Source organism: Jaculus jaculus, chromosome 22 (genome assembly GCF_020740685.1).
Source record: "Jaculus jaculus isolate mJacJac1 chromosome 22, mJacJac1.mat.Y.cur, whole genome shotgun sequence".
Lineage (NCBI taxonomy): Eukaryota > Metazoa > Chordata > Mammalia > Rodentia > Dipodidae > Jaculus > Jaculus jaculus.
Window position 1 is genome coordinate 5,400,541 of NC_059123.1, and position 144,179 is coordinate 5,544,719.

Sequence of the window (144,179 nt, forward strand, 5' to 3'; positions counted from 1 at the left end):
TTTTTTTTTTTTTTTGTTGTTGATGATGTTCAGAAAAATTACAAAGCATGAAAGCCTCATGGAGGCCGGCCTGCAGAGCAGCTCTGTTGGAGGGAAACTGGAGCAGCTCTCTCGCTGCGTCCTGCTGGGGACCAGGTGAGCAGCTGTGGCGTGCCCAGCTTTGACGTGATATCTGAAAGCTCCCAAAACATGTGTACTTGATACACGGGCTCTGCTTATTACTATTCTGTTTATAGCCAAGTAGCTTGAGGTTTGTCCATTTCCCAGTAAGGCAAGGGCAGGAGGAGAACACAGGCCTCTTATGTTTTCTCTGTGGATCTGCCCATGCTTTCCAGGGAAGCAAGGCGTGAAGGTGTGTTCCTGACCACCACTTCCCTCGTAGTCTACCAAAGGGAGCGAAAGAGCAACTGCTGGCAATTGTTTCTGCACCAATGTGTCTAAGAAGACACGGTGAGATACCTGGCGATGTGGCTCAGTGGTAGAATGCTTGCCCACTATGCACAAAACCTTGAGTTCAATCCCCAGCACTGGAGAAAGAGAAAGAGAGGGAGAAAGAGAAAACAAAGGGTGGAGAGAGAGAGAAAGCGGGGTGGGGGGGGGGAGGGAAGTTTCAGATCTATACAAATGAATCATCTACTATTTTCATTCTATAAGTATCAGCAAGTGACACGTGTGTGGTCGATGTTCAGTAACATTAGTTCCCTCCCCCGTCTCTGTAACTCAGGTGAACAGAGACCCGTAAGGCCTTCTTGAGGGTCAGTGTCCAAGGAAATTACTGGAAGACTCTATAGGTTAGATTCTTTAAGAGCTTCATGCCGGTTTTTTAAAATGTATTTATATATAGAAACAGACAGAGAGAAAGTGTGCACCAGGGCCTCCTGCCACTGCAAACAAATTCCAGATGCATGCACCACTTTTATACATACGGCTTCACATGGGTACTGGGGGACCGAACTTGGGTCATTAGGCTTTGCAAGCAAGAGCCTTAACTGCTGAGCCATCTCTCTAGCCAAAGCTTTATGTTTTTTTCTCATTTAAATGGGGGCCTTTCTTTTTTATATTGTTTTTTCTTTTTATTCACAACTTCCATGATTATAAACAATATCCCATGGTGGGCTGGAGAGATGGCTTAGTGGTTAAGTGCTTGCCTGTGAAGCCTAAGGACCCTGCTTCAAGGCTCCATTCACCAGGACCCACGTTAGCCAGATGCACAAGGGGTGCACGCGTCTGGAGTTCGTTTGCAGTGGCTGGAAGCCCTGGCATGCCCATTCTCTCTCTTTATCTCTCTCCCTGCCTCTTTCTCTCTCTCTGTCACTCTCAAATAAATAAATAAGAATGAACAAAAAAATTTATTTTAAAATATCCCATGGTAAGTCCCTTCCTACCCCCACTTTCGCTTTTGAGACTCCACTCTCCATCACACCCCTCCTCCTTTCAATTAGGGTCTCTTTTATTTTGATGCCATCATCTTTTCCTCCTATTATGATGGTCTTGTGTAGGTAGTGTCAGGCACTGTGAGGTCATGGATTTACAGGCCATTTTGTGTCTGGAGGAGCACGATGTAAGGAGTCCTTCCTTTCCTTGACTCTTACAGTCTTTCCGCCACGTCTTCCGCAATGGACCCTGAGCCTTGGAAGGTGTGATAGAGATGCAAACTTTATGTTTTTTTTTTTCACGAGGTAGGGTCTCACTCTGGTCCAGACTGACCTGGAATTCACTATGCAGTCTCAGGGTGGCCTTAAACTCATGGCAATCCTCCTATCTCTGCCTCCCGAGTGCTGGGATTAAAGGCGTATGCCACCGTGCCTGGTACAAGCTTTATGTTTTAATGCCATAAACAATTCATCAAAGTTGAGTGCCAGAATCACCTCTGTAAATTATTAACACTATATACGGTGTTAGTAATATATAAACCACATTGTGTTATTTGCTATTACTTCTTGTTTCTTCATTTCTATAAATTAAAAATATTTTATCTGCAGAAAGGCTCAGAGAAAAAAATCCCTTTTATTTATATGACACGGTATAATTTTCTTTATCAGTGGTTCTTAAGGAATGGTTCTTGTCCCTGGGGCACTTGGTGATGTCACAAATGAGGGTGCTACCTTTACATACAGGCAAAGGCCACAAATGCTACTGGGTATCTCCACAACCAGGAGATAAAGCAACGTCACTAGTTCCTTGGTTGAGAAACTGATTACACCCACTCTTGTGCTCTTCACCTGGGTGGTTGAACCATCTAAAATTATTTACTTTTGAGACAAAAGCTCACATATCCTACGCTATCCTTGGATGACCTTGAACTTCTGACTCTACTGTCTCCACCTCTAGAGTGCCCACCATACCTGGCTTTTGCAGTGCTGGGGATCGAACCCTATGCTTCATGCATCCTGTGCAAGCTCTCTCGCACGTGAGCCACATCCCTGGTCCCTCTGTAAAATTACTGATATCCAACGCTGTTAGATCTACCACAGTGCAAATTTGAAACGAAACGTTTTTCTAATAGAGGAGAGAAATTTGATCATTTTAATTTATGGCTATATTTTTCTGAACCCATTTTAAAGTTATGGGAATCATGACATGTCACTATTATTTTAAAATAATGTATCTCCGGGCTGGAGAGATGGCTTAGCAGTTAAATGCTTGCCTGTGAAGCCTAAGAACCCTAGTTTGAGGCTCAATTCCCCAGGACCTATGTTAGCCAGATGCACAAGGGGGTGTACGCGTCTGGAGTTCGTTTGCAGTGGCTGGAAGCCCTGGCGCGCCCATTCTCTCTATCTGTCTGTTTCTCTCCCTCTCTCTCTGTCACTCTCAAATAAATAAATAAAAATGAAAAAAAAATATTTAGAAAATAATGTATCTCCTAGGATATATATGTGTGTGTATGTGTGTATACATATATATACCTATATATATATATATATTTATTTATCAAATTTATCAAATGCAAGAAATTCAAGATTGATAAAATCAAATTATTTGGGAAATAGTCTCTGATAAAATAAAGTTCTTTCTTCCTCCTCTTTCCCCAAATCATTACTATTCCCTCTTCCCACCACAGTCCAGGCACTATAGCCAGTTCCTTCCTGTTGTCGGGAGTATTTTTCATGATAAACGTTACTGGGGTCCCACAGCCTGCATATTTCATGTTCGCAGAAGTGCAAAAGCGGACGCACCGGGCAGACGGGCGCCCCTCCATGACACACAGCCGGGCGCGGCTCGGGAGAGCGGCAGGTGCGTCACTGCGGAGAAGGATGAGCGAACGCGCCTGGGGTCCTTTTGCATTTGGAGTTCAAAAACCCCAATTAAAGCGCTCTCTCTCTCTCTCTCTCTCTCTTTCTCTCTCTCTCTCTCATCATGAGTTTTTTAGTTATGAATTTTGTACCAAGCCAACTTTAAGGACAAGGTCAAAAGGAATCGTTTTAAAGATTACACACCACTCTCATCAAGTCCATTTGTTCAGAAAATTAACAGCAGAAGGGATGGAAAAAGAGAAGGACCTTGGACCGTTTCCAGTTGAATCTTGGATGGAAGGAGTCTGATAGATAGAGATTTTTACATGGTTTTCCTGGGCTCAGAGCTGAGCAAGCGAACCACAAGTGGTTCTGGTCATGCCGAAGAGCCTGTTCCAGAGCCTGGGTCACTTGGGTCAGCACTCACAGTTCGTGTTTTCCCAGCAGAGGCACTTGGACTTACGCAGTGACAGGTCTGGGTCTATTAACTCTAGCTGCTAACTCCTCACCGAAGGTCTTCTCTTCCACCATGAATTTGGAGTCGTCCATTTCCACTGCAACCTGGACTGAGATTTTGAGAGAACACCTCAAAGATCTTCTTTATGTTTAACACAGGAAATAACTTTTCTAGCTAATGCCATCTTCAGTTTACATGCTGTGCATCTATGTATATATTTACTCCATAAAAACTTATATATGTGCATGTATTATAATATGAATGAATTTCTATTTTTATAGTTGTCCTCACACAAATTGTACTTAAAAGCAGCAGTTTATCTGGACTTTTAAATGGACTGATTAAAAACATAATAGGCAAAAATAAAATAAAATTCATTGGATAAAAGCATAAGCTTTTCTACATATAATATTGGGAGAACTGGACACCTCCATGAAAAGTAATGAACAAATTTGGATTCTTACTTAAAACATATATACAAATTAGTTTAAAGTAGATTATAGATTTAAATGTGAGAGTTAAGATGATAAAGTCTTAAATTAAAATGCAAGAATATGCCAGGTGTGGTGGCACATGCCTTTAATCATAGCACTCAGGAGGCAGAGGTAGGAGGATTGCCATGAGTTCGAGGACACTGATACTCCATAGTAAATTCTAGATCAGCCTGGGCTAGAATGAGACCCTACCTCAAAAAACAAAACAAAACAAAACAAAACAAAAATAAAATAAAACCCAAGAATAAATCTTAATAGTATTGGGTAAGACAATGATTCTTAAAAATGCCATAAAGAAGTACAACAGATAACAGAAAACTGAGAATTAAGCCTAAAACAAAAAAATAATTTCAATGCATGCTATGAAGAAAGTGAAAGAAAAAAATCCCTGAAATAAAAGAATATCTGTGTAGCTCTTATTTCTCCCAAAAGACTAATATACAGAATGTAAACAATTCTTTTAACACAATAGAAAAGACAGGGGTGGAGAGGCAGAGGAAAGGAAAATAATTGTCTAATTCTCTCAGAAAAGTCAAGAAGTAATTACCCAGACAAACAGGTCACTAAGAGAGAGGCTGTATTAGTTACTTCTCTCCATGTGTGTGGAGTGAGGCTGTATTAGTTACTTCTCTCCATGTGTGTGGAGTGAGGCTGTATTAGTTACTTCTCTCCATGTGTGTGGAGTGAGGCTGTATTAGTTACTTCCCTCCATGTGTGTGGAGTGAGGCTGTATTAGTTACTTCCCTCCATGTGTGTGGAGTGAGGCTGTATTAGTTACGTCCCTCCATGTGTGTGGAGTGAGGCTGTATTAGTTATGTCTCTCCATGTGTGTGGAGTGAGGCTGTATTAGTTACGTCTCTCCATGTGTGTGGAGTGAGGCTGTATTAGTTACACCTCTCCATGTGTGTGGAGTGAGGCTGTATTAGTTACGTCTCTCCATGTGTGTGGAGTGAGGCTGTATTATTTACGTCTCTCCATGTGTGTGGAGTGAGGCTGTATTAGTTACGTCTCTCCATGTGTGTGGAGTGAGGCTGTATTATTTACGTCTCTCCATGTGTGTGGAGTGAGGCTGTATTAGTTACTTCTCTCCATGTGTGTGGAGTGAGGCTGTATTAGTTACGTCTCTCCATGTGTGTGGAGTGAGGCTGTATTAGTTACGTCTCTCCATGTGTGTGGAGTGAGGCTGTATTAGTTACGTCTCTCCATGTGTGTGGAGTGAGGCTGTATTAGTTACGTCTCTCCATGTGTGTGGAGTGAGGCTGTATTAGTTACTTCTCTCCATGTGTGTGGAGTGAGGCTGTATTAGTTACGTCTCTCCATGTGTGTGGAGTGAGGCTGTATTAGTTACGTCTCTCCTTGTGTGTGGAGTGAGGCTGTATTAGTTAGTTCTCTTCATGTCTGTGGTGTGAGGCTGCATTGGTTACTTTTCCTCCATGTCTGTGGTGTGAGGCTGTATTAGTTACTTCACTGTGTGCCTTTGGCATTGAGGCTGCTTTTGTGAATTTAGTCTATGTTGTGACATGCATGAAGCAGCTTAAGGATTGAGGAGGTTCATTTCAACAGCTCTGTGGGTTTTATTGCAATATGTAGGGATGTCAGAAGCTGGAATCTCTCTTGCCTCATTTCATTGATGGTGAAGAAAAATAACGTGCCGCCTTTTGTGGTTCAGGTGATGTCTAGCTTCTGCTCTGCCATGTTTTCTCTGCCATCATGGAGTGTTCCTGAAGTGTGTAAGCCACATTATACTTTTTTCTCATCAGCGTTCTTTGATCGGGTGCATTATTCCAGCAATAGGAAGGTCATTGCCATAGCCATTATAAAAAACAATCTGACATTTTCTCAAAATGTACAAAATCCCAAAAAGAATACTATTGTAATTTTATTTATCTTATTTCTGGAAATATATTCAGATGCCTCAAATCCATAACTTAAAGAGATACCTTCATTCCCTTGTATATAAGTGCATTATTTGAAATGGCCAAGGTATGGTATCAATTCCTTGGCAAATGAATGGTTAAAGACCATGTGGTTTACGAAATCAACAGACACTGTGCAGTCTTACATGATGTATCTGTACAAAGTATATTCTTAATTGAGTCAAAACACAATGAAAATTCTGGTTTTTGGGACAATGTAGATGAATGTAGATTATATTTTTATTTTAATTTTCAATTGGGATGAAATATTTGTAGATCTTCCAGTGGAATATATACATCTCTCTCTCTCTCTCTCTCTGTGTGTGTGTGTGTGTGTCTGTGAATGTGAAGTTTAATAGAAACTATAAACTTCCTCCTTTTATTTATTTGTCTTCTAATTGCTTCGTATGTCTTTTGTTCCTTTCTGCTTCTGTCATTTGTCTTTGGTAGTCATCTGTCATGACCAGTTTTGACCATTCTCTTTGTCTCCTTTGTATCTGTTCTTCTGGTGTGTCCGTTTCTTTTCATGATGATCTTTATTTTGTGCCTAGTGTAGTGTTTCCTTTAGCATTTCCTATAGGGAAAAGCTGGTTCTGATGAATTCCCTCTTTCTGCTCACATGGCAAAGATTTCCGTTCAACATTATCTCTGAACAATATCATCCTCTTCTATTTTGGCCTGTGAAGATTCCTGCTGAGAAATATGACATAAGTCTAATAGGGATTGTCGGTAACTGTCTGGTGTTCTCTTGTCATTGATTTTTTTGGGGGTGGAGGGTTGAGTATAAGGGATCCTTTGAGCTTTTCATATCTGGATGTTCATTTATCTGTGAACCCTTGGAGAGTAGTGAACTGTTATTCTGTCAATGAAGTTTCCAATGCCTTTCCCTTCCCTTTCTAATTTCCATAATATGAATATTTGTTGTTCAGTATTACGCTATATTCTTGTAAATTTCTTTACTCTCTGAAATTCATTTTTCTTTTATTTTGTCTGGTTGACCTCAAGTGTAGAGTTCTTTCTTCTGCTTTATATGGTCTACTCAAGGGTCCTGGAGAAGTTACCCATTTATATCCCATAGCCTCAAGGAACTGACCTCAAATGGTACTGGAGCTTCAATAGATGAATTGTGCCATCCCTCCAGCCCATGGGGTGGGCAGGTGTCATCGTATGTAGTGGCCTCTGTGACAAGTCTGGTGGTGAAGGAAATCCTTTCTGGGTCCCACAGAGTGAGTGTGGCCAGAGTTTATCTTATCACACTGGGAGCCATGTTTTTGTGGTGGCAGGATACAGATGTCACTTTCCTCAGGTCCTGAGGGACAAATGTGGGAAACACAAGGGATTTGCATTTGTGTAGAGACAAAGAAGGTGACTTTGGGCTTCTGTCTGTGGCAGTGTTGGGAGGGGTATTGATTACTAGCCAGGAAGGCATGGCAAAGAAAGCAGTGGCTACCAGAGCAGCTTAGCTGCCTCTGGTGAATAGGAGAGGCCAGTGTGCCTCCAACAACTCCCCAAGATGGATGGAAGTCTGCAGGAACTGTGGGATTCTAGCCCAGCCATTCTTAGAATGAGGCTTGCTGGTTCTTTCCCTCTGATCTTTGCCACATTTGGAGCGGTCCTTGCCATTCCCAGCCCAGGGAGCTTGGGTTGAGGTTGTATGCGCCCTGTTCCTCTCTCCAGGTTGTTTTCCAAAATCCATGCTGTTTAGAATTCTGGTCACTTTCTTGTTGATTTCCAGAGTTCTCGCTCAGCTCAGTCCCTCCAGTCAACTTAAGGCATTTCCTTTGTTGCCCTGGCCCCTCTCTGAGGCACAGCATGCCTATATGGCGTCCTTCAGCTCTTCAGCAGTCTTGTGCTAAGATGACACAAACCAGGGCAGACAAAGTCGATGATGACGCGACTTACAGGTAGAATCTAAGGGAAGGGCAGAGTAAAGCCATTGCTCCCGGGGGCAGGGGATGGGCAACGAGGGAGCCATTTTATCTACACGGGAGAGCTCTTCCACGGAGAGGTTGCTGTAGTAAAAATGACGCACTGTGAATTTCAAGTATATCACTCAGGAGAAAAAAAAAGTCAAGAAAAATGATGGAGAGGTTAATTTGCGTGATTTAATTACTCTACATTATGCACGTAGATCAAAACACCTCATTGTTCTCCATGGATATAAAAAGGATGATTTGTCAATCAAAATACTATAAATAAAATGTAATGAAACCAGTAAATCAATCATGAAATGAGCAAAGGGTTTGGATAGACAGTCCTTTAAAGCCGCCTAAGTGGCCGATAGCTCATGAAAATATGCTCGGTGTCTCTAATTATCGAGGAAATGCAGACTACCATTACAAGCTGCTGGCACACACACTGGAATGACTATACTCAAAAGACAGGTATGGTGGTTTGAATGTGGGACAGCCTCCATAGCCTCATGTGTTTGTGATTAAGCCTCATACTTAATCCCTAGCTGGTAAAGCCTTTGGGGGATGGAGCGTTGCTGGAGGAGGTGTTGGTGTGAGACTGGGTTTATGAATCTAGCCTCACTGGTGGTTCACTGCAAGCTTACTCTTACTGTTGCATCCCAGCCAAAGTGACAAGATGTGATGCCCTGGCTGTCTGCTCCTGCTGTGCTTCCCTCTCTAGGATGAAACTTCCCATCAAAACTACAAACTGTAAACAAACCCTCTTGTCCCATAAGCTGCTTCTGGTTGGGTGTTTTGTCTCAGCAACAAAAAAGTAACTGCTACAACAGACAATTGCAAGAATTAGAGATTATTATTTGGCAAAATGAAACTCTGAATCTGCCTGTAAGCTCAGGAGGTTGAGGCAGAAGACTTGGCATAAGTTTGATGCCAGTGTGGACTACATAGTGCGATCCTGTCTCAACTCTCTCCACTAAACACACACACACACACACACACACACACACACACACACACACACACACGAGTGCCCTCAAAACAACCAACCAAACAAAAACAAATCAAACCAAAGAAAATTCTTTTACATTGTTGTCTATTGTGTAAAAACAATGTTAAGAATAAAATAACTATATGTCCCAGAGCATTAGAAAAGTAAGATGACAAAGACCAGAAGTTCTTCTCAGAGAAGACACTGACCTTCTGTGTATTTGAAATACCAACAGATGGCAATGGACAGAAACACCTCTTTTTATTTTTTTTTCTCAATGGCTATGCTCCTTGGAGAAGCTAGAACCAGCCTGTTCTTATAGGGGGTGCACTTAAAGCATGCCCAAGCTCTTTCAGGTTTGTCCTCAGGGGTCATGACTAAGCACAGGATCTTGGGCTGTGTTACCCAGAGCATCATCCTTTGGGGATATTTCTTCTAACTAAATGCATGAATGCATGGTCCTGTCATAGAGTTCCTCTTTTTGTCTTAGATGCTGGTTTTGTCTGCTATGATCATCTTAAATCTCTTTATCTATTTATGAGAAGAGAAAGAGGGAGGGAGGGGAAAAAGGAAGGAAAGATAAAGAGAGAGGGAGGGAGAGAGAGAGAGGAGAGAGAGGATGGGTGTGCCAGGACCCATTGGTATTGCACATGCCACTCTGTGAATCTGCCTTTATGTGGGTACTGGATAATTGAACCCAGTCCAAAAGGCTTTGTGAGTAACTACTTTTAACTCTAGAGCCATCTCTTCAGCCATTTAGCCTTTTTTATTAAAATAAAAGGAATGAGCCGGGTGTGGTGGCATAGGCCTTTAATCCTCACACTGGGGAGGCAGAGGTAGGAGAATCACCATGAGTTCGAAGCTACCCTGACACTACATAGTAAATTCCAGGTTAGCCTGGGCTAGAGAAAAACCTACCTCAAAAAACAACAAAAAAATTAATAATAATTGTAAATAAATAAATAAATAAATAAAAGGAATGCACGAAAAACTGCCTCACGTATCAATGTTGGCAGTGTCTTTAAACAAAAGTATAAAATTGTAGGTCACTCTTTGTAGTAATTTTTAAAATATTCTTCTTTATTTATTTATTTGATAGCAAGATTGACACACAGAGAGAATGGGCGCGCCAGGGCCTCCAGCCAGATGCGTGCGCCCCCTTGTGCATCTGGCTGACGTAGGTTCTGGGGAGTTGAGCCTCGAACCGGGGTCCTTAGGCTTCACAGGCCAGCGCTTAACCGCTAAGCCATCTCTCCAGCCCTCTTTGTAGTCATTTTTGACATTTCTTTTACCATCTTGTCTTCCCTCTGTCAGCTCCCCTCAGAGAATTCTGCAAAACGCTTCTCTCTGCCTTGGTAGCTGCGTCGGTACACTTAAAGCAATTCAGAGGAGCATCTGAGCAAGCTTCTGCTCTTGCACAAGTCGTCTGAACACCGAGCCTTCTTATTCGCACGATTTGAGTATTTGCTCTCCATTTGGGGCTAATGACTCCTCACTTAGACTCCCGCTGTGCAGGTGGACAGCCCTGGCCGCCAGTGTCTACCAAGTACTCCTCTTCAATGGGGACTGTGATGGAAATTTCACAATCATCTTCCACCCATGGCTACCATGAAGAGCTCTGGGATTTGAGCTGCTTTTGAGAAGGAACAGAGTTTTCAATAGAAGCGACGAAGAGGGAGAGACCAGCGGTCTTTTTAACAGGGCTTCAAAGCTGGTCCAAGCTTATTCACTTTATGTATTCCAAAACGAATTCCACTCGCAGCTGGACTGTTTGGTACCAGCAGGGCCGATAGATTTTTTTTCCACCCCTCGCAGGCCTGGTGGCCATGTTCCCATTAAACTCATCTGATGCGAAGCCAAGGGAGGCACACGCATCTTAAGTCTAACTCTCAGCTTAATTATCTCTCTCTTTTAAAAAGCTACTCCTTCAAGAAAGAATGATAACTCCAGCACAGCTAATTTTCACATTGAACTGTTTATGTGTTGTTAAAGAGGAGCTTCTGGGAAGAAGCAGAAAGAAGAATTAATAAACAGAGATGCTGTGAAGCTTCCAAAACCCATAAGCAAGATGAAGAGATGGTACGTAATTCAAGATCCCAGACAGGTAGATAACAGGAAATGACAGGTTTCTTTTTGGGGGAATGGGACAGAGCCCTCTGAGTGGCCTCCAGGAAGGTATCCACGGGACATCCTTGTTTCTTGACAACCTTGAGAGCTACTGTCCTGTTACAAGCTGGGCATGGCACACTGTGGTTCAGGGTGGCTGTGAGATAAAACCCCTCCTACATATGTTGGATGGGTGTGTGCCTCCTCCCTTTGACATTCGGGCACATGCTCTTTAGTCACTACTGATTTATTCTTTCCTGTTTTCCCTAGCTCTTTTCCAGGCATCTTTGGGCCAGTTGAGTATTTTTCATACTGTCTTTTCTGTCTTAATAAATTTCTATTTGTATGATTTTCTGCAACACACCACCTACCCCTCTTTATTTATTTATTCATGTACATATTTATTAAACTGGTATATATCTATTGTACATAGTGCTTGGTTTCATGACCACAGCCTTTTTCAATTATATCAGGTATTTTGACATTTATACCTCATATTCTTCCCTATATGCATGGTTCTGAGTGATAGTGGATACACAGCATTAAGTGAGACATCTCTATCACACCCTCCAAGGCTCAGGGATCTTTTCAGAAGTGGAAAGAAAGAATCTAAGAGCTCAAAGAAGGGGAAAAGTGCTTACAATACTGTCTTTCAAACACAGTGTGGCCTTCATAATCCTGACCTCACAGTGACTGACACTACCTACACAAGACCTGCATAATAGGATGGAAAAATGAAGCCATCAAAATAGAAGAGAGGCTAGTTGGAAAGAATGGATCTAGTGGAAGAGGGATTTAGGAGAGGGAAAAAGAGGATTGTGGGAAGGGATTATGATCATGGTAGTTTATATTTATGGAAGTTGTCAATAAAAATGTTTAAACAATAAACAGGTTTATCTGTGTATAGAGAATCTTGAACCCACAAATGAGAGAAACAGGCAATATTTGTTTTTCTGAATGTGGCTTATTTTGCGATTTGTGTTGGCCTCCAGTTGCATCCATTTTCTAGCCAACAACATAGTTGTATCCCTTTTTTTTTTTTTTTTTTTGCGGCTGAAAACCTGTCTATTGGGTACATATACTACATTTTCTTTATTCACTTACCTGTCGATGGGCATCTGGGGTGATTCCATATCTCAGCAACTGTAACTAGCGCAACAATGAACGTGGGTAGGAAGCCGTCTCTGCAGTAGGCTGACTTTGAGCGCTTCAGGCGTGTACACAAAAGGGATGGTGCTCTATTCTCCCACTTAGGGCTGACCTTTAGCCACTGTGCAGACATCTTGGGCAGAACTGATTCCCAGGACGTCTGCCTTGGAAGCTGTCCCCTGCCAGGCGGAAGGAGGTATTCGGCATTCACTGTGGCTATAGGGCTAGTCCCATAGATCTCTGTCCACCTCTGAACTCTCCAGCCCTTTTTTTTTTTTTCCATTTTCTAAACATTTGCAGTCAACACTAGACCTTTCAAAAATGTAATAATAGTTGGGTCTGGAGAGATGGCTTGGCATTTAAGGCTTTTGCCTGCAAAGCCAAAGGATCCCAGTTTGATTCTCCAGAACCTACATAAGCCAGTTGCACAAGGGAGCACATGCATCTGGAGTTCGTTTGCAGTGGCTGGAAGCTCATTCTCTCTCTTTCCCCCTCTCCCTCTTTTTCTCGCTCTCAAATAAACAAATAAAATATATTTTTAAAAAAATGTAATAGTTGTGTCGCCAATCAAGCTTCCACTTCCTGTGGACTTTCACAGGTGGGCACAGGGAAACCTTTTGCTCATGTCTCTATTCTTGTCTTTCTATTTCACTGTATATTTAAACAGGCATAAAAAGGAATGGCTTGCCCTCCTTTATTTACTGTACCCATTCCAGGAATGTTACATTTTCTTCCAGGTTATAGTTGTCTGTGACTTCTAATAAAAAGTTAAAATCTGGCTGGAGAGATGGCTTAGCGGTTAAGCGCTTGCCTGTGAAGCCTAAGGACCCCAGTTCGAGGCTCAATTCCCCAGGACCCACGTTAGCCAGATGCACAAGGGGGCGCACGCATCTGGAGTTCATTTGCAGTGGCTGGAAGCCCTTGTGTGCCCATTCTCTCTCTCTCTGCCTCTTTCTCTCTCTGTCACTCTCAAATAAATAAATAAAAATGAACAAAAAAAATTTTAAAAAAAGTTAAAATCCACTCATTTGGGAATAACTCGATTTTTGCAAATACTGAATGACTCGAGGGAGAAAATAAAAGCACCATTTAGAGTCTCTCTACCCCAACTATTTAGTGAAAGCTGTCACAGGAGGGATGAGTGACACATTCGAACGAGTTCTTGGTGTTTTCCCCGCACGAGGCGAGCCCGGGCTCCAGCAGGAGGCAAACCAGCTGTAGCTTGTCACCTATTACTCAATTATACTAATGATTTTCTGCCCCACTAGAAAAAGCGTAGATCCAGGTTGCACTTATATTTTAGGAAGACTTGACTTTGTCTACCGTGCAAATATTAATTGGATTCTCTCCATGTTGACTCCAGCCTCTGGGGTGTCAGGGTCACTGCAGGTGCCGGAGGGCCATGGAGGGGGAGTGAGGAGCTGCGGGAAGTGCCTTCCTTCCCTGCATCCCAGGCCCCTGCTCCTGCGAGGACAGCATTTGATTAGTCCTTTACAACCGGTTTCTCCTCAGCTACAAGGAAAAATACCGGAAACCACTGTGCCAATTCTGGCTGTCGCTCCTTTGAACACCGTGGGGTTTGCTAGGGGAATGTGAAATAAATCCAAAAAAAAAATAAAAAAAAAAAACGGAAAAAGAGAAAAGGCTGCTTTGCGGATCTTTGAATGTGGTGGCGCAGAAGGGAACTGTCTTAGAAATCAGCTGAAGTTGGATCATTAGTTAATTCTGTGAAAAAAAAGAAATATTTTTAATTAGAACTAATCTTTAACTTAGGCATCATTTCTAGCTGATGCCAACCACTCAGTACAAAAATGACCATGGTACTGAGATGTAATTGACATCTAACATCCAGACTCACACCTCTGCCAGGGGCCGCGCTCTCTCTCTCTCTCTCTTTTCTGTACTTCACACAGCCATTATTCTGGTGGCCAGGTAATGATCACATCAGAATCCTGAACACCTGTTGTCATGGGTTTTTTTTTTGTTTGTTTCTTTTTCCCTGCAGACTTAAATAAATAACATTTATTTTTGCTCCCTATTTACGTTATCTTTGCTCAGCACTCTGGTGAGGATAGTTCAGTTCAGTCCTTTAAACCCTTACGTTCAAATGGCCAGTATTGGCCATTTGCATCTGACACTATGCCGACCCATCACTCCAGAATAAGGCAAATATGATGGTCAAGTGAAATCTGACACCAATAATAAAAATGTAACTTAAAGCTTGCTTTCACATAATGACCCGGAGCATTAGTTCAGTATTTTAAGGACTATCCCACTGACTTGTGGTTTATTACAGAATAAGGGTTACTTCAGAAAGAAGGTAAGCTTTAATTAATTATTTATTTATTTTTTAATTTTTTAAAATTTGTTATTTATTTATTTATTTGGGAGTGACAGACACAGAGAGAAAGACAGATAGAGGGAGAGAGAGAGAATGGGTGCGCCAGGGCTTCCAGCCTCTGCAAATGAATTCCAGACACATGTGCCCCCTTGTGCATCTGGCTAACGTGGGACCTGGGGAACCAAGCCTCGAACCGGGGTCCTTAGGCTTCACAGGCAAGCGCTTAACCACTAAGCCATCTCTCCAGCCCATATTTATTTATTTTTTAAGGAAGGGTCTCACTTAGCCCAGGCCGACCTGGAATTCATTATGGAGTCTCAGGGTGGCCTCGAACTCATAGTGATCCTCCTACCTCTGCCTCCCGAGTGCTGGGATTAAAGGCATGTGCCACCATGCCTGGCTGCTTTCATCATTCTTAAAAAAAAAAAAAAAAAAGAGAAAGACGTTCAGGGCTGGGGATACAGCTTAGCTGGTAGGATGTTTGTTTAGCATGTGCACAGCTCTGAGTTCAATCCCCTGGCACTGCATAAGTCAGGTGTGGTGGTACATGTGTTCAATCTCATGCATCACCTGTCATGGAGTGTTCATAAAGTTGGGTCATATAATTTTTGTGAGGTGGAGGTAGTAGGATAAGGAATTTAAGGTAATTCATGGCTACTAGGGTGGATTGCATGAAGCCCTGTCTATAAACAAAAACAAACAAATCTCATGTTCTTTGCCCTTAAATACCACTACTTAAATGCATAACGAGATGGAAGTACAGTGGTTCCAACTAAGGATTAGAGACAGTGAGTGAAAAAAAGTATGATCTGTAGTAAAGGACAATGGAGTAAGATTCCACAGAACTTACTTCTAATATGACCCCTCTTACTAGGCAATCGGGCCGGGGTGAGTCGACTGATGGCTCTATTCCAAAGTGCTGGTCTTCACAGTGGGAAATGATAGCTGTCTTTGGTTGTTTACAGTATTTTAGGTAAAAATGAGAGATCAATTGTGAACACCGCGTCTTACACATCAAAAACAGGATGCGCCTACATTTCCAGTTTAAGTGTGGTTTCCTTATAAGGGTCCACTCTCTTTTAGGGAAGGGTTGATGTCAGCCGACCACAGGGGATGGAACTGTTTCTGCAATAATTCGGTCACATGACCAATGAACTCTCCTAGGCTGTAGGTCAGTCTGAGGTGGAATTCTGCCAGACACGCCTTAGTGAATCCTCACCAATGCATTCTAAGTTACACCCACACATCACTGTGTGCCGGGCACCAACCTGCTTTAAACACCAAGTCAGGTCAGTGTGATTCACTCATTTCCTTCTATTGAAGAGCAGCCTTCTCACTTGGGATATCCACAATGATGGGAGTTCTTCAGTGTGCATTTTAGAGAGCATAAGTGTCCGCTGCACACGTACCCACTGGTAGCGATAACTCAGTATATCCCATACTCTACAGGGTTGTGACGTCTCAGAAGGTGCATTTGAGGTCAGGCAAGATCATAACTTCATACCTGCTTCCTTTTTTTTTTTTCAAGGTAGGGTCTCACTCTAGCTCAGGCTGACCTGGAATTTATTATGGAGTCTCAGGGTAGTTTCGAACTCATGGCAATCCTCCTACCTCTGCCTCCTGAGTGCTGGGATTAAAGGCGGGTGCCACCACGCCCAGCCATACCTGCTTCTTTATGTCGAGTGCTCATTAGTCTTCAGCAGAACCCCAAGTTGACTTAGAAAAAAAAATCTGTGAACCCAAATTAGAAATTAAATTATTGTGGAATCATAAAGAAAGGTACCCTTTGCACACCTGTGGTCTGCATTTCATATCTTGTATAAAACATTTATTTTCTTTCCCTCATGACTGAATTCCATGGGCTTACAAGAGGACGTAACTTCTATGTGGATAAAGACCCTTTATAGCTATAATGGCAGTTCACAAAATGTTTATTGTTGGAGAAGCAGACCTCAGCCCACCTGGTCATTAAGTAAATGCCACAAATCTTGGCCAAGACCAGGTTTGTGCATGAAGCGGTGGCAAGGCCGTCTGCTATTACGAAACCAGTATGAATGGGGAAAAAAAAAACCCAAAAAACAAAAAACAACTTCTCTATCAGCATTGGACCTACCATCATGTGCTAGTTTTTAATTCCAGTGGAAATGTGCGGGCTGAACAGTGTGGAACCTTCTGCCTTCTGGTCAGAAAGATGCTCTGCTCAGTTCAACCCAAGCTAAGTATGGAGGCCCACGTAACAAGAAACCACCACACATCTTGCTGCCGCCAGGGGCTTAAGAACGTCATGATTACCTCACTTTGGTGGTGTGATACTTTAGTCAAACAAAAAATGGCAAACTGTGGAACCCTTCCACACATATATTCTTAAAATCCTAAATCTTATCAATGCAGTTTTTAAAATTTAAAATACTTTATGGATTTATTTGCAAAGAGAGCGAGAAAGAAGTAGAGAGAAGAGAGGAGAGAGAGAGAGAGAGAGAGAGAGAGAGAGAGAGAGAGAGAGAGAGAGAGAGAGGGAACACATTTTAAGGCTTCCTGCCACTGCAAACACACTCCGGATGCATATATATTACTTTGTACATCTTGCTTTGCGTGAGTACCTGGAAGTGGAACCATGATGGTCAGGCTTTGCAAAAAGCTCCCTTTAAGGGCTGAGCCCTGCTCTCTAGACCTCCTAAATGCTTTGCAGGCAAACGCTTTAACTGCTAAGTCATCCCTCCAGCCCTTGATTTGTTGTATTGCGAATAGCTTCTCTTCATCTACTAGAAGTTTTTAAAACCTTTGTCCAGGATAAACTTCTTTGAACTTAAATTCAAGTGTTCTGTATTCTTAGAGCCATTTTTTTTGACATTGTACAAGTTCCCAGAAATTACCTCTTTTGTTTATATGTCCTCAACTCATTATCATGTCATTATAGTCATTGTATTTCTGAAAATATCTATTGTGCATGAATTGTTTCCCTCATGTTCTCTGTATTTTGCCCCTTGTCTTTTTCCCTTAGTTATCTCTGAACTTTACTAAATTTGTCAAAGAACTGGATTATGGTTGTATTAAACTTAGCTGTGTGCTTTTAAAAAATATTTTATTTATTTGTGTGTGTGTGTGGGGGGGGGTGAGAGAGAGAGAGAGAGAGAGAGAGAGAGAGAGAGAGAGAGAGGGAGAGAGAGAGAATGGGTGTGCCAGGGCCTCTAGTCACTGCCAATGAACTCCAGATGCATGGGCCACCATGAGCATCTGGCTTATGTGGGTCCTGGGGAATCGAATCAGGGTCCTTTGGCTTTTCAGGCAAATACCTTAACCACTAAGCAATCCTCTCCAGCCCCAACTGTGTGCTTTATAAAATGATAAATTTTATGGATTTTCCCCCTGATCTTTGTGATTTCCTTTCTGCATGCTTCTGTGTTTATTTACTGCTCCTTTTATGGCTTTATTTTGGGCTGAATATTTGCTCATTTGTTCATACTTCTCTGATTTCTGATAAACGTAGTAAAAGCTGTAACTTTTCTTAAAAGTAATGGTTTAATTACATACCAACGCTTTGATGTTTTACTGCTACTTAGTTCAAAATATGTCACAATTCCATTATAAATAAAAAGGTTACCCAATAGTCTATTATTTCATTTTCTGATATTTGAAATCATGCAAGGCTCAGATTTTATTGCAACATGTTATACACCACTATCTCCATGATGCTAATTCTGCGGAACTTAATGGTCCTTCCTTTGTGACCCAGTATATAGATAACTACAAATATTAATGTGTGTTTTGCATGTGTATCAGTAAGTCCAGTTTGGCCATGAAAGAGCTACCTAACTGTTCCATGCTTTCCCATTTGGATTTGAACTGTCGATTTTGTGAAGGGAGCCTTCAGATTACAAAGACTAGGCTCTGTGTCTCAGATCGCGACTGGTCGATATGTTCCGTGGACACATTGCAAGGTGGAAATGCTTGTGACAAGTACTCCTTCTTGACTCATTTTATCCTCTCCACGGTCTGGCACATTGTGACCTTCCTGCCACTAAATTTTATTTTGCTTTGTTTTATTTTGAGATAGTCTCCTTCTGTAGCCCAGCTGGCCTGGAATGCATTATGTAGTCTATGTCTCCAACATGTGGTGATACATCAGCGTCAGCCTCCCGAATGCTTAAGATTTCAGGCAATAGCCACCATGCCTTACTCAATCCATTACTCATTATATTTTTCACATGTAACATGTCCAGCTGGTTTCTTTTTGTGTTCTGGCCATACCACCCTGACATACCTGTTCTCATCTATCTGCAATATTTTCCTTATGTCTTGAAGCTTATTTACAATCATGGTTTGGCCTGATCTTTTCCTTCTGCCTTCTCTGGCATGGGGTGTCTTCTTAGCTACTTTTTTCCCTCATAACTAGTGGATTGACAATTATCTCTGGAGGTCATGCTCCATCAAGTTGTTGGCCCCTTCTCCAGGTGATGGGCACGTAGTCTTCACTTGTGTTAGTTCAGCTCACGATGTTCTTGTTTTCTAATATTGTGGGATCTTATTAAAAACTCTGGATTTTGGAGCCGGGTGTGGTGGCGCACGCCTTTAATCCCAGCACTCGGGAGGCAGAGGTAGGAGGATTGCCATGAGTTCAAGGCCACCCTGAGATGACAGAGTTAATTCCAGGTTAGCCTGGACCAGAGTGAGACCCTACCTCGAAAAAACAAAACAAAACAAAACAAAAAAATTCTGGATTTTGATCTTTCTCCTGAGTTAGTGATTGACTGTGAGACGTTCTTTTCTGAGGCCAGGCAGGGAGCTGGAGTGATGAGGTCATGGGAATAACCAAATGACGTTACAGAGCGCTGCTTGGTGAAGTCATGACTTAGCAGTACAGGGATAGCAAACATATTTCCAACTTAGCAATACTTTGGGCATGTGGTGCATTCTTTTAGCATGCAACCCGCTAAATCAAGGAGCAACGGCTAGGCAGAAGCAAGAGATACCTGGTTTCCAGCTAGTAATGTGCATCTGGGAAATAACAAAACCTCACTCACTAGAGAGTGTGATCTGCAGATCTGCTGTTCGTGACCTGATATGGCTCCTGCGCTCTTTATTTAGAGACATTTATTTAAAAATATTTTATTTTTATTTATTTATTTATGAGAGAAAGAGAGAGAGTGGGGGGGAGAGGGAGAGAGTGAGCGAGCGCCAGGGCCTCTAGCTGCTGCAAATGAACTCCAGACGCATGTGCCACCTTGAGCATCTGGCTTACATGGGTCCTAAGGAATTGAACCTGGGTTCTTTGGCTTTGCAGACAAATGCCTTAACTGCTAAGCAATCTCTACATCCCCTGGAAACATTTTTTTTTTTTTTTTTTAGATTAAAGAATCTACATGGCTTCCAGGCCATCCTCACAAGTGGGACTGAAAATGTAGAATTTTCCATGAAATCCATCTCTAGAAAGGAAGAATGAGAACTTGCCTGGGTATGGGCAAATTTCCAAACATTGTCTTGTATAAATAAAAAATCACACACAGGGGCATAGAAACCTCTAGAATACATCTTTGGTTTGGAGTCAAGCTTCATTACCTGCCTTAGGAAATATTAAGCTGAACCAGAAACTAGCCTGGACTGGGGGAATTGCAAAAGTAACAGTAATGACCAAACACCTTCACAAAAAGGGAAATGAAGCCGGGCGTGGTGGCGCACACCTTTAATCCCAGCGCTCGGGAGGCAGAGGTAGGAGGATCGCCGTGAGTTCGAGGCCACCCTGAGACTCCATAGTGAATTCCAGGTCAGCCTGGGCTAGAGTGAGAGCCTACCTCGAAAAAACCGAAAAAAAAATAAAGGGAAATGGGAGAAGTTAACTTGTGTGTGTGTAGCATGTCTGGCTTGGTGAGTGATATGCTGTGTGTGTGTCACATACGCAGCTGTGCATGCCCTGTGCACGTGGGGGCAGAGGCCAGAGAACACTGGACCTAGAATTCAGAACACATTAAGTTTATGGGGGACTCCTGAGTCAAACCACCACAGATGTGGATCATGTTTTCCTGGACATTTTTTTTTTTTTTCCTGTGTGCATACTTGGCTTCTGAATACACCCACCCATTATGCATCATTAAGCAGGTCATGTCTGAGCTTTTTCCTCACACGTAAAGGGAAGAGACTGAGGCATACCTGACAGGGCTTTTGTAGGCACAGAGGGGATAACTTACTTCAAGCACCGTCTGCGGCCTTAGATCCCTAACAGTCGCTGTTATGATGGCCGACTATAGCTCGTGGACTTAACCTTGTGGGCAGCCTGTCCTTGGGCCACATCCTCAACCTAGCCCTGCCTCAGTGTCCCCCAACATGAAGTGGGGTAATGACTATTTCATAAGGTTGCTACGTAAAGTGCACTGTGCAGTGCCAGACATGTAAGTGCTCAACAAATGGTAGCGATCTCTTTTTATTATTGTCATTATCTTTCTCTTTAGCAATTTCCTTCAGCTTCCTTATCCTGAGCCCTTCTGTTGAAAATTGGCCAAGATGCTCCCACTATTATTCCTTCTCCATAGTCCTGCTGTGACATTTGAGTCACTGTGTGATTGAGTCTGCCAGGCACGCCGCTCAGATCCGCATGTGGAGACGCAGGGATTCCTGCTGACATCAGCCCCCAGGGACACTTTCTGGGCCTGGGCCAGAGCTCCTTTCTTCTCTCTCAAGAGTCTTGGGGATCGGTCCACCCACTCTCTTCTGCCAGCCACCACCTGTTTTCTCCCCTCAGTTCTCTTCTCTTCTGTTCTGGGATGGGACGGCATCTTTAAAAAGTTTTAAAAAATATATCAACTAAACCCATCTACTGATATAAGAATATAAAAAAAGAATTAGAAGCAGGAGATGCTGGCCTTAAAGTTGGCTTGTATAGTCTAGATTTGCTCCAGTTTGTGCAGAACGAGTGATTTCTGTGTCCGTGTGTTGATGCCCTGTTATGTTCGGAGCATGGCATTATGCGTGTGGAAGGCAGCATAGGAGTGCGTGTGATGAGGAGGGTGCTCTGCAGGCTCCTGGGGGCTCACACGGCTCATGGAAGAGCTTCTGGCTGAGTCTGAAGTCGGATGGAAATTACTTATCTATCAACCGGCCACGGGTATCATCAGAGCGTCCATCAGCACAAACTGGTCATCAGGAGTAATGGTTCAGATGCTATACCCCTCCTGTATAGAGAACCCAAGGAGTCTTTTGCTTAGATTTCAGGAGAACCTGTGAGACGTTTGTGTCTGCAACCCGTCACTGTGCAAAAGAGAAAGAATGAGTGGCAACGAAGAAGTCAGTTGCAACCACTTCTGTTTTCTTCTGAGAACTGATGTTCTTGACCATCAGAGGATTTCTTTTGGATTCTTCCTTGACCCCCATGTACAGGGGCACAATTCATCTGTGAAGAGATCTCAATATCAGAAAAGTATAAATCAGTGTCCTTATAAATGTGAGTGCCTAGCCCAAAGCAATTCCATAAGATATCTTAGTTCTTCAGCATGTAATTTCTTATGAAAATCACTATTTCCTGTTTTTTTCTAACTTCATTTCATGGCATGAAGGTAAGCTGTACCCCAGAAGTTCATGTGTGTTAGCTCCTGGTCCCCAGCTGTTGGTGCTGTTTGGGAAGGCTGAAGAGGTAAAGATTTGCTGGAGAAGTAAGTCTCTGGTGGTGGGACCTGAGGGTGAATGTTCTAGCCCCACTTCCTCTTCTTTCTCTACTGTGAGACCAGCTTGGCCTCTCCTGTTTTAGCATGACGTCTTCCCCACCATGATGTATTTCCTCAAAGCTGTAAGCTGAAAGACGCTCTTTTCCTCCCTCAAGTTTCTTTTGACCAGATGTTTGGTCACAGCAATGAGAAAGTAACTAATACACTTATTTATCCTCCAGTGCATGCAAAGGAACATATTCAAATATTACATGGAAGTGTACTTTGTTTTAATTGTGTGTGTGTGTGGTGTGGTGTATATACACTTGTATATGACCATGTGGTACCCCTGGTGTTTCTTGCCTCAGGGTGATTTTAATAGCAGTGAATTGAGGGGTGCATCCTGCTTCATTGCTCTTCTGCCCATTCTTTTAAAAAATATTTATTCAGTATTATTTATTTATTTGAGAGAAGGAGAGACAGAAAGACAGACAGGCAGACAGGGAGAGAGAAAATGGGCTCACCAGGGCTTCTTGCTGCTGCATACAACCTCCAGATACATGTGCCACCTTGTGCATCTGGCTTATGAGGGTACTGGAGAATTGAACCTGGATCCAGCAAACACCATTCTCCTGGTGATAATGTCCCTTGATTTTTCTGTGTCTAAAAAAGTCATTATGTTTTCTTACTCTGAAAAGATGGCTTTACCAGGTAACGTGTTCTTGTTTATCCACTTTTTTTTTTCCTTCTTTTGGTATTCTGAATGTATCATTCTACTATTTCCTGGCCTGCAAAGTTTCTGCTGAGAAACCTACTGAAAATCTCCCTTACAGAGGTCTCTTTGCATAAGATAAATTACTTTTCTTAGCTTTCAAAATATGTTGTCTTTAACTTCTGACAATTTAATTACAACATGTCTCTGTGTGTACCTCTTTGAGTTTAATCTATTTGATGTCTTTTAGCCTTCATGAATCAATGTGTCCATATTACTGTACAGGTTTGGGAGTTTTCACCATTTATTTTTCAAGTAGTGTTTCCTCTTTCTTTTTTTTCTTTATCTGGAAACTCAACAATGTATATATTGGCTTGCTTGCTTGCATCTCATAAGGTCCATAAGCATTTTCTCTTTTTATTTTTTGTCTCTGGAGCTAATTTTGAGTTACTTATCTTTGAGGTCATTAATTATTCTGCATGATCAAGTCTGTTTTTGAAGCTCTGCTAAAATTTCCATTTCAGTTATTGTAGATTTTGGCTCTAGGATTCTGACTTGACTCTTCATGGCTTCCATTTTTTAAAATTAAACTTCTTATCATGTTTAAATATTGTATTCCTGTTTCATCACTTGCCTGCGTTCTCTTGTAGCACCCTGAACTTCCTTAAGATTATTACTATTTTATTCCCTGTCACACAATTTTGAATTTTAAATTTTAAATTTAAAAGTTCAAGAATTGAACTTCTTTAACATTTTAAATTTAATACTTATTTATTTGTTTAGAGTGATAAAGATTCAGAGAGAGGAGAGAGAGAGAAAAAAAAGGATATGACAGGACATTGAGCCATTGCAAACAAACTCCTGATGCATGTGGCTTATGTTAGTCCTGGGGAATCAAACCTAGGTCTTTTAGCCATACATTTCTTGATGGCTCATTCCTGAAGCTTCGTTTTCTTTCTTTGGTTGGCATTGTCATGTTGATAGGAATTAGGAGCAAAGCAATTATAGTCAGCTACTCAGGATTACAGGTCCAAAGGGAATAAACCAAGAATCTATTTGTGATGACAGAGCTGATGATTGCAGAGGTCTTTAGAGAATGGGAGTCATGGAACTGAAATCCAAAAAGTCCTGACTCATGTTGACCCACTAAAAAGCCAAAAGCCTTCATTTATGCTGACTCACCAGGAGACCAGCTGTCCCACACATACAGAATAACCAAACCTTGGTCTAAAGTATCATGAATCCCCCCCTCACCCACAGCATCTACATTTAGAGTAACCAATCCCATCCACTCTGATTTGATGCCCAATTTACATACCCAAGTGTATACAATTGTTTCTCTTCCTCCTCATCCAAGTCACTATGTGGCTTCAAGCTCAGAGCTTTTCTTTCTTTCATTTTCTGCTTTCTGGTCACTTTTATTTCTAACCAACCCTTGTTCAACTTGCCTTTCAGCCATGCGGGCAGTGGTTATTCTTACAGCACTCTAACCTGTAACGTAAGCCTGTCCAGAGTCAGGAAAGGTTCTGTTGTCTCAAAACCCACAACATTTGCCGGATTCTTCAGGGCCCAGGCAGCTTTGTATCAGACGGAGTAGAGTTCCAGACTTATAGACTGGTTTCTGTAGGGAAGGAACTTCTACTGTCAGGTCCCTGGATTGGTCCCTCACCTCCAGGATTAAAGTCAGGTGGGGCTGGATCTGGGTCATGTGACTGCTGCCAAGTCCACAAATGGCTTTGTGGTTGGTGGGCTCCAACCAGGATCATGGCTGGCTACAATTCCCGCCATGTTTAGAGGTGGACAGAGCTGCCCTGGCTAGACTCGTCTGGATTATGGAGTTGGTACTGGGACTGAAGTCATGTCTGTGAATGGTGAACCTGTTATGGCTCAAACAGAGTCTTACGGTGGATTCTCACCAGGTCCCTGGGCAGTCAAGATTGCTTCTTCATTGAAAGGGACTAGAGAAGGAGGCAGGCCAAAGGGCTTCTTCAGTGTTTGCACTTGGAGCTCAGGTCAACAGGCCTGTTACCTGGGCACAGGTGTGCCTTTCCCCTTTGGGTCTCGGAGCACATCTTTTCTACTGTTGGTGGACACCTGGGCTGTTTCCGGCTCTGAGATGTTGGGCCGAATATTGTTCTAAGCTGTTCTATACGTGTGTGTAGCTCCTATGGACATTTCAGTCATTTCTTCTATGAGTCAGTGCCAGGGTAGATTGCTGGATTGCAGTGTAGGTAAACGTTTACCTCTGGTTAATACTGTGAGTAGTTGTTCACTGTGACTGCTGTTTTCCTCCAATCAGCAATGCATGGTTAACACCAGCTGCCCGTGATCCTCTCCAAACATCTTTATTATTTTAGGTATTCTGATGTCCATAGAGACACTTTAGAGAAGAGATACCCAGGTGTTTTTTTTTTTTTTTTCCCAACATGGCATGCTTAGGTTCAAACAGAGCTGGCTTTCTATCTTAGAAAGAAAATAAATGTCAAAAAGATCCGTGTACTCCTCTTAAATGTGTATGAAAACACAAACCGGAGATCCTGAACAGCTAAGTTTAAACAGACTTCTAGTTAGTCAGAGAGAACGGGGAGACTGAAAATATTATTAGGCTGTTGCTAGAGTCATGCAAATCATTGAAATCCTTAGGAATGTGCATGAGCGTGGAGATGTACATGACAAGATACTTCCCAGAGCCCGCAATCCACACGAAGGGGTGGGGTGGTCACGCTTGACTTCTATCTTCATTGTTGACTTAGAGATATCAAATGAGTCTTCTGTGTATAGTGGGATTATGGCCTTCAGACTTGTAGAATCAGCTTGCACAACTATATTTACACACGGCTGGCCAATAGCTGTTCTTTTTTTTTTTTTTAAAGGGGCATACTAAAATCTTGATGTAAAATTCTTTTCATCACAAGTTCATTTGAGATGTGGATAAAAATTTACAACCAGCAACTGTGCAGTTCATTCCATCATTGAGCATGTATTGTGTAAACATTAGTAACCTGTCCTATGCTGAAAAACGCTAAAATGTCATACACATGTTTGATAGACTACATACAACTATTTTAGCCAGTGAGACATTGCTTTTTAGAGCAAAATGAAAAAGAAAAACTAAAAAAAAAAAAAAAAAAAAAAAAGACAACAACCTGTATTTGTTTGCCTATTTGTTTAAGCATTACTTTCTGTATGAAATAAAAGCGACTTGTAATTTGTGCCAGTGCTCAGAAACTGGGTGTGGATAAATGACTGTCAAAAGTAAAACACTGGAAAACGCGTGTTGTTTTTTTACAATGCTTTTAATATTGTACACACGCTGTCAACTAATGGAAATAATGACCTCAGGGGTGTGTTTACATTGGTTTTAGCCCACTTAAAATACATTTAGCTTTTTGCTTTTCCTCAGGCCCAAACCACATCAAATGGGCCACACACAGACTCATGAGTAAGGTTCTATCTACTTGATGGTGACTTTAAGGAGAAAAGTAAACAGTCTCTTTACATTCCTTTTCAGGCTAGGATTTCCCATGAGAAGAGTAAATGTACACTCTTTTTTTTTTTTTCTTTTTATTTCCACTATTTCTTTCTCTTGTCACACTGGGTTACCTGCCAGTCCCCCTTTTCCTAAAGGTAGATTTTTTTTTTTTTAAGCCTACAAATTAATCTTTCAGGCCAGTTTCAAGGGCCTTCACTGTGAGTACAAGGAGCCTCCTAATCCAATATGACCTCACTGGGAAGCCATATCCTCAGAAAATAGAGACAATTCCACGGACTGTCATTCTTTCCACTCGAAGGCCTCAAGTTAACTCGTGGACTTACTTATTTCTGAGGACCCTTGACAAGTCACAGCACTGTGCAATCACCTGGAACCAAAGGCTGCATCTAAGTACTGCATCCCATCTCCAAGGCGATCTATTAAATATTGTAGGGTCGCTCCTGATAGGATGGAGAGACCAAGAGCAAGAGATGAATGAGATGGCGGCGGTGGGGGAGATAGGAGGATCACGTCCATCCGGACAGCTTAGTTGACACAGGCACCCCCTTTTTTTTTTCCTGTTTTCACCGAGAAAGTGCACGCAAGTTTGCAGTGATCACATCCGGGTGCGCTCAGTTCTTCCCTAAGGAAAGGCATGCTGTCAAGTGGCCCAGCAGAAGCTCCTCATTTTTCTCCTGAGCACCTCCCATTCCTGCTGAGCCTATCTCTACCTCTTCCCAGATTTGATGAATGCATAGCCCAGAATGATCAGCTTCAGGCCACAGCTCTGCCAACCTCATTTCAGATACCACAGAACGCCTGGAAATACGTTTTAACCCATGCATGGCATAGGGGCCGTACCACTGACTAACACAATTTACAACTTCAAAATTAACTAGTTAATGTTATGTCTTCTAGAACTCAATGGTGAAGTCTTCTTCTAAGCTCTCTTTTATGATTTTTTTAAAAAAATGTTTGTTTTTACTTATTTATTCGAGAGTGACAGAGACAGAGGTGGCGAGAGAGAGAGGGAGGGAGGGAGGGAGGAAGAGAGAGAGAGATAGAGAGAGAGAGAGAGAGAGAGAGAGAGAGAGAGAGAGAGAGAGAATGGGCGCATCAGGGCCTCCAGACTGCAAAGGAACTACAGACGCATGTGCCCCCTTGTCCATCTGGCTAATGTGGATCTTGGGGAATCTCGAACCAGGATCCTTAGGCTTCACAGGCAAGCGCTTAATTGCTAAGCCATCTCTCCAGCCATCTTTTATGGTTTTTAACAAAATAACTTCAGAATTTAAATTTCTCTTCTTTCAAATTTCTTTTCTTTTGTATCTCTCCACTTCCCTGTACATAGGAGTGAAAATAATTGTCTTCCTGGGGACACTAGGGTTTAATGTCTAATTGTAGTTCTGCCTTTATCTCCTTCTCTGACCTAACAAAAGCAATAGTGAAATATTTAAGCCAAAATTTATCTGAAGGAAGGAGTCTATTCCTTGTGATTCTTTTGATATTTGATCTATATTTCAATGATAACTTTAGCGATATAATGACATCAAAAAAAAAAAAAGAGGAAAAGCCGGGTGTGGTGGCGCACGCCTTTAATCCCAGCAGTTGGGAGGCAGAGGTAGGAGGATGGCTGTGAGTTCAAGGCCACCCTGAGACTACATAGTGAATTTCAGGTCAGCCTGGGCTAGAGTGATACCCTACCTTGAAAAACAAACAAAGAGAGAGAGAGAGAGAAAGAGAGAGGAAAATGAGTCTCTTGATACTTGATATCTTATTGTACATGAATTCAAATCTTATTGATAGCTCATAACCGAGAACACTGAGGTTTGATAAGCTCTCAATTAAAAAAAAATTAAGTGCTGGGCTGGAGAGAGATTGCTTAGTGGTTAAGGTGTTTGTCTGTGAAGCCTAAGGACCCAGGTTCAATACCCCAGTACTCACGTAAGCCAGATGCACAAAGTGGTACCTGTGTCTGGAGTTCATTTGCAGTGGCTGGAGGTCCTAGTGTACCCATTCTCTCTCTCTCTCTCTCTCTCTCTCTCTCTCTCTCTCTCTCTCTCTCTCTATATATATATATATATAATGTATGTATCTCCTCTCCTTCTCCCTCTCCTCCCTTTCTCTTAAATAAATAAATAAATAAGTGAATAAATAAATAAATGCATATTTTTAAAATTGAGTGCTGTGTTGGGAAGGGACGCAATTTATTGCAATGACTTTGTCCTAGGATGTAAGTGTGTGGAGAAGGGTGGGGGGTTCAGGGAGGGCAGAGCACGGGGGGAAAGCACAGGCAGGCTAGAGAAGGTTGGGGGGGTGCAATGTGGGCACCCCAGCTGGAAGTGTTAGGACATGGATCATGCCATCTTAATAGAGGACATTTGAGGGGTCTTGCGGGTTAAGGTCACACAGGCAGAATCAAACTGAACCTTACTGCGATCCCCACTCGCTCTGTCTTTACTGTCATTTATATTACTTATTTCCAGATACTTTAGTTAACAATTTTTTTTAATGGGCCAATAATTCAACACTTGTTGGCTTGCTGTGGCATATAGTGACTTATTACCAATTATTATAATTAGAAGAGGATGAGGGAGAAGACATAAAAAAATGACAAGGGTGAAAAAGATTCCCACCTATTACAGTAGGCGATACAAAGACCCTTGATGTTTCTTTGTGTGGAAAAGGATGGCTCAAAGCCTTCTTGGATAAGAGCATCAAGCCTGGCATTTATGAGGTATTAGGTAAATATTTGTTGAATTAATTAATAGAAAAAAAAATTCAATAATTGTTGTAGCACTTATTGTTGGGACAAAGCACTTGACCCAAAGCGGTTGATAGGAGGAAAGTTTTTATTTTGGCAAATAGTCTCGAGGGCAAGTTTCCTGCTGGCGGCAAAAGTGTGGCATGAGCAGCGACTGAACAGCATCTGTTTGCCAACAGCAGGTAGAAAACAGCAGCAAGGGACTGGGCCAAGCTTTGGCAAGGGGGAGCTGGCCAAAATATCCCTCAGCCCATCCCTCAACAACCCATCTCCTCCAGCAAGGCTCCACCCCCAAAATCTCTTATCAGCTGTGGACCAAACATTTAGAACACGTGGATGCCTTTATGGGGGACATGGGATTCAAACCACCACAGCTGCTTACCGAACAGAATTACACCTTACTGTTTGCTTCTGACGAAACACCAGGCGAGGCGGTTGTTAGCAGGGTTAGGTTTCTAAAACTGGACAGCTGTCCTTCAGATGGGGACAGACCCCATCTCTGGTGGAGCTGGGGTGACAGCCACCCAGTAGCATGACCATCAGCAGGAGTCAGTTGCCTTGGGGTAAATGAGAGGACATACAACGCTCACACCCTGCTCTTGTCTCTAGCATTTGGACGGTCTTAGGGCAATGGGACTGGGTCCTGCAGGAGGAACAGCTGCTTCAGTCTTCAGGAGAGTCCTCTGTGACTACAGACAAGAGACTCTGGAGATTTAGCCTGTGGATGTTTCTCTGTAGAAGGAAGGGAGCAAGGAGGGTCATTAGATCCTCAGCTCAGACTTCAGACAGCCACCGTCCCAGCTCTGCATAAGGACCCGGTGTGGTCTTGTGACCTCAGCAGGAGATAGAGTGTACGGAGGGTCAAAGAGCAAGGAATGGGGAGCTCTATCCATGCACTAGGGAGAGAGGGCCTCTTCCATGCTGGGGCAGGGCTCTGCAATGCTGTGCCTGCTCTGGGGTCTGCGTCTGCTCACACGCTGTAGAGAATCCCATTAAACTCATTGGTTTGTCAGGGCAAGCTTTGGCATAGAGGGCCTTTATTCTGTCGGGGTGCCCTCCTTGTGGGGAGCAAGCATTCCTTGGCTTTTTTTCCCCCAGAAAAGAATTCACGTTATATATCATTTTGCTTATTCTTGCAAGAAATTCGTGTGCTAAAGAAAAAAAAAAAAAGATGACTGGTTTGGACCAGACAACTATCAAGGTGAGGTACATTGCGAGAGCAGGAAAGCTGTGGGATGACATCGGAAGAGAACCTCCCATGAGAGACCAGAAAGAGCAGATGGCGCTGGGATAGATGTAGGACCCAGCTTTGAAGTTCAAGGCGTGAAAGACGGTGCTAGGCTCACCCCCACCCGCGGAGTCCTCTGTAGTGACCTCCAGATCCCTAGGGAAGAGGTGAGGCCCTGAGAAGTAAAACAGGACTCTCCTAGGTGGACGGGCTGAGGAGCTGGGGCTCTGCAGAGCCCCTGGGTCCTTTGGCTCTGTTCCGTCGACGCAGTCAGCTGCTTCTCACCTCTGGAAGACAGACACTGTTGGTCTGGACCCAGTGAAGAATCCTCATTGAGACAAGAGCCTCACACCACGTCCTTTGCCTTTATGCCCCCCTGTTTTCCTGAACCAATAATTAAGGTCCAGTCATGGATAAGCCTGATTAGAAATTATTATGTTATTAAATTAAAAAACCTTTTAATTAACAATTTCCTTAAGTGTAGACAATAGTCATGATAATGTCTGCCCACCACCCACAATTTCCTCCTCCTAGTTGAGTCCCTTCTTCTTTCCAATTAATCTTCCTTATACTTAAAAAAAACCTTTTTATTTGAGAGAGAGAGAGAGAGAGAGAGAGAGAGAGAGAGGGAGAGAATGTGCATGCCAGGATCTCTAGCCACTGTAAGCAAACTTCAGATGCATGTGCCACTTTGTGCATCTGGCTTACATGTGTTCTGGGCAATCAAATCCGGGTCCTTAGGCTTTGTGGGCAAGTGCCTGAACTGCCAAGTCATCTCTCCAGCCCCTCCCTTCTTTTTTGATGTCCTATTTTTTCCTCCTATTTTGAAAGTCTTGTGTAGGCAGTGTCAGCCCCTCTGAGGCCATGAATATCCAGGCCACATTGTGTCTGGAAGACAGCATTGTAAGTACCTCTGCCCTTTCTTCGACTCTTAGATTCTTTCTGCCGCCTCTTCTGCAATGGACCCTGAGCCTTGGAAGTTGTGAAAGAGGTGTCTCAGTGCTGAGCACTCCTCTGTCACTTCTTCTCAGCACTATGGTGCGTTCTGAGTCTCTCCAGAGGTCACTGCCATCTGAAGAGAGAAGCTTCTCTATCCAACAGTGACAGTAGCATTACTATATGAAGCATAAATCTAAGTGTCTAGAGGGCAGTTTGGTGGGCATAAAATATCCATTTATCCAGAAAAGAGTGGTTGTTACATCCCAAGCCATGGGCTTTTAACTAGGTTTTCGGTACCAGGCCTGCATTCACTCTTGTGGAGCAGGCCTCCAGTCTAATCAGAGAGAAGTTGGTTTTCCTCACAGCAGACACGCCGCCATTGCGCCAGTTGGCACATGTGGACTGGTTGGCCAGCCATAAAGCTTGCAGGGTCCACTGCTGGTGAACACCATCGCTGATTTCTTTCTCCCAAAAGGCTGCGTGCTGCACAGCCCTTTCCAGCGTCCTGGCAGCTAGTCGACAGTGGCAGTTTCCAGCTCAACTCCAGCCTAATTTCCCCCAAAGTGGCACCGTTTTATATTATCAATACCATATTATTCTAAGGTTTTCATTTCTTCACTTCTCTCAATCTTATGTTCTCTGTGTTTTTAAAGATATCCATTCTAGTAAGTCTTAATATGTAATTTATTTTTAAAAAAATATTTTGTTTAATTATTTGAGAGACAGAAAGTGAGAGAGAGAGAGAGAGAGAGAGAGAGAGAGAGAGAACAAAATAATGTGCTAAGGCCTATTGCTACTGCAAATGAACTCCAGGCCCATGTATCAGCTTGTGCATCTGGCTTTACATGGATACTAGGAAATCAAACCTGGGCCATTAAGCTTTGCAAGCCAATGCCTTTAACTGTTGAGCCATCTCTCCATCCCTCACATGTGTAATTTCAATGTGTGTTGTTATTGTTAATGAAGCCAGGTAAGATACCATGGAAAAGACAATTAACATTTCTTCTTTGTATTCCTATTTTCTTCTACTTCTTTATATGTTAGTTCCTAAAGAAAATTATTTAGGGCTGGAGAGATGGCTTAGTGGTTAAGGCATTTGCCTGTGAAGCCTAAGGACCCTGGTTTGATTCCCCAGGACCCATGTAAACCAGATGCACAAGAGAGCACATGTGTCTGGAGTTTTCAGTGGTTGGAGGCTCTGGAATGCCCATTCTCTTTCTCTCTCTCTCTCTGACTCTTTTTTTTTTTCTCTTTCTCTCTCAAATAAAAATAAATATTTTTTTTTTTTAAAAAAGAAGATATTTAGAGAAGACATTAGAGCCCTAGACTTGACTTGATTTCTAGGATAATATCAAGAGTGAGAGAAAACACGTACATGCTTCCTTACAGGTTTTAGTCCTGGGAAACACTCTTACTATGACCCAATGGAAGTGGTGATTGAGGAATGCCCTAGACAGGATAAAAGGGGGTCAGGCAGGATGATTGGCCAGGAGTCAGTCGAAAAAACCTATGTTTAGAAATATATATATATATATCAAGCTAACTGCAAAAGATAATACAAACAAATGTTTAAAAATTATGACGCAGCAATAACTTGATTGAAGACGAAGAAAAATAATCAGAGCCAAACGTGACTTGGGATTTCTTGCCCCGGACCTTGGGTGTGCTGTTAGCAGAAATCAATTTGTAATTTGGCTTCTGTTTCTGCCTGGAGATTCTAATGCACAAATGCTTCTAAGAGAGTTGTTCTGAGAATGTCTTTGCCCTCAGATAGAAACAATATCTATCAGAGTTCAACTTGCAGCAGGTTCTGAGACAGACAAATATAGGAGGCATTTGGCTGTGGGGCTGAGAGGAAGGTATAGTAGATTAAAGGGTTCCAACAGGGAGGTGAGAGCAAAATGACCAAGTTCACATCATTGGTTTAAGTGACTGCGTTAGGTAGGGTGTTCTAGAGGAACAGAACCAGTGTGTGTGTGTGTGTGTGTGTGTGTGTGTGTGTGTGTGTGTGTGTGTGTGTTATAAAAGGTGATCCACTACTTTGTCTTCCATGGCATACATGATAGAGGCTGGACAGTCCAGCAAACACCTGTCTGCAGGCTGCTTAGGCAGAAAGCCCAATCCACAAAGCTAGATTCCTTTGCAGTTCTCATCTGTCACTGAAAGTCTGGAAGATGCTGGTCTTTAGTCCACGTGGGAAGGCCAAAGAAGCTGGAGTCTGATAGCAGCAGAGGATGGCAACAGCAGCTGGAGCACCAAGAACATGCTCGTTAGCTAGAAACAGGGACCAGCCAGTCACGATATCTTTTCCCCAGCTTTCTTTATATCTGGGCTGCTGCTGGAAAGGTGCCGCTCATTCTGGGGGCATCTTATTCAGTCATTTAATGGTACCTGGAAATGGTCTCACCCACCCAGAGTCATACCTCTTAGTTGATTCCAGATCCAATTGAGTTGATAATAGAGATTAACTATTACAGTCTCTGGTAAGATTTGGGTGTGGCATGTCCCACAGGCTTATGTTTTGGTCCTTAGCTGGTGGTGCTGTTGTAATGGGAGTTTGTTGAACCTCTGGGAAGTGGGGGTCTAGCTGGAGGAAGCGGGTCATGGGAGCAGAGCGCTGAAGCGTATAGCCTGATCCTGCTTCCAGATTACTCTCTGCTTCCCGACTGCTGACATGATGCAAACGCAAACTTCATGTTCCCTTTAGACAGCGAGCCGGGCTAAATCCTTCCTCCATTAAGTTGCTTCTTGTCAGGCATTCTGTTACGTAATGAGGAAAGTAAAGGATGCAGCCGTCTTCTGTGCATATGGTCTAGAATGGAAAGCAGTGTCCGATCTTTCTTCCTGCCTATGACATTTCGCCAGAGCCATGCTTTTTGCAAGAACACAGAGCATGCAAGAGAAGAACTCGAATTCTTCCTCTGGCTTCAAGCCTAGCTGGATGTGGGCGATGAAGTGTCTGTGAGCTCCACAACTCAGGTCCGACTGTGTTTTCTCCTCTTTGACTTCCTTCCCGTGCTGCCTTGGTCTGAGGAGTCCCAGAGATGGTGCCTGCCACCTCTAGAATGACGTGGTCTTTGGCACTTTATCACAAAGAGAAGGGCTGCTCTCCTAAGCATCTCAGTGCAAAGGTTGGGAAGCAGTAATCCCTCCAACTGGCCTGCTTTGAACCAGCCTGGGCCATCGGGCGGTTCACTGAAATCACACCTGGAACAGAGGAGGATTTGTACAGAAGCACTCAGGGTAGAATGAGGGCATCTCATGGTTTCCACATGTATAATGCTTCTGGTAGGCATGGAGTGGCTGAAGGTGAAATCCAGCGTGATCGCTAATTTCCAAAGTCGAGCGTGACTGTATGAAAACACAAACGTGGCTTTTCTTGCCCCTTTCCTGATCTTAAATAGACATTAGAAACTGGCTTTAAAAACTCACATTTCTGTTTCAAAAGTTTTGGATTTCCTAACGGACAGTTTTGCTCACTGGTAAAATAAAATTAGTTGATCTCTATAGTGAAGAAATGAAATCTGTTTGTTTATTTCAGGCAAGACATGTTGCCAACATCTGTGTTGAGATGTGATGTGATTTTCTTAATGAACAATCTCAGAGCCTGTGAATAAGCTAAAATAATAGAATCTTCTTGTCTCTAGTCAGTGTGTTGACAAGGAAACAAAAGGGAATTGTAGGGTAAACACAGGGCAAGATTACACAAAGACAGTAGTTAAAAATAATAAAAACACTGAGCAATAAAAGAACGCTTCAGAAGCAGCAGACAATGTTAAGTGCTTTTCCAATTAAACCCTCCCTTATCCATATGGAGACACTAAACTCATTTCTCATTGTTTAAAAATCAATTCTAAAGGGCTGTCCTTAAGTTACCTTAACACACTTCCTAAGGATGTTAATTCAAGTTACTTTAAAGGCAGTTTCCAAGTACTTACCCATCCACTGGATTTAATGAGGAGTCTTTTTTTAAAATAATTTTTAATATTTATTTATTTGAGAGTGACAGACAGAGAGAGAAAGAGGCAGATGGAGAGAGAGAGAATGGGTATGCAGGGCTTCCAGCCACTGTAAATGAACTCCAGATGCGTGTGCCACCTTGTGCATCTGGCTAATGTGGGTCCTGGGGAATCGAGCCTTGAACCAGGTCCTTAGGCTTCACAGGCAAGCACTTAACCACTAAGCCATCTCTCCAGCCCCTTTTTAAACATTTTATTTCTTTATTTATTTGAGAAAGACACACACACACACAGAGAAAGAGAGAGAGAGAGAGAGAGAGAGAGAGGGAGAAAAAGAGAGAATTTGTGTGCCAGGGCCTCCAACCACCACAAATGAACTCCAGCTGCACATGCTACCTTGTGAATGTGGCTTATGTGGGTTCTGGGGAATTGAACCTGGGTCCTTTGGCTTCGCAGGCAAATGCCTTAACCACTATGCAATCTCTCCAGCCCTAATGAGCATTCTTACAACTTACCTCAATACAACTTTCTGAGTGCTGGAATTGCACTTCTTCCACAGTTGCCTGGCCTCTACAGAAGTGCCCAACTTCATACTTCATGGGCCTGAACTTCATACTTCATGGGAAGCTGCTTTTGCAAGGCCGGCAAAGCGCACAACTCCTTCCATGTATCTGCGCTGTTTTGGGAGTTTTCCAGCCACGCCAGAAAGTGGTGTAAGGAATGCACCCACGCACTTCTCCATCCTGTGCGCGGCAGCAGCCGGGATCACTTTCTATGATCATTTCATCTAACATGAGGCTTATTTTCTCATCAGAACCACCTGGAGACAGTCTCTGTTCTAACAGGTATTAAGTTTGTCTCTGAAAACAGTGAAGCCCTTGGGGTGTAATCTTCATATTTGTGTCATTGAAACATAGCTGTAGATAGATGTGTAACTGTGGATGATTTTTAATTCCCCGAGGGAATTTCTCCCAGGGAACTAAGGACAATGAAGACATGATATTTTAGTAAAAATGTATTATTAAAATATTTATTTGGGCTGGAGAGATTGCTTAGTGGTTAATCACTTGCCTGTGAAGCCTAAGGACCCTGGTTCAAAGTTCGATTCTCCAGGACCCACGTTAGCCAGATGCACAAGGGGGCGCATGTGTCTGGAGTTCATTTGCAGTGGCTGGAGGCCCAGGTGAGCCCATTCTCTCCCTCTCCCTCTCTCTCTCTCTCTCTCTCACTCTCTCTGCCTCTTTCTGTCTCAGTCACTCTCAAATAAATAAATAAACAAACAATAAAATATTTATTTATTTGACAGAGAGAGAGAGAGAGAGAGAGAGAGAGAGAGAGAAAGAGAGAGAGAGAGAGGGAGGGAGGATGGGCATGCTAGGGCTTCTAGACACTGCAAATGAACCTCAGATGCATGTGCGACCTTGTGCATCTGGCTTACACAGGTCCTGGGGAATCGAACCTGGATCCTTTGGCTTTGGAGGCAAGTGCCTTAACTGCTAAGCCATCTGTCCAGCCCATGAAGATGTTTTGAATAGCACTTTTCAGGTTCATGTTTTATTGTTCAAGACCTTTCTTGAGTTGACAATTAATATAGAGATTAAAAATGCCAGTCCCATGTCAGTAAGGTGGCAGGAAAGGGTGAGCACGTGCTGTGGTGCGTGACTTGACAGCTTCTGTCTTCGTGGGCATCCCCCCACATCTGTGCCAGTGCCCCCCACTTCCGGCAGCACACTAGCTTTGAGAGCTCCTCTCCCATCCCTCCCAGACTCCTCTGGCTCCCTCTTTTCTTGACCCAGGGTGATACGAGTGTGGCCGTTTGGTTGTGGTGAGAACAGTTCAAAGGTGAGTGGTTTGGTTGCTGGGGAGATGGCTCAGTGGCTAATACACTTGTTTACAGGTTCAGTTCCTCTGTACCCACCTAAAGCTGGGTGCAAAAGTGACACAAGTGTTTGGAATTCCATTTGCACTGGCAAAAGACCCTGGCACACCATATACACATGCAGCCGTGCACGCACATGAGGAAATAAATATTTTGAAGGGTAAGTGATTTGCAGGCAGAACAACCGGTTACCAGCTATTAGTGGTAAATTGTTGTTTGCTTACATGATATCAGCTAAATAAGTTATTCAGTGTCATTGAATATTAGCATGCTAATCGGTAATATGTAGACAATGCATTTCTCTGCCTGATTAGGATGTTTTATAGGGAAGGAAGTAGTAGTTTGGAAGAACACTTCCCTCCCATGCTGGGTTTAACCAAGGAGTCCCAGAGATGGTGCTTGTCACCTCTCGAATGACGTGGCCTTTGGCACTTTATCACAAAGAGAAGGGCTGCTGTCCTAAGCATCTTAGTACAAAGGTTGGGAAGCAGTAATCCCTCCGACTGGCCTGCTTTGAACCAGCCTGGGCCATCGGGCGGTTCACGGAAATCACACCTGGAACAGAGGAGGATTTACACAGAAGCACGCGGGGTAGAATGAGGGCATCTCACGGTTTCCACGTGTGTAATGCTTCTCCTGGTAGGCATGGAGTGGCTGAAGGTGAAATGCCGAAGGTTCCGTAACTTCAAGAGTCGAGCTTGAATGTGTAAATACACACATGTAGTATGAAAGTAGTAGAATCTGAAAGATTATAAACCGTTTGCAGAAGGCAGAATGACATTACTGTGATGATGATGAGGATGATGAAGGTGGTCGATGGTGACAACAGTAATGATGGTGATAATGATGGTGGTGATAATGGTGGTAATGATGGTGACAATCGTGGTATAGGGAAATAAGCCAGACTCATTTTTTCATTATCTTAGAAAATTAATTAAAAACATGGTTTCAACAGGATTTTTGAAATAGATGGATGGACTTTGGTTTTCAGATCATATTTGGTTGATCTTTCCCAATGCGTTACCTTTTTAATGAAGTTTAGACTTTTTCTGTCTTTGTGATCCTGTCTCTTCCCATTCTTTGAGTGTGTGTGTGCAGGTCTGTGGGCAATCTCGAGTGTCAGTCTTTTTCTTTGCTTGTGTCTGAGATAAGATCTGTTATAGTTCAGCACTGTTCACACCAGGCGAGCGAAAGAGAGAAAGAGGCAGAGAGAAGGAGAGAGAGAATGGGCGCGCCAGGACCTCCAGCCACTGCAAACGAACTCCAGATGCGTGTGCTCTCTTGTGCATTTGGCTAATGTGGGTCCTGGGGAATCGAACCTGGGTCCTTTGGCTTTGCAGGCAAATGCCGTAACTGCTAAGCCATCCCTCCAGCCCCCTGTCTCGTTTCTTGACAATGTCCTTTCCTCTTCTTCTCTTGGCAGTATACTGTCCCTTGAGCACATTCCAAGCTCACTGCATACTTATAGCAGAACCACTGAAGACAACCAAACAGGCTAACTGGCCCAGAAGACACCCTTTAAATTTGTGGGTAGAATGTTCAGAGGTCTGGGGGTGGAGAGTTTAGGACTGCCTGACAACTATTTTGCCACGTTTCATCTGTCAACTGCTCACCCCACTTTCAAGACACCCATCTCTCTTTCCGTCTGATCTCCTTCCTCAGACTTCCCATATCCCACCCTGCTCTTCCCTGTCATAGTTCATTGTGTCCCAAGGCAATTCTTCTTTGTCCAGTGTGTCCCAGAGAGGCCAGAGGGTTAGACAACTCTTCAAACTCATTTCCTCATTGCTTACTATATGGAGGAGGTAGAAGCAATCAGTGGATAGCTTGTAATCTTTTTTTTTTTCTTTCAAATTTTTTTTTTTATTTTCATTTATTTGAAAGTGACAGAGAGACAAAGAGGCAGATAGAGAGAGAGAGAGAGAGAATGGGCGCGCCAGGGCTTCCAGCCTCTGCAAATGAACTCCAGACGCGTGCGCCCCCTTGTGCATCTGGCTAATGTGGGACCTGGGGAATCGAGCCTCGAACTGGGGTCCTTAGGCTTCACAGGCAAGCGCTTAACCGCTAAGCCATCTCTCCAGCCTGCTTGTAATCTTTTTATGCTGCATTTTCCCACTCACCAGCGTGGTGTCCTGTCGCTCGAGCCCTGCCCCCTGTTACAGCAGCAGCAGGGAGCTGGACTCTATACCATGGCATCCTCCCGAGGACTCTGCCTCTGCCAGCACTATCTCCTCTGTACCCTGTGACCCTGTGTTGCCGTAGCTGAAGCCAGGTGTCAGAGCCCCTTAAACGTCAACAGAAACCACCACCATCTCCACTTACCTTCTCAACAACCAAACCACCTCTGTCTGGTTGACAGCAAACTCCCCCTTTTGATCACCCTGTTTCCATTTTTGCTCTTTGTTGAGCCACGGGTGGTTCAGGTGTATGTTGTTAAAAGTTCTGCCCGTTAGATCAAAGTTAATAATTTTACTATTCATATCTCATATGAATAGTACTGAATGCTTTTGATCTGTCATTTCTTGAGAAAGTAGTGTTGTATGATGAAGTATCCTGTTACGAAGATAAATTTTTCTATTTTTTCCTTCACAGCTTTATATTTTGAGTATACATTTTATAATCTGCATGGGATGCTAAACATTTTATCACAACCTTTATCTGTAGTAGATTTTCTTTAAAGAGTGCAAAGACTAATATTAATACATTCTTTTTCACACTGTTTCATTAATTACTATTGAGTTTTTTTCTTACAAGTGACTTTAAACCTTTCAGTGTTCTTTTAAAAATTTCAACCATGTTTTGTTGACTGAGAATCACATGTAGTCAGTGAGGTACAGCCCGTGTGAGTCTGAGGCAGTCTGAGATACACTCTGTAATCCTTCCTTGGTCAAGTTGTAAAACATTTGACCACTTCTCAACTCAAGATAAGATAAGATAGATAAGATAAGATAAGATAAGATAAGATAAGATAAGATAAGGTTTCTAGTCCTTTATCAATGTGGCCTTGTGTAAAACCTCAATTGCCATTTAAGAACTCAAGGGCTGGAAAGATGGTTTAGTGGTTAAGGCACTTGCCTGAAAAGCCAAAGTACCCAGGTTCGATTCCCCAGGACCCATGTAAGCCAGATGCACAAGGTGTCACATGTGTCTGGAGTTTGTTTGCAATGGCTGGAGGCCCTGGTGCACCCATTCTCTCTCTATATCTGCCTCTTTCTCTTTCTCTCTCTATCTCAAATAAATAAATAATAAAAATTCTTTAAAATATTTTTTTAAAGAACTCAAGAGGAAAACAAATAGTGCAGAATTTAATTTACACGCGACTTACCTTCATTCATTTCTGTTGGTTTGATTTTATATATCTGTGTCCTATGATGGTTAACCTCTGCTGTAAACTGGACAGGATTTAGAATCACCATGGAAACAAATTTCTAGGCATGTCTGTGAGGGATTTCTGGATTCGGCTTAGTGGGGAAGATACACCCTAAATGCAAGGGACACAATTCCATGTGCTAGGGGTCTTTGACTGTGTAAAAAGCAGAAAACTGAGTTAAGCACCAGAATTTCATATCTTCTCCCTCTCTCTGTCATGAGTGTGGACTGAATGTGACCAGCTGCTTCATGGCTCTGTTGCCAAACCTCCCAGACTATGATTGACTGTGCCTCTCAAACTGTAAGCCAAGATCAACCCTTCCTCCTTAAATTGTGTTTGTTGGGTATTTTGTGGCAGAAATGAGAAAAGACACTAATGCATGTCCCTTCCCTTAGGCTTGCCGAACTTTCGTTTAACACAGGTCTTCCTGAAGCTAGTTTTCTCAACTTTTGCTGAACAAGAGCTCCTGTTGTACCCTCAATTTGGTGGGCTTGTCTGTGATACGGAATGCTGAAATGAAAACTGCAGTTTTCATGTACTACTGTCCCATTGTCTTCAGAATTTCCTTTTTCAGATGAAAAGTCACAGGGCATGCTTATCCCAGTTCCATGATGTAATGTATGTTTTTTTGCCCCTTGTGGTTGCCTTCAAAATACTGTATTTATCTTTTCTAGAACGATCTCCAGTGCCAGAGAGCAGCCGTTTCCTTTTGCCACCTTCAAAACCGTTATCCTCTACCAATCCCTTCCCCATCCCCTGGGGCCTTTGGTAATAATGCCAATTTTATTCAAGGTCTTCAAACTAGAGTTTCTTTTCCTCCATACTTCTGAAAAGGTAAATGTGGGTAAGAGTTTTGTGTTTGGCTATTAGAATTGGGGTAAGGACTAGGCCCCAGGTTTTCAAGAAACAAACCTAGGATATATCTTTGTTTTTTTTTTTCCTTTACTCCATTCTCCTCTTTATCCTTTCTTGATCATTTTTGTGAAGATTTTTAAAGGTGAATGAAAAAAGGATTTCAACTCTTGTTAGTACAAGGCAGAGTCTTTGTGGGCAACTGCAGTTCCTGATTAACATGTTACTAGGATTTTATTTCTTCTTTTGCCCTGGACTCCTCTGAAATTATATACATTAAAAAAATTAAACTTATTTTTATTTGTTTGTTAGACACAGAGAGAAGAAGAGACAAAAAGTGAGAATGGGCAGGCCAGGGCCTCTAGCCACTGCGAATGAACTCCATATGCATGCGCCACCATGAGCATCTGGCTTACCCGGGACCTGGAGAACTGGACCTGGGTTGTTATTCTTTGCAGGCATGCACCTTAACCGCTAAGCCATCTCTCCAGCCCTATATTTTTCAATTTAGTTTTTCTTGCTCATTCATGAGTCTTATTCTGCAAGGCGGAGCTCAAGCTGAAGGACTTCTTGCCATGTTATACCCTCTGGTCCTTCGAATGAAGGAGTAGTGAGTGAGTTTCTATATCAACTGTTGTTTTTTAAATAGTGACATCTTTGGAAAGAGGCACTAAACTGGGAGGAAGATAATATATGAATTCCCAACTCTGTGACCTTTAACCTTAAACTTCAGGTTCTTTTTATTTTATTTGCATTTGAGAATGCCCTCACCACAACTTAACTATCACCCAACAGGATTCAGATAATGTAAGGGACTTGAAGATGCTCTATAAGGTTATTAGGATTATAAAAATCATAACTGACCCACGACAGTCCCCTCACACCTACACATTGATTTTCTGATGCACATTTGCACTCTCCTAGCTTGGCTCAATGCTCTCACACGCGAACTTTGCTAAAGCGTAGTAACGTAACAGAGGCTAGGGCATCCCGAGTAAGTAAGGGGAAGATTTACTGTTCTCTAGCTTTCCTTGCAGAAGTTTTTGAATGCTCGAGAGAGGGACATGCATTTTACTTTTATTCCTTCCATTAACCTAGCATTGAAGTCCCCACAATTTGGCATAAAAATTGCTGCTTGATGCCATATATACGAAAGGATGTATACTCTGTGGATAATTTGAAGGATGTTTAAGGGTAATTTTCACCTCACCTGTTAGATTTGAACTTAACTCCTAATAACATTTGACTGCTCTGTGTCCTCAGCATGCTTATGCTGTACAGGTGGCAAGGGGAAGAACTTTTATATTATGTAAAAACAATTCCTGGAAGAGAGCAAATACAGTTAAAAAGAAAAGGCCAGCAGTGTTTGAATGGTTCATACATTCATGGGATATAACACATTATTATCACTTACATTTTCATTTTCTGAGAATAACAGCGAAGTTTTAAGACCCCAGTGAGAATCAGTTTGTTTTTTTAATGTTGTGAATTTCTTTATCTAATACCTGTATTTCAACCATGGATGGCTCCTACCTGTGCTTTCTAGGGTGATACTTATGGTTCACGTCACAAAAGTCTAAATCAGGCTACCGGAGCCCAAACCAAGCATTCTCCTGTATAAACCCCCCCCCTTTTTTTTTGTTTTGTTTTGTTTTGTTTTTAATGCTTTCATTCTTTTAATAGCCTTGCAGGCTTTCTTTGTTTTGTGAGAGTGGGTAGTTCATTTTTTCTTGTGCTTGGAAATCACGCCAGTCGCTTATGTGGTCTCAAAGCAGGTTTTGAAATGAGTGAGAAAAGACAAGACCTAGTTATTTTGGCAGAAAATTAAGAGCGTGCGCCAGTGGAGGGGAATAAAGGTGCTAGGCTGGCGTTTGGATGGCTCCCTGCCTTTGAAGAGGCTTATTTAACTCTTGATGACCATATTTGTCTTTAGTAAGATGTTTCATCCAACCGAGGGGACAAGACAAGTTTCTGTCTTTCTGGGCCGCTTGAGTCTTGTATGTATACCCCTGTTGTCCTGCTTAGAATTGGGAAATTTGACAGGAATCACTAGAATTAATCTTCCGAGAAGGGGGAAGGGAGGGAGAAAAAAAAATATATATGCAAACATACATACGAGAGAGAGAGAGTATTTACTTCCAAAGTTTCTGTGTTTTTACACTGCTGTCTCAACCTACACAAGGAGTCTGACCTGGCTCTTAATTAACTCAACACTGTAAATTATTCTGGCCAGAGGGAAGTAACACATCCACCCAAATATTAACAAGTGGAAATTGTTTTACATAGAAATGACCAGTTTTTTTTTCTTCTTCTGATGGACTCCAGAAGGTGGAGTCTATCTGAGGTATTTGTGGTTTGTATTCCAGGCTTCTACAGGCCAAGATAGGGTAGCTACCTTCAAGTGATAGCTGACAGATGCTGTGACCTGCTATAACATTTCTGATGAAAATCCCCCGAGTGAAATCTAAGAAGGGAGAAAGGGCAAGGGTTAAACACAATAATTTCTAGATTCTTTTTTTTTTTTAATTAACTTAATTTAATTTATGAGAGAGAGAGAGAGAGAGAGAGGCAGTCAGATAGAGAATGAGTGCACCAGGGCCTCCAGCCATTGCAAACGGTCTCCAGACATATGCACTGCCTTGTGCATCTGGCTTATGTGGGTACTGGGGAATCAAACTTGGGTCCTTAATCTTCACAGGCCAGCACCTTAACCACTAAGCTATCTCCCCAGTCCTAGATTCTTTTTCAAGAATATTTTTATTTGCGAGCAGAGAGAGAGAAGACAGACAGACAATGGTGTTCCAGGGCCCCCAGCCGCTGCAAACACACTCCAGATGCAGGTGCTGCCTTGTGCATCTGGCTCTGCACGGGCACTGGGGAATCGAACGCTTGTCATTTGGCTTTGCAGGCAAGGGCCTTGACCACTGAGCCATCTCTCCAGCCCAGTTTGTGCATTGTGCTGTGATCTCTGTCACAGCAAGCCCCAACACGTTGGAGTTATAACGCTCTGCTGGTAGGATAAAAATAAGTGCTTTAACCTTTTAAGTGCTGGTAATTTGGAGAGCTTTTAGTCTGGTTCATCCATTTTTAGTTCGAACACATGAGCACTGTAAAGCTCAGAGGATAGAAATGGCTAACTGACTAAATTTGGAACCTTAAAAAGGTCAGAGTAAATCTGGCGTTATCCTGTCTTTTTTTTTTTTTCTTTCACCAAGTGCATGCTACATTCTTTAAAATCGTGAGTAAGAACATAAAAGGACAAGCGATGACAAAACTTGAACCGTGAAATATTGCTACAGAAAAAGATTTTTAAAAAAGGTGGAACATCTCAGGCTGATGACTGTGGTCACGTTGAAATGAGATTTATAATATATTATTTCCAGCTTGCGATGATTGGTAGAAGAGGCATTTGGTATGCTACAGTACTTGATTCCCCCCCCCCCATATTTTAGTAGCCTGGGAATCATGAGCGTTATGAACTTCCAGGTCTCATACTCAGCACAACTTAGATTTTGTTCCCTTACTGCCATGTTGGTAGTTAGCAATCTTCTGAAAGAGGCTGTCTTCCTTGCTGAATGAAGTCTCACCTGGCAACTACCTGGAATCCATAGGCGCCAGAGGGATCTGTTGAGCAGGACAGATTTTGCAGAGAAATGGAGCTTGATTTTTATGTAGATCCCTTGACCTTGTTTGTGGTATTCTAAAAGGATAGAAAGTATGGCTTCTTTTCTTAGGGTTTATAATCTAACTAGGCAGGTCAAAGACGAAGAGATCCACTGACAAAGAGAAACTTCTGGTAACATGAATGAAAGCACACAGGGTTAAAAAACAAAAAAACAAAACATGAAACAAAAAACACTGGGGCTGGGAAAGAGGTCAGTCAGAAAAGCCTTTGACTTACAGACATAAAGGGCCTGAGCTTGATCTTCAGAACCCATGTGAAAAAGTTGGGAATGATGCTTACGTAATCCCAAAGCTGAGAAGAGGAAGAAAAATGGATTCCCTAGGGTCTTCTGCCCAGGTAGTCTAGTCTGTTTAGTGAGTGCCAGGGCAACAAGAGACACCGTTTTAAAAAATGTGGATGAGGGCTGGAGGAGATGGCTTAGTGGTTAACTGCTTGCCTGTGAAGCCTAAGGACCCCAGTTCGAGGCTCAGTTCCCCAGATCCCACGTTAGCCAGATGCACAAGGGGGCGCCCGCGTCTGGAGTTCGTTTGCACAGGCTGGAAGCCCTGGCGCGCCCATTCTCTCTCTCTCCCTCTATCTGTCTTTCTCTCTGTGTCTGTCACTCTCAAATAAATAAAAAATTTTAAAAAAAATTAAAAAAAATGTGGATGAGTCCTGATAAATGATACCCAAGGTTGTCCCATGGTTCCACATGCATGCACATATATGGGCATCCATACACACATTTACATGCACACACACACTCACACTCACAAAGGCTACAAGCCAGAGAGGCTGGTGGTGACCCGGGCTAGAAAGGTAGAGGACATACATTTTCTTCGGGCTTCATTTCTGGTCAACCCTCCCTGCATCTCAAGAGCAGACGGCTGCTATATCGTGAGAGTTGCTGCCTTCACCAGTATCTCTGGTTCTGCCTGTGGTCATGTGGTCATGGTTGTGTGGATGCTTTCCAGCATATTCTGTCTGTGGAAGCTTCACTGCCCAGTCATCTCAGTATATAAATATATGTATGTGTGTGTGTGTGTGTGTGTGTGTGTGTGTGTGTGTGTGTGTCTCCTCTGGAGCTGTTGCTGGTCCAAATTGGGTTGTAACCCTTTACTTGGGTAACTTTCTTCCACACTTCACACTGAGTGTGCACAAGGCTTCTCTTTCGATTAGCTTACATCTCGTGTTCTTAATGGTACTTAGTTCTCTCTATATATATCTATATCTATTTATATATATATATATATATAGATATAGATATAGATATAGATATAGATATAGTTGTAAATGGTATCGACTTATCCACCAAATGGAGCAATATCTCCAAAAACGGAGGGACTAACTCATTGCTTCATAGTAAGCATTTTAAAAAGTTTATTCATTTGTCTGTGGATGAGGGATATGCATGTGTGTGAGCAGATGTGTGCCCTCTGTGTGCACGGGTGTGGAGAACAGAACAGACACTGGAGATTCTCTTTCTGTCACTCTTCTCTGCCTTATTGCCTCGAGAGAAAGTCTCTCATTGAACCTGGAGCTTCTGCCATTTTCCAGTCACGCTGGCTGATCAGCGAGTCCCAGCAATTCTCTCCATTCTGCTTGTCCCCTCTCCCCCCGTCCCCCCGATCCCCGGCAGCGGGGGAGCCACACTGGGGGCTACGGTGTGTCCAGCTCTACATGGGTTCTGAGGATTTAACTCAGGTTCTCATGTACCACGGGCTCTCTTGCTCACTGAGTTAGATCTCCGGCTCCTCACATTAAGCGATGGCACACATGTGGTTATATCTTGTCTTCTTTGTGTCAACGCTCTTTAGACTCGGTACGGCTGCCTTCGTCATGAGGCAGCTCAAGCAGCTGCCACCACGTGGCCACCAAAACTCTCCCTTTGCAGATGCTTCTCTCGTAGCATTTCATGGATATTATAGGATGGAGGAGATTTGGCAACTGAAACTTGATTTCTTTGGTACTTGTGAATTCCAGCAGCAGGATTCTTTTTCTTTGTAACTTTTAACTGACAATTTCCATAAATATAGACAACATGACATGACCATAATCTCCTCCAGTTCTCCCCCTTTCCTCTCCCCAAATGTCCCCTCCACTGAATCTCTTCTTTCCAACTAGTCTCTTTCTATTGTGGCGGCATCATTTCCCCCCTGCCTATTATATAGGTCTTGGGTAGGTATCATCAGCCACTGTGAGGTCTTGAATATAAAGGCTATTTTATGTCTGGATGAAAGAGTTGTGAACAGCTCTTCCCTTTCTTTGGCTGTTACATCCTTTTGGCCACATCTTCTGCAATGGCCCCTGAGTGCGTTAGGGTGTGATAGGGATGTCTCACGTAGGGCGGGACACTCCACTGTCACTTCTCTGCACTTTGGCCATTTTTGAGTCACCCAACTGGTCACCATCATCTGAAATGAGAAGCTTCTCTAACTAAAGTGAAAGTAGTGGGGGCTGGAGGGATGGCTTAGCAGTTAAGGCGTTTGCCTTCAAAGCCAAAGGACCTCAGTTCTATTCTCCAGGACCCATGTAAGCCAGATGCACAAGGGGGTGCTAGCGTCTGGAGTTGCTTTGCAGTGGCTGGAAGCCCTGGCGTGCCTATTCTCTCTCTGCTTCTTTCCCTCTCACAAATAAATAAATAAAAATAAAATATTTTTTAAAGTGAAAGAAGTATTAATATATGGACATTAACATGATATTTAGAGGACAGTTTGGTGACCATAATGTAGCAATTTAGCCAAATAGCAGCAGTATTTTCCCCCTTATGGCTCATGACCTCCTAAGCCATTGATTTTTGGCTGTGTTTTTCAGCCAAGCATGAATTGCCTTCCATGGAGTAAGCCTCAAATCCAGAGAGCAGTTGGTTTCCTCTAAAAGGATGTGCCACGCCAACCAGAGGGTTATTTAAGCTTCTCTTTCTTTTAGGAAGAAATAGCCCAGCTCCTACCAACACCTATAGCATATTTACTTCTGAGTAAAATAAATACAAAAAAATAAATTAAAGGCACCCCGAAATGCTTTCTCTTTATTTTTCTTTATTTGAGAGAGGGGGGTGGGAATAGTGGGTGCATTAGGGCCTCTTGCCACTGCAAACAAACTCCAGATATATGAGCCACCCTGTGCATCTGGCTTACATGGATACTGGGGAATTGAACCTGGGTCCTTTGACTTCACAGGCAAGCGCTTTGACTGCTAAACCATTTCTCCAGCCCAGAAAATGCTTTCTTAGCTAAACACGAGCAAGGCTAGGGAACTTCTCTCCCTCTGGTACTGGTGATGTTTGGGACATGTTCTTGACCAACCTTCCTCTATTGGCATCTCCCTGAACCTTAAGGGACCAGAATGATTCTTGCTGACTCTCTGTACTCTGCTTAATGAGCTGGCAAACTGGGTTTCATCTTAGTGGGTTTTCCTAAAAAAAAAAAAAAAAAAAAAAAAAAGGATGATTTAATTATCTTTCTTATTTTTCAAATGAAAGGTCTTCATGCTGGTTCTTCCACATGAATGCTCTTCGAATTTTCATTGCAGGTCATTCAAATTACTTTGATTTCTTATGCATTTGGTGAAAAAAAAAAAACTCTACTCAGATCCACCTTATTTTTTTTTTTTATACAATCTTTGGCAGTACTAAGTTTACCCCCCTCCACGTTTGAAATCAAAGTAAAAGCATGCCTTTGGGATTCCTGGCTTCGGAGAAGAGCTAGGGCGCAGTCATACAGGAGCCAACTTTTCTGCAATGCTAATGAATTCAATGACTAGAAATTAGTTTCATGGCAGTCAATATAATTCTCTCAATACCTTATTTCAAGGCTCATCCCTATGATCAATTTGGAGGGATTATTAACGGAGACAAAGAGATTTATTTTGCAACAAAACTGCATAGGGGATGCAACTGAGGAATTCAAATGACTCCTGGATTATACTAAGGCATTTTGGGACCGTCTCTCATAATGCGTATAATATACACCACTGGAGGTATTGTTGAGCGGAACATTGACTACAGACTTGTGTTTGCCAAGTGTTCTAGATGTGTCCAGGTAGTCTATAATTAACACACCTACAGCCATCCACAAAGGACTTCATAAGCTGTCTACTTCTACGGCAAGCAGCTGGAGTGGCACCACGTGACAGTGACAGGGACAGTTGAGGAGATACACACACACACACACACACACACACACACACACACACACACACACACACACAGGCTGTGGTCTAACTAGAAAGCTTAATCTTTCGTGGCATGGAATGACTCGACTGAGATGTCTTTAGAAACTGCCGGCATTTTATTCTGTGCAAGAGGCTGAGGCGGAGGTGATGGGGGTTGAAAGCGGGAGAAGCAGCCTGGTGCCTGAGTAGTGGTTAAATTCGATAGAGAATCAATCGTGGTGTGAATGGGGTGTGCCGATGCCCGTGGGTTGGGACACAAGGAAAGGGTACCAGGCCTGGTCTGCCAAGGGAGTTTCTAGAAGCGATGTTTATCCCAGTTTATCCTCTGCCAGTCTGTATTCTGATTTGCCACATTGGTGAAATTTCAAAGATCGCTGAGCAAAATGTAAAAAATAAATAAATAATAAATAAATCAAAAGGTCCTTAGAGGCAATCTTAGTTTTAACTCTTAGGTCAAATTCTTACGTTACGCAGTCACAGATATGAACTACCTCAGAGCATTTATTTGAGGCACGGGAGCTGACGTCGCCATCTTCAACATCCATCATTTATATGCGTTGTGGTTTGGATCAGGTCTCCCCCTTCACCTCACGTGTGTTCAACGCTTGGTCCCCAGGTGATGGCAGTCTGATGGAACCTTGCTGTGGGAGATGTGTTATTGGGGTGGTGGTGGTCTTAAGGGTGTTACAGCCCAGCCCCCCTTGGTCGGAGCTCACCTCGCTCTCCTGCTGCTGTTTCCACCTGCTGTGGCAGAGGTGATGTCCAGCTTCTGCTCATGCCACGCTGTCCCCTGACATCACAGAGCTTCACCTCCGGTCTGTAAGCTGCTTTATGACGGGTGTTTTATCCCTGAGATGTGGCGGTGATGATGACAGGATGGCGTCCATTACAGGATGTGTAGCGTATGGGTAGGGTACATAAGGTGCGTGTGTCTGTTGAACCCTCACACGGTCAGCTCAGAAAACCCAGATAATTTGCAAAGGGAATGGCACTGGCCTAAATTAGTGGGCTGGTGGATGTGCTCCCTGGATACCACTGCACATCTCCCTGTGTTTCTTAGGCTCTGGCCATGTGATCTCTCTTCCCAGTGGAGACACTCATCTTCCCTCAGGCCTTGATACTTTCTACTTTTCCCAGCTTCTCCATGGCTATGGCTTTCACACGTTCAGACTTCAGCTTAATTGTCTCTTTTCTCTAGGATGCCTTGCCTAAAACCTTCATAGCTGCCTAAGCCATCTGAGTTACCGTGAACACTGCTGTGACCAAATACCTGATCAGAAGCGAATGAATGAAGGGAGGAAGGGTTTATTGCTGGCTCCTGATTCGAGGAGGCCACAATCTACTGTGATGCAGAAATCACAGAGGGAAGAACAGTTCCTATGTGTGGTGGCAGGAAGCACGAGGCTCCTTGCTCAGACCTGGGTGGATGAGGAGACAGAGTGCAGTGGGAAGGCAGGGCCAGGATCAACCTCCAAGTGAGTCCCCAGTGGTCTCCTTCCCCTGATGAGGTTCCACCTCCCAGAAGTTTCTCCGAGACAATGCGATCACCTGGAGACTAAGTGTCCAAACACACGAGTCTATGGGGAACATTTGACACCCAAACCTGCAGACGCCACATATGCTTGTTTTAGGCCCTTTGTGACTCCTATGGCCAGCTGACGCTGCTTTAGCGCATGTACATTTTCTGTTTTCCTTCACGCGATTCCAAGTTCTCTGAAGGCGCGGACTGCTTTTGCTGGTCACTGCCAGCTCGATGAGTTAAGAAAGAGGCAGCTATGGTGTAAGCACTAAACAATTACACATAGAATTAATGAAATGTCACTCTAATTCCTGGGAGGTAGCTTGACATTAAGGGTAGTGAAAACCCATTAATAAAACTGTCAACTTGTTATTAGATATGGGATTGTATTGGGTTTTGGTTCTGGAACCCCCCGATAAGTTCATAGGACAGCAAGGAAAGGAGAGAAGAAAGAATGACAAGAATTTGATAACAAAAGAGCCACAAAAATAAATGATAAAATAAGGAACATAAATAGTCCTTATTTTCAACAATTGTGCAGCAGGATTCCATGTAGCCGTTTAAGACTTTTGTCCCAGGCATAATTGTTCAAAATGTTCATTTTCGTGCACAAATGTTTTCCTGCTCAGACAATAAGAGCATATGGCCTTCTTATCTATGGGCTCAGCCCGATTCTGGCCAGCAAGGAGCTGTACTGTATGAGAGAGACTCTCATACAGTGGAGCTTATAGCTCAGCATGTGGGTTGGGGGTGGTGGGGGCAGCCACCAAAACAATACTCCAAGTGCGGAATCCGACAGGCAGAAGTGTTTGAAGTTTCAGTTTTCGGTGCACCTTTACGTGCAAATCCTATTTGATCCCCCGACCAATCCCATGATAGAAAAAAATATTTACACTTGCCTTTTCAAGGAAGAGAAAACTATTGCTAAGAAGTTAAGTGAGTTGGTCAAAGCTAATTAGCAACTGAGTCAGAACAAGAGCTCAATTATGAAATGCTTGCATTCTAGGGAGACTAAACTTTGTCCCAAACAATGCAACAATTAAAAAAAAAATTAGTTGCTAGAGCCGGGCGTGGTGGCGCATGCCTTTAATGCCAGCACTCGGGAGGCAGAGGTGGGAGGATCGCCATGAGGTCGAGGCTACCCTGAGACTCCAGAGTGAATTCCAGGCCAGCCTGGGCCAGAGTGAGACCCTACCCCAGAAAGAAAAAAAAAAGTTAGTTGCTAATAAAATCTTATGTCATGTAGCTTAGAGTCTTTCCAGATATTTTGGAGATTCCCCTCATGAGAATCATTACCTGGGTTCTAGTATTTACACCTAGTCCCACTTTCGTTAGTGTTTGCTGTAGACAAAGTTAACTTTTAAAAAATACTTTATTTATTTTTTGAGAGAGAGAGTGAGATAGGTAGATAGAGAAAGAGAGATAGAGATAGAGAGAGAGGGAGGCACATATGTGTGTGTGTGTATGTATGTATGTATGTATGTATGTATGTATGTATGTGTCTTTGTATGTGTGTATATGGAGAGAGAGAGGATAAGAGAACGGGCATGCCAGGGCCTCTAGCTACAGCAACTGAACTTCAGGTGCATGTACCTCCTTGTGTATCTGGCTTTATGTGGGTACTAGGGAATTGAACCTGGGTCCTTAAACCCTAGAGGCAAGCTCCTTAACTGCTGAGCCACTTCTACAGCCCAAAAGTTACTTTAAAATTTTCTTTCCCATGTATTTATTTTCAGGAGCATTGTTTTGCTTTGGTCAAATCAGATTTCAATTCCGGCTCAGTTCTGCTCGTCAGCGAGGACAAGCAGCAGTGAGAGCGTAGCGTAGCTATGGGCTGGGTAGTGGTCTCCAAAGGTGTCCCCTACTGAGTCAGGTTCCCCTCCCTTTGAATCTGAACTGACCCCCCTGACCTCTTCTCTCTCTCTCTTTTTTTTGACAATTAGATTGCAGCAGAAGTGTTGATGCAGAAACTCGAAGGCTAGGCAGATAGAAAAGTGAACCTTCTTCTTAGATCTTTTGAATCGCTCACAAAGGGAAGCCGGATGCTAGATAGAAGCGCGGTGCTGGGACTGGGAAGATGGCTCATGTGCCTGCAACTCCAGTCCTTGGGGCACGGAGACGGGGAGTCCCTCGAGTCACTGGCTCGCTAATCTAACTGAACCGGTGAGCTCTGGGGTCAGTGAGAGACGCTGTGGTGGGAGAATAAGATGGAGAACAATTGAGGAAGAGCCCAGATGTGGACCGCCGGCCTCCGCATGCATGGCTGAGTGCCCATACAGACACACACACACACACACACACACACACACGCACACGCACACGCACACGCACACGCACACGCACAGGCACATGCATATTCTACAGTGCTGAGACCATACACTGAGAGGAAGCCTTAGTGTCCTCCCGGGACAGTCTCTGTGGAGAGAACGTGCACACACCAGACCTTATCCAGCTTCGACCATGTGCCAAACTTGGGTGAGAAGCCATTCTCCATGTATCCATCCTAGAACATCTCATTGAGCTCCTGTCCTGGCTGTCTACTGATTCTAACTGTCTGAGGGATCCTGAGTGGGGCCACTTGCTGAGGCTCTGACCCTACAAAGCTGTGAGAGCTGACAGTAAGTTGTGTTTGGTCACGGCCATTGCACTGGGGGCAGCATTCAATACCAGAACAGCAGAGTCAAGAGCCAGTGGCTTGGGATCAGTGACTTAGTTTCCTCATTCATTTCAGGGATCAGATGCATTAATAAAAATATACATCATACATATATCTCATATATATGTATGTATATATATATACATACATATATATATACATATATATACATACATATATATATATATATACATACATATACACACATACACAGAGAGAGAGACAGGATCTGCCTTATGGATTTGTTTCAGGTATCAGTTGCATTTATTATACATATACATCATACATATATATCATATATTATATATGATATATATGTAAATATGCATATATCTCATATATATATATATAAATATAAAGACAGGATCTGCCTTATGGATTCATTTTAGGTACCAGTTGCATTTAGTATACATATATATCATACATATATCTCATATATTATATATGAGATATATGTAAATATACATATACATATATACATATATCTCATATATATATACATATATATATATAGAGAGAGAGAGAGAGAGAGACAGAGACAGAGACAGAGAGAACCAAACTGTGCCATATATACACATATATATATGTATATATATATATATATATATATATATATATATATATATATATACAGTAAGAAGCATTCAATAAAATGGCAGCTATTATTAGTATTAACTATGCTGCTAGATAAGTTTGTTAACGATCTGTGTTTTTTGTTAAATGCTTCTGGATATTGGAAATGCTCATGTCCTCCATTCTAAGAGGGTAGGCACTGACATGATGCCACAACAAGAATTCATGGTCCCAGAGCCTGTGCGAGATCCATACACTACTACCGCCACACGACACGAGGTGACTGTGGGGCTGAGGGAATTGCTGCTCGTGAAGTCTCGGGCACAGAAAGTCCCCTGCCTCTGCCACGGGCCAGCGCTGTTTCCCCCCAGCTTACGCCTCTGCCCCCCGCGTTCTGCTCAGGATTCCCGCCCCGTTAGCATTAGGCACGGTCTCTTCTGCAGACAACTGATTCTTGGTTTCGTGCGGACTGCAAAGAGACTCTCATGCCGCTTCTGAGTTCCTTGACCTCCACAAGCTCTTTTTCGCGACGCTTCGGAGCTGGAACGGTTGAGTTTCAGATATAGATTGGAGAGCTTCCTCACTAACTCCAGCGAAATCGCCTGGAGTTTGGCTCTCACTTTTAAATACTATGCAGATGGCGCTGAACTCCAGCCAAGCTGGCGGCAACTCGATTTCCTCTGGTGATGGCTGGTGGGGTGTCCATAGGATGGCATTCGTTCCCTTCTCTCATTCCTGTTCCCTCTCTCTCTCTCTCTCTCACACACACATACATAGCAAATCTTCCACACACATTCTGCATTTCCCCTATCAGCCTGAGTACTTTTTTTTAAATAATGACCCCACCAGCAATAATTACTAGATCTCTGCTTTCCTGCCTGAACTTGTACTTATGTTAGCTATCTCATCGTGTCGAAATTTTCACATCAGTGCCAGATCAACACATCCCCTTTGTGGTTCCCCACTGCCAGGAGAGAAAATGTTCGCAAAAGGAGATCTAAGGAGCTACCCACCGATTTAGAAGAAACAGAAGAAAAGGCACTCTATGCCAGCTGTGAAGGCAGCTCTTATATGCTGATCAGAATGTTATGAAATGTCTGTAAATTTGGATCTTGTTTCTGCGAGCTGCAAAGCCTAACCGCATGGAGTGGATTTTTGAACACTCTTAAAATAAACACAAACTAAGCTTTGATAAAGGGACCCCCCCCTTTTTTGTTTGATTTACTGTTGTCCTATAACAGTTTTTGCATATAACTCCATCATGTCTCCTGGGCCCGGCAGATGGGCTTGGGGTGGTTCATCTTGTGGTAGCTACTGGGTTGTCTTTTCTTGTCATATTGATGGATCTTGGTTCTCCCCAGTTTTCACTGCCATTTATAAAAATAAAAAATGTAAAAAGCAACAACAACAACAACAACAAAGTAAAGCAGAATCTCTAATCAAGGGCCAGAGCAGCATGGATTAAAGGGGATAAGAATAGTTATTGAAGAGACACTTTGATAGGGGTACCCACTCTTAGCCAAAGAACAGTGTGAGATTCTCTCTGGAGTCTGCGACCATCCTATCCCTGGGGCTTGGACTTGGTTCTCAGTACCAGGCATGAATTCTCTCCCACTCACTGGGCCTCATATCCAGTCAGAGCTGCTGGTTACCTGCGCAGGCTGTGTGCAAGTTCGTGGAATACCCCTGGTGAAAGTCCACATACCCAGCTTCTTGCATTGGACACGCTCCATTCCTAGTTGCGATATTTTCTGGTTATATTTTCATCATATATTATTAGATACTTATACTCTTCTATTGATAATACGTTTAAAAATGTATTCAAGTTTCTATTCCTTGTTTTGTGACCTCTTGATACTTTTTTCATTCTCCAAACTGAAAGTTGAGAGGAAGTCCACCCTCACCTGCTCTATTCTGCATTCTGTTAGCTGCACTTGTATATTCTCATGGTCGGTGATATGGAATTTCATTTTGTAGTTACCACTATGAATCTTGGTCGTTTTTGTGTTAACCTAAAATTTTAAAACCAATAATCATAGATATATGCATGCCTAATTATCTATAACTGTGTATCTAGTATTTATTTTGGGTCATCTACTCTTTCTACCCAGTTATCTGTCTAGTGATTAGTTAAATATTCTTCCTTCTGTGCCAGTTTTTTAGAGTTTATTTATATCTCTGCAGGTCCAGTGTCACAAGACAGGAAGGAAAAGTTTCCAACATAAAAAAATCAAGTGGGGGGCTGGAAAGATGGCTTAGTGGTTAAGCACTTGCCTGTGAAGTCTAAGGACCATGGCTTGAGGCTTGATTCCCCAGGATCCACGTAAGCCAGATGCACGGGTGGCAAATGCATCTGGAGTTCATTTGCAGTGGCTGGAAGCCCTGGTGCGCCCGTTCTCTCTCTCTCTCTCGCACTCTTTTTCTTTCCGTCTGTCATTCTCAAATTAATACATAAAAATAAAAAAGTCAAGGGGATCTTCTTTTCTTACATGTTTCTATCAAGGTCTACAGTTTAGGCCTCTTACATATCATTTCTGTCCTAGAGCCCTTCTTTACATTTCATAAAGTCCATCTCATTGCTGCTCTGGCTTGCTTCCTCTCTAGGTTTAAGTGTTGACATTTCTCATGACTTGTCCATTCTACTTCCCATGTTGACTAGAATATATTTCAAGCTAACTTCCAGGTCAGGCAAGAGGACGTGGGCTGGAGTGATGGGTCAGGAAGTAATGTACTTATTATATGAGCATGAGGATCTCAGTTCCATATACGCTGGCATCTGCAGAAAAGCAGACCGTGGAGATACACACTTACAACCCCAGTACCTGGAGAGACAGATGGTGGTATGTCTGGGACCTGTTGGCTTAGCTAGTCTAACCAAACTGGCTTAGTGAGAGACCCTGTCTTAAGATTAAAGGGGAAAGAAATTGAAGAAGATTCTGGCCTCCACACACATGGGCACACACATGCATACACACCTGTACACATTTGTGTGCCCACCTCTGTTTGAACACCCTGCACACCTATGTCTACATAACATGCAAAAATAAATAGAAGGTGAGAGGAGTTATTTTTCCTGAACCCATGCATACATGTAAAGAGGAGTTATCTTTCCTGAGCCCATGCATACTTGTAAATAAAAGACCAGAGGAGTTATCTTTCCGAGCCCATGCATACATGTAAATACAAGATGAGAGGTGTTATCTCTCCTGAGCCCATGCATACATGTAAAGAGGAGTTATCTTTCCTGAGCCCATGCATATATGTAAATAAAAGACAAGAGGAGTTATCTTTCCTGAGCCCATGCATATATGTAAATAAAAGATGAGAGGAGTTATCTTTCCTGAGCCCATGCATACATGTAAATAAAAGACCAGAGGAGTTATCTTTCCTGAGCCCATGCATACATGTAAATAAAAGACCAGAGGAGTTATCTTTCCTGAGCCCATGAATATGTGTAAATACATTTCCTTTCACCCCTCATACTTGATTGATCGTTTAGCTGGACATAAAATTTTAGGATGGAAATATGTTTCCTTTGGAATATTCTGTCTACTCCAATGTCACTGATGGAAATTTTGATGCTTGTTGGTCACTTGTTACTTGGCTTTGGAAGCTTCCGGTATTTCGTCTGTCTTTGTTGGGCACTCTGATTTCTCATACATGTATCTGAGTCTGGCCGTTCACCGTGTGCCGGACATTGAGTAAAGAAACCCAAAGTACATACATAAGGTTAATTAGCCTGAGAAAATATCTTCGGCTGTTTCTTGGATAGTTCTTACTACTATTTCCTTAATTCTCTCTAAACCTGCAGATTGCAATAATTGAATGCATTGCTGTCATGTATAAAACTTCTATTCAAGAAGTCAGGTGTGGTGGTACACACCTTTAACCCTAGTATTCCAGAGGTAGAGGTAGGAAGATCACCATGAGTTTGAGACTACATAGCGAATCAGCCTGGGCTACAGTGAGACCCTACCTTGAACAACCAAAACAAAACAAATGAACTTTTTCTTCATCTCTGCCTTTGCCTCTCTGCTGTATATTCTATAACAGTTCCTTGATTTATATTGCTTTTTAATAATTTTTAAAAGTAATTTTTATTTTGGATCATTCTGTTTTGTTCTATGACAGAACTTTTTTTTGAAAATCATAATTCCTATTCCTGGAATATAGCATTTATTTAAATGTCCTTGAATCTTTATTAGATAGTTAAAATTTTCTTTTGTTCTCTGAATTATCTCCATGGTGGTTTCCTGCCCATATGCATTTATTTGTCCCTACTGCTGATTCTCTTCATGTTTTGTTTTGTCCACTTACATTTCTTAAAAATATCTATATATTAGCTGGGCATGGTGGCACGCACCTTTAATTCCAGATCTCTAGGAGGCACAGGTAGGAGGATCTCTGTGAGTTCAAGGCCACCCTGAGACTACATAATGAATTCCAGATCAGCCTGCACTAGAGTGAGACCCTATCTTGAAAAACCATTAAAAAATGCATATATGTATAGAATGGTGTATGTATCCTGGGGTGTTGAATATATAAGCCAGTTTCTCACTAGTTCTCTCTCATACTTGACTATCACATGCGAAGGTGAGTGGGGTGGTATGAGATGTGTCCCTTACAAGGCTTTCCTTTAAAGTGAGTGGGCAAAGAGCCCGTGGGTGGGCAGAGGATTCTACAACTTCCAGAATACTGTAATTACTCTGGGAAAGAATATCCTCCACTGAATGCTGAGATTGTTTTTTTTTTTTTTTTTGAATAACTTCTGCCATCAATTATACATAAACCCCCAATTGCATTTATCTTTTAATTTTGTGTATTTTGCCTAGAGGTAGCTGACAGCTGCCTGATAGGTAAAGGAACCTTTAGTTATGCATCTGTTTATGGCCTCAGTTTTGATCTTACCTCCACAGGACTTGTCAGTTCTGACCCCAGATGCTGCCTCATGTACCAATGGTCAGGTCTGCATCCATACAGTTCTGACCCCAGACCCTGCCTCATGTACCAATGGGCCTGTCAGCACCCACCTCCTGTGAGCTCTGTAGACAGAATTCCCCTCACTATAGTTTTTCTCTGTTGCTTCACTTCTTTTTCAGCTTGAGTTCTATCACGGTACCTCCTCAGGGGATGCTTGGCCACAATATGTGCCCAGTTTTCCTCATCAAGCTAGAACTAGATTTGGAGGACTGAAGTTTTAACATTTATTCAGATTTTTATGAGATAGATTTGTTTGTACTTGGTTACCTTTTCCCCAGGTGAAATAACTAATTTCTTTATGTCTTACTCACAAAATATATGATGTAGACTTAGTTTTCACTTCTATATTTTCTCCAGTTTTTAGAAGTGTTGTTTTAGGAGGTCTGTTTGCAAATATGGAACCATAAAAACAGATTGAAATCCTATAAAAATATATATAGACAGGTTAAGGAGCATATCATTACTTTAGAATATAGCTATAATTACCCAAATCTATATTTCATTTTCATAAGATTTCTCACACAAGATTTATAATGCTTGACCAAATTGATGCCAACCAATAAACCTATAATGACAGACAACATTAAGTTTTAAATTGCATTAATACTAACACCAATAAAAGACTCCATTGGTCAAGCCTCCAAATCTAAATCAGGTGGAATTCTTATTAAATAGATGTATGAGGATAGGCATGCTGGCACGTGTCTGTAATCCCAGCACTTGGGAAGTGGAGGCAGGAGGATCAAGTTCACCCTTTACTACATAATGAGTTTCATTGGGCTACCCATGGGACCATGCCAAAAAACAAAACAAGCCGGGCGTGGTGGTGCATACCTTTAATCCCAGCACTTGGGAGGCAGAGGTAGGAGGATCACCATGAGTTCGAGGCCACCCTGAGACTTCATAGTGAATTCCAGGTCAGCCTGGGCTAGAGTGAGACCCTACCTCAAAAAACCAAAAAAAAAAAAACCAAACCAAAACAAAACAAAAGCACTAAAATAGCTGTATGAATGAATGACAATGTAAAAAAGAAAATTTGTCATCTCACATTGTGCAGATTATTGAAAGGGATGAATTTTAAATTTGGCTTAAGACATTTCTGGGAGATTTAAGTAATATTTGTAAATCTAGAAATTTTACAAGAGAAATGTGTGTGACAGTGAAGTTAGTTTTCTAGCAAAAGGGATTGTAGGGGCTGTGGAGATTGCTCAGTGGCTAAAGGTGCTTACCGTACAAGCTTGCTGTCTGGAATTCTAATTCCCAGCCTCCACGTAAAGCTAGGCACAAAGTACCACTTATGTCCCTGATCCCAATGTACCTACTGAGCTTGCAGATCAGCTAGTCTGGCCTCCTCGGTGACAAACACAGAGGTCCTGCCTCAGACAAGGTAAGACAAGACCAACACTTTGAGGGTGTCCTGTGATCACCACACATGTACATATTCATACACTCACACACACACACTGAAAAGAAGAAATATTCTGAAAAAGTATCCGGTAAAATTTACGTGACTTCAGGAGAGCAGGCTTAAGCAGAAAACGTCATGAGCGCTATCAAAAGTCTTTAATTACCGTGATGCTCTTTTGTCTACCAGCCTCGTAGGTGGCTCCTCCTCACACCTTGACTGCTTGGTGACTCTCTTTTCCTTCACAGTGTTTCCAGGGTTGATTTTCCTGAACACAGAACCTGAGATTACCTGGGTCTCATTCTTGCCTCTCGTCTGTAGTCAGCGAAGGAGAGATTTGCTGAAAGTTATTGCTCTTGGCTTGAACAAGTCAGCAAGCATGAGAATCTGTTCTTTAGGAAATAATTTTAGTCTGCCACTGAGGCTACATGGCTCTTGTTGGGGCCTTAAAGTTTACCCTAGCACATTTATGTAGACATTTTCCCCCTGTGACCTTAGGGATCAGACCATCATGACTGTATCACGTTCATAGTAAGCCTCTTTTCTTATTTCCTTATTTTTTTTTTAAATACCTTTTCCCTTTTATAATCTCTGTTTCCATTTCTCTTTTCCCAACTGTTTCTGCATAAGCTAACACCTTTATGTTTAACATATATGGGTGTTTTTAGTGACCAAGGAAAAAAGAATCAAGATTAACCCTCAGATTTATTTTAAATTTAAACGAGCTGCTTCTGAAGTGGAGACTTGGAGAATGTCACATATACTTATTAGTTAATTGGGACTTAAATGAAACTGTGTACCCCCAAGTTAATAATGAAATATACATTCATGTTATCACTTAGAGTCTTGAAAACTATATAGGTTTTATTTTTATTTATGTATTTTCAAGGAGGAGAGAAGGAGAGAGAGAGAGAGAAAGAGAGAAAGCTCAAATATCCAAGCATGGATGTACTAGGACCTTTAGCCATTGTAAATGAACTCCAGATGCACACACCACTTTGTGCATCTGGCTTTACGTGGGTACTGAGGAATCGAACCCTGGTCCTTAGGCTTTGCAAGAAAGTACCTTAACTGCTGAGCCATCATTCCAACCAGAAAAACATAGTTTTGTTTTGTGGTAGTGTCTCACTCTAGCCCAGGCTCACCTGGAACTCATTTTGTAGGCTTAGGCTAGCCTAGATGTCCCAATAATTCTTCTATCTCTGCTTCCTGGGTGCTGGGATTGAAGATGTGTGCCACCATGCCTGGCATGGGTTTTAGATAGTTTATTTATGTAAAATATTTCACAACGCAGCTCTAGTCTCTTCAGATTCTATGGATTCAAATATTTTTAAGAGATAAAATCCACAACAATAAAGAAGATGTAGGTTAGACGTGGCATATTTAATAGCTCTAGTCAGATAATAGTATGTTAGATAAAATGTACTGTAGTTTCATACGAAGAATAGGGATAAAAACTTCTAAAGAAAAGGAACTTTCCTGTTTTTCTTTTTCTTGTTAATGTCGGAAGATTTTTCCCAATCTTTTAATCTAGTTTTTAAGTTGTTTATTTAGACTTTTGCCCTGGCCAGACCATTTTCCTTGAGAAGAGGCTAGCCCATAAAGTTGTTGGTTTCATGTAAAAAAAAAAAAATATATATATATATATATATTTGGTTTTTCAAGGTAAGGTCTTATGCTAATTTAGGCTGACCTGGAACTTGCTATATAGTCTCAGGGTGGCCACAAACTCATGGCAATTCTCCTACCCCTACCTCCCAGCTTATTTACATTTTTTAAAGGTTCTATTTCTAAAAGAAATTAGTATGTGGAAAATAAAGAAATCCTATGATGTTATTTTGCATCTAATTACAAAAATATTATCTTTGCTGGGCATGGTGGGGCACGCCTTTATTATCCCAGCACTTGGGAGGCAGAGGTAGGAGGATCACAGAGAGTTCGAGGCCACCCTGAGACTCCATAGTTAATTCCAGGTCAGCCTGGGCTAGTGTGAAACCCTACCTCAAAAAAAAGAAGAGAAAAGAAAAGAAAATGTAAATAGAGCATTTATAGTGCCATACAGTATTTCCTAATATATTTCACGTTTCCATCCTATGTCTTTTTTTGTAAAGTTGTAACAGTAAAGAATATGTCATTTACACCTACTTTTTTTTTTCACCAGAACTGCTAGCCTATGTAGGTTCTAGAAAGTCTATAAAACACTAAAGTGAATAGACATTCCGCCATCATTGTTGACATTTTACATGTTATTATATTTAAAATCTGATGTGCCACAAATGCCTCTCTTAGAAAAGAGAGACCTGAACATTCCTAATGTAACTTCTCTGTGGGTGCAGAAAAGCACCTCAACCTGAGAGTAAAAAAAGGCAGAACAAACCAACGACTAAAGCCAGTGAGCCAAAAGTAGCCAGAGCGGATGAAAGAGAGAGTCTTACAGGCAAATGCGGCCCGGTTCTGTTGAGAGCCCAGCTCAGGCACCACGTGACTCGATGCCCAGGAGGCAGGGGAGTAGCTGTGTGTAGGAAGGAGAAAGTTTGATCTAGCCTGCTTCACACCCACATTTCCTCCCCAGACATGGCCAAATGCTGAAGTCCACCAACACTGTTTCCTCCTCTGAGAAACTGTCCTGTCTGCAGATCTGGGCGCATCGTGCAGAAAATATTTGAGAAATGCCTGGGTAAGGGTGGAGGAGAAAGTTTCCACGGCATAACATTAGAAAAGCGTCTGCTCAACTCTCACAGTGGAGGTCAGGAAGAAGATGAGGGAAAGACCAACAAATAAAACACAGACATGGGGGATTTAAACATGTCAAATGAAATTTGAAGTCATTTTGGTTTATAGATGGTGTATTTTGTTTTAGGGTTTTAGACACAGAATCATGATATAGTTTCTTAACAGATTTTTATACTTTTTATTTATTTTGGTTATTTATTTATTTGAGAGAGAGAGAGAGAGAGGGAGAGAGAGAAAGAGGCAGATATATAGAGAGAATGGGCGCTCCGGGGTCTGTAGCCACTGCAAATGAACTCCAGATGCGTGCACTCCCTTGTGCATCTGGCTCACGTGGTTCCTGGGGAATCGAACCAGGGTCCTTAGGCTTCACAGGCAAAAGCCTTAACAGCTAAGCCATTTTCCCAGCCCCTCATAACAGATTTTTAGTTTTGGTATGTCAAAGTAGGCTCTCGCTGTAGCCCAGCCGCATGTGGTGTGTCGTCACCCGCCACTTTATTTCTGTTGCTCTCTCAACCAGATTCTGTGACTAGCGATCTAAAAACAATGGTGTGGAGACGGCAGTGGACTGATGCGCTTTTTTTCCTCCGTGGGTATTTTCCCAAATTTCCTATCAACACTGAAACTGTGAAGTGTGCAGAATTTAGAAGAGGAAGGTGGGTGGATAAAGAGAGGAGAAGGCGGGAAGGAGGATGGTTGGGGACCAAAGCAAAGGTGTGGTGTTTCCTGGAATGGGTTTCCATGGTTCTTTCCCAGACCCATCATGCCCTTTCCCCCATGCCCCCCTCAGCTCCACCGCCAAGTCCGTGGTGAGGCATCCATGGACTCACCACACTTCCATTTCCCAGCCTTCATCTTCACTCCTTCCCTTTGCAGACTGTACCTCCCTGTTGGAATGCAACGGCTATTTCCGTGTAATCTAACTCTAATGTCTCCTTGTCTAGCATGTACCCACGTAAAGAGACCAGCCAGAACGGAGTCCTCCTTAATCAAGTTTTAGCTGATCACGTCTTCTGTAGCTTCATACAGGGTGGTGGTGGATGGAGGGTACGGGTTCAATAACACTGGCAGAATATAGATTGCAGCAGAGAGCAGACAAACCAGTCAGGGAAGTGGAAAAACCGAGAGGTCATGAGCGAGGGCTTTTCATTTCATTGGAACAGACAGGGCCCTGCTGTTTCGTTCCCCAACTTACCCTGCATTCCAGATGGGGAATGCACTTGGCGACACACCGTGGTGGAGGCAGTGCAAAGATCACATCGGCCACCCACAACTGCCGTACGCTCTCTCCAAGTATACGCTGGGATGATAACTATAAAGAAACATTTAGGTTCTGGGACTTAAAATTTTTCAATTTGGCCTTTTAATTGTATTGTTATGATATTTTGTCCCCTAAGATGTCCAGAAACCAGCTATGTATTTTGGCATTGTTTATATTTTTGCTTAGCAACCAATCGAGTGTGGGTTGGAATCCAAAGGAGAACTATTGAACAATGAATCCATAAACCCAACAACTGAAGAGAGTCAACAGTCTTACAGAAAACAAGTTCAATTGCTTTTCACTTCATGCCCCTGGGTAGCCAAATGCTTGTGCGCACAATTAAACCTGTGCAAACTAGCCACATTTGTATGTCTCAGAATGAAGCCCGGTTAAATTACTATGAAGCAATAATTTTCTCATTCACCGAGTCTATCAATGATACAAGAGAGTAGAGCTGGATGGATCATTTATAGCTTAGATCCCGCGCCACTCTCAAGGTGTTATCTGGGAGCCTGATGATGTTTCCATGGACTAGACAGGCTAGAGAGTTATTGATACATGACTTATGAGTCATCGCCCAAAGCCTCAATGAAAACAGACAAACAGCTTCAAAAAGGGAATTCTGACTCTTGTCAACTATGGTTATTGTTGATTTCTATCCTTCTATTTGTTTTCCCTTGGCGGTCCAATGACAGTTCAATCTGAGGCCGTAGCCAGCTCCATATCCATGCAGAGTTGGTCCAGAACCAGTGTATTAGTTTTGCCACATGGTGTCATGCTTCTTGAAATGTAAACCGAGACTGAACTGGGCATGGTGGCACATACCTATAATCCCAGCACTTGGGGGGCAGCGGTAGGAGGATCCCCATGACTTTGAGGCCATCCTGAGGCTACCTAGTGAATTCCAGGTCAGCCTGGGCTAGAGTGAGACCCTACTTTACAAAAAGAAGAAGAAGAAGAAGAAGAAAACAAAGAAAGAAATGCAAACTGAAAATGTGATCTCGGCGTAAGTGAATAGATAGAGCAAGCATCTCACTTGATATGAGGGTCAGAGATGGATGTGGGTAATTGTGGTCAGAGAGCAGACTGTCCCTGGTACCACCTATTTTTAAGTCTGCCTTTGTAATTATTGCTGTCAGGAGATAGAGCCTCTGTCCCACTCTTTCAATCTACAGTGGCCTTGTGACTTGCTCTGGCAGGGGAATTCAGTGGCCATGTCGATGCCAGCACCAAACGTAAGTTTCAAGGGACCCTGTGGACTGCTTCTACTCCATGGGAACAAGTGTGACCTGACTTAATGAATGACGGCAGGCCACATGGGACAGAATGGGACCTGCCTGGCCAATACATTGAGTTACCCCTCCCGCTGGGTCCTTAGCTGACCTGCTAATTCAGACTCACGAGAAAGTCAGAAAAGGTTATCCAAGTTCATCCTGAATGCTTGCTGGCTGTACCCGGTGAGCCCGTAGGCTTACGTAAAATGACGATTAACACTGGTATTAAGCTAGTGAGATTTGGGGGGTGTTACTCACTATAGAGTAACAGCCCTCCTTTTTCTTTTGTTGTCCTTCATTTTGCTCTTTCCATAGAAAGAACTTTCCTTGTGCCTTGTATTATTTTTTTTTAAATTTTCATTTATTTATTTATTTATTTGAGAGCGACAGACTCAGAGAGAAAGACAGATAGAGGGAGAGAGAGAATGGGTGTGCCAGGGCCTCCAGCCTCTGCAAACGAACTCCAGACGCGTGCGCCCCCTTGTGCATCTGGCTAACGTGGGACCTGGGGAACCGAGCCTCGAACCGGGGTCCTTAGGCTTCACAGGCCAGCGCTTAACCGCTAAGCCATCTCTCCAGTCCTTGTATTATTATCGTTAGTAATTGTTATGATTACTTTGGCATGTCACATGTGTGTGTTGGGGCGGGGGATCAGAGGACAAGTTAGAGGTTCTTACCTTCAGCCTTGACGCTGTTCACTGTCTCATTTTCCAGGCTAGTTGGTCCGCAAGCTTCTGAGAGATTCTCCTGTCTGCATGCCTCTTCTTTTCCTAGGCATGGTGCAATCACAGGCACCCTCTACAACGTCTGGCTCAGTGAGGGCTCTGGGTATCCAAACGTGGGTACTCATGCTTACCTTGCAAGCACCTTATCAATTAACCCATCTCCCCAGCCCCCTGGAGTCTTATGACAATCAGCTAGCCCGCGCAGGTAGCAGAACTCAACTGGGGCTGAATCATGGCTGCCTTTCCTTGGGGAATGTCTTGACAGCGACGTCCCATACGCAGCTTAGCGAGATGCCTCTGGTATAAGAGTGCTTCAAGAAATATGCATTGGTTATTAATATGTTATATTTTTCTGAACATCTGTGCATTTAAGGGTATTATTACTTAGGTTGCAGTAATGAAGTATCTCTCCCTCTCTCTTTATTGGCTGAAATTTGCATATGTGGCGACAACTGTGCCATCTCTCTGTGCCAATTACCCAGAAAAGATGTAGAAGGGTTTGAATAAAGCACCCCTCCCCCACTCTTCCTCCTAACTCCTCCCAGCTGGGGTATTGTGGATCATCAAGCCAAACTAAAGCATTCCGGGTGAGAATTTGCTGGGGGTGGAGCGGGGCCCGCTCAAGGGGCCGATGGCCAGGGACATGCCGTGTCCGGCAGCGCTGATGCGCCTGTCACGGCAAAGTCGTTGCATCCCGTGGACCCAGCCTCCTCTGGCGACTGACAAAGCGCTCTCGTTTCCAGACGTCCGATTCTATCATTTGCAGTTGGGGGTATCCTCTTGACATTCCTGTTTCTTTACGCGAGATCGCAGTGACTTTAGATCAGTGAGTCTGTCCATGGGCCCTGGTCTACGTCGACAGGCGGAGCACTAAGTGGATATGGTTCAGTTTTTAAAAACAATGAAAAAGTGACTGGGGAGCCGTTCCTTTGCGCATTTCCTGTGTCTCACAGAACATCCTTCCATATGCTCAGAAACAGCTTGTGTCACGTGAATTTTTGGTGAGGCATGAGAAGGCTTTAAGACATAGGACGGAGTTGGTTTAGTGACACACGTTTGTTTTGAACAATGTTGCCTTCCATCTTAATTGTGAATAGCAAGTGCACAAACGTACATTAGGGCCATTTAATTGCCACCACATTTCTTGATTATAGGAAAACACCAACCTACATGGAAATCGCTGCTTGCCTACAGTATCTCTGGAGATAAGTATTTTTTTTTTAAATTCTGTTTTTAAAGGAGAAATTGAGATCAGATAAACTAGATTATTTCCTCCAAGTGACCCAGTGATTACAAGGTGGAGTCAGGGTTTGAATTATGCATGTGCAGTATCAGGAACCTGGCTGTATGCCACCGTTCCGTTGGCCTGACTCCATTAAGTCTTAGGGATGATCTTTCAGCACCTGCTGCCAGGCCACCCGTAGGCTGCCTCGACTTGCTGTTGCTGTTCCTTCACTTCGGGCTTCTCAGGTGCCCACTTCTGGGTCCTTCCCAGCTTAATCTCTCTTCCCTGTATGTCTATCTTCTGCTGTAGAGTCTCTCATGATTCTGCTCTGAACCAAGTTTCAAGTCCAGTAATGTGGCGTGAAGGATTTTTTTTTTTTTCTAGTTTACTACTGACCTAAAAAAGAGCCAAACTTGAATGGACTAAATGTTACCTTCTATCTAATTAAACATGCCCAAACCCTTTTTGTGCTATTAGTACTAAATTCGGGAACTCAAAGGTAGCATGTATTCACGGTGAAAATGTATAGAATCCTTTACACCAGAAACAGGTGGTGAAAAATGAGTTGTTACTGATTTTATTGCTGTGTGGACATCGCAGCATGTATTTATACAGACCTAGATGGTTATATTTATTACCAGATATCTGACAAAAAGCAACTGAATGGGAGAAGTGTGTATTCTGGCTCACAGTGGAGGTGAGGAAGAGATGGAAGCAAGACTATGAGGTCGCATTTCTTTCAGAGTCAGGGAGCAAACACCAGATTGGAAGTAAGGCCAGGCTATCAAGCCTCATTTTGCACCCCGAGTGACTCACTTCCACCAGCAAGGCTCCACAATCGTTCAAAACAGTGTCACCAGCTGGGACCAAGTATTCAGACACATGAGATCATTGGGGACATTCCACATTCAAACCATAACAGTGGTACACTGGTTTACATCAATTTCTTGGCTATAGCACTAGGCTAATGTTCTGTAGCTGAATTACATTCTAAAGATCCTGATCCTAATGTCCTTTCTTGTCTCCCTTCCTTCCCTCCTTCCTCTCCCTTCCTTACCCTTCTCTTTCTCTTCTCCTTTCCATTTCTTCCCTCCCTCCCTCCCTCTCTCCTTTCTGCCCTTCCTTCCTTCCTCCCTCTTTCCTTCCTTCCTTCCTTCCTTCCTTCCTTCCTTCCTTCCTTCCTTCTTGTGTTTGAGACAGTCTCATGTAGCTCAGACTCACAGTGAACTTGTTAGGTAGCTGAGGACGATTTTGAACTCAGAAGATTTTCCTGCTTCCATCTCCAGAGTCCCAGGATACCACACCTGCCTATCATGACTCTTGATTGCATTTTGAAGTCATGTCCAGGGCTGGAGCTTGGAAGGTAAGCGTGAGAGCAAAGCTGCTCATCAAATACCCATTGTTTGAGTAACTGTAAGGCTCATGTGTGTTACATCCACACACACACACACACGCACACACCCACCCACCTGAAGTTGCTTCCTCTAAATGACCAAACTTTAGATAAGTCCATCATAAGGTAAGTGGATTCATAGCCTAATGTTTTTCCCCCTTTTTCCACAAGACTGTACTAAATTAGTGTTGCAAACTAGGGCTTTATCTTAGAGACGTTTTTTCATTGAATATGAGATAGATTAAAACACAATGATCAGAAAGCTCTGAACATGTTTTCTCTTCCTTTGAGTTCAATACCAGGTTTGCCCAGTGGTCAGCTTTGCAAGTGCCTTCACTGCTGTTTTAATGGTCACATAAAGATCATTACATTAAAATTAATTCCCACCAGGGTTTCCAAATATCCTACCCCCGGTTGAGATTTTAGGAAAGCTGTGCTATTCAGAGGTTGAGAAGAAACCCAAAGAAATCATTATGTCTGGTTAAAGTTAAGAGATTTTCACACAGGAAAAGTAATTGAAAAGTATATGTTTTGCATAATGAGGCAGATGACAAACTGCACGCTGGCCTGTTAATGAGCCTCCTGGAAAGCCACGAAGCCATCGGAGCAGGGGGAAGATGCGTGCAGAGAGAAATCTCTGATCTCAACTTTTAACAACCATTTTTTAATCAAACCATTTGGCACACTGAGTTCTTAGGGCCCTGGGATGGTGAGGGCATTCTGAAGGAATGAAGAAAGACGCTTCAGATGAACTGCAAAGTCATGTGACCAACTTGGAGTTATGATCAGGAAAACTTAGTTTAACTTTGGGTTCTGTATGAAATTTCATGTTTATTAAGGCTGAGACTACTGTCTTCCTTAAGGGGTTAGGTGATATGATCATAGCCTTTTGAATGATACTTCAGATGAAAACCTAAATACAAGTTTGGCATTGTGCCTTCTACTGTGTCCCAGCACTTGGAAGGCTGAGGCAGGAGGATTGCCATGAGTTTGAGACCTGCCATGGCTATACAGTAAGTCCCAGGACAGCCTGGGTTATAGAGTTATATCTCCAACAAGTGTAAATATAAAATCAAAACCCTAAAATAAGGCAAAACAAACAAACAAAAACACATCAACAGAAACAAAATACTTAAAGATGTCATTTCTTTTTGGAAAGATCCACCCAATTTTGAATTGAAGCAACATTAACTCAGGGGGATGCAACATTAACTCAGGGGGATGCTAGAAGCTACTATATATATATGTGTGTGTGTGTGTATGTGTGTGTGTATATATATATATATATATATATATATATATATAAAAATTCAACTCACCCTCCTGTTACTATGACTTCACAGAATTAGGTGTTTCAACACTCCACTGTGTGTGTATGTATATATATATATATATATATATATATATATATATATATATATATATACACACACACATACACACACACACACATATATATGTATATATACATATATATGTATATATACATACATACACATATATATGTGTATATATGCATATGTATATATGTGTATGTATGTATATGTATGTATATATAGTATTTCTATAAATGATTTTATATATATATATATAATTATTTAACTTGTACAAATATTACGCTAGTGACTGAGTCACCAATAATAATTGCCTGGAGATAGCTTCCTGTCAAACAAATATATACATAAATCATTCCTTCAGCTGCTAAAAAATTTAAAAAAAATCTCTGTTTCCTATTTTCTAAAGGCTCAGTAAAAGAAACCATTCTTGGTAGGTGATGTACTTTTCTTCTGACTTGTCCAGATTGGCGGTATAATTATCTCAAATTCCTGAAGAGGGGCCAGCTGTCCACTTCGGCTCATATTGCAGGAGCGGCCCTTCCTAGAAGAAGCAGTTTGCTAATGTAAACTGAAGTGCGTCTCCCGGGCAAGAGCAGGTCCAGACCCACCCACCTGGGATCCAGTTACCAGTTACAGGGAAAGACCGGATTAGAGTTCCACGGGCAGGAGGCTGACTGGCTTCCTTCTCTGTGCTCATCAGTCCTGGCCATGCCCAACAGCATCATCACCTGTCACGTGGAGGAGCTGGGAAAGGACATCAGCCCACCTCCGGGGAGCCAGCTTCCACTGGCCTGGGGGAGGCACCTGGTGACGGTTTGCATTTCACACGGCCCCAGATGAGCCCAGAGAAGCGTCATTTGCGAATCACTGAATTAATCTAAACTGCCGTGTTGTCCTGGATGAGTAGAGAGATCCTGAAGGCTAGGCACATGGCCAGGATCCAAAAAAGACAGCAGCCCTTAAAAGAATCTCATGTGCCTGAACTTGCATGGCCCATATTAATGAGTGCGCCTAATTCCCTTCCCTGTGAAAAGGAGACGTGAGGTCTTCATTGGACAGCTTCATTTCCCTTCGGTGTGCTATCCCGGGGATTCCAACCCCATCTGATACTTTGTGTTTGTTTTACTTCTACGTCCAGCACTTGCCGCAGTGTTATGTACGTGGTAGAAACGTCAACATTTGCCAAAAAAGTGAATATACTTCTGGTGGGTCCATTTGCACTGTGGTTTTGCAGGAGTTATTTGAAGTGTTCGTAGTTTGTTAATGGAAGAGATCGCAAGAAAGGTAATAGCAAATTATGATATGCTTGACAAAAATTCAACTCACCCTCCTGTGACTATGACTTCACAGAATTAGGTGTTTCAACACTCCACTGTTTACTTGGGGGAAAGCTGTTTGCAGAAACGAGTCACCTTTGTCTAATATCATTTTTTTTTTTTTTGCATTTTTCCTCTCTCCTTAACTTATTTTTCCTTCCTTAGTGTGCAAAGTCAATCTCAGTATTTTTTTTTTTTAATTTGCTCAAAACCTGCTTTTTGGTTCCTCTGGGTCATGACCACATCCAGGCTCCAGGCTTTGCATCCCTCCCAGGCTTCTTTTCTCTGCCTACGCCACACAACTGCTGAGATTTCTTTTTGTCTTTTTACAAATATGTACATATACATTTGTGTGGAAGTGCATGTGTATATGGGTATATGTGGATACAAGAGGATGTATGTGTGGGGGTGCACGTGTATCTGGGTATATGCATATGTGAGGGTACGTATGTGTTGGGGGGCAGGTCGTTTATGTCTATGTTCAGAGGACAACCTTTGGTGTCTCCATCAGGAAGTCTGTCCACCTCTTTTGACAAGGGGTCATCATTGGCCTTGAGCTCTCCATTTAGGTAGACTGGCCAGCCAGCAAGTGCCAGTAATCCAACTGTCTCTACCTCCCCAGCATTGCCATTATAAATACGTATTACCATGCTTGGCATTTTTATGTGGGTGCTGGGCATCAAACTCAAGCCCTGATGCTTGAAAGTCGTTCACTTTACTGTCTGAGCTAACTAAAGTTTCTTTCTTTTCTTAAAAAAATAATTTTTACTGTGAACTTTAATATATGAGCATATTGTAAATTGGTCACGTTCCCATAATACTTTTTGTTTTATTGTTTTTATTTACTAATACCATGTTTTCTACATTCACTTGCTAGTCTTTTGTGGTCACTCAATATTTCTTCCAAGCTTTTGTGCTTCTAATTCAGATCCATGGTAATGAGTATTATTATATTTTTTTATAAACATAGATTTTCTTTCTGTGGCCCATTCCTAAAACCTTTCATTAGTTTTGCTTTTGGAAAGTTGCTGACTCTCATTACTCTAATGACCTGCCCATTGACCCTCCACATCTGGTCATTTGGTTGTAAAGTTCTCTTCTCTGTCTTTAACTTCCTATTCATTATTGAAGCCTCTTCTGTGAAGCCTTTCTTGAACATTCTTCAGGTTTGAGACAGGGGCCTCATGTAGTCTAGGCTGGCCTTGAACTCACTATGTAACCAAGGAAGATGATGAACTTCTGATCCCTCTGCTTCTATTTCCCGAGTGCTGGAATTACAGGCGTTCAACATACCTTCTTTCTGTGGAACTGGGGGCATCATGTTAGTTGGACAAATATTCCACCAATTGAGTTACATCCTCAGACAGAACTTTGAACCTCTTTTTATAATTCATCCATCTACCATCTATGACTTAGCATCATTGAGTTATTCTGATAACATAGACTATGTTAGGCTAGAAGTGGGAGGCAGAGGTAGGAGAGTCACCATGAGTTCAAGGCTACTTTGAGACTACACAGTGAATTCCAGATCAGCCTGGGCTAGATTGACACCTTACTTTGGAAACCAAAAATTAAAAAAAAAAAAAATTGGGAGGGGAGTGATATATTTTGAAGAAAGAAACATCCTGGCTAAGCAATTATTGCAAGCAGCAAATGACTGTCTCAAGGTCATGAGTTATGAGCAGTTAGGTATGTACTTGCCATGATATCATTTAATTAATGTCTTCAGTCCTTAAAGTGGTCAGAGCAAAGTTATTCTTCCAAACACTAATGGCTGGAATCATATGATAGGCAGGATTCCTTTGGTTTATGTAGAAGACCACCTCAATGCAGCAATAAGAAAGACAGATGTGAAGCTTTGCATTGAGAGCACCTGCAGTTTCATTTACCAAAAAATACAACTTAAGCCTACACTGCTGTGATTTGAATGTGACATGTACCCCACAGACTCCTGTGTTTTGAACACTTGCTTCCCAAATGGTGGCACTGTTTGGAAAGGTTCTGAAGATGGAGCCTTGCTGGAGGGAAGTAGGTTACGGCAGGTGGTCCTTGAAGTTTTACAGCCCCGACCCACTTCCTGTTCTCTTCTTCCTGATGCCAGACGTATGGCTGCCCACGTCTGCCGCCTGCCTTCTCTACCCTGATGACTAAAGGCCCTGGAACAGTAAGCTAAGGTAAACTCTTCCTTATGCTGTCTTTTCTTTCTTTGGTCAAGAGTAGAGTAACTGAAACTATCTCTGTAATGACTACCTATGCAGCGCTTCTTCAAACAACTGGAGAAATCATTACATTCTCTGGCTTAGCTTTGGGGGATTTTTAAGTTGACCCGTCACATTACTGCTTTTGTTTTAGGACATATGGATGCCAGGGCCAAACCGGGCAGAATTCAACCTGCCTGTCATTTCTCCGCCAGTCACACAGCACCGACCTTTGGCAGAGCATAGGTGCATTGAAGAAGTTTTTCTCCTTCCAGTCTTGAGCTTATAAAAAGGGTTAATAAGACTACCTAAGGTAAAATCCAGCAGTAAATGTCATTGTGTTGGTTGATCTGTGTTCTTCTGTTGGCATTTTCATTTGCACCCCGGCTCCCCGTTGATCTGTGGGACCAAGGCCCTTTCTGCATATTGAAGGTGGTAAAGACCATTGACCAGCATAGCTTTTAAACTCATGACTTTTTTACCCCATATTTTTAAAAATAATTTATTTATTTGAGAGCGCAAGAGAGGGAAAAAGAGAAAGAGAGAGAGAATGGGCATGCCAAGGCCTCTAGCCATTGAAAACGAACTCCAGACACATGTGCCTCCTTGTGCATCTGGCTAACGTGGGTCCTGGGGAGTCGAACCTGGGTCCTTTGGCTTTGTAGGCAAGCTCCTTAACTGCTAAACCATCTCTCCAGTCCCTTACCCAATATATATATGTTTAAAATTTCCTATCTAAATGAATACACGTCGCAGATCTATATGACTAAAATTATCTATTTTGGAGACTCTTCATGGGGTCAGGAGAGAAATGAGGAGAAAAGTGCCTCTTTAATTAGATCAGTCTACCCCTTGTCTTTGTCTTTTTAACTTACACTAAGCTCCTATGGGGTGAATTATTTCATGATAGGCATCTTAAAATCTTTCTGGAATATTATCCTGCCATTGTGTGAGTCAGCTTATTACCCACATCAGTATTTGGAAGCAGCTCCTAAATGGTTTGACATTCCCTGAGTCTCATACCATCACAGTGCTGATACCACACACGGACAGCAACAGGCTTTCCACCGAGCAGACCGTGAACATGCTCAGGAACACGACTTTTGTTTAACCCCTCAAAAGACAGCAAATATTTTCCCTGGCATTCTACTACCTGGGTCATCTGTGATGCCAACCGGATGCTATTTATTTATTTATTTTGGACACTGCTCTTAGCTGCACATCACTGTCATGCAAGCAAGCACAGGCTTGAAGAACAAGAAGAATGTGAGTGTAGACAGGGGAGAAGAAGACGCTTACTGCTTGCAATATTCAAATTTAGTCTTCGTTAACTATCATTTAATTAGTCTTTACTTTAAACCTACAAGGCTCTTACGTACATTCCAGAGGACACAGAAGATGAAGATGTGAAATACAGTTGCTTGTGAGTTCACAAAAAAGAATCCAAAACATGTATGTACTGATGGTGACATGCCACATTAGGGATTATTTCTTCGGGAGGAAGGAGTGTGTCCTTTTTGCTACTCAGGAGAGGCCCGGCATGGGGAATGAGCAATTCTGATTGAATCTAAAGACAGACAGGCAGAGCTGGGTTAAGAAATCAGTTGTCAGCTGGGCATGGTGGTACGCACCTTTAATCCCAGCACTTGGGAGACCGAGGTAGGAGGATTGCCGTGAGTTCAAGGCCACCCTAAAACTACATAGTGAAGTCCAGGTAAGCTTGAGCTAGAGTGAGACCCTACCCTGAAAAACCAAACAACAACAACCACAAAAAAGAAATGGGTTGTCAAACCAGCCCACCAATATTTAAAAGACAATGCACTCCATTAGACACATGGTACCCTTCAAATTATACCTACTTTATACCTATTTCTTAATTGGAAAAATAATGTGAATTTGTACCATTTTCTGCAAACTCATATACTTCTAATCTTGACCTATTTTTGTTGCGTATCTTTTGCAAAATGTGTGTGCAACTTTCATAAATCTCACCATGGACTCTGTAATTGCAGCATGCTCACTATCAGAACTCACTGGAAAGCCTTAAGTAGGTCAAATGCGTGGCACAGTGCCTTTCTGGGGGGAATGACTTATGTATTCCTTACATTCCAAGCGCTTGAATATGTCCCCCAACTTTGTAAACACAGGACTATTTAAGTTTGCTAATAAAACATGCTTTTTTCCCCCCAGTCCCATCAATTAAACTAAAAGCATGCTTTTTGTTTGTTTGTTTGTTTGTTTGTCTGTTTTCATCTGGAGGGGAGATACCCTATTTGTGGATCTGTGGAGAAGTAAGCAGTTGAAAAATAGTCTGTATACAGAGTTACTGGATCCCCTATGAGCCACCAACTGAGGGAGCCTGTACTCCATCCATGGTCTCTCTTGGTCCACAGTGCTTGGCAAAATGTGAGGCTGCTGTACTAAATCATACGTTCACCTCTGAGCCTGCTCAACAAGCAGACTTAAAAAGGGTCGCCAGATCTTTTCAGGGACCCATAATTTGTTAGAGCCAGAAAGAGATGCATTTGAACAGTACGGCTCTCCTGCTGTAGAGATCAAACCCATTGTCCGGGCTGTGTTTTGTTAACTTTGTACATAGGGTCTTTAGTGACTAGGGAGAAACAGCTGCTCTTTGTATCGAGAAGTGAAAGGAGTGAGTCTGAATGGAAAATACAGGCTCTGCCGAAAATGAAACATTTGCTTTACTGAGAACTTGGGGCTCAACCCTGCATGAGGAACTTCTGCCAGAGCTCAAAGTGGAGGGAAAAAAAAAGGGGAGAAAGCAATATAATTTGTTTGAAGTTGTTAAGCGTGGGCACATGCATGCACATGCGTATACACACACACACAGACACACGCCTAACTGGACAGACAACAGATGTGAGAAATGTGAAAGATATTTTAATTTCTGGTTCTACATCATTAGTTAGCTGACTCAAACAAAAGATGGTGACGGGGTGGGGGGGGAGCTGTTGGTTAGTTCTGGATCATTCCAAAATTTGTCTCTGTTCAGATCATATAGTTGCTTCTCCAATTTCCATCCAAGGATTAGACAATCTGGACGTTTGATTTGCAGGCCCTTCTTTCTTGTCCAGAGGAAATCTGCTTTCTAATAGATTTAGAATCTATACTTGACATTCCCAAGTCCCTTGGGGACAACGTAAACAAAGGGCAGGAATCACAAAGAGCCACCTAAGGAAGAGATTCTCTTTGTGCTCTGTGAAGTGACTTTCATTCTTTCTGCCCACGAGTCTGCATTCACTGCTGCAAGTTACTGGTTTTGTTCCAAGAGTAATTGAAAACAAGGGACATGAAAAAATAAGGGAGCGATTTCATCAAATGTGATCAGCTAAACTCATCTGTTGACAGACTCATCAGCCATCCAATTCTTATTTTTTACTTCTTTTCCTTTTCCCCTGTTTCTACTTTGTTCTTATAGTCGTGAAATATTTTGCTCACCACCTAACAAACGAGAAGCACTGGTTATTGCTACCTTGAAAGTCTAACTTGCAACGTTTTTATACATAGCCATTGATATGGTGCCATCAGAGGTAAATTATGTTAAAAGTATACGTAAATAAAAATGAGACTAAGTTGAGAAAATACTTAGCAGACAGGATGTGAAAACCTGCCTTCATGCTTTGGATAATTGAGTAAGGATATCACATGGATAAATGGAAACCTTCATAGACTAACTTATTGAATCTTCTTTTCTTTGTTGATTGTTCAGTAAAAAGCAATGTCTAGAAATATTAAGAAGTGATTTCTAGTCTACATAAACCTTGTATATCTTCTAGAACCATTTTGTGTGTGTGTCTGTTGTTACATTGCCAGTCGTTACCTTTTCTCATTTATTATCTTCTATTTTCTCTCCTTTGTTTTCTACCATCTTTTTTTTTTTCAAAGCCTTTGCTTTATTTCAGGAGAAAATATTTCTTTGCTACTCATTTAAAATGAAGTGAGGGGTATAAAGTAATATCCAGGGCACAAATTGAATAAATTTGGTGGAGATTTCTGGATTCTCCTGCAAGACATCAGCACCTATCACTGTGGATATAAAATCTAATCACTTAGCGTATTAGAAGAGGAAAAAAAAAATAAGCTTTCCCGTATTTCACACATTGACTCACACCCTTCATATTTTATCCTCAATAATGTATGCATTTTCCAGCTGGCTAAGGCTGCAGTCTTTCTGTAATTTGGACATTTGTCACTCGGCTCAGCCAGGCAGGAGAAACCCCGGTGTCGCAGGCTCCTTGCACGGCAGGCGGAGCATCTGTGGAGGAGTTGCTGACATCTGATGATTCAAATTGCAGAAATGATCCAGGACAAATTATGAACGTCTGGGTAGTGCCCAAAGATTTGAGCTGAAATGACTTTGCCCTTGGAGTCTTGCGGATTTGGCGGACTCCCGGGGGCCACAGCTCTCCCGTCCACAGGCTCTGCTCTCTGTCAACTCTCCTCCCGGCCAGCCGAGTGCCAATTTAGCTTTCCTTGGCCTGAAATGGAAAGGAAGTGGTTCAAGTTTTAGCTTACAAACCCTCAGGGTTAACTGGAGCTTTCTTTGAAATGTAAAGCAGTCCTCTATCAAGCACGGCTTAGGGCATCATCCGAGTATCAAAGGCAAAGATGATTTGATAGACCCTTACAAATCCTCATAATCTTTGGTAAGTAGTGGTCACCAGGGCCCTGGCTCTGTGTTTGCACACAGGGGAGAGGCAAGAGGATAATTTATCCAACTTTAGGGTAATGAAGTGTTAACAAAAACCACATGAAGCTATTATGACAACCACAGGCCACAGACTGCTGGAGGAGAACTCTCTGGAGACTTACCTACTTTCTAGGAACCTTTCTCATCTCAGCTCACCTGAAGGCATTCGCTGAACCCCAAGGCGAGACAGCCCAGGTAGTGGATTCATTAGACTAATGAACAATGCCGAGCGCATTGTCTCTAAAATATAACCCGCTGACATTGATATATGTGTACTTTAACTCATTCGTCCCGACTTTATTAGGTGCATATGTCTACAGCAGACACAAATGAAACAGTGTACAAGTAGGCTCCAAGCCAAAAACTAATTTATTCTTTAATGTGCTAGTGATTACTTGGAGGTTCCTTGAGCAGAGATGACAGGTCTGAGCTAATGGAGTTGTACTGTAAGTTAATATAAATCATGACAGAGCAATTAATTACAGAAACCACCGCAAATCCCTTTGTTAGTTTTCCCCATCACCAGAAGGATTTAATAATATTCATTTTGCTAAGTTCCAGTGACATTTACAAGTGTTCGGCCATTTTTAATCAAATCAATATCACCAGGCTGCTAAATTTAGTCGAGCTCCTTTTGCAAGGACTGAAATGCATCGATACCGCTGCTCCCCTCCCTTCAAAGAGATCCCATTGAAAACCCACAGTTCCTCCTTATTTGTTTACATTGAGTCATTGGGATCTGAAAACAAAACAAAACAAAAACAAAAACAAAAAACAAAACAAAACAGAACACACCAAAAAAATCCAGAATATCTAGGGAGCCCTGGCTGTCAGCAGGAAGGGATTAACAGGTGGAAGAGGAGACTCATGTCAGATGAGGACTGCTTCCGTGAGCCTAACATCCTTCATTAGTTTCCCTTAATTAACCTAAAACAACAACAACAGCAACAAAACAAAACTTGACAGCAGAAATAGATTCACATTTCGGTAGACTCTCTCAAATGTGTTAGATCAAATATAAAATAAAATTTAAAAAAACAACAACAACAGAAAACAAAAATGGGACTTTGTGGCCAGTGCTACATGTTTTCATGACAAAAGAATATGGCAAATGTTCAACCCCCCCCCCCCACTCAGCTTCATTCCTGTGTCTTCTTTGTGCTTTAGACATTTCTAGTTGGCAACCCTTCAAGACAACTGAATAGGCAGAAATTAGTTGGTTAGCGCAACTGTAGAAATGTTAAATTGTTTCTATAAAGAACAATACAAAAAAAAATCTTAATCAGGAATTGATTTCGCTATGGATTTGTGGAGCAAAATGACCTGCTGTTCCTGGGTGCCTTGTTGTCAGATCAATACACCAGCTCTGTTCTTCTAGGTCTGTTTTTCTCTGTCAAAGCTCTGTGTTTGATAAGAGCTCTGTCCCTAACTGCCACATCTCTGGATCTTCCGTGTTGCGCCCTGCCTTCTTTTGCGTCACTGTAGATTTTTATTAAGTTTTTATTGACTTACTTTCGGCTGGATTTGACACGTCCCTGAATCCAAGCCTTCACACGTGAGGGAAGCATTCTTTCCACAAAGGGCTCTGTTCCCATGCTTTTCTGTTTGTCCTGCCTCTTAGGTGCTCAGCAATCATTTCTGTTCATTATCTCTTTCTTACCAGACTAATGCCTTTCAGTCCTTTTTCCCCTGTTTTATCCACCTTTTCTCTCTCCTGTCGATACCTAGCAAGGGTGTTTTCACACGATATTGTTCAATAAATGTTCAGTAACTGAATGAACATATGCTACCCAGATGGGAGAGTAAGGAGAGTGGAAAACTCAAATTAGTTCATCAAATAGCTTGTAAGAAAAAGAGGGGGCTATAAGAAGACATTGCTAACCTCTAAGTTTAGTTGTAGGCCTAAAGTTAGAGGCAGGGATGCATTTGATGCTGTCTAACGGCAAATCTTCAGTCATTCTGATGATTATTGGTCTAAATGGTATTGCTGTAGATTTTTGTAAAGGACTTGTATTAACTCATCTCAGCTCTGGGCACTGTGGTATATCACAGAAGTCTGTTGGGGAGTCAAAGTTTGCACATTTTGAGGTTTGTGAGCTTAGGTTAACCCAGATCTGCCTACTGACCTCAGGGAAGACATGTAAGGTGTTCTGATCTCATTTCCCCAGACTCACAGCGACAGTAAGCTGTTGTAGCACACTCACTGGTAAGGCAGTGTCTGAGTTCTCCGAATGGCAAGGGGCAGAGAACACAAACCTTTTGCAAGCTGTGTAATACTTCCTGGAAGAGACAGATGAATGTCAGCTTTCTCTGTGTGTTGTTTACCGACATGACAGTGTGTTTGGTGAGCATGTTGCCCCGTCTGTGGGTCCTGGTTTCCAACAAGGAGGCCACTCATTCCTTCTTTGTTTTCAAGTGCACGTTTCAATGGTATTTAGTGTCTATGAAGAGTCTTGAAATAATTACCAATACCTGTTTTTAGAGTAGGTTAGTGCTTCAAAAAGAAATCTCCCACCCACGCCAATCCCTTGCTTGCTTGCCTTCTTCCAGCCCCTGGAAAACACTCATGGTTGTGGCCACCTACCCATTTCTGACACTTCATACAACCAAATCACATGGTAGGAGGTCTTTTGTGTCAGGCTTCTCTCTCTGATCTAAATAGCTTCCCATTTTTCCTGTAGTGCCTTGTATGAGCACTCCCTGCTTTTTTAATGGGCCAGTAAGTTTTCATTGCACAGAGGCGCCACATTTCCCATGTCCATCAGTTGATGGACATTGGAGGTTGTTGCTACGTCTGCATTAACATTATGTACATATTTTTCATGGGACAATCTTTTTTTTTTTTTTCAGACATACACCTAAGGAATGGAATTTCTGGATCAGGTGGTAAATCTGTGTTTAACATTTTGAGGAACTGTCAAAAGCTACTCTCCAAAGTGGCTGTTCTGTCTCACCATCTCACCTGGGACATAAACTTTAAAAAATGCAAAGCTTGTTAAATAGAAAGTGATCTTAGCTTACCTGCATTTGGCAGGCTCCTACTAGGAAGCTACAGATTTTGGGGAGTCAGGGTTCAGCTTATTATGCACCCAGAGCTATCGCTTTTATATGACAGACTGCTTAATTAGGATGGAAGGATGGCTGTCTGCAATGCTAGCTAACCTGACTTGACCATGATCTTCCTGAAGGCAGGTATGAGTCTTCCTTGTATCTGTGCCAACAGGGCTACGGCACATGACCTGGCACAGGGAAGACACTCTAAGAGCCTTTGAAAGAAACAAGGATGACAGGCCTGCTGAATTTTGAATTTCCATCCAAGCAGCTGACCTTTCCATTCCATGAAGTGAGCTATTTAGAAACACTCTCTAGCATATGGATTATCTCTGTCGATGGCGTCCATTCTTCCTCCATCTGTTGAGGAATTTTATCTCCTACCAAAGTCACATGAGGAGGCCTTGGTGTGTACTCTACACATGATATGAGTGATATTTTCTTTTAAAAAGCATGTAATCATATCACCTAGACTTGGCCGGCATCATAGGAAACTTAATTGGGAGATCAATATCTGGTTTTCTTCCCCTTGACAGAATATGTTTAATAGGTACTATTAAATCCACACCTCAACACGCATAAAAAACTAGCACTATTCGGTGTCTGGTTGGTTTGCTTTTATTCTTTAAGATGCTGAAGGGATTTGACATTTTGTTTCATTCATTCACAGTCTCTTTTTTCATATCTAATGAGCACACTCCACAACAATGGTCCTCAGATCCCCTCCGTCGGCAGGGGGACGGCTCTCAGGTCACAGGCTAAGAACAACACGGCATCCGTACTGAATAAAGAAGTAGAACTTCAAAGGCAGAGCTGGCTTTGAGGTCTCTGCTTTCAGGACCTCATAGCCAGTTCCTCCTGTTTATTATTTCTTGTTTGATTGGATGATAATGTAGTATGTCATTCCCCGGCCCGTGACCTGTGGTCAACTCCCTAGGGAGAAGCCAGAGTGGGGGGTATTTTTTTTTTTTATCAGCATATTTGTCCCAGTGGGGAAATAATAAAAACAGGAAGAGTGAACACAAAAGAAGTATGAAGAAAGGGAACAAAGTCCTTCATTATTGGGGGGGGTGTGAAGATCTTGGGGACTCTGCCAAGAGACTTTTTATCAGGATGGTGATAATAATAATTATTTTCTCTGTAAATAGTGTAGGCGAAAGAGAGGTTATTTTGTTGGTTTCTTTCCTTTTACTTATCTGCAGCGTATTTCCCCTCTTCACTGTGGCAGGCAGGCCACACTCACCCTCACGCTGCTGTGATTAGGAACAATTTGTACCTCTGATAACCCAGGCATCTTGTTTTTAAAATGTTCAGCTAGTGGATTTAGTTTTAATGGAAAAATTTTCTCTTAATATAGGACCTACCAGGGCCATGAATAATTAATGTCAATTTATAGCTCAGGGGATGTCTCAGAGGGATCAATATAGTAAATTAACATTCCCCCCACAACCTCTAACCAACAAAATATCTTTTGGGTATAATTAAACTTCAGAAAGGTCTATATCCTTTTAAAACAACAACACCTCACATACAAGTAACATTAGTTTTGTTTTCACCACATCTTATATTTTCCTTATTAAGATATAATCATTTTAATAAATATGTTCTAAAACCATGAGCTGTACAGGACATCTAGGCTCTCATGGAACAATAAATTAAATGATTTCTGATTGCCATGAATGAATCTCTGGCAAGACAGAGAATAAAATGAAAAGCAAACCGTACAAGTGTTCTAAACCCAATCCTCTTGGCCCTTCTGCACGCTCTTCTTAAACAAGAGTTGGAGCATGTTATTTTCAAAGTATAATTTTCTATGACCAAAGAACACCCAGGCTTTTAGTGGAGATGGCAATACTTGGGAGCTCTGACTTTTATTTTCAAAAGGGTCGTGTCTTTGTCTGAAATATCAAGTCACGTTTGAACATGGCTCCCGCCTGTTTTGTGACTGACAAGGATGGGGATTCCATTGACAACCCCTGTTCTGACATTCCTAAATCTCCCATTTGCCCCGGTCCCTCAGCATCTACCCTCACCCTGCAGCTCGGGGCAGCCCTTCCTTTCTGAGCAATCTCGTCCATCATGGGAACTGTCAGTTGGGTGCCTTTGAGGCCTGGGGCTTGCAGAAGATGTTCTGAGGACATTGTCCATCTGTCATATATGATTACCAAGTTTCTTGAGCCCTGTAGTTAGGAAGGAGTAATCCTGGCCTAGGGAAGTTGCAGAAAATGAGAAAAGAGGCTAAGATTTCTTGCAAGTCTGATTTTCTTTGTCTACATGTCCCTTCTCATTGTCATACTTTATTCCAAGGCGGGGAGGGGAAGAATGTGTCCTATACTGAGCTGGAGGTGAATGACGCGGGGCTCCTACCTACCTGGGGGAAACATTTCCCCTTGTGTAGGAGGACAGGCTTGACAACAAATAACAGATTCCCTTGGCACAGGAGCTGGGAGAAAACGCAGGCTCTGGGCAGCAGGGCACAAAGGAGATGTTGGAAGGCTTTTCCAAGGAAGTACTTAACTGCGTCTTCAAAACTGAGTTGATACCCGCTGGGTAGACAAGGGGCCAAGGGCATCCCCAGCCCGGAGCAAGAAGGTGAGGGCAAGTGTGGAGGCGTGGACCCGGCTCAGCGCCGGGACTTGGCAGAGCCTAATTGCTTGGCTCTTCCCGGAGCCCGAAGTCAGGATGGAAGCCGCGCCGACCTCCCAGGCCAGAGGCAGATTTCTTTGCAGGCCTCAAAGTAAGTGGTAGCCACCCAAATCTTCAAATCTCTCTGGGAGGCCGCAACTCCCACAGATGAAGGGGAAAGGAGCTTTGAAGAGTCACAGGCCCTTTGTTCAGATGCGCTTCAGGTAGAGACTTGCCTGTCAGCCGTGTCCGAATACCAGCCTGCCAGATGTGCATAGCCTGGCTCCTTGCGTCTGTCGCGCCACCCAAGAGCAGGAGTCCTGCGCATCTGTTTGCTGGACCACCGGCAAAGGCCGCCCGCGCACAGTGGGCATCATTACAAATGATAACAGGCTCTCCCACTTCACCTGGTAGACACGGTTCTATCGGGTGTCCGCTGGTTTTGGGAAAGTTGGGACAAAAATATCTTGGGCCAGGCGTCGCAGCAGTAACGGGAACTCACTTCTGTCAGGTCTGGGGACTGGGAATCCCGAGATCAAGCCTTTGAAAGGTTTGGTCTCTGATGCAGGCCCACGGTCCGGTTGGTAGAGGGCACCTTCTGCCTATGTCCTCACATAGCGGAAGGGACTGCTGAGCTGTCTTGTGTGAGGACACGAATCGCACTTATAAAGGCGCATTTTCGGGACCTGGTGTCCTCCACAGGTCTTACCTTCCAATTCAGTTGCCTTAGGGATTAAGCTGCAGCATATGAATTTGGGACATGGGAAATATTCTCACCATAGCCTGTGGCTAAAACCCTCCTTGGCTGGCAGAGAGAATATGAGGCGCTGTTGTTTGGTTGTGGGAAAATGGAAGTAAACATCCTAAATGAATGAAGCGATCTCAGATAGACAAATATCCTAGATTTGGTTCCGGAGTATTATATAGTCACCTAAAATCTTGTAGGTAGATATACAGTGGAAGCACAAGAGAAAATGTCTAGGAAAACAAAGGGACTCATAGCAGGAGAGAAGATGGAACAAACAGAGTTTAGAGAAACAGGGCAGGAAAAATAAGACCAGCATACAACATATACCCGTAGAAAAATTAAAATAAAAGACCAAAAACCAAACAAACACAAATACATCTTCTGTGGAGCCAGGACTTGCCAGCGCCCACATACCTGTGCCAGGGAGCTTACATTTGTGTAAGAGTGGGACTCCTCCTATTTCCCAGAAAACTAATTCCTTAGTTATGGAAGTTTCCAAAGAGGCCCTCACATTCCCCCCCCCCGGCATTTAACTTGTACCGATTCTCCTGCCTCAGCTTCCTGAAAGCTGAGGTTATAGATCTGCTTCCCCAAGCCTAGCTAACTAGCCCTCACGTGTCTTCCTTGGCACAAATCTTCCAGCTTCAGGGTCACCTAAATCCACTTCCATCTCCACCCTGTCCCACCTTTCTGGGAGACAAAGTTACTGTACGTGGCTTAGGCACCCAAGGGTGCTGGGTGGGCATAGCCCTGTCTGTAAAGTACTTGTCTTGCAAGCATGAGGAACTTAGTTTGATCTCAGAAACCCATGACAAAAATACCAGCATCACTCTTACTTTTGGTTAGAGAAGCTTCTCTTTTCAGGTGGTCGTGGCTCTGAAGCATCTCTACCATACCTTCCAAGGGTCAGAGTCTATCGCAGAAGAGGTGGCAGAAAAAAATGTAACAGTCGAAGGAAGGGTGGGACTGCTTACAAGGCAATCATCCAGACAGAAATTGGCCTCAGTTTACATGACCTCGCAGTGTCTAGCAAGATCTTCACAAGACCCCCCCCCCCATAATAGGAAGGAAAAAATATGATAGCAAAATAAAAGAGAGACTAATGGGGAGGGGGAGGGGGAGGGGATATGATGGAGGGTGGATTTGTGAAGGGGAAAGGCGGGGAGGGGAGTGAATTATCATGGTTTATTTTCTATAAATATGGAAGCTGTCAATAAAAAAGTTAGAAATATTACCCGCATCTGGCACAAATCTATAATCCCAGCTCTGGAGAGGAAGAAGAAGGTGGATTCTTGGGGATCAACTGGCCAGCCAGGCTTAACTGGTAACTTTTAGGTAGTGAGAGAGAGAAGGAGGAGGAAGAGGAGGAAGATGTAGGTAGGGGGAGGGGTGGAAGGATGGAAGAAGAAAGGGAGGGAAAGAGGAGGGAGGGAGAAAGAGGTCGGGATTTGGGTGTGGAGGGGGATGTGGAGGGGGAGAAGTTTGATTGTGTCCAGCATCTGAAAACCAAAATTTCTATAGCTCAGATGATTCTGTTAGGAGCAATCAGCACTTTATCTATTCTTTCTTTCAATCACAGTTCTAGAACACCGATTTCTACCATTTGTTAACTGAGATAACCAATTATTTTCAACAATATTGTGCATTTGCAGTCCAAGGTTTTTTGTTTTGTTTTGTTCTTAAATATGAAGATTTCTTCCATCCCCACTATGGGGGTAACATTTTGCACAGTTGCATGTGGTAGTTATAGAAGTGGGAGATGCGGAAGACAGCAACGTGGAGTGGCATATTTCAACTTTGTAGACCATGGATATGGCATGGTGTGGTGACTCTTGTTCAGAGGATGAGGATCTGGGGGATGAGCTCAACCACGGGACTGTAGGGGGACCTGGGAATTTGTTCATCCTATGCTGAGACCCAGGTGTTATCTGCTGAGTCTCGAAGAAGGCTGAGGTTAGACCAATAAATTCCTTACCCAGTAGTTATCATACTTTACAATTTCTTTTGTTTAATTTTGGGGGTTCATATTTTAGTAAAGCTTATTTTTCTTGGGTAACAAAAATTAGGTTAAGTTTCTAAGGAAGGCAAGTAGTTAGGACTCTAGTTCCAGCAACCTTAAGTACAGAGATAGGAACTAACGCTATTTTGGACCCTTATATAAAATATTAGGGGATACCTTTTACCATTAAATATATAAATGGCCCAATCATTTTGGAAAACCGTTCGATGGATTCCTAAAAATGAAATATGTGGGCTGGGGAGATGGCTTAATGGTTAAAGTGCTATTCTGTGAAGCATAAAATCCAGGTTTGATTCCTCAAGACCCACATAAGCCAGATGCACATGGTGGCACATGTGTCTGGAGTTTGTTTACAGTGGCTAGAGGCCCTGGTGCACATTCTCTCTCTACTGTATCTATCTCTCCCCTCCTTCCTTTCTTCCTTCTTTCCTTCCTTCCTTCCTCTCTCTCTTTTAAATAAATAAATAACTAAATATTATTTTTTAAAAAAGAGAAACATGCTCCTCACATGACCTAGATCATTTTAGTCTAGGTGGTAATCCAGGAAAAGTCGACCTCTAAGGAAACACAGTCTTGCCCAAGAATGGGTGTATGTTGCTGCTGTGTATTTTTATAATTTATCTTCACTCAGCTGGTTTTGTTTGTTTGTTTTCTGAGACATAGTCTCCTACATTCAAGGATGACTTCAAACTTGCCATGTAACTGAGGCTGGCCTCGAACTCTTGATCCCTGTATCTTCACGTCCCAAGAGCTAGGATTCCAGGCACGTGCCACTGTGTTTGAACTACTGCTGTATTTGTAGTAGTTCCCAGCTGGATGCAAACCCAAGCTTTCATAAGAAGAACAGAAGAAGCACAAGTCACATGAAATGATGGTAAGCAGCAGTTAAAAAGAGTGAACTAGTAAAAACCAACAATATAGATTAATGTTCAAATGATTACACTGAATGAATGCTGTCACTCACCCTAGAACGGCGCCATGTAATTTCTCCTAATATTTACATTTTAGGAAAATATAAACTCGTCTATAATGAAGTGAGCAGATCAGTGGTTGTGGAAGATGGTGGGAAGTGGGACTGGGGAGTGATGGGGTCTGTGGTTGCAAAGAGGTTTGAGGAAAATCTGGGGTGATGAATACGTCAAGGATCTGGTTTATAGTGACAGCCATAAGCAAATGTCCCAACACTTCACACCTTGCAGTGGAAGTATGGAGTTCATTGTGTGCTAACTAAGCCTCAGGAAGCTGTACACATCCTTTCACATGTGTGTGTTTGTGTGTGTGGGGGGCACGTGTGTAAGTGACGTGGGAGGGCCCGAGGACAACCTCTGATGTCATTCCTGGAAACACCGTCTACTGGGTTCAGACAGGGTCTCTAGTTGGCTTGGGCCTCACTGATCAGGCTAAACTGGATGGTCTTCTATCTGTGCCTCCCCAGAGCTTGGATTACAGGTGTGTGTGTCACCATGCCTGACATTTGTATGTAGACACTGGGTCCAAAATTAGGTCTTTATGATTGTAAAGAAAGCACCGTCTCAATCGCGTTATCTTCTCAGCCCTAAGAGAGTTCTTAACAAAAATACTAAAAGCTACTTTCCTCTATCTCAAAGCTATCAAACAAGTTATTCTGTTTGCTCTCTCTCTGTCTCTCTCTTTAAATATTTTTATATTTATTTATTTATTTATTTTGAGAGAGAGAGAGACAGAGAGAGAGAGAGCAAATGGGTGTGCCAGGGCTTCCAGTTGTTGCAAACAAACTCTACACAGATGCGCCCCCTTGTGCATCTGGCTTACGTGGGTCCTCGTGAATCAAACCTGGGTCCTATGGCTTTGCAGGCAAGTGCCTTAACTGTTAAGCCATCTCTTCAGTGCTCTCTCTGTCTTTTTTGTTTGTTTGTTTAACTTTATTTATTTATTTGAGAGCGACAGACAGACAGAGAAAGAGGCAGATAGAGAGAGAGAATGGGCACGCCAGGGCTTCCAGCCACTGCAAATGAACTCCAGACGCATGTGCCCCCTTGTGCATTTGGCTAACGAGGGTCCTGGGGAATTGAGCCTTGAACCGGGGTCCTTAGGCTTCACAAGCAAGCACTTAACTGCTAAGCCATCTCTCCAGCCCTCTATGGTGTTTTTTTTTTTTGAGGTCTAGAGCAGGGTGTTCTGGAATTGACTCTGCAGTCTCAGGGTGGCCTTGAACTCAACAGCAATCCTCCTACCTCTGCCTTCTAGGTGCTGGGGTTTAAAGCATGCTCCACCATGCCCAGCTTTCTGTTGGCTGTTTTGATTTTAATTTAGCAGAACCTATGCCGGAACCTTTACTAGAAAGACCAATTCTAGTCACACTTGACTATAGTAATAATGATAACTTTCTTTCACTGTGCACTTTCTGATCAACAGTGATTCAACAGTGCTTTACCCATATTATGCCACAGGATGCTCACGAAAACATCCTGATGTCGATTCTGTAAATAACTCCAGAGGAAAGTAAGGCAGCGAAGTTTGGTAATTATCATAACATGGACTAGGTGGAGAGAGTCCCAAGGCACAGCCATATATGGTCCTTCTCCTAACTCTCATTCATAGGACGTAAATATGAAGCTATTTGGCAGAGGCAAAGACTTAAGGCAGAAGCCGGGTCTTGTGGCCGTAACCCTGTGGCTGTTTCCCATGCCCTCTGTCTGGCTTTCCTGGCTCTCTGGAACGGGAAATTCTTTTCTGAGCTCTAATTCCCCACAGTGAGGCTTCCCTGTCTGTGTTCAAACCCCTTCTGCCCGGCTGAGCGCCGGGGTTCTGAGCTCGTGGCCTTTTTTGGTCTTCATGTCCACCTGCTTTGCATCCACTCCCTCTTGGCTCTGATTAGCTCCAGCTGCCCTATTTCTCAGGTGGGAGAAATCTGAGGCCCAGAAGGGGATGGGTCCATCTTAAGGTCAGGATACATGGCAAAGTCTTTCTCAAGGCACATGGTAGACAGATCAAGCAAGAGAAGGCCTGGGAGGAAAGATGAGCAGAAACACAGGTAGAGGCCAGACAAGGAGACCTCACGTGGTAAAGCTCACAGCAGCTGGGAAGTCCTCAGAGCCAGGCGTGTCCCTCAAGGCATGCTGGGTAAGAACCGACCTTCATGAGAGACTGGGTCAACATTTCATTTTCTAAAAAGCTCCTGGAACGTCCTGTTTATGTAAAGAATGGAAGAAACCGATGGATCCTGGCATTGGGCTAGCTTTGGGTGGATTGACGGGAATCACTGGGAGTGCCTCCAAAAGAGAGCTCGCCAGGTGTGCTGGCACCTGCCTTTAATCCCAGCACTCGGGAGGCAGAGCTAGGAGGAGCGCTGTGAGTTCGAGGCCAGCCTGAGACAACGTAGTGTATTTCAGGTCAGTCTGGGCTAGAGTGAGACCCTACTTCAAAAAACAGAAAAAAAAAAAAAGAGCCTCATGGTCTTCTTATAGTCCTGCCGACCTCCAGATGGTTTCAGGTTCTCTTTCTCTCTCATTAGTAGGAAATACGGAATGCTGATGTCACACTGAGAGGGTTCAGGCGCAAGGGCTGTTTCTATTTTTCTTATCAACTCTAAATCTGACTTGCTAGAACTTTGGAGACTCTGATATCTTGGTGTGTGCCAGGATTGTTTTCTGGAAGCTCTTGTGTGTATCTACTTAAAAAACAAAACAAAACAAACAAGCAAACAAAAAACCCCACCAGAACAATATCATTTAAGCAGAAAGAAAATTCAACAGGTTTTCAAACATGGATTTAAAGTGGTTGCATGTGAATTGTCAACAGAGAGAACTTGTGATCCAAGTCGCTGGAAAGTCTTCAAGAATCAACACACCAAAAAAAAAAAAAAAAAAAAAAAAAAATGAAAAAAATAAAATAAAAAGTGGGTGAGTAACTTAACAGCTTTAGGGAAACTGAGTGTGTTCACTCAGCTATTCATTCTTCCTTTAATTTGGTAACTGAACACATTTCCAGCAGTACCAGACATAGACAGATAGACGCTGAGGATTCAGAACTGAAAACTGGAAGTGGGCTTAGCAAGTGAGTGATGGTGGAGAGAGGAAGAGGGAGAGAATGGGCACACCAGGCCTCTATCCACTGCAAACGAACTCCAGATGCATGCGCCCCTTGTGCATCTGGCTTACGTGGGTCCTGGGGCAGTGAGCCTTGAACCCGGGTCTTTAGGCTTCACGGGCAAGTGCTTAACCGCTAAGCCATCTGTCCAGCCCTCAGGGCACATTTCTTAGTCATTCTATCCCAGCAGGATTCTCCCCTTGGTTATCAGTAAAAGCATGAATAGAAGGGCCTTGGCACAAAGACATTTCTTCCCTCTGTTTGTGAAGAGCAGTAGAAATATATGAGATTGGATGGACAAGGGGCACATTTACCTGTGGCTCGATAACTTCGTGTAGTGAAACATTGCAAATGCATGCTTGTGGTGGCTTGATTCAGGTGTCCCCCATAAACGTAGGTGTCCTGAATGCTAGGTTCCCAGGGGATGGAGATTTGGGAATTAACACTTCCTGGAGGCAGTGTATTCTTGGGGGCCGGCTTATGGGTGTTATGACCAGCTTCCCCTTGCCAGTGTCTGACACAGTCTTCTATTCTTGTTGTCCACTTGATGTTGGCCAGGGGGTGATGTCCACCCTCTGCTCATGCCATCGTTTTCCCCTGTCCTCATGGAGCTTCCCCTTGAGCCTGTAAGCCAAAATAAACCTCTTCCCCCCGCCCCCCACAAGCTGCTCTTGGTTGGGCAATTTCTACCAGCCATGCGAACCTGACTGCAACAGTGCTCATGTAAAATGATACGCAATTTAAAAATTAGTTTCAACTGAGGCCTTCAATGAAGTACTGATATTGAAAGCAGCACTTGTCTCGGAGCCTATCTGGACGTGTATGCCTCTCCCACGGTTCCCTTCAGGAAGAGGGGGTACCGCGTCTCGAAGCCTGTGAGTCTGGTCTTGGTGCTTCCCGTAAGCCCACCGCGCATCAAGCTGGAAGCTGATCTTGACAGGGAAACTTGGAGCAGGTCTTGGGGAAAGACCTGGCATCGTGTACTGGAGTGGAAAATGTTCGCATTTCAGCAGCTTGGGCTGCTGAAAGAAAGGTGGCCACTGGCCGGGAGACAATGAGCGCAGGAAAGTCTCTGTGAGGCCCTGGGGAGGGGACCGTACCTAGAGAGGGAGAGGAATCCGCGGATCTTGTGTTTGCATGGGAATCAAGAGGAGTGACAGTTACACACGCCAACTTAGGAAAAGAACACCATCACCAGACCCTTCCACGGCAGTGTTTCTGATCCAAAACTCTTCATGTGGAAAAACACCGTGCCAGGAGAAGAGCGAATACTTCAGTGGTTTTAAAAAATGAAGCGTAGAGTGAAGTCTTGGGCTCAGGCATAGCAGCTCCTGCAAATGCAAAATAGGCAAGCAGACAACTGGGCGGGAAAAAGCCTTCCATTCCTTATGGCCAGGATTTCAATCTATCTGTAACAATTCTGAAAAAAAAAATAGTTTTATTGTTTTACGTAGGGGCTTAGTTGATGAGAAGTAATTTTGTTTCTTTTTGGTAAGATTGAGATTTTTGTTTTCATCCACCCAGGAGCCCACTGAGCTCTGGCACAGATAAATACTGATGTGGAGTCCTAGCTTGAAGGGTATTGTGGTTGGCTGATTGCAACTCAGAAAAGGATATTTTAAGTGCCAGGGAAGGGACTTTGCTTGTCCCGAGCCTTTTGGATTGCTCTCCTTGAGAACAATAGAGAATGTACGGCCGTGCTCCATGGGGCACTGATGTCCAGGGTAAGAGTGATATCTGATTAAGGCAAAGTGGGGCATAGAATCACTTGAGGGTGCTGGCAGGGCAGAGCCAAGGGCAGGTGAAGGAGTTCCAACAAGACTGAGGCAGGACAGAAAAGCCAATGGGGGGCTATGGCCGGGCCAGCGTGCATCGACGAGGGTAGAAAAGGCAGGCTGGAGAGAAGGGTCAGGCCCTAGGAACAGAGGATTAACTTACCATGGGACACAGTGGGGACAGAGTGGCTGCCACTCCCTCATGTATAAATTATGTAAAAAAATATTTACTTCATGGAGGCCAGCAGACCACACGGATGGTCTTCGGATGGGTCTTCTGGGGACAGTTGCCCTGTCCTTCAGGTTCAGGGAGCATAAACTGTCTCAGATGTATGAGCGTGAAAAATGGAGTGTAGACACCCCACCCCTAATATTAGTGGGCAGGGTAGAGCCATAACCCTCCTTGTTCCTGGGACAAGACACCTGCTGGGATTGGTAGAAGGAAAGGGTTTGTTTAGTCTCATGGATTGTTTTTTTTTTTGTAGAGGGGAAAATTTCATCATAATGGGTAAAGCATTGCCCGGGCAGGAGACAGGAGCAAGGGTAAGCTAGGTGGCACTAGGAAGTTAAATCCCAAGAAGATTCCTTCCCCTCCCCTAGTGGAAGGTCTCCTCCAGCGAGCCTCCGACCCCTGGGGACTTACAGTGAGGTTTAATCGCAAAGACATGGGGCTGTGGAGGACAGCGGGTTCAAAGGGCCCAGCAGGGCGTGCGCCATGGAATTCAACGGTCACTGCCTTAAGATGGAAGAGCTGCGTTCCACGTGCATAGCCTGGGGCCCAACACATAGATATCAGTTGTTAAATGGAAGTGGCTGTTGACTGTTTCCAAAGAGAGAGGCAAAAAAAAAAAAATAATAATAAAAATTAAATTAAATTTAAAAAAGCCTGGCGGAGTGACAGAAACTCCAGTAACTGGAGGCCATTCTGAGTTAGAGGTGGCACATAATGACCCCTGGCCATGGTGGCCTTGAGAGGGTCTGTGAGGGAAAACTTTAAGCAACACATGGGAGACGAGCTTCAGTTTGGGGGTGGCCTGAAGTCTGAAGTAGAATCATGCATGCACACACGTGTGCGCGTGCGCACGCATACATACAGGCGTGCACAACCATGGCAGATTAACCACACAAATTCACTTTCGTACATTTACGGGGGTCAGAAGTCTAAAGTCAAGGTGTCACTAGGGCTAAGTTCCTTCTAGATGGAGACAGAAGGGATAAATATTTTCCCTTTTATTTGGCCCTGTGTCCGTCAAAGCATCTAGGTAGGGTTTTCAACTAACTCCTGACACCTCTCTCCTCTGTCTCCCTCTCCTTCTCACTCCTTTTTCCTCCCTCCCCACCTTCCTGGGTCTCTCACCCCTGTGAATTTACATCTGTGTCTTTCTCTTTCTCCCCAGACTTTCTTTCTCTTCCTCATGATTCTGACCCCCTTCCCCGTCATTAAAAGGATCCTTGTGAGTAATCTGGATGCACTGGTTATCCATGACAATTTCCCCATCTCAAAATCCTTAACTTTCCCCATCGGTAAAGTACCTTTTGCCACGCAAAGTTATAGTTTCATGATTCCTGTGATCAGGATAGAGAAAACGTTGGCTATTTTATAAACAAAAATGTTTATTGCTCACAGTTTCTGGAGTCAGGCAAGATCAAGATAGTAAGCCCTTCCTGATAACTTCCTTTGCCCGCATCCTTCTTCCTTCCCCAGAACTCCTTCAGCTGTTACTGTCTGTCACATTTCTTACTGATTTTGTTACTCTTATGAGCAACTCTTTCATTTTTGTGTTCCCATTGGCCTCTTCAGTGACCTTAGCATCTACCATGTCATAATCAGAACCTCATCATGACCAATGACAGAAACCTGCTGATGTTGTCCATGTTAAATTTCTGCTAACTCTCTCTCCATTCTAAAATCTGTCCCCTCCCCCCCACATAGACTCTGGAATTCATTGACCTTATTATTTATTATTTATTTACTTATTTATGAGAGAGTGAGAGGCAGATAGAGAAAATGGGCACACCAAGGCCTCTAGCCACTGCAAATGACCTCCAGACACCTGTGCCACCTTGAGCATCTGGCTTACATGGGTATTGGGGAAATTGAACATGGGTCCTTAGGCTTTGCAGGCAAGTGCCTTATCCACTATACAATCTCTCCAGTCCTTTGCCATCTTTTCATTATGGTTTGTACTTTCATGAACTCACAAATCTCTCTTCCTTGTTTATATTCTATGGTCTAATGTCAGATATAATGTGAGGAATTAACACTGAGAGACATTTGAAATCATTTGTTTAATGCTGATTTAGAGGTGAGATCTTTACTATATAGCAGGGATTCTTAAACTTTTCTACTCATAACCCCTTTTTGTCCAGAAAATTTTTACAGCACCTCGACTATATAAGTATATAAGATAGGTATATGAATCAGACATTTACTAATAACAAGACATCAGGAAATTTGTTATACAATAATGCTTTGGTATGCAATATACTTCTTCAAGTTATTAAAGATGAAAGCTAAGTTGCATACCAGTGAGGTGGATGTGCTTGCTTATTTAGATCAAGTCTTACCTGAATATTTGATGGCACAAGATACAAAGCATCTTTAAAACGAGTTGATCCATAGATTATTGGATTTTATTATCAATGTTGAGAATGTCGCTTTGAATAAATACTTAGTACAAATGGTAGAAGTGAGTTGTGGCCATTTCAGAAATTGTTGGAAATTCTGTTGAAACACTGACCCCAAATCTATTCAATGATTTATTAAATTATTGTTTATTTATTTATTTGAGAGTGACAGAGAGAAAGACACACACACACACACACACACACACACACCCAGAGAGAGAGAGAGAGAGAGAGAGAGAGAGAGAGATAATGGGCACGCCAGGGCCTCCAGCCACTGCAGTCGAATTCCAGATGCATGTGCTCCCGTGTGCATCTGGCTAATGTGGGTCCTGGGGAATTGAGCCTCAAACCAGGGTCCTCAGGCTTCACAAGCAAGCACTTAACTGCTAAGCCATCTCTCCAGCCCCAATTCAATGATTGTTTTTATCTTTTCTTTTTTTTTTATTATCAGTTACATATATAGTGTGTATACAGCCATGATGGTACCATCATTAACCTTCTCCCTGTTGTTCCCCCCCTCTGCAGGTTGTGGGTGTTGCATTGTTGGGGTGGCCATCAGTTATGGGGGAGAGGCAATGTCTCTGTGTGTAATGTCCTAACATGTTGCTCTAACAATCTTTCCAGCCCCTCTTCCACAGATTTCCCTGAGCCATGTTTGGTTCATTTTAGGCCTCTTTCCGTGATGGGAGGTCTTGGGAGTCTCCGTGTCTCTGGATCTCTGATTTGGTAGGAATTGAGTGTTCTCTGTATTTTTCTCCTTCACCCTTGTACCGGTGACAGGTTCACCAAGAAAGCAGCTCTTGCTCATTACCCCACTAACTCTTTGGCTTCAGCTGGGGGGCACGATGGGCTGAATCTCTCCTCAGGTTCTGCATCCATCTGAAAAAGAGAAGCAAATTCTCCAAGGGAGAGTGATGTCAGTGCAAGATACATGGATACCCATTATCATTTAAAAAATTTTTTTTTTGTTCATTTTTATTTATTTATTTGAGAGTGACACACAGAGAAAGAGGCAGATAGAGAAAGAAAGAGAGAGAGAGAGAGAGAGAATGGGCGAGCCAGGGCTTCCAGCCACTGCAAACGAACTCCAGACGCGTGTGCCCCCTTGTGCATCTGGCTAACGTGGGTCCTGGAGAATTGAGCCTCGAACCGGGGTCCTTCAGCTTCACAGGCAATCGCTTAACCACTAAGCCATCTCTCCAGCCCCCCATTATCATTTTAGAGAGAATTGAATAGGTGTAGGCCCTCTTGTAGCCCACTATTAATGAATTTTTAAAAAAGTGAAACTCAACTTATCAACTCAAATAGTATTGAAAAAAATAAAAAACCAAGCATTCAAACACAACAATGCAATCCAAGGGGATACTAATTTGATACTTAAATGCTTAGGAATCATAGAAGGGAAACAGTGCCTTTCTTTTACACAGCTAAGCCGTTATTTTCTATAAGAGTGGAAAACGTTCTATGGACAGGAACAGCACTGCAGTTGATAACATGCAATGATAACCTTGACTCTGAGCAGAAGAGTGGCAGGCAATGCCCCCTGCACAGCCATGAGGGCACGGGCATGCTGTGTGGTCAGCACCAGAGCTGTAGTGGAGACACGGGATGCAGCCTGGGTACGGATTGCCAGGACGATCTCGGATTCATTACATGTTTGATTTCTTTTAGGAAACATTTTTTAATATATTTGTTTATTTAAGAGAGAAAGAGAGGGAGGGAGGGAGAGAGAAAGCGAGAGAGAGAGAGAGGGAGGGAGGGAGGGAGGGAGAGGGAGGGAGAGAGAAAGAGAGAGAGAGAGAGGGAGGGAGGGAGGGAGAGAGAAAGAGAGAGAGAGAGAGAGGGAGGGAGGGAGGGAGGGAGAAAGAGAGAGAGAGAGAGAGGGAGGGAGGGAGGGAGGGAGAGAGAAAGAGAGAGAGAGAGAGAGGGAGGGAGGGAGGGAGAGGGAGGGAGAGAGAAAGAGAGAGAGAGAGGGAGGGAGGGAGGGAGAGGGAGGGAGAGAGAAAGAGAGAGAGAGAGAAAGGGAGGGAGGGAGAGAGAATGGGCATACCAGGGCTTCCATCCACTGCAAATGAACTACACACTCATCCCCTGCACATCTGGCTTTACCTGAGTCCTGGGGAATTGAATCTGGGTCCTCTAGCTTTGTAGGCAAGTGCCTTAGCCGCTAAGCCATCCCACCAGTCCCTACATGCTATTTTTAAGCACACTTTTGGTGTGTGTGCATTTAGAATCCTTTTGTTGGTGATCCCAACCTCTCATGGGTAGTGCAGGAGTCCCATTCCAGAACCTTGTACTTGCCAAGGAGGAGACCCCAAAGCTCCCACGGAGCTGGATGGCCAGGAAGCAGCGATACCTGACCTCTCTTCCATTGAGGAGTAGATTCGGCCAGCATTCTTTATACCTCCGTGGTTCTAGTTTCCCTCTAGCTGCTCTCAGTCTTCTTTGTCGATAATTTGGGTGGAAGGTGTTTCTTTGGGATTGTGCAAAGTCCGGGGGAAACTCCTAGTGCTCCTTGTGGATTGAAGTTGTTGGCTCTGGTCCCGTTGTCTCCCCTTCCTTTTGGCTTTGAGAGTTAGGGGAGACATTACACAGAGTGGGAGACGCTTGAACTTGGATTTGAAGGGATGCTAGGGTTCTGCTGGAAGCAACATAAGAATTCTCACTGGCAAGGAAGATATTTAATGGAGACATTTTTTTTCCCTTCCTTATGATATTTAGGAACATTTAGACCTCAATTCCTATGTGTTCATACATCCTATGCTTATGGCTCAAATTAAATATGATTAACCAGATAGAACCAATTTTACAAATCCTCTTTTTAACGTGTAAAGTAAATATTTTTAAGAAGGAGGCTTGATTTATTTACATTTTTAATTAAATGAAAATTACAGATAAAAGATGCTATACCACTCGTCTTCTTAGGAAAAGAAAATATTGCAATGCAATTAAAAGGACGCCTCAAATTATAATTAGATTTGAAATTTAATTATGACTGGAATACTCCATCCTTATGCACACTGACACCTTGTTGATACATAACCTTCAAAGCATTTTTATTATATTTACTCCAAGATCTTAATCGGTGCACTAAATAACACCCTTAGATCCCTGAAAAGTAGTATAATTTCAGCAACGAATCGAACGTTTGCCATTTTTTTTCTGAGAATAAAAGTACTGCATTTTAGGATTCATGGTCTGACCATTCATGAATCTTCCTACAACCTCTGGCAGAGAACATTGGGATTCTGTAGCAGAGAGGAGTGGCTATAGCCACCATGTCCCTAGCTAGGGTGAGCTTGCTTTGGTGAATCACCATAGGCTGATTTCTTCCCCATTGAAAGAGCTGTGCAATTTCAGTGTCTACTTAGAAATCATACATCCAGAAACAAAATTCTGTTGTGGAAAGTAAATATTTTTTTAAGAAAGAGGCTTGGTTTATTTATATTTTAATTAAGTGAAAATTACAGATTTCATACACACATACACACACACACATACACACACAGATCTACTTGGTGGAATGTATTTTGCTGTGAGCTCTGGTTAAATACATTTGCTATAATTAACTTCCTGTGGCATCGTTTGACACTTCTTGCAGCTTAGAAAACAATAACTTTCACAGTAAAAATTATTTAGCTGCAGAATAATGTGCACTGCTAGAAATGTTTTGAGATAAAGATTTCCCAATATGCAATTATTATTAGCTTGATTTGGAAAATATTGTATAAGAAAAAAAAACTATTTAAGGAATTGCTACTTTAGTTTATCCAGCATCAATGCATTTGACATAAATAATGAATTTTCATTCATCTGTAAAATTCTGAATTCATAGTCTGGAACTTTTCATTGTAAAATAGTTGCTTGTTAACTACATAATTGAATATATACAAATGTTTACAAGCAACTTATGTGCTTGGCACTTCCTAAATTCTATACAGTGCGTGATTGCCTGTCAACATTAAATTGATTAGTTGTTCCTGGCAGTACACATAAAACATATGCTTTTATGAACCCAAGGAAGAAGAAATCAAAGAAACAACATTTGGTCAGATAATGGACTCATTTTCATCCTACTGAGTTTGAACTCAGCCCCTCCTAACTGAACCAATTTTCACCAGACAACTATATGAACTGAATATCTACAAATGGCCTGCCTTTGCGGTCCTCTGTATAGGCAAACCTGTCATTGAAGTCCTTATCTCTTTTGAAGGGACTTCAAAGGTCCATTGAAATCCAAAACTTTCCTTGAAGTTAAGTCAAGTTTTGCCTGATTTAGGGCTGCAGGATCTCATCCAGAAAAGCCTAGGTGGTTAACAAGGAAAGGACATGTTAACCTGGTTGGGTTTCATCACAAGTGGAATTTGGTCTGACAATTTTGGCTCCATCAGGGGGGTTGAAAGCATATTCAGCTGTGGAAATGATAAAAGGATTCCCCTACCTGGTTTCCTAGCACAAGAGCTGAAAGACCAGCAGGTATTCCCAAGCATCTTTTAGCGCATATCCCAAACTGCTACTCCAGCTGGCTCTTCAGTGAATGAACGCTCACCCTGCCGGGAAAGCGCTTGAACCCCAGAGTCATGGACAGTGGAAATGCAGGTGCCTATGTAAATCAGTCATTTCCTTAAATAGGAATTCATTCGAGTTTCTCTAGGTGAGTTCGGCTGATAATGACCACCGACGTCCAGGTAGCCTGTTTCTGTTCACAGAGCAGCTTTCATGGTGCACCGACTCGATCAGGCTCCAGTCAAATCCCAAGAGATGAAGAAACAGACATTCAAAGGAGCAGGTGACTCGCTCAAGGTGACAGAGACAGTAAGGGCGATCCAGGATTTGAACCCAGACGTGGGGACACAGTGGGCTATCTGGTCGCGTATGAGTCGCTGCTGGGTGGGCAATTATTGACTCAAAGAACTCGAGTTCCTTCGTCTTCTCCTTTCGGGTTATGTTGGAAAATACACAGTGTGAGTGGCTGAAGGCCGAGGCAACACAGACAGATTGTTATGAGAGCTTTCTGACTTTTTAATAGTTTTTTTGCTGGTTTTTTTTTTTTTTTTTTTTTTTGAGGTAGGATTTCACTCTAGTCCAGGCTGACATGGAATTCACCATGTAGTCTCATGGTGGCCTGGAACTCATGGTGATCCATCTACCTCTGCCTCCAGGTGCTAAATATTTTATTATTTAATTGCAAGGGGAGAGAGAGAAAAGAGAGAGAGAGAGAATACGAATGGGTGTGCTAGAGCCTCTTACCCCAGCAAACTCCAGACACATGGGCCACTTTGTGCATCTGGTTTGACATGGGAACTGAGGAATTGAACCCAGGCTATCAGGCTTTGCATGCAAACACCTTAAGTGCGGAGCCATCTCTCCAGACTGTTTCTCACTTTTTAATGACAGCATTGATGTTTGTGTAATATATGTGTAATATACATATTATATCTATTATATAGGTATGCTATATTTTGTTCATTATTACATCAGGTACATTGATTTTTTTTAATTTCATATCTGAGCATTTTTAATTTTACACCATATTACTTGTTACCATTCTAAATTATTTGATTCCTAATCTGGGGAAAGGGCTAGTCCATTCCATTTTGTGCATAGGGGTTCAATGAAGTGATGACTTTGATAATGGCTTAGGCAATTCCTATAACCTCATTTCCCAACCCTCTCTTTCTCATAAACAGAGAAATGACAGATAGTTACTTATATCCACTGTTTCTCTTTATTTGAAGGGCGCTAACGTATATGCTTGAATATATGTGGTTGTAGCATGTGTGATGGTATGTGATATGTGTGTGTGTGTGTGTGTGTGTGTGTGTGTAGCATGTGTGGAGGTATGTGGTACATGTGTGTAGCATGGATGGTGCTGTTGTACATGAGTGTAGTGTCTGCGTGTGTGTGTACAGAGCCAAGGCCAGTGGAGAACTTCCGGTGTCCTCCATCACTCATCCCCAGTGTTTCCCTGACGTGGAGTCTTGAACCTGGAGCTGCTGCCTTCCATCAGACTGGCTGTCCCATGCCTCCCCGACCCTCCTTTGTCTGTCCTCGCGGTACAGGGGTCATGGGGGTGGTCATTCCCAGAGGTCTTCTCAGGTCCTCATGCTTGCATGGCAAACACTTATCCACCAAGCCTTCTCCCCAACCCCCTCATTCATATCGTGGGATGTGAGTTCATGTAACAACAACAACAACAAACCCAAAACTCCTGCATTTATAAGAAAGCTAGAAATTCTCATTTTTACAGAAACCACCCCGTTTTGATCTTAGTGACTGTATCAGTTTGGTTGGTGTTTTCAGACACCTTGTTGGTTCTCGGCTCGGCGGGTGGGGTTTGGACTGACCTAAGCCTTGTGGGAAGGTTAGCTGCAGCTTCAGGACGAGGGCTTCCTTTCCCACTCCTGTTCAGCATTTACCTGGGGAAAGGCCCATGGCAGAGAGGAGACAGGTGGAACAGACTGCAGCCTTACCTGTAGTTTGGATCTGAGCTCAGCCAATCTTAGCAGATGCCAGTGGAAGCCTGCAGATTCCAGCAGCTCCCCAGCCAGCAGGCAAACCTGTGAGTAAGAAACAAACACTCGTGTTTGTAAGATATTGGAAGGTTGGGGTTATTATGTAGTGGAATCTCAGCAAACTTGACAACTTAAAACACTTTTTTAAAAAACCACTATAGTCTAACTTAGGCATTACCTGAAGGTGAATGTACATTGTAGCCCACCAGCACAGGTTTTGGAAAATGAATAACAGTCAGATCTCTGGGGTGTGGGCAGGAGTTATGCCAAGTGTTGGATGCCTGTAAACTTCAAAATATCAGGGCTGTGATTTTATTTTAGTTTTTGTTTATTTTTATTTATTTGAAAGTGAAGGACAGAGAGAGAGAAAGAGGGAGATAGAGACAGAGAGAATGGGCGCGCCAGCCTCCAGCAACTGCAAACAAACTCCAGACATGTGCGCCCCCTTGTGCATCTGGCTAATGTCGGTCCTGGGGAGTCAAGCCTCGAAGTGGGGTCCTTAGGCTTCACAGATAAGCGCTTGACCTCTAAGCCATCTCTCCAGCCCTGTGATTTTATTTTATTTTATTATATTTTTTATTTTTTTTTGAGAGCAACAGACACAGAAAGAAAGACAGGTAGAGGGAGAGAGAGAGAATGGGCGCGCCAGGGCTTCCAGCCTCTGCAAACGAACTCCAGACGCGTGCACCGCCTTGTGCATCTGGCTAACGTGGGACCTGGGGAACCGAGCCTCGACGGGGTCCTTAGGCTTCACAGGCAAGCGCTTAACCGCTACGCCATCTCTCCAGCCCGTATTTTTAAGAAATATTTTCTTTACTTATTTGAAAGCAGAGAGATAGAGATATGAGAGACAGACAGAGAGAACAGGCTCCCCAGGGACTCCAATCGCTATTCCAGAAGCATGCACGACTTTGTGCATCTGGCTTTGAGTGGGTACTGGGGACTTGAAACTGGGACCTTAGACTTTTTAAGCAAGTGTCTTAGCCACTGAGCAGTCTCTCCAGCCCAGGGTTGCTACTTTAATGACTGACACCCACATTTATCTGCTTCTTGTCAGGACAGGTGTATAAACTGAGGCTTAAAACTCATAAAGATGGAGTGAAGTGAGGGTTTTTTCTTTGGTACTGCTGTTTAAATAATCAGTCTTTCCCTCCCTGTGTCCACACATGCAGGCCTCCTCCATAGAGGGAGAAGCATCCACGTTTTCCCCAGACAAAATTTTCCAGGATGTTCTGAGAAAATCATGACAATCAGTTTTCACTTTTAACACTCTATCCACCTTCATTCTCAGAGAGCAATCTTAATTATTGAAAGAAATATGGCATGCTTACTAGGTCTTAGGAAATACAGTAATTTCTTTTACAGATAAAATATCATCCGGGGAATGAAAGTAGATTGACTTTGCTCAAGAACTCTAAGGGAGATTAGCATATGGTGTCACACAGCGGAGAGAGAGATGTCAGTAGTTTCCCCTTCCTGGGGTGACAGCTCACTGAAGGTGATGAGACTGGAAGAGAGAGAGAGGGTTGAAGCAGACCATTTTGAACTACGTGACTATTGCCCCAGCAAAACCATCTAGGACTTTTGGACCTAAGTCTCAGTGCTGCTAAATCTGGACTTGGCTGGGACCCTTTTATTGGAACTGCCTCATGGTTATAAAAGCCTGAAGCGATGAGACCGGGCTGGTGGGTAACCAACTCTTGTATGATTTCACTCCACATCCATCACTCCTTTCCCCACCCCCATGACAAGTCTCTATATGATCCCCATCACACACTAGTTAGCCTGGTCCAACAGGCAGCTACCCAGATCTCTATGGTAACTCAGGTTCCCGGTTATTAGACCTATCAGTAGCTTCATTCTGTTACTCAAATAATGGTTTTATTTTAATTGTGATATGTGTCCCCAAGGAGAAATGCAGAGTGCTGTATGGTTGTATTGATATAGGCCCTAACCAGGGAGTGTCACCAATGAAAGATCGCTAATGACACTTAAAAATGAATCTGGGAAGGCAGGTGAGTGAGACATAGTGAAAAGGGAAGGGGTTATGTGAGTTGTGTGGGAACAGAGAGAGAGAGAGAGAGAGAGAGAGAGAGAGAGAGAGAGAGAGAGGAAAAGGAGAGGGAGGGAGGAAAGGAGAGAGAGAGAAATTGTATGCTATTTTTCTCAGGGAGTTTGTTACAAGGACTGAGAAATATGGTCCATGGATAGTTCTGGCACCCTCCTCCTTCACCCCCCAATTTAAAACCATGATCTATTCCACAAACGGAAAAAGCACATCCGAGGAGGTTAAACACTGCTGGACAAAATGAGAAATAAAATCAATAAGCATTATGGGTAAGAGCCTGGAAATGAATGTCAAATAGACCTGGTTTAAATCACAGTTTCCTGCTTTCTGGCTTTACGACCTGGGACAAGCTACTTGTTTAACCTCTCTGACTCTCATTTTTATTATTATTTTTTTTTCATGTGTAAGACAAGAAAAGTCATGCATATCTCAAACTGCCACAGAAAGGCCAGACACCGAGCTACATGGGCAGTTATGGTGACTGGGCCCACGAGAGTCTCCTGTGTAGTCTGCACTTTGCAAGAGGCCAAAGTATGATCTGATCTTCTTCTCTCTTCCCTAGATCTGTTTGTCCATGATCATCCTGGGCCCCTCCTGGGAAGGAGCTCTTCTTTCATTGGATTTAATCCTAACAGTGTGGTTGGTCACATTCAGCCCCTCCACCCCTGAAACCTGGCATCAGGCTAGCCTCTTCCTGAGTCAGCCCCTAGCCCAGACCAATCAGCTGTCTGTCTGGCTCACCTGAGCTGGAAGGCATGACACACCTCCTTAAGGTTCTAAATACATTGACCAGGGGAGGGCAAGCTCTCTGGGCTGTCTGACCACTCATAATAAACCTCCAAGTTCTGGTGAGTTTGAAAACCCCCTAACCCCTACTTTCCACATGGGCTCTCTCCCTTCTGCCCTCCACTTTCTTTCCTTTCCTCTCTCTCTCTCTCTCTTCCCCACCCCCTCCCAGGCTCACCATGTGGGCTCTCAGACTGCCTGGGTACATCCATTTTCCTTCTCTTGGTTCTGTACATCCCTCAATAAATATAATTTAATAATTATCCTTCTCAGTCTTATTTTAATCCATTCTAGGGTTTGGGGTTCACTTCACTTCCTCCCCTTGGCTGTGTGGTGGTAATTAGGCATCTACAAGGTCAAAACCTACTACCCTCCCTACGTGGTCTGTGAGATTAAAGGCGGATGAGGACAGAGTAGTTTCCTCACATCCCCCTCAAGGACCTAAGAGAAGTCTGAGGCCATCAGTCAGCTAAGGGCTTCATCCTGGTCTTCCTCCCTCCCCTCCAGCTGGTCTTTCCTTCAAGTCCTGCTCTTCAGCAGAGTTTCATCTGACCTCAAACAAAAGGTCCAAGTCCTTGCTCAGTCGATTAGAGGAAGAAATCTATGTTTAAACTGGTGACTTTCACATGCTATTTATTATCCCTCAGTGGAGATATTTTTTATGGGGATGGACACAGCAGCTTCTCGTAGGAAAATGGCTACAATCTGTGTTTCCTGTAGTGGAAGAATCATTGACTGTTAGCAGCTGGAAGATTCTATCCCTGGTTGGGGATTTATGCGTGGAGTCCCTGAGAAACATCTCAGGAGAAGATAGCACTCCTCCAGCTGGTCAGCTCTGTGGCCACCCGGGGGAAGATTTGTGACCTAGGACAATTTAGCCTCTGGGATGGCCAGTTTACTTAAGTGTAGAACTTTAAAATTAGAAGCAAAACACTGAAAGGAACGGTGACGAAGGGCTTAGAAATACCACTGTTAGTTTAATGGTGGGCAGGGGGAAAAGAAATCCATGCTCTTTCACTTTGGGCCGGAATTATTCCTATTGTTGTCCCCTTACTCTCAGCCACATTTCCTTTACTATTGCTTTTAAAGTCAGGTGAATAAGCATGTGCAAAATGAACATAGTCAAATATTGAGGAAAACCTTTAGAGATTCAAGTAAGGGATTGTTGAAAAGAAATAAGGTGGGGAAAATAGGCAAACTGCAAGGATCTCAGTTGAAATTTAAAAAAAAATAGAATATTTAATAAAATGAGAAGCCTGTCAATAAGTGAGCAATGATAAATCCACTTCTAACATAGAAATACCATCGTTGCGGCCTCAGTAGGTAAAGTACTTGCTTTACAAGTATGAGGACCTGAGTTTGGAGCCTCAGCAGCCATGTGGAAGTCAGACCTTGCATGCACCTGTAATCCCAGTGCTGGGCAGGTATACTCCCGGCTGGTTGGCTAGCCAGTGCAGCCAAAGTGGCGAGCTCCAGGCTCAGTGAGAGACAATGTCTCAGAAAATAACATGTAAGGTATCCGTGTGTGACCTCCACATGTGCGCACACACACATGCATGCGTGCCCACACATGTACAAACATGCATATGTGTACTCACCAAACACGTGCAACACAGGAATAAAAACCATACATATTTCTGTTTAAAATTATTTTCAACCATTTAAGTGGGAAAATTGAAGGAAAGAACACAGAATATATGAGAAAGATCAAACACTAACAAGAGCAGTCTAGTAGAGTTTTAAAATTATTTATTTAATTGTTTGTTTATTTTAGAGAGAGAGCAAGCAAGAGAGAATGAGTGTGGCTGCACCAGGGCCTCCAGCCACTGCAAATGAACTCCAGTATGCTCCACTTTGTGCATCTGGCTTTATGTGGGTACTAGGGAATTGAATCTGGGTCATCTGAGCCATTTCTCTAGCCTTCAAATAGAATTTTTTAATAAGGTTTTCTTTTGAGACAAGGTCTTACGTATTCCAGGCTGGCCTCAAATTCTCTATGTAGCTGAGGATGAGCTTGAACTTATGATTCTCCTGTCTCTACCACCTGAGTGCTGGGATGGCAACCACGTGCCACGATTCCCAGTTTATACAGAACTGGGGATTGAACTAGGGCTCTGTGCTTGGTAGGCAAACATTTCCAGCTGCACCACATTCCAGCCCATGTAACTTTATTATGGGTATATCATAGAGTTATCAGTGTTATCTTTGTGAAAAGCTGTAGTGGTACTCTTTTGTAAAATTTACTTAATTAATTTTTCTTATTTGAGAGGCAGAGATTGAGAGATGAACGGGCACACCAGGGCTTCCAGCCACTGCGGATGAACTCCAGATGCATGTGCCACCTTATGCATTCAGCTTACATGGGTCCTGGGGGACCGAACCTAGGTCTTTGGGCTTTGCAGGCAAGCACCTTAACCACTGAGCCAACTCTCCAGTCCTGATACCCTTTTTTTTTTTTATACTTGAGAAACAAAAGCTGAACTATGTTAAGTGATGGGCCACAGACAATCTAGCAAGTGAGCAGGAGGGGCACAGGGCAGGAACTGAGAACTCCAGATCCGCCCAGCCGGGAGTCCGGGCTTTGACGGTCTGCGTTTTGATGGTGCTGTCTTAAAACCGCGTCTTCCAAGCACGGGATAAGAGTTCAGCACCCGCCATTCTCCGGGAGCGTAGTAGAAGACGAAAAGGTTGCAAGTAACAGTCATCCGAAATAACACTTCCCGAGATGGGCTCAGGTAGCTGAATGTGAGGAGTTGTGAAATATTTGCAATTTCCGAGTGTGCAATGACCAGCAGTAAATTCAAAACCAAGTGTGTGATGAACCCAAGGTATTTCTGGCCGTGTTCACGCATGTTGTGTGACTCGACTTCGCTGCGGCCTCGGTCCTGAGCACACAGCTTGCTAATGGTGAGGTACACGTCGTCATTACGTTGTCTGTGGTCTCCCGGTGTTTCTGTGATCTTGGTGTATCACTCAAAGAATTGAAAAATGGCACATGCAGGTAGTTAAAGCAGCAAAAAAACTTAAAATTGGGCTGGAGAGATGGCTTAGCGGTTAAGCGCTTGCCTGTGAAGCCTAAGGACCCCGGTTCAAGCGAGGCTCGATTCTCCAGGACCCACATTAGCCAGATGCACAAGGGGGCGAACACATCTGGAGTTTGTTTGCAGTGGCTGGAGGCCCTGACATGCCCATTCTCTCTCTCTCACCCTCCTTCTCTCTGTCTGTTGTTCTCAAATAACTAAAAATAAAAATAAACAAAAAATTTACAATAATAACAAAACTTAAAATTCTTTATTTATGCATGTGTGTGTGTGTGTGTGTGTGTGTGTGTGTGTACGATTGCATGCCAAGTCTTCTTGCCACTGCCAACAAACATCCGATGCTTGTACCACTTTTGGGCTGGCTTATGTGAGTGCTTGGGAACTGACCCTGGACTGCCAGTCTTTGCAAGCAAGGGCCTTTGTAACCATCGGTTATCTTTGCCGTCCTAAGAAACTTTATGAAGAGCAAAGTGATATTGAATATTTGAACATGCTGCCAAAGGGGCAGTGGGCCATTTGAGTGGAGAGTACTCAAGGGCTCCCGGAGGGGGTCTGGACTTTTGCTCGTTGTAGATTTTAGGGGGTAGGTTGCTAGGGGTGTAGTTTGGGTGGTCTTCTGGTTTGATTGACAGGCTTAGGTTATGTAATGCTCTCTCTCCTGCCCATGTTTCCTCCCATGATGCATCTGATCTTAACCATGTGTACATAGGCCAGGTATCTGTAGGCATGTGGTAGTAAATAAGGGCTTCCCTGTAAAAGTTCGCTTAGAGGACACAGTTTGCCCCTGCACCAGCTCAGGCTGGATAGCCCTCTGCTGTTCTGATCCTGGAAAAGCTAGGACTATGTTTGAGTAGATAACCGGGCGTGAAGAACAGTCACCGGCAGGAAGAAAGACCTAGCTCAATGCTTCGGGCAGGTTGCACGTGTAGCTGGGCACAGGTGTTTTTCCCCAGGTGCCCAGCAGGTTGGCAGTGTGCTGTTTAGAAGGCTGCTTACTGCTCCCATCGAGCAGTGTCCTCCCTGTGTGTCTGTGCTACGGACAGTAATGCTGACCAACTCTGCTTTGCATACCTTGGCTTGGATGGTACCTTAGGACTTAGGGCACTTTTACTATATATTCTAAGTTTTCTACCCTTACAGAAACATGATCATGGAAAGCAAAGATTGTTTCTTAATATTTTCCTATCGCCGGGCCTCGCCGTGTATGCGGGTGCTAGGGATTGAACCCAGGTCTTCGTGCTTGAACCGCAGGCATTCTTACCCACTCAGCCGGCTCCCCAGTCCCAAGACGCCTGTCTTCTGACCTGGCATTTTGTATGAATCTGCAGTTGTCAAATAAATTACAGGACATCTTGTTCTATTTTGATTTTGGATAAACAGGAAATGTTATTTAGTAAATGTATGTACTATGCAATATTTGTGACATGTGTGTATATTCTTCAAGCATTTATGGTGTGCGTGAAATTCAGAGTCCACTGGGCGTCTCGTGCATTTATTTGGTACACTGAACACTTCGGTAGCTGTTTCTGGGAAATGCATTGCAGACGTCCCAGACAAGTCACAGCTCTCCTCTCAGGGACGTCACAAACCATGCAGCAGCCCTGAGGTTGGGCATGCATCTGGTCTGTCTTGGCCACTAATCAAGATGTGGGCTTTCCTGTGACAAGCCATGTTGGTCACCAGGGAAAGCTCCTGCCTGATCCACCTTTGAAATCTTCATGGCCCCGGACTTGGCCTTGACTTACCCTTGGCATGAGGGGAATGGCGGTTCTCACGTGATCCTGGGTGACGGAGGTCGTTTTGCCCTTACGGAGTTGGGGAAGCTTAGTTGGTTATACATCTCCAATAGATCTAAAGCCGCTCGTGATATCTGCTCACAGGAGCTGAGGTTACACCGTGGAGAACAAACCCAGAACCTTCCTTATTCAACCATGAAGTTCCTTTCTTCCAAATACCCACCTTGTTCCTTCAGAATTTTGTCAGCACTGACTTCCCTCAAGATAGCACCCTATGGCACAGATGAACCAACAACACACACACACACTTACATACACACACACACACACACACACACACACACACACACGCACACGCACACAGAGGAAGAGAGAGGCTGTCATGCCTATCTTTCCACTCCTGAGAGGGAGAAGACAGGAGGGTTTTGGAGGCTCCCATGAGCTCCAGGCGCAGTGAGAGACTGTGTCAGGAGTAAGAAGAAGGAGTGATATAGGAAGACACCGGACATCTTCCCCATGCCTCTGCATCACACACACGTAACAGAAAAAAAATACATATGACTTACTGTCTCAGAGTAAGAAATTTGTCTGAAGAGGATAGACTATTTGAAAAGCACCATCAGATCTTGAAACCCTTTCTTCTACATAAAAGAGAACTTGACATAATGCAGCACTCTGCAATGTTATTTTCTTCCTTTCCTCCTCTTTTCTCTTCCTTTTAATTATTAGTATTTCATGGTTGTGTGTATTTTCTTCTTTGTTTCTGTTTCTTTTCCTTCTGTCCTTCTTTTCTTTCCTTTTCTCCTTCCTGTCTTCTTTCCTTCTGTCTTCTTTTCCACCCTTTCTTTCCCTTGTCTTTTCTAAAGGATTTTCATTATATTGAAGTAAATGTGACTCCCACACAGGGACCCACTTGCATAGCCATAGCTTATATTAAGGAGAGAGTTACTACAACCTGAGGCTGGGGACTCCAACAGATTTCATGGTAGGACTGTAGGACTGAACAGAAGAGCAGAAAGTGAGACCCTGGCAGAAGACTAAAGTCCTTTACTTGGTAAATTTAAGAATCCTATTCCTTCACCGTGCCATTATCAGGAATGGGAAGTCCAGACAAGAAGAGATAAGTTCAAGCAAAGTTAGACAATTAAGATCCCCAGCTACATACCTGCAAACATTTTGCTATACATTTTTACCTCCAGGGGTCATGGATATAGACGCTGTTCTATAAGATTGTGTTGTTAAGCTGCTGGTCTCTAGCGTTCATTTAAGCCAGGATGGTACAGGAGTTCTTTTGCTCTTTCAAAAAAAATTTTAATTTGGATTAATTATATCTTACCTCGCTTTTCATCTGTGTGACCCTGGCTGTGGTTCCTGATGTATTGGTTTGTTGCCTGATAGATGACAGTCTTACTCTTTGGGTAGAAGGCTGAACATTTTGCTCATTTCCCTGAGCAGCAGACATAAGTGAGGATGAGGTCTTTGAGCTTACGCATGACATGAAGCAAACCTTATGCATCGATTCATACATGCGACTGTCATCCCGGATATTTCCTCTTTTGGAGGGGGTGTTCAAGTGTGTGAATGAATGAATATGCTGAGGTCGAAGATGACTTGGGGAGTCAGTCTTCACCTGCCTTGTTGGAGGCAGAGTCTCTAGCCCATCACTGCATTGGAAAGGCCAGCTAATCCATGGGCTCCGAGCAATCCTCCTGTCTGCTTCTCCCTTCTGGCCCTAAGCATGCTGGGATTGAAGCTGCTTAGGCTACCAGGCCTTATGTGGGTGCTGGAGGCCTGGACGCAGGTACACACCTTGTGCAGCTTACGCACTGAGTATCTCCCCAGCTTGTTGTTCTAGATAGTTTAGTACCTGGCCAGACTGAATGATGGAAAGGACGGAAAAATTAAGGAAAAAAAGAAAACAAATCATACAACATGGTACATTTTACATCGAGATGGAGTCTTAGAAGTCATTTATCCTGGGCTGGGGATACGGTTTAGCAATGAAAGACACTTGCTTGCAAAGCCCTGATAGGCTGTGTTCATTCACCAGTACCCATAAAGGCAGAAGAACAAAAATGCTTATGCTGAGATGGGGAGGGGATATGATGGAGAATGGAATTTCAAAGGGGAAAGTGGGGCAGGGAGGGAGGGTATTGCCATGGGATATTTTTATAATCATGGAAAATGTTAATAAAAATTGAGAAAAAAATTTTAAAAAATGAACAAAAATGCTTATGCATCTGGAGTTTATTTGCAGTGGCAAGAGGTTTTGGTATGCCCATTCCCTCTCTTTCTCTCCCTCTCTCTTACACATGCTTTCCCTCGGTCTTGTTCTCTCTCTCTCTCTCACACACAAGTAAATAAATAAAATACATTATTATTGTTGGTTTTACTAGGTAGGGTCTCACTCTGGCTCAGGCTGACCTGGAATTCACTATGTAGTCTCAGGGTGGCCTCGAGCTCTCGGAGATCCTCCTACCTCTGCCTCCCGAGTGCTGGGATTAAAGGCGTGCGCCACCACACTGAGCAGTAAATAAAAATACTTGAAGAAAACAAATAATTCATCCTTTGGATTGACTTCTCTTTAGCTGTGGTCTGTGCCTAGTGACAGTGTCATTTCCCACCATAGGTACACTGGGATTTGCCATTCTCCCTCCCTTGCCTACCTGTATTTTACTCAGATAAGAAGCACATCTCATTACAATGAATTTGTCTTTGTTTGAAGTTGTATTACATAAATGACTCATTTCGAACAGGATATACATGACTTTTTTTTTGTTCCAAAGATTTTACTTCTGTGCCACATTTCTCTGCTCACATCAGTCCATTTCCTTTTTTTTTAAATGACAACTTCCATGTTTATAAACAATATCCCATGGTAATTCCCTCCCTCCCCCCACTTTCCCCTTTGAAACTCCACTCTCCATTCTATCCTCTCGACCTCTCAATCAGTCTGCCTTTTGTTTTAATGTCATCATCTTTTCCTCATATTATAGTGGTCTTGTGAAGGTTGTATCAGGCACTGTGAGCTCATGGATATCCAGGCCATTTTATATCCAGAGGAGCACGTTATAAGGAGTCCTACCCTTCCTTTGACTCTTACATTCTTTCTGCCACCTCTTCCGTGATGGACCCTGAGCCTTGGAAGATGTGATAGAGATATTTCAGTGCTGAGCACTCCTCTCACTTCTTGTCAGCACCATGGTGCCTTCTGAGTCATCCTAAGGTCACTGCTATCTGAAAAGAGAAGGTTCTCTAAGCAAAAGTGAGAGTAGCATTAATATAAGGGTATGAACATTAAGAGAAGTGCTTACTGGGCAGTTTGATAAGCATAGTATATACATTTAGCCAGACAGCAGCAGATGTTACACCCCTACGGCTCATGACTACCCTTGTTGTAGGTTTTCAGAATCAGGTATGTATTCTCTCCCATGGAGCAGGCCTCCAGTCCAATTAGAGGGCGGTTGGTTTCCCCCACTATTGCAGCCACTGGCTCATTTGGCCTGGCTGGCCAAATATAAGTGTCCATGTATATTTGCAGTGTCCACTGTTGAGCATCTTCACTGGTGATTTCTCTCTCCCATTGAACTGCACGCACCACGGCTTTTTCCAGCTTTCTGTCCGCTGGTCTACATGCAGGAGGTTTTTATATGAATTCTCAGTTTGCTCTGTATTCAATTTAAACACATTCAGTGGACAACTAAAGAGTATATGAACTCTTGCAAGAGACTATAGAGAACACAAAGTCGCCTGAGACAAAGTTCTTACCTTCAGGGAGAGGCAAAAACAAAAACAACAACGAAAAAAACAAACAACCAAACAACCCCCACATGCTCAGGTCTGCGCCAATAGACCATTCCTGAAAGGGTAGTGTCACCAAAGAGTCTGGGACCTCAAGGTGATGCCAGCAAATAATCTATGGGACAGGCCCTGAGTTCTCAGACCAATAGGTTCCTGTGAGCTTCCACAGGACAAGTTTTCTATCCTGGGGCATTTCCACGGAAACCCCAGAAGAAGTAAGGCAGAATTCATTTGTTTCTCTGGAGAACCTCTTCAGGATTCCCCATGTACATAGGATTTTTTTTTTTTAATATCATCTTGAGGACAATTCATGTATAGGAGAAAAAGAAACTTTGGGGGACTAGGGAGACGGCACAGGAGATAGAGCACTTGCTGTGTAACTGAATACCTGAATTGAAACCCCCAGACCCTACCTAAAAAATAAAATAAAATAAAATAAAATAAAATAAAAATAAAAATAAAAATAAAAATAAAAATAAAAATAAATCGGATGCTGTGGCAGGCGTCTGTAGTCCCAGTGCATCTATGGTGAGAAGAGTCTCCCAGAAGCCCAGGGAGCGGGGAATCAGAGATTCTGACTCAAATCAGGCAGAAGGGGAGGACGGGCCCACACGCTATCCTCTGACCTCCACACATGCACTGTGACATATGTGTGCCCACACTAACACCCGGGAACACATACAAACACCTGATCCGAAGCAGCTTGTATGAGCAAAGGTTTATTTCAGGCTTACAGATTCCAGGGGTCACCACCATCAATGGCACAAGAAGCTGGCTCCCTTTAGCACCCTCAGCAGAGAGAGGAACAGCAGCGAGCTCTACAGCCAGAACTCAGAATGCTCTGAAACACACCTTAAGGCTGTCCGCAGTGACAGCGCCTTCCACTTGGGCTCTGCCTGATGGAAACTCAACTTGCAAGACCAATCTGAATTAAAAAAAAAAAAAAAGTCTGAGTTGGGTGTGAAGAGATGGCTCAGTGGTTAAAGGTGCTTGCTTGCAAAGCCTGTTGTTATGAGTTCAATTGCCACACAAAGTGGTACATGCATCTGCAGTTTGTGTGCAGTGGCAAGAGGCCCTAGAGCATCTTTGTCCATTCGTTCTCCCTCTCTCCCTTTTCTCTCCTTCCTTCCTTCCCTCCCTCCCCCTCTTTTTATGTGTATGTGTCTCAAATACATAAATAAAAATAAATGTCTGAGTTTATGGGGCCATGCATGCAAACCAACCACCACATGTATCACGTGAAATTAATTTAAAGAGTACATTTTGGATAAAGCATATTTTCAAAGAATAATCCACTCTGAGAGAATTAGCAAAGTCGGGGCGTTTTATTTCCCCACTGTTCCTCCCAGGGCTGAAGGAGCAACTGCATCATGCTCTGAACAGGCTTAGGTGGAACGGGAATGTCTGACGCAGCATGGGACCAGCTTGGGAGGATTAGAACCCAGAACAGGCCTATAGAGTTCATGTAAATACAGGCACATAAATTCTAAGTAGGTCAAGAGAGACTTGTTTTTTTTTTTTCTTTATTACCCACTGGTACTTTAGTATAAAAAAAATGACAAAATACTGTGAATTAAATAAAACAGAGAAGGTTGGTGACATTTACTGAATAAAAGGACTTACGCTATAACCTTTATATTTAGATTAAAGCTGTGATGAAAAGACAAGGAATTTAAGTGAGTCTTTCTTGGGAAACTTGGAGAAAGCCAAGTGAAGATACTGTGTGGTAAGAAAGATGGCACCAAGAATGCAGGAATCACGTGGGAGGAAGCAGAGATGACAGCCTTAAAGGTACTTGGTTGGATCTCACGTATTTGGGTGGAATAGAGAGGTGACAGGGAATAAGTAAGTAAAAGAGAGTAAGAGGGGCTGGAGAGATGGCTTAGCGGTTAAGCGCTTGCCTGTGAAGCCTAAGAACCCCTGTTCGAGGCTCGGTTCCCCAGGTCCCACGTTAGCCAGATGCACAAGGGGGCGCACGCGTCTGGAGTTCGTTTGCAGAGGCTGGAAGCCCTGGCGCGCCCATTCTGTCTCTCTCCCTCTACCTGTCTTTCTCTCTGTGTCTGTCGCTCTCAAATAAATAAATAAAAAATTTAAAAAAAAAGAGAGTAAGAGGATTGGAGAGATAGCTTAGTGTTGAAGGCACTTGCCTGTAAAGCCAAAAGACCCAGGTTTGATTCCCCAGGACCCACGAAAAGCCAGATGCACGAGGTGGCTCATGTGTCTGCAGTTCATTTGCAGTGGCTAGAAGCCCCCCGGTGTGCCCATTCTCTCCATCTCTTTCTCTCTCTCACACTCACAAGTTTTTTTTTAAATTTTTTATTTATTTATTTGAGAGCGACAGACACAGAGAGAAATACAGATAGAGGGAGAGAGAGAATGGGCGCGCCAGGGCTTCCAGCCTCTGCAAATGAACTCCAGACGCGTGCGCCCCCTTGTGCATCTGGCTAACGTGGGACCTGGGGAACCGAGCCTCGAACCGGGGTCCTTAGGCGTCACAGGCAAGCGCTTAACCGCTAAGCCATCTCTCCAGCCCCACAATTTTTTTTAATATATATATTTTTTAATTTATTTATTTGAGAGCGACAGACACAGAGAGAAAGACAGATAGAGGGAGAGAGAGAGAATGGGCGCGCCAGGGCTTCCAGCCTCTGCAAACGAACTCCAGACGCATGCGCCCCCTTGTGCATCTGGCTAACGTGGGACCTGGGGAACCGAGCCTCGAACCGGGGTCCTTAGGCTTCACAGGCAAGTGCTTAACTGCTAAGCCATCTCTCTAGCCCACAAATTTTTTTTTTAAGACAGTAAGAAATCCTCCCACCTTTGACCCTTGAAGACTGTTCTCTCGGTACAGAGCTGAGGAAGTGAGGGAGTGAGGTGTTGGGAACAAGGCAGTACTTCCAGCTACTTAGTAAAGAGGAACTGCTGAGTTGTCATGTATTTCCCATTAGTTTGCTCTAACATTGTTCTTTCTTTTCTCTTTTTCCTTCTTTTCTTTCCTCCCTCTCTTTCTCTCCCTTCTTCCTTCCTTTCCTTCTTCCCTTCTCTGTCCTTCCTTCCTGTCTCTACCTTCCTTCCTTCCTTCCTTCCTTCCTTCCTTCCTTCCTTCCTTCCTTCCTTCCTTCCTTCCTTCCTTCCTTCCTTCCTTCCTTTTTCTTTCTTTCTTTCTTTCTTTCTTTCTTTCTTTCTTTCTTTCTTTCTTTCTTCCTTTCTTTCTTTCTTTCTCTCTCTCTCTCTCTTTCTCTTTCTTTCCTTCTTCCACCTGTCCTTGCTTTCTTTCTTTCTCCTTCCTTCCTTCCCTCCCTCCCTCCCTCTTTCTTTCTCTCTCTGTTTCTTTCTGTCTTTTCTTCTCCTTCATTCCTCTCTCCCACTCTTTTCTTTCTTTTACATTATTATGCTTTCACAGTTTTTCTACCTTCTCCTGCTGATATAAAACTAAATGATTGTCTAGGCCATACCTTCCTGAGCATGCCTATTATATTTCAGTAAGAAAAACAAATAGGAGGATTTAGGGAGAGGACGCATAAATATACCTATAGCCACTTGGTCAGATTTCCTGTGTGCTTAAGGCATGAATGCTCCTTAGAAGGAAGAACGGAAGTGTTGAAGTTGGGAAGAAAAGTTTTATGAGTGTCAATCAAAATTAGAATTTTTATGAGGATCCCTCCAAAAGTCTTGATAATTTGGGTGCATATAATCTGCTTGTATCTCCAACTGATCTGACTGAAAGGTTGGAAAATCAAGGTAACTGACTAGATGGGATTAACCTGCTGATTGCATATAAACCGCCGAAGTGGAGCCTGACTGTGATAATGATGGAGCAATAATTTGTGGGGCTTTTACTTTCTGATTTATTTTTTAAATTACAGCAGAAAAATGTTTCATGCAAGTTCCAAGGGGGCTGGCAAATCCATTTTGACTGGTATTTGGACTGAGACATCTAGGAGTTTTGAAAGCCTGTCTCTGTTTTGCATGTGGCTATGAATCAAAGGACGTAATTCTGATTTATAGAGTGATATGTTCATTTGTCCGGAGATAGGTAAGCTAGCCACAGAGTTCAAAGTTCACGCAAAGGTCTCTGGGGAATAGTATTTGGCTACTGCAAAATGGAAACTTTTTTTTTTAAACTTTCGTTCATTCTGGTCATTCTTCTTGGTACCTAAAAAATGAAATCATTTGAAAAAAAAAAAAAAGTCTGGAAGAGAATTGGCCCACCATGGACATGACACTTATTTTCATTTCATTTCATTCACATGAGGAAAAGCAAAGCCCCTACACGTCAGTGGCTGGATGAAAGTCACCCAGCGAAGGTGGGACGCTTCCTGTGCAGTCTTGGAACGCCTCGGTGGCACTCACGCTCTTAAGCTCCTTAGCTCCGAACCTCCCAACGCCGGATAATCTGCCGTCATTGCTTCCTGGCTTAATCTCTGTCAGAAACTTCCACATGTCATCTTTGCTCCAACCGTTACTCCATTACTCAACTCCCCAAGCATGCAATACCTCTTGCTTTGCCGGAGCCGGGAGGCCACATTCCTCCTCTGCTTTACTCATCACTGCTCCCTCTTTCCGCCCAGTCTTTCCCTGACTCACTAGGGCTTGCAGAGCCCATCACCTGACTTCCCTGGAATGGACAACTCTCTCCCCTCCTAAACTCACGGCTCTCCATTTTAAATGCCTCACTAATCTGCAGATTCTTTTTTTTTTTTTTTTTTTTTTTTTGGTTTTTCAAGGTAGGGTCTCACTCTGGTCCAGGCTGACCTGGAATTAAGTCTGTAGTCTCAGGGTGGCCTTGAACTCATGGCGATCCTCCTACCTCTGCCTCCCGAGTGCTGGGATTAAAGGCGTGCGTCACCACGCCCGGCTTTTCTAATCTGCAGATTCTTGAAAAACTATGGTCAGGGCTCCATATGAGATAATTGAAGGCGGGGTTGTGAAAGGAGCTGGAAATGGCGAAAAGGTTTCAGGATGTGCAATGACTCAACATGAATTCAAAGCCAAACGCACAAGAACGTGAGCCGTCTGTGGTTGCTCACGCGTGTGGCATTGCACAACTAGGCCACACCTGTGGCTCCAAACATGCAGGCGTCCTTTGCCCTGCGCCTGAAGGTCAGGTATTGCTGACAAATGCTGGCCAAACACCTGGGCTCAGACCACTGTGTGTTACGAATTATAGTGCCTTTACTACTATATATGTGAAGTTTTCTGCTCTTATGGAAACATAATGGTTTGCTTGCAGAATTCAATGTCTTTTAACATTTTCCTCTTATCCTCCATTGCAGGCGAGTGTCACGTATTTTTCAAATGTGTTAGACAAGCCCATCTATCTAATTCGTATGCAAATTTGATTTCATCTTTAGTAAATGGCGGGGTGGTATGTATGCAATGGACTGCTTTAGAATACATTCCTTTAAAACATTTTGTTTATATATTTGCAAGCAGGGAGCAAGAGTAACAGAGAATGAGAATGGGTACAACCAGAGCCTCTAGCTACTGCAAAAGAGCTCCCGATGAATGTACCACTTCGTGCATCTGGATTTATGTGGGTACTGGGGAATCGAACCCAGGTTGTTAGGCTTTGTGGACAAGTGCCTTAACCGCTGAGCCATCTCCCCAGCCCTAAATTAAATTTCCTTGTTATTTATTGTCAGCAAATGTTTACTTCACATACCTGTCCCATATACTTATATACCTGAGGTCATGAAACATTTCTTGAACCCAAAGAGGTTGCTAGTAGAAAACTTTAAGAACCTCTGACTAGATCATAGTTCCTTGAGGGTATAGGTTATGCCTTATTTGAATTTGCTTAGCAATTGTTGTAACCATAAGGATATTAAAGGTAATAATGTGTTTACTGAATATTACAATGAACAGGCATGGTGTTATTGGTGCTCCAATGGTGTTATTGTTACTGACTCACTTAAAAAATATTTATTTTATTTTGAGAGAGAGAGAATTGGCGTGCTAGGACCTTAGCCCCTGCAATTGAACTCCAGATGCTTGTGCCACCTAGTGGGCATGTGCGAACTTGCGCTTGCCTCACCTTTGTGCGTCTGGCTTACATGAGATCTGGAGAGTCAAACATGGGTCCTTAGGTTTCACAGGCAAGCGCCCTAACCTCTAAACCATCTCTCGAGCCCACCGACTCATTTTTAAGCACAATACACGGTACAGGGTTACAGGGTTGATGTCTGGAATTAATCCATCCACCTATGGGTGATGTTAACACTGGGATGTGTGTCAGCAGCCCTAGTCCAGAGATATTTTTTGGCAGATTCTGTTGCTTTTAAGATTTTCTTAGAGATTCTGCTTGTGCTTTCAGATTTATGACAATCTCTTCATGTCCGTAAGACTTCATGTAGTAAATGAAATTTGCCAAAGACCAAAGTCAAGTTTTTTTTTTTTTTTTCAAGGTAGGGTCTCACTTTGGTCCAGGCTGACCTGGAATTAACTATGTAATCTCAGGGTGCCCTTGAACTCATGGAGATCCTCCTACCTCTGCCTCCTGAGTGTTGGGATTAAAGGTGTGTGCCACCACGCCCAGCTCAAAGTCAAGTTTTATCCTGCTCTTATTTCTTCAAAATTTCAGCCACGTTATGAATTCACAGTGGAAGAGAAGACAAGGAAAGGTCATAGAGTGAACATACCAGCTTTCATAGGTCCTTGACCAAAACACCTGGTATCACCATTTTTTTCTTTGAGCTGCACAAAGCAGAATGAAGGGAATCGGGTAGATGGAAACCACCACATATTTAACTTTTCATTCAAGAGCCATGACAGTTAAGACAACAAAATAAGATTTTCTAGGGCTGAGAGATAGCTTAGCAGTTAACGCTCTTGCCTGCAAATCCAGAGGACCCAGGTTCGATTCGCCAGTACCCACGTAAAGCCAGATGCACAAGGTGGCTCATGTGTTGGCGGTTCATTTGCAGTGGCAAGAGGCACTGGCCTGCCTATTTTGCCCTCTCCCTCAAATTAACAAATAAAGATATTAAAGAAATCATTTCAAACTTTTCTAGTTCTTCCTAGGGCAAGGAACTACATACACATGGACATGTACTGGGGAGGTCCTGAACTCACAAGAAGTCATGCAGAACTTTGTACCTTCATAGTTTCTCGTGAGCGAGTGTGTACAGCCCTTATTGAATAGTCAAAGAAATGGGTCTGTATCCCTCGTCCCTAAGACATCACTGTTGACTGGTGACCTCAGCCTCCCCTCTTAAAAAACTCCAAGATGTGGAGCAGGGAGGGAACCCTTTTTATGAAGTATTATGGGTTGGAGAGATGGCTTAGCAGTTGAGGCTCTTGCTTGTGAAGCCTAAGGACCCAGGTTTGATTCCCCAGTACCCACATAAACCAGATAACATAATGTGGCACATGTGTCTGGAGTTTGCAGTGGTTAGAGGCCCTGGTGTGCCCATTCTCTTTCTCTCTGTATCTGTCTCTCTTTTTCCCAAATAGCTCAATAAATGAAATATGTTTTTCTAAAAAGAAGTATTAGTTTCCAAGAAGTTCCATGACTTGAACACTCGGCATACTCTGGGGGTCATGCTAAGGTCAGCCTGAGTGTCATCTTTGTTTTCTTTGCAGTAATAAAGTCTCCTGTTTCTCTTTCTGTCTTTGCATCCTATTGGAATTTTGGAGGTTAAACTGATCCTAATGAAAGAAAGGGTTTCCCTTCTCAACCAGGCTCTACTGAAAACAACTGATAATTCACAAAGTATCAGGTGACCCTGGGTGGTGGAATGACCCAAAAGAAACTTAACTGTTCTGCACTGAGCTAGGAGGTGAGGCGACCCAGTACCACAGAGCTGTTTGTGATGACTGCCAGAATCATGTCATAAACTGGAATTGTAATATTTCTCTGTGTCCATTATTTGGAGAATTTATAACATTTATAAAACTTTTCTTCTGATTCCTCATATAAGGTCATGTGTTTTTCTTGCAATGCTTTTAGGTATTTTGTTCTATTTAGGGTTAGTTTGGGATTCCATGACATTATATCAATGTAAACATTAACTAGGTATCTAGTGGAATACAAGATAAAATAACTGAGAGAATCATTTTCACATTGGTTTGAATAAAGCAATTGTTTCTTTTCATCCCCCCTCTTTTTTTTTTTTTTTGATATAGGGTCTCACTGTAGCCCAGGTTTACCTGGAATTAATTATTTAGTCTCAGGGTGAACTTGAACTCAGGTTGATCCTCCTACCTCTGCCTCTATAGTGCTGGGATTAAAGGTGTGCCCCATCGCACCTGGCCGTAATGATTATTAACATGCATTGCTTAAACCATTCACAATCAGACCATTGTACACATTAGTTTATTATGAAGAACATTATTTTTAATCTTGTCTTACTAAAGCATAAAGAAGTTTATTAAAATATTATATAAAAGGATAATCTCACATTTGAGAAGATATGAATTAATCTGTCTGTGGCTTTTTCCTAAGAATATGACATCTAGATTCCTTGACAAATGTAACTTCAATATTACAATTTTTAAAAGAGTTTAGGGCTGGAGAGATAGCTCAGCAGTTAAGGCTCTTGCCTGAGAAGCCGAAGAACCCATGTTCAACTCCCCAGATCCCATGTAAGCCAGATACACAAGGTCATGCATGTGCAAAGGGTGGCACAAAGTCAGGAGTTCAATTTCAGTGGCTGGAGGCCTTGGTGCACCAATTCTCTCTCTCTTGGTCTCTTTCTCTTTCTCATACAAATGAAAAGAGTTATCTGGGTTATGATCTAGTTACTTTTTGGGCATAAGATTAAGTATTAGGTAAAGTTGGTCAGTGTTGATATAATATTTTAAAAGTACTTGAAGCAGTCAAAACAAGAAACAAGTTAACTGATCCTTTACTCCATGAATTTTCTGATAAAAGAAAATGATAACAGAAGAGAAACGGCAGTGAATCTTGAAGGCAACATCCAAGTGCACGATTTTGGACTTTGATCAGTGGGAGAAAACATGATTACTATTCCGCCCTGCTTAAGGCACCAGTTTAAGGGTGTACTGACGCTTGTTTTAATAAGTACCGGCATGATTAAGCCAGGTGTGGTGGTTCACACCTTTAATCCCAGCACCCAGGAGGCAGGGGTAGGAGGATGGCCCTGAGTTTGAGGCCACACTTGCAAGTTCATAGTGAATTCTACGTCAGCCTGAGCTAGAGTGAGACATTACATCGAAAAACCAAAAATAATTGATAATAATAATAACAATAAATTTAAAAGTACCGGGATGATTACAGATAACTTGCTATTGCAAACATCATCTACAGAGCTTGAACGATCCAAATAAACATGCTAATCTCTTCTAGCACTGAGATCTGTTCAAAGATAAATAATCACACGTAGTTAAATTATGGAAAGAATTAGACTGGGCTATAGCCTTTATTCTTTTGTCTACTCTTTGACCAATCTATTCCCTCATGGTTTTCTAAGTAAACATATGCCGATTCACTGAGTGTGTGCATTAGTTACTGTGTCTTTAGTCCCTGTGACCAAACACCGAACAAAGCAATGCGGTGAGGAAGGATCTATTCTAGACGGATTATGGTCTGCGGGGGTGGAGAAGGCTTCTCAGCACACAGCTCCTTGGTGGCAAAAGTACATTGTTGGGATTCCTCACGTCTCTGCAGGGCAAGAAACAAGAGTGGAAAGGCAAGCAGAGAAGTGCCATGAACCTCAAGGCCCACTCCCAGCGACTCCCTGCTTTCAATAAGGCTCCATGTTCTAAAGGATCTTCAGGAGGACGGGCTGCAGACCAACTGAGTGTCGAAGCACGAGAGACCGCGGCGGGGGGAGAATGTCACAACACAACCCAGCACCGCCAGGAGCCCTGGAGTCTGTCCTCCTTAGAACTTGCTCTTGTGACAGCCCTATCCATCACTTGCCCGTGGACATGTCACATCTCAGGTGGCTGACAGTCTTGAAAGACCAGACCCCTCCATGCTACCTTGAGGAATAATTTCCTCCCAGCGATTAGTTATTTTTCTCATTTTAGTATTTTCCTAAATCTGCTAAAAACTTAATGAGCTTTCAATTCCAGGATGACCCCTTGACCTTGTTTTCCAGTGATGGTTTTAAACCACTTCTCTCTTCTCAAGGTGACCTTGGTGATATTGTTACATTTGTTCATTATCATTTTTAATGCAACAGCTATCTCTATTGATTCGCTTCTGCCCTTTGGTTCTGTGAATCGCAACATATTGCTACTTGAGTGTCTCTCACTTTGGCAAAGTTTAACTATAGTGGGATGGGTCTTGGGCTGCATTAGTGGGTAAACCCCAGTCATTTGGTTAAATGGTGTTGAATCCGAGGTGAAAATGTTACGTTCAAAGTTACCTTAGGAGCTAATTACGGGCCTTTTTTTTTGCTTTTTCAGTTTTTATTAATGACCTACCGACACTGTATAGTTCATGAAATGCTCTGAACACGTACGTGCTGATGATACCACCTCTGACCCAGCCAGAGTGAAGGCAGTAAAGCTATTGTGTCTTTAAATGATAAATTTATGGCGTGATACTAGCAACACAGATATAAATCTTACCAAGAAAATGCAGGTTCAAAAATATTTCCACAACACACAGCAATCCTGGGTAATTTTTATATTCAGCTACTTTGTAAGTAGAAGAGGGTAGTTACTTCAAATAGATGGTGAAAATATATAATCCTACCACTTTATCAAGTGCAATGAGAAGCTTTTTAATACTGTCCATTTTTTAAAGATTTACTTTTATTTACCTATTTATTAGAGATAGGGGAAGAGAGAGATAGAGAGTGAGAATGGGCACACCTTATTACGATCAATGGAAGAAACAGCCTACTGTAGAAACATATTCAAAATATCCTGTGAGCATCGAGAGGAACAAATCAGTTATGACTTAAGGAAATTATTATTGGGTGGAAGATAACATCACAGAACAGATAATCACCTTAAAAACTTTATCTTGTTTAAGTCCTCACAACAGTGCTCTTTAAAATATCCCTTTAAAGTCCCAGTAATTGGGAGGCTGAGGTAGAAGGATTACTGTGAATTCAAGGCCAGCCCAGTATACAGTAAATTCTAGTTCAGCCTGGGATAGAGTGAGACCCTGCTTCAGAACAAACAAATAAAAGCTGTTCACTTTTGTGAGGATTGTGGAAATAGCTTAGTTGGTAGAGTATGTGCCTGGCATGCATGAAACCCTGGGTTCAATCCCAGCACCACACAAACAGACGAACAAAAGATTAAAATGCCTTTTTACACATGTTGCAGGTCCCTCAGCCAGGGGGTGACAGAGCTGAGGTGCAGGTAGAAGCCTGCTGGCCTCACAGGTAGGTTTTAGCACTGATGCCCCTGGCCTTATTCTTGAAGCCCGTGTGTGTTTGCTAAAGAATAGGGCAACGTTAGGCAGAACATTCCAGGTAGAGGGGCAGACATGTGCAAGCATTCAGAGATAGGCAAATACCTGAAAAGAGGTTAAGGTCCACATGTATGATATTACAACTTCGGGTGGACTCAGAATTGCCATGGAAACACACACCTGGGTGTGTCTGCATGGGGCCTTCCAGAAAGATTTAATGGAGGAGGGGGGATTATCAACCCTGAATGTGGGGTAGCACCATCCTATTGGATTGGGTCACAGACTGGACTGGAGAAAAAAGTAGCAGGCCAGCTGAACCCGTGTTCCTCTCTCTCCACTTCCTCACCGTTGCTGCAAGTGACCAACTTCTCCACACTCCCGTCTCCATGCCTTCTCCGCCGTGGCGGGTTGTACCCCAAACTGTGAGCCCAAATAAACCCTTCCTTCATTAACTTCCTTTGCCAGATATTTTGTCACACTAAATAACTAACACAGTAAATACCAGGAAGTCATTTAGCCCACCCGACTAAAGGTTTCATTTGAGTTTGTCCAGAGTATAGAAACTAAATGATTGTAGAACCATTTTGAGAATTCACCTAATCGAATTTATACTGGATAGGGGACGTGCTGCACACTGGAAAATGTTTTCAGTGCTTTGGACAAGTATCATAAACTGTGGGTCACGCTTCAGCATAGGGTTGCGTAACTACATATGGGGTCTTGGAATATGGTCATAGTAAAGATGTCTAAGTGTGTACAAGGATCAAACGTTAATTCAGCATCAAATACTTAATGAGTCTGAGGAGTTCCTGGTGTGCCAACACAGGTTGTGTCACGTGACCTCACTTCAGACTCGGTTGTGAACACACAACATGCACACTTTGTCCCATGCATGACATCAAGCTACCAAGGATATGCCTCGGCTCAGTTCCAGATGACTGTCTGTTGTAAGTGTTTAGTGTCCTCATAAAGTTTTCTGCTTTCACAGAAACATAATGGGTAGATCACAGAAAACAAGCACTTTGAGTATTTTTCTTTTTTTTTTAAAGTCTTTTTCTTTTCTTTTTTTTTTATAATTTTTATTTATTTATTTATTTGAGAGCAACAGATACAGAGAGAAAGACAGATAGAGGGAGAGAGAGAAAATGGGCGCGCCAGGGCTTCCAGCCTCTGCAAATGAACTCCAGACGCGTGCGCCCCCTTGTGCATCTGGATAACGTGGGACCTGGGAAACCGAGCCTCGAACTGGGGTCCTTAGGCTTCTCAGGCAAGTGCTTAACCGCTAAGCTATCTCTCCAGCCCTTGAGTATTTTTCTATTATTATTTCCTTAGCATGTGAATATAAAATTAGTGTAAAGTCTTTGGGTTTTATTGTGTTAGAGAAATAACCACATCCATTTCATTAGTATACAAATTTGCTTTTGTCTTTAATAAATAGTAAAACTATATGGATACCAAATAATTGTTTTAAAATTTATCTCTTTATGATTTGCTATTAGTAAGTTTTTTTTATTGTATACCTATTTTATGTACTTATGTACTTGGAGTCACACAAAAATTTCTCAGGAGCAAAGGCATCATTAGTAGAAAAATTTTAAACAACCATGGCTTAGAGTACCATGATACTAGAAGTATAAAATGTTGGGAAGGAGTCATTTATACCAGTCTTCACAAGAGATGAGAGCTTTAGGTGAGGGTGTGGCAGGAGAAGCAAGTGGAAAAGCAGATTGGAGATGGCAGGTTAGGAATCCATGACTGACTGACTCAGGTCTTTCTTCCATGGTGGGTTAAGATCAGGTCCTTTTTCAGCATTAGACTGAGAAAGTATGGCATGAGAAACTGACTCAAGTTTTGTTTTTCTTTTTTTTTTGTGGTGGGTTGAGAACAAAATGGAACAAGAGGTAGAATCACACCTTTATTCAGTGGTAGGTCAAGAACCCGTGGCATGAGAGGTGGAACCACACCTTTATTCAGTGGTGGGTAGAGAACCCGTGGCACGAGAGGTCGAACCACACCTTTGTTTGGTGGTGGGTCGAGAACCCATGGCACGAGAGGTCGAACCACACCTTTGTTTGGTGGTGGGTCGAGAACCCGTGGCACGAGAGGTGGAACCACACCTTTGTTCAGTGGTGGGTCGAGAACCCATGGCACAAAAGGTTGGCTCGGGTCCTTAGCACTATATTTTGTAGCTAGAATGAATAAAGTTGGCAAATGGAGGGAGCTTACATAGTTTCTTCTATTTAAGGATTTGGTAAAGCCAGGGTTAGGAAATAGCAAAACTGTGAAATCAGATGTCAAATACAAGAGGGGATTTTCAGAGACCCTGTGGGCTTGTTGTTGCAAACTTCCATTGTCTGTGAGAGGAGAAAAGGGGAGACTGAAGGTAATGGCACCTTGGAAAACTTCCAATTGTCATTACAGGCTCTTACAGGGTCAGGGGAAATGACAAGTATGTACAACTTTCAATTACAGTAAAAGCCCACTGATTTGGATTAATTGGGGTAAAGGGCAGCCTGACTAAATAAAAGTCTGATTTATAGAAAAAATTTAAATAAACTCAGTTTGATGACTTTAAGCATTTTAAGTTAACTGTACTTCCTATTAAAAGTGATAAATTATGAAGAATGATTTGTAAATAGTATAGAAAGGGGAATGAATCTGAAGGGCAATTACATTTATTAATTTTTTCATTTCATTTAATAAGTACTTAGTTCTCTCCATGTATCAGGTAATATTACACTTAAGTGATGCTACTAAGAGCTGTATCACTTTATGGCTGTAAAATAACAATTTCCTTTCTTTTCTGACAGATCAAATTCATTACAATACTTAGATGTCAAAAATTTTATCTTGCTATGAGTGGATCTGTAAGCTTTTTCCTTATTTTATAGAGAGTAGGAAGTCCTCAGCGTAAATGACAACAGGACTACAGTTGGAATGTGAAGAGATTTTTTTTTATCCGAGGATCCTTTGGTCTCTATGCTTCTGTTTTTATACATCTTCCATTCAAATTTCTCCTGACATAGCTTTTACAATGCTAAGCTGTCTCTGTTGGTTCCAGGGTAAATATCTTTTTGTCTTGTAAGTCACTCACGGGGTAAGATGCAAACGGATTCTTGGGCATTACATTTTGCTTTATTCATGGCAGTGACCAATGCGTGACAAGAAGTGAGTTGTTAAGAGAAGGGTGACGTTAGCTGATGGTCCCAGCAGGTGTCATCCGTCGTGACAATGTAGGCATGGCACCAGGCGTGGGAAGCTGGCTGGTCACGTTGTAGCCACAGTCAGGAGCATCAAGCAAGAACTGGAAGCAGGGCCGGGCTATCAAACTTCATGGCAAGCCCTGCCCTCGATCTCCCTCTTTCTACTATGTTCCACCTCCAAAAGGTGCCACCAGCTGGAAGCCAAGAAAATGAGCCTACAAAGGAACGTTTCGAACCAGGCACAGGCTACAAGTCTCTGGTCATTTCTTAGTCTTTATCGATCTCTGGGTAACTGACTCAGCTGTTACACATTGCTTGCTTCATGCAGCCTGCTGCTTGCTCTGCATGTGTTTTTTTAAAAAAAATTGTTTATTTTTATTTATTTTTTATAGAGTGACAGAGAGAGAGAGAGAAGGAGGGAGGGAGACAGAGTGAGAGAGAGAGAGAGAGAGAGAGAATGGGCACGCCAGAGCTTCCAGCCACTGCAAACGAACTCCAGACGCGTGCGCCCCCTTGTGCATATGGCTAACGTGGGTCCTGGGGAATCGAGCCTTGAACTGGGGTCCTTAGGCTTCATAGGCAAGCTCTTAAGTGCTAAGCCATCTCTCCAGCCCTGCATGTGTTTTTACATAAGCTATTACGTCTATCCTAAAAGTCTCTTCACATTTCATCCTTGAACTTATCCTTCAAAAATCCGTTCTGAAGACACAGGAATTTCCTCTTTTCTTCTGGATAGACTGACTCGTTCCTCAACTGCTCTCTGTTTCTCTAATTCCAGTACTAGTCATGTCTCATTGATATTAGTTTATTTAAATATTTTTATCCCTTGCAGAATATAAATTTTAAGACCATGGACTTTGTTGAATTCATTTTTTTTACCCTCAGGCTTGCCTAGCCTAGTACTAGACCAAGATGGACACTTGTGAGTGCTTAGTGATTTGAACTGAGAAGAGTATCCTTAACTAACGATGTTATGAATAAGCCATATATACAACCACTGTTGCAGCCAGTTTTGTGTTGCTGGGACAAGCGTCCAATCAGAAGCCGCTTATGGGAGAAAATGGATTTATTTCAGGCTTATAAATGCCAGGGGAGCACCATCAATGGTTGAAGAAGCTGGCTCACTTCTATACACCCGAGAAGAGAGACACCATTAAACAGCCAGCACCACCAAATAGCCAGAGGGCTGGATGACAAGACAGGTCACCAGTGACTTAACCACTTCCCTAGTAGGGCTCCGCCCACTGGAGACGCAAGTTAGAAGATCAATTCTTAATTAAAAAAAAAAAATCTAAGTGTAGGGCCATATATTCAAACAACTGGAACTAACTTCTTTGTTAGCTCATCAAAATATTTAACTTCATAGGAGAGAGTTTGGGCAAAAGTACCCTGTGGGGAGAGATAATGCTGCACCCAGAAGCCATACATTGCTATAGGAAAATTCTAGTGCTAGGTTTGAGATGTTTATTTAGGAAAGCCCCTCAGCCCCCCCTTGCCCAAATAATACAGGCTTGGTGGCCCACTACATGGTAAGACCCTGTTGCTGAATACATCACAGGCTTTTGTTTTAGGATGCTGAGAAGTCAAGCTAGAACTGGTATGTAAGCCTCTTCTCTGCTGACTGCCACAGGTTGACCCCAAAGGTTGCTGTGTAACCTCCTGGGAGGGTAAACTATCAATAGCTTCAACAAGCAGTGGATCCTGCAAGCTATGCAGGGCTCCAACCAGGCAAGCTCTGCCCATTGGTGCAATGGTGATGTGTCTGTTACAGGGGTAAACAATTGCTCTGTGACTGGATTTGAGGCCTCCTCCATGGGAAGAAATTCATGCCTGATGCTGAAAACCTACTCAAAAGCATATGGCTGGGAAGGTCATAAGACCTAGGGGAGAAGCTACTATTGTTGTCTGCCTAAATAGATATAGTATGCCCACCCAACTTCCCTCTAATTACTTATAATCTTGCCCACCTATTAATGCTACTCTCACTTATGATTAGTGAAGTTTCTCTTTTCAGATGTCAGTAACTGTGGGGAAGTCACAAAACTCATGAATGCACTGAGAAGAAGCGATCATGGAGAGTTCAGCACTAAGTGAGACATCTCTGTCACACCCAAGGCTCAGGGGTTATTGCAAAAACAAAAACAAAACAAAATAAAATAAAAACAAAACAAACAATGCAGAAACCAAAGGATGGGGAGGAGTACTTTGCAAGGCTGTCTGCCAGATACAACATGGTCATTGCATATGTAACCTTACAATTACTGTCATTACCTGCAGATACTTGCATGTGATTGGGCCCATCAACATGGTGCCGTGGATGCTGGAAAAGGAAAACAAAACAAACAAACATACAAAAAAAAAAAAAAAACCTGACATCAAAATAGAAGAGGGACCACTTAGAACAAAGAAAGGGTTCAGTGGGAAGGGTCTAGAGAAAGTATATGAAAGAAAGTGAGAGCAGCAGGATCTAAATACATTATATATACACACACACATGGAAATTATGGATCAAAGCCTTCTTGTTTTATCTTTTAATCTCACACTCTACATGCTTAATTCTCTGACCTGTCAAAATAAAATAAGGGCCATCTTCCTGGGAGGAGGTGGGGCAACTTCTTATGATGGTTAATTTCAGGTGTCCACTTCTCTTGGTTCAAGGATAAATAGGTAGCGGTGGTTCCTGGGAGGTTAATAATGGTATCAGCAGACTCAGTATAGAAGATCCGCCTTCACCAATATGGCACGTCTCATTCACTTCATTGAGAGCCTCGATAGAGAAAAAACAAAATCAAGTATGAATAAGGTTGAATTTTGCTTTCTGTCTTTGAACTAGCACATGTGGGTTCTTCGACCCCAGATAGTTATACTTGGATTCTTAGGCTACGGGCTCTGTAAGTTGCATCTGTGGTACCACAGGCTGCGCCCCCTTCTCTGAACTGGCTCCCTGGCATTTGTGTTCACACTGGACTATACCACTGGCTTCCTTCATTCTCCATATTGTGGCTTATCATGAGACTCCATGACCTCTGTTATCCTTGGATGTGACAGAGATGTCTCACTTAGTGCTGAACTCTCCACGAGCTAGTAAATGCCTTCTCACATACCCACATCGATATCTCGTATTGTTTTTATGTCTCTGGAGAACTCTTGCTAATAAATATACCGGTAAAATAAAAATCAGCCAATGTTAAATCTGTCATACACTTGTGGTAAAATTTATGGTTTTCCTACATTTGTTTATTTAGACAGGGATTCACACTGTAGTCTAGGCTGGCCTGGAACTCATGTAGCCCAGGTTGACCTACCGCTTATAGCAATACCCCTGCCTCAGCCTGCTGAGTGCTTGGATTGATTACTGGCCTGAACCCCCACGCGTGGTGTTTACTTACCCCTAGATCTAACTTGCTCACCCCCTTCTCACACTCCACCACGTTTTTATATACTTGTCTGTCTGTCATGGCCTGCTCATGTCTGAAGTCAGCTCTATGATTAGGCAAGATTTTCTTCTTCCTCTGCTGAGTAATACTCTGTTCAAAGATCTCTGAATAGTTCACATTTGGGGCATGTGCGCAGTGAAGCAGTAGCTTTTCTGTAGCAGACAGCTTCAGGTTCGCTGAGATGAACTTCCAGACCAGGCGCAGTTATGGAGGAAGGGATTTATTGAAGCTTACAGATCCAGGGGAAGTCCCATAATGGCAGAAGAAGCTGGCCTGCCTTCACAGGCCCAAACAGACAGAGAAAAGCACAAGCCAAAAGCCAAAAGCCACAGCACACTTCAGGAACTCCAGCTAGGCACACTTTGCATATCTTTAGATTGAAATCTGAAACCCACTACCACACCTTAAGATCACCCAGTGACATTGCCTCAGCCAGGTAGCCAGCAGATGCAAACTACAAACAAACAACTGAATATATTGGAGGCCATCTATTCAATTCAAACCACCACATCCCACCCCTGGCCCCCAATAGATTTATAATCATCACACATTATAAATTGTACACAGTTCAGTTTTAAAGGTCTCCACAGTCTTGACCAATTTAAGATATTAAGACCTGTAAAATCAAACAAGTTAAACATTTCTAACATATAAAGTCACAGAGTAGACATTTTTGACTGGTATAAGGCACAGCAAGGAGAGACTAAAACAATGCAAATTCAACCACCATCAAACTTCTGCAGTTCAAGTTCAACATAATCAGAGGCTGACAGTGTCCAGATTTTCCAATTCCGCCCCTCCAGCTGGGCAGAGTAGCAGGGGAACACTTCCATCCCAGGCCAACAGTGCACTCCATGGTAGCCCTTGCACAGTCCTGGTATATCCAAAACATCTTGAGGTCTTCATGCAAACCACGGTCCATCTTCCAAAGGCTCTTTCAGCCTATCAGAGCATCATGCCCTGCCTCATGCCACATCTCAGCTGCAGCTCCTGGAAGCATGTGCAATTCACAACCACTCCTCGCATTTTTCATGCTTCTGAAACCAATACCAGGTGTGCAGGACACAGACATATTCAGGGACGAAACAAATCATAGCCTTGAAAAGCACATTCCTTCTCCAATCAACTCTTTCCAAAAGGGTTTGCATTTCTATGATAGTCTTTCCTCAGGCATCCTTTCCATAGTCCTTTAAGATTGCTAATGTGTTTGACAATAGCAGCTTTAGTAATCTAAAGCCAGTCTCTGTGCCAGTAAATTTAACTTGCTTAAAGTTTTCCAGCTTAAAATCTTAAGTGTCTCGGTCCAATATCTCTAGCCAAGCACATCAGTCCATTACAAATTTAACCTTGATCAAACTCTCTGGGCCTGGGCAGCAGGACGCAGCCAGCCCTTATGTCAGTAGCCCAGTTCCAACAAAGTCCTCTGCAGTCTTTCCTTCCCCTTAGAAAGCTCATAAGCCAAGCCTCGAGGTTCAATGCTGTCTGCACATAGCATTCTCAGACTCTCATCAGAATAGTCCATAAAACTTGGCTTACCACTCTAGAAGACATCTTCAGCTGCAAGCACCAAGTCCATGCCTATTCCTCCAAAACAAAGGTTCCAAAAGATCAACATCCACATGGCCAGGTACATCTCAGCCCACTCCTCGGTACCAAGTTCTGTAGCAGACAGCTTCAGGTTCGCTGAGATGAACTTCCAGACCAGGCACAGTTATGGAGGAAGGGATTTATTGAAGCTTACAGATCCAGGGGAAGTCCCATAATGGCAGAAGAAGCTGGCCTGCCTTCACAGGCCCAAACAGACAGAGAAAAGCACAAGCCAAAAGCCAAAAGCCACAGCACACTTGAGGAACTCCAGCTAGGCACACTTTGCATATCTTTAGATTGAAATCTGAAACCCACCACCACACCTTAAGGTCACCCAGACATGTGATGACACATATGTATGACAGATTTAACATTGGCTGATTTTTATTTTACCATGACATCGCCTCCAGCCAGGTAGCCAGCAGATGCAAACTACAAAAGACAACTGAATATATTGGGGGCCATCTATTCAATTCAAACCACCACAGTTTGTCTCCATAACTTTATGCTACTTTTGATCTTCTGACTATTAGCTTTCTCTACTGTTCAACCCTCCCAGTAATTCTGGCTCGGGGCACGTACCAGTGAACAATCATCATGACAAGAAGATGCCATTAATTAGATTGATGCTCAAACTGTCCCCCTCCAGTCGCCCACACCCATATTTATATCATAATGGTACAATTTTGGCAGAGTTATTTGCGTTTTATGAAAATCTGACAAGGCGATTTTCAGATTTCCTACCACGAATCAAAAATTTCCAAAAATAAATAAATAAAACCATGTAGATAATATATGTCTACATTCCAGTTAACTTCCTCCCCCATTTAGTGTGATCTTACACTTGGGGGCATAAGCTGGGAAAGGCTAACCAAATATGTTGAGGATGAATTTTCAAACAGAATGGGTTTAGTCAGTCCAGTTTTGAGACATCCAGATGTTGTGGTATGAGTTCACTTATTGAGATGGGTCAGGAGTAGCAACTACTCAAACATTTGGTCTTTGCTGAATGATATCAAAATACAAGGAGAGTAGTAACAATATTCCTGTAATAGCTACAGAAAAGGCATTGAATGACGTCAGACTCATCTAAAGTTCATCAGAGTGTCGTGTGTGTGAGGCTTTATGATATGTAAATGCACACACACACATAGACACACACACTTAGCACTACAAGAAGGAATACAAGTGATTTTGAACAATAGCAATGAAACTCATATAAGCGATGGACACTATTCAATGACTATAGGGCTCAGACTATCTGTGTTATCCAGTGTTCTAGAGATTCATGTTTAAGAAACAGTTGCAGCCAGGTGCAGTCAGAGATAGACTGTATATATGTATCAGAGTTTCCAAAATATTACAATGGAATTGAAAATGTTCTTATTGCTTAGTGGCATCTGACTTCCAAAATTCATAGTGTCACACACTCCCCAAGGGTTTGTGGATTCTGAGATATATATACTGTTTCATGAGAGAATACAACATGCAATAATGTATGGTCTGTAATACTTGATGATAAACAACTATGTCAATGGCTTATCTAGTATACACTACTTGATCATTATTTTAGTATTCTTTTTTTAATTACTGAACAAAGTTTACATAAAACATCTTGCTATGCCAATAACTGCCTCACACTCTCGCACATTTTCTCTTGATTTAATCTTGAGCTTGACTTAATCTTTGGTTGATCACCGTGGCCCTAGGAGTAAGAGGATGTAACACACACACACACACACACACACACACACACACACACACACACTCACACACACACACACACATACTCACACCCCATATAATCTAGTGCAACAGACTGCATCACCCAGGACTGGGTAGATACACTCCGTAATGTTCGCATGGTGCTGAAATCCTCTAAGAACACAGTTCTTCATGGTTTTGAGCAGTGCCTGAGCGCAGATGTTCAATGTCTGGGGAAACTCACCACTGCCTTGTCAAATGAGTCATTCTGTTATCTATGGCAAGTTGGCAGAAGATAACAAGACAAAGTGACATGTGTTTGATTGTCATCTCAGTCATCTGCTTAGGAATGCAAACACTTTACTTTGAGCCTATATGATTGAAACCTTGATTATTTAATGTTATTGCCACAGTTTTAAGGGCCATCTTCAATGAAAAACTTTCCTCTCACTTCTGATGGCCACAGCCCAAGTTCCACATCCTATGACACCAAGGCTATTTTTTTTTTTTCCACATGATTTCTCAACCAACTTGGATTACTGATAACACCCTGGAACAGCAGCTAGATAGAGCACCTCACTGGCCTTTAGTCAGAGAACCTGCAACAGAGGTAGATGCCCTTTCAAGACAGTCTGTGTGGAATCTCAAGCAAAGGAGAGATTCCAGCCTGTGTTTCAGCTATGCTAATAGCCGAAGTTTTCCATCCCCTTGAAAGCACAATTCAATACACATTAGTCAATGGCTGCTGCAAGAAAGCCCTGTGATGTAGGCGAGGCACGTGCAGAAGTGAGCATCAAGCGTTGTGAGAGCTCATGATCTGGTCGCCACAGGCTGTGGGTCATCCCTGCGTGGTCTCCCCATGCCCGAGGCATCTGTTGCTTTATGTGAGAAGCTTGCCGTGGACTGTCCAGCAGCGGTCCATTTCTTGAGCATTTGGATGCGTAGGTCCTCTTCTCATGGCTAAGACTGACTAGAAGGGCCCGCGTCAGATGAATAAGAAGCAAGACCAAAATCTATGGAAGGTGCAATTTAGTGATAGTGAAGAACGGGCTCCCCTGAAATTCCTACTCAGTCATCATTCAGACGTTCATTCACTTAGGGGAAAAAAGGGCAAAAAACCCCAACAACATTCAATTCTCTGTCTTATTACATTTGTGGCTTACTAGGGCCTGACCCCTTTTCAGACAGATATCCCGTGTTTTACCTGTGACTGACTCCTCTATTGGTTCTAGAGACCATAGAATCCTCCTCTGTGTTAATTGGTATGTTCTGCCTGGTCTTGTGTTTGTGGCTCCTTCTTGCCTTCAACTCTTTGCCTTCGACCTTGCCATCAGAGCTCATATCCTTCCTCACTGGATTCTATCCCACGGCCGTGTTGCGGGTTCTTGGGTTAATGTCTGATCTGTATAAATCAATCGCTGCTGGCTGTTTCAGTCACAGTGAGTGTGGCTGTTTCAGTCACAGTGAGTGTGTATGACCCTCTGGGGATGGCTCTAGTCTGCCATATTCTACCAGCAGATGAGCATCTATTTTATCCAACCCTGTTAAAAAAAAAAAGATTTATTTTTATTTTTATTTATTTATTAGAGACAGAGAGAGGTAGAGGGGAGAGAGTGAGAATGGGCTTGCCGGGGCCTCTATCTACTGCAAAGGAACTCCAGACGCATGCATCGCCATGTGAATCTGGCTTACGTGAGACCTGGAGAATTGAACCTGGGTCCTTAGGCTTTGCAGGCATGCTTCTTAACCGCTGAGCCAACCCTCCAGCAGGGGAACTGAATATTCCCCTTTGGAGCCTGGACTTCAAAGGCTCATGTGTGCTTGCTGTCTTTCTCAGAGCCCTGTCATGAGAACACAGGAGAAATAGAAATTTGAACAGAGTAGCTTCTTAAAGTATTGTGGGCTGGAGAGATGGCTTAGCGCTTAAGCGCTTGCCTGTGAAGCCTAAGGACCCCGGTTCGAGGCTCGGTTCCCCAGGTCCCACGTTAGCCAGATGCACAAGGGGCGCACGCATCTGGAGTTCGTTTGCAGAGGCTGGAAGCCCTGGCGCGCCCATTCTCTCTCTCTCCCTCTATCTGTCTTTCTCCCTGTGTCTGTCGCTCTCAAAGAAAAAAAAAAGTATTGTGATGTGCACACGTTCACAAGGTGTTTGGGATAAATGGCTTGGGACTGGCTCAAGCTGCAGTGTTTTGAGGGTTGCTCTCTAACAAGGACACTGGATTCACTCAATTCATTCTAAATTAACTGTGTTGCTCTATAGCTTATATATCTGACCACCTCTTTAGCCCTTGGTTAGTGTTTTATTTGCCTGTGAGAATGCTTTCACTGCAAAGAACAATCCCTTCCTTGTCATCAAATCCATCCAGTTCTCTCTCTCTCTCGTAGCTAGATGATCAGAGGTCTGGCATCCCAAAGCTAGCTCAGAGACTATAAGAATTGATGCGTAGCCACTCTGGTGCGCAGAGGTGACAGTCTATTTTCCATCTTTGTGTCTTTTCCTCCTGTGCTGGACTAATGCTCAGAAACACCTGTGCCTTTTGTGACTTTTCTTTGAGTAGCAGTTGTCACGGTGGCAAGACTTTTTTGGTACTTCCTGACACAGCCGTCCGTGCCCGGCAGTGAGTTGGCAAAGCAGCCTTCTTTTTGTTTTCTTGGCTGTGCCTCTCACCTCCAACACAGCAGTGCCACCAGGTGGGGGAAGGAAGGTGGAGCCTGGGAGTAGTGTCGCCTCCTGTGACCCCCGTGGACCCCCGCCGGCTATTGGCTGAGGGAGCAGCAAATGAAAGATGCAAGGGAAGGAAGCGCACAACACGAGTCCAAGGGAAAAGCCAGCAGTTCTCATTGGCTGAAATGCAGAGCGATAAAGGGGAACCAGCGGCGGGGCGAGCTGTGCAGATCCTCCGGAAAGGTGGGGGGCTTGAAAGTCTCATTAGCAGAGTTTCACGTCCTAGAGGCACCAAGGGGAAAAGGTTCAGAGAGAACCACTAGGGCTGGGGAGATGAATTTAAATGTTTGCTGTAATAATACAAGAGACAATCAGACTGCAGCAGTTACCAAGATAGGGTTTTTATTTTGATTTTTTTTTCACATGCATATGTATGTATACATACGTGCACGTATGCATATTTGTATGTGTGGACCACATGTGCAAGTGTATGCACATGTGTGTGCAGGCCAGAGGTCTTGGGGGCCTTCTTCAATTGCCTTATTTTAAAAATATCTTTATTTATTTATTTGTTTTTGTTCATTTTTATTCATTTTTTTGAGAGCGACAGAGAGAGAAAGAGATAGATAGAGAGAGAGAGAGAGAGAGAGAGAGAGAGAGAGAGAGAGAGAGAATGGGCATGCCAAGGCCTCCAGCCACTGCAAATGAACTTCCAGATGCATGTGCCCCCTTGTGCATCTGGCTAACATGGGTCCTGGGGAATCGAGCCTCAAACAAGCATCCTTAGGCTTCACAGGCAAATGCTTAATCACTAAGCCATCTCTCCTGCCCTTTTTTTTGGGGGGGGTTAATATTTTTTGTTCATTTTTTATTTATTTATTTGAGAGTGACAGGCACAGGGAGAAAGACAGATAGAGGGAGAGAGAGAGAATGGGCGCGCCAGGGCCTCCAGCCTCTGCAAACGAACTCCAGACGCGTGCGCCCCCTTGTGCATCTGGCTAACGTGGGACCTGGGGAACCGAGCCTCGAACCGGGGTCCTTAGGCTTCACAGGCAAGCGCTTAACCGCTAAGCCATCTCCCCAGCCCTTTTTTGGGTCTCACTCTAGCCCAGGCTGATCTGGAATTCGCTATGTTAGTCTCAGGGTGACCTTGGACTCATGGCAATCCTCCTACTTCTGCCTCCCAAGTTCTTGGATTAAAGGTGTGGCCCACCACACCTGGCTGTGTGACACATTTTTGAGATGATGTTGACACAATCAGGTGTAAAAGTTAAGAGATAAATGAAGACCCAGTGACTTGAGAGCTATTGAGTATGTTCAGTCCTGCCTTCAGAAGAGTCTCTGGAGGGGGAGCTGTGGGTTTGGGGTCACTGGCATATGAGTGAATAGTGTTAAGTCATGGAAGGAGTCAAACTGCCTAGGAAGCAGGGGTGTGCTGAGAACAGAAATGGGACAAGGAAGCGCCCAAAGGGATGAGAAGGTAAGTCAAGCAAAGGGGAGAAGTGGTGGCGCACATCTTTCATCCCAGCACCCGGGAGGCAGAGGTAGGAGGGTTGCTGTGAGTTCGAGGCCCGCCTGACACTATCCAGTGAATTTCAGGTCAGCCTAGACTGAGACTCTAGCTCAAAAGAAAATTGGAAAACCACACCAAAGGAAACAAAAAGCAGCTTGCACATTGTGTTTGTCATTGAGTCTAAGCAGTATTTATGACTTACTTGGAGATATTTTCTTGCATGCACAAAGAATGAAAACAAAGAGGGGAAAAGTCTGCATGTCTTCTCTCAGTTAAAACAGGCACGCTCTGTGTGGTAAGATCATGACACCCTTATGACACGCTAAGGAAAGAAAGCAAGTTTCATGACTCAAACATGTATGCCTTACTTCCTTATGTTATGATTTCTTGTGTGTGCGTAGGTGGCGCATGCCTTAGGAGGTGTGCAGATGAGTCAGCCTGGTGCACAAACGTCAAGGCCAGAGGACCATGCGGGGTCTCCTCCTGTGTCACACTTGCACCCTATTTCTTTGAGACAGACTCTCTCACTAAACCTGCAGCTTGCCATTTTGTCAGTTAGACTGCCCGACCAGGGGCCCCAATGATCCTTCTGTTTCTGCCCCACTGAGTACTGGGATTCCATGTCATGCCCAGCATTTTTTTTTTTTTAAAGAAACTGACTTAAAAAGTGTTTTTGTTCATTTTTATTTATTTATTTGAGAGCAACAGACAGAAAGAGGCAGGTAGAGAGAGAGAGAATGGGCGCGCCAGGGCTTCCAGCCTCTGCAAACGAACTCCAGACGCGTGCGCCCCCTTGTGCATCTGGCTAACGTGGGACCTGGGGAACCGAGCCTCGAACCGGGGTCCTGAGGCTTCACAGGCAAGCGCTTAACCGCTAAGCCATCTCTCCAGCCCCTGCCTAAGCTTTCTCATACTCTCGAGGTTGAGTTCTCCCAAGTCCGTGCAACCCTATTCCACTTCCGCGATCTCAAGTGTGAAGGAGTCAGTAATCTCTTCTTCTGTTCTGCGGTCGCCATGTCGCCCCGTGCTGGCAGAAGTCCAGGATGTCATTGCTCACGTCTGTGTGTTTCTTCCCGACTATCTGCGTGCTTAACATTCCTCTTGTACTTAATGCTCTTCCTTTGCGTGTCCAAAGATACACGGATGTGGCCTGCCTGCCAGTGGGTGGCCAGCCTGCCCTTTACCCCCTGGCACCAGCAGAGGAGAATTCAAGACGCGGTCACTGTTGCAGCCACAGCGGCCCCTCTCCCTCCTCTCCTCGTCTTCCCCTTCATAAGAAGGGGGCGGTAGAAGTTGGAGAATTTTCACTACTGATGTGAACAATAGCATCCTTATTAGAAATCAGGAAAATGGGTTCGTGCTTGGTTTATTTTTAACATTTCATTTATGAGGGAGAGAGTGAGTATGGGCATGGAGGGGCCTCTTTCTACTGCACACAAACTGCAGATGCATGCATCACCTTGTGCTGTAGCTGTGTGCGCGTACCGGGCCTGGCAGCTTTACAAGCAAGCGCCGTTCACCGTTGCGTTATCTCCACAGCCCCTATGATTTGGTTTTAAGAGCAAATACATTTTCCAGATTCTTGGAGGGTTTTCAAGAAAGTTCTCCACAGTGCCTGAAACTTGGTAATGCAGCATTTCTTTTTTCTTATGATAACAGATGCGGTGAGAAGAGCACAGCCACTTTCTTCCTTGTGAAAAATGTGAAATATGGCATTGTTGCTGCCCATATTTCCTTTGGGGAAGAATGGTAATACCCAGGAATCCCTTTAATGAAGTTGCACTTGTGCGTGTATTTTGATAGGTCTTGATGATGAAATAACTGGTCCTTTGGGGACAAAGGAGTCATGAGTATTTGCATCTGAGTTTTGCTCTGAGTTCAAGGTTCTGTGCATGAGAATGAAAGGCCAGTTTGCCAACTTGTCCTTCCTGAAACAGGTCCTGAGTGGTTGGCAATTCCAGACAAGAGTCTTCTTCTACCCACATAACGGGCCCCTGAGCTCCTTGTCAGAACCATATGACTATTGGAAGAGTCCCACATCCACTTGGACCACAGGTCCTTGGGTAAGAGGAGATGGGAATGGAATTGCTAGAAACCATGGTTCTGAAGGACAGAAAGCCCTACAGAAAAATACTCTTTTAGTGGAAGTCTTCTTGGCGTCTCCTAAATCTTAGCATGACCCTGATGTCTAGAGTTATTTATTCAGAGTTTCCTATAGGTACACCTGGTTGGATTTACTTTAAGAAATATTTATATATTTATTTGCAAGCAGAGAGAGACCAAGAAGTGGAGGCAGGGGGGTAATGGGTGCATCAGGGCCTGTAGCTGCTGCAAATGAACTCCAGATGCATGTACCACTTTTGGCATCTGGTTTTGTGTGGGTACTGGGGAATTGAACCAGGGTCATTAGACTTTGAAGGCAATCACCTTAACCACTGAGCCATCTCCGCAGGCATGTTTTCTTTGCTTTTGTCCCCTCCTCCATATGAAGCATAGAGACTTACTGCAGTGGGTCACTAGGTGATTGGCAACCAGTAACCAGTTAAATAAGTGGAATGCACTTAAGGTCATGGCTGCTTTCTTAGTCTAAGATGCACATGGTGATAGACGTGTGGTGTTTCCAATTTGCTATCGGTTTTGATCAGTAGTATAGGGTGGATGGACCCTACCTCCATGGTCATAAATAATGCTATAGTGGTTTCTGTGAAGTGTTACTAAAATGCATGCTTCCATAGCAGTGAAAGATAGTGCGCAAGCAATTCTTTAGCGTGATACTGTTCTTTAGAGACAAGATCGTTGCTTTTTTTTTTTTTTTTTTCCCACCGTGGAAACAGAGCACGTGTAGTAGATTCAAGCAACTATAGACTAGACATAATTGGGGAAAAAAATCTGTGTCTAGGTCTGAGGAAATAGCTCAGTAATTAAAGTGTTTGCAATGCAAACATAAGGAGGACCTGAGTTTGAATCCCAGTTCTTAGGTAAAATGCACATGTCTATCATCCCAACGCTGGCAGGCAGAGACAGGAAGATCCCTAGGACTCAAAGAATCGCTAACCTAGCTGAAAGGGTGAGTTCCAGGTTCAGTGAGAAAGGCTGTCTCAAAAAATCAGATGGAGGATGATGATCCACGAAGACTATGGCTTACACACACACACACACACACACACAAACACACACATGCGCAGATGCATGGGCACCAGCAAACACACATATGCCAACAAAATAAAGCATGCATTTACACACATACACACACACACACCATACACACATACACTCACAAGAATTGCATCTATATCAATTGTGTACAGACTTTTGGGATCATTTTTTTCCTAAACAAAATAGTATAATAACTATGTACATAGCACTTATATTGTATTATGCATTTATAGGTAGTCCAGATATAATTTAAATTAAAAGGAAGGACGTGCATACATTAGATGCAAGTATAGACTTGAGTCTCTGCAGATGTTGGTTCATAGGGGTCCTGGAACTAATGTTTGACACATGCCCCTGAAATACTGAGGGATCACCATGGTTTGAAAATTCTGATGACTACTCTGGGCCAAGTTATCTTTTACTTCCTTCATTACAGCAATGTTTGTTTGGGATGCTTTCTATATTTTGTTCTAGAAAAACATGTTAGCTTCTAGAAACTTCTCCAGAAATTTAACTGCCATGTGAGCTATTTTTTGGGGGGTGGGTTATAGGGGGTTGGGGATGGTAATTTCAGTCACTGACATCCTTTCCCTTTTCTTCAAGCTTTTGTCCAGCATCGAAGGGGGAGAGCGTGCATTACTGTAATGTAGGGGGGTCATATAAAATGGGATAATTGTAATCATAACTCTGCCACTTACTTGGCAGAAAAATCAATGGGCTGCATTTTATTATTGCAATGGGGAGAGTTATGTAGGGTACCATAGATTATAAACATTTGGTAAGATTCTAGGAAAAGCTAGATAGAGGGGAACATCTAAAAAAAAAAATTAAGTTTGAAAGTGAGAGTCAAATGCGCCTCCAGTATCCTGGAAGGGCGGGGATGAGGAGCTGTTTTATGTCAGAAGCTTTCCATCTTCACTCCTCTTGCCGCACATTGTCACTCATATTCATCAGTGCCGACAGTGGCCTCACAGCGTTACTTGATGTCCATCTTCCCACAAGTACACATTGTCACTTTTAGTCTCTTTTGCATTAAGAATAAATATAGCAGCTTTAAAAGTTTCATTCATTCTCCTTGGTATATGTCCAATTGCCTTGTGAATTGTGTGATTAGTGTATTTCCTGAGATGTCTCAAGCATTTCCATTGTTGCCTTTCTGGAAGGGTTTTTGGCATTCAAACGTGGGTGTCTGCCTTCTCATGAAGAAAGAACGGTGTGTGTTTTGTCACCTCTATCCCTGAGCGCCCCACACGGTGCCTGACACACTACATGTCCATGGCATGGCTTTCTCAAGAGTTGGGATGAATGAGTTTCTTGACTACTTGACGTGTGTCTCGAACATTTCACCCACAGAGAATGCTGGGATTTATCCTTTCAGAGAACAAGCTCATTTATCCTACTTCACTATATGTTTTCTTCCCAGACAGGTCTGTGGAGTCTCGCTGGTAATTTGCCAAAGTATTTGTAACTATTGTAACTATGTCAGGGATCAGTGTTCCTAGCTATATTAAAAAGTCCATAAATTCAAAGAGTTATGATTACCTACACTTATATGGGCTGCCATGGAGAGGCAGAATGCCATGATCAGTGTTGGAAATTACAGAGAGGTGGAGATGTAAATCTCCGGACCAACCCCATCTTCCCAGTTAGCTCTCATCCACTGAAATATGTTCCTCGGAGTTGTAACAGCAGCGGCTTGTGAAGAATTTTAGTCCATGAAATGTAGCTCATTAATGCTATCAGAACAAACGAGGCTTTCTTTGCCTTTGTGACGTGCAAACTCACACAGCATAAAGCTTTCTCTAGGTGCTGTCGTGCCAGAGTACATGTTCCTGAACTGACTTATACTGTGGTCTGTTCTCTAAGACATTGCTGAAAAAAAAAAAGAAAAAAAGAAAAAAAAGAAAAAAAATAGAGGTGTGAGAATGAAGGCGGGAAAGACCTGTGCTGTGCATGGCCCACCAACATTAACGAGAGCTGTAAATGTTGTATGGTGAGGTGCCGAATGGACCCCTGAACTTGTTTTTACTGCTCTTTATTCATGGGCCAAACCGTGTCTGTGGCACTTATAAACACATAATAGATAAGCTTCCTGCCCTGAGAAGCTTCCAGTCTAATTCAAAAAGATGACAGCCATCAGGCTGTGTTTTAGTGAGCTGGCCTACTTTCCC